Genomic DNA, 144,179 nt, shown 5'->3' with positions numbered 1-144,179 from the left:
AAAGTTTGCCTCATCGCTGAACAAAATCTTCTGCGTGAACTGAGGGTCCTGTTCCAATTTTTGTTTTGCCCATTCTGCAAATTCTGTGTGCCGGCCTGGGTTATCCTCGTTGAGATGCTGGAGTTTGTAAGGGTGCCATTTGTGAGTAGCAAATATCAGCCGAAGGGATGTTCGACTAATGCCACTCTCCAGTGACATGCGCCAAGTGCTACGCTGTGGGCTCTTGCTGAATGAAGCTAGGACAGCCACTGATGTTTCTTCATTAGTGACAGTTTTCTTGCGTCCACATTTTGGCAAATTGAAGGCTTCAGAGGGGCTTTTAATAAATTTAAGGGTCCTAGAGGAACCCTTTGAGGGAGGAGGTGTTACGTCCCTCTGCAGCCCCTAATCATCTCAATGTCTTCAGTTGGTGCTAATTGGCCACACCTAGTCAGGTGTGGATAAAAGCATACCTGAGGCAAGCTTCCCAGGGAGCTCACTAGTCTTTGCCTTGGTGGCACTAGCCATTTTAGCCAACCTGATAGTCCATTTTAAGGTAAAACCTCGTTTCACCTACACTCTGGTATTCGTCTCCTTTTTTTATGTTGCGGCTTTTGAGCCGGGTCGTAACACAAATCCAACACTGAACCAGTTTCACGAAACTTAGCAAGCAGTTTGCTAACTGTAGCATGGGAGATGGGTGGTCTCGTAGGGTGTCTTGCATTGAAATCTGCTGCAATGACTCAGTTACTGCGTTCACTAGATATAAACACAATTTCGATCTGCTCCTCATGTGTTAACCTCTTCGACATGTCAATGGCTGTGAACAAAGAGAAACTTGTAAATAACTCATGAAAGAATAAAGTTACGTTGAAACCAAACACACCATTGTTTTTCTTGTGACATTACCAATAAGTTTGATGTGTCACATGGCCCTCTTCCTATTGAAAAAACAAAAGTTGTATCCAAGATGGCCGACTTCTAAATGGCCACCATGGTCACCCCCCATCTTGAGGAGTTTGCCCCCTCACATATACAAATGTGCCACAAACAGGACTTTAATATCACCAACCAGTCCCATTTTATTACGGTGTATCCATATAAATGGACCACCCTGTATATTGACAATGGACGCAAGACCCACACTCCTGCAGTACACCCTATAGGTGTCCCCTTGCAAACCAATTGTAAGCCTTCTCCAATGCCATAAGTTCATGCAGATTGTATGGTCAAATTCCCATGATCCCTCCAGATGTTGTGCATGGCTGAACACATCCTCAGCCCTGAGTCTCAGCACTGGCTCACCCCAGGGCTGTGTGCTCAGTCCACTGCTCTACTCTCTCTACACACACGACTGCACTCCTCGCCACCACAGCAACATCTTTGTGAAATTTGCAGATGACACCACAGTGGTGGGGCTCATTTCCAAGGGAGACGAATCTACGTACAGAGACGAGGTGGAGCAGCTGACGTCATGGTGTAAGGCCAATAACCTCCTCCTCAACACTTCAAAAACCAAAGAACTCATAATAGACTTCAGAAGGAAAAAGGCAGAGATCCAACCACTATTCATAAATGGGGACTGTGTAGAAAGGGTGGCAAGCTTCCGCTTCCTGGGAGTCAATATAGAGGAGAACCTTTCCTGGAGTGTGAACACCTCCGAGCTGCTGAAAAAGGCCCAACAGAGACTGTACTTCCTGAGAATTCTCAGGAGGAATAACATCACACAGAGACTGCTGGTGTCCTTCTACAGAGCCACCATTGAGAGTGTTCTAACTTACTGCATATGCATCTGGTACACTAGCTGCACAGGGGCTCAGAGGAAAGCACTCCAAGGGATCATTAACACCGCCCAAAAGATCACTGGCTGCCCTCTCCCCACACTGGAAGTTCTACACAACGCCCACTGTTTTAAAAAGGCCCAAAACATCATAAAAGACACCTCACATCCTGGCCACTCCCTGTTCGAACTGTTGCCCTCAGGCAGACGGTACAGGGCAATCAGAGCAAGGACTAATAGACTCAAACACAGCTGTTATCCAACTGCAATAACACATCTGAATACTACAAAAAAATGTCCATCACGCCACTCTTGTGTTAATCTATGCACGGTCTGAAGCATGTGTGTGGGAATGTATGTGAATGTTTTACTGTTATATCTTATTAGTATTTTAAGTATTCTATCTATTTTATTTATTGAATTTTATTGTTTTATTTATATTTTGATATTGCTAGGGATGATGCAATGATCGGGGACCATTCTTAATTTCGTTGTTCTCATGACAATGACAATAAAGTTTCTAAAAAAAAAAAAACAAAACATCTGGTCCACTGTCCCATGGCCAGGATGGATTCCACATTGTACCGCCTGAACACAAAGTTCAAGAATTCATCTTTCCCCAACAACATGAAATAAACTTTCCTGGGGAAGCTGAGCAGGGTGATACTCCAATAATTGACACACATGCTCCAACTCTCTAGTTCCCCTTTTTTTAAAATGAGAACTAATTTCATGACCTACCACTCCATTGCTGCTGTCCAGGATCGAGGGGGTTTAAGGGGTGTGTCAACTAAGTCACCCTCACAAAATACTGGACACTAACCAAACTTAATTTAATGGTAGTGTAATAGTATTCATGGCCGTCGGGTCTATAGGTGAATTTTTTTTTTTTTAAATTGCATTATTTTTATTTTATATTTAATATAGGCTACCAGCATTTTATGAAACTCTTCATTCAGCTTTCCCCCCCCTAAGAATAAAAAGATGGACTTTACAGATTCAAAAACAAAAAATGAAGCAAAAATGAAATCTCACACGAGCATGGATATATATCAAATGATTATCTTTAATCCTTTTTCTGTATTTACATATTGCACACTGGGCTGCAGCTTTAACAATATAAATATATGGAATATTATTACTTTAATTATAAGTAATTATTATGTATGATGTCACATAAAACACATTCAGCATCCACTCAGAGGTTTAGTCCATTTTGTTTTCCCCTGCGTCTTCAAATAGAAGGTCAAACCTTGGCCCTTTGTCCAAAAAAAGTCCCCAAACACTGAAGAAGACATTTTGTCCCAGGTAAGTTTTGTCTCTCAGTTCCATGTCCAAATAGCTCTGTTATAAACCAGTAGAGTGTCTGAGGTTGTCCAGTACAGCAGGAATCGACCAAAGAACAGAGTAGAGGTAAAAAAGGCAAAAATGATTCGACGAATGCCGAGATGAGTCTACACAAAGTTGAACAAAACTCAAGTTTTTGCTCGAAAAAGTCCAAAAATCCTGTCATAGAAAATTTACACCTGTCTGTAGTGTGTATACAAGGTGAATGGTTGTTGGAGATAAACAGCTGAATCGAATAAAATAGAAAACAATCATTTTGATTTCCAATTGTGGATCAAGTCGGCTGAGCTCACTGGCTCCAGCAGATTTTCAGAGGTTTGTTTATAACTTTTCCTGCTGCTGGTCAACAGAGAGGATGAATCTTCTTGCTGCACCCTGTTATGCCAAAACTTCATGTCCAGAGCCTGTGGAAGAAAGACACGAAAAAACTTTTGCTAAGATGAAGACTGAAGAAGAGGATTCAGAATAAGCACAGATAAAAGGTACTTGTGATGGCTGCATGTACAGCCACACAGTGGTAATATCCACCATGTTAGTGTAGAGGCTTATATATTGCATTCACATTTGTCTTTAAATAGGACTTAATTTACAGGACAACAAATAACTGGTTTTGGTTTAGAATTAATTCACATGTCCACATAACAGTGCATTCTATAAGAAGTGCGCACATTTTAGTTTACACTGTTATGTATGATTTAATCTTTGTTTTCTGAGTTACCGTAGTTGCAGCTGCTCCAGTCCCTTGATTGAGGACCCAAGAGGTGGAAAAGGGGTGGAGCGGGCTTTGATGGAAGACTGCAAATTAGCTCATTCCATAACTCGGGGCCATGGGGGGGAATTGGAGTTCATTATGTTAGTTCCAGTTAGGTTTTGTGTGTTTTACCCCTCTGTGTTTTTGTGGGCTGATCAGCCACTATTTAAGTTTCCCCTTTGTCTCGTTAAGTGAGGTCAGTTTGTTTGAGTTATCAGTATGGTTTGTTAACTTTGAGTTCTGTTATTTTAACCTCTTTTATGGACCCAAGATTTTGATTCTTTTTGCATGATTTAACCAATTATGTTTTTGGATTAAATAAAAATCATTTTTTTGGCCTTTAACCTGTGCCTAAGTTTCCTTCGCTGCTCAGTCCATCACAGTACTGCAAATTGTTTTTCAGGGGCTCACGGTTGTTACATGTTCAAGTAACTGTACTATATTGACTTTATAAATTAAACAAAGGGGGAAAAAATATCCAGGCTTTTAGTTTTTAGTATGAGTCAGTTAGACAGGCTCAGTAGAACTTGTGGTTCTGTGTGGTCTATAGTACAAGTACAGGTCGTACAGGCTCCAAATAATATCTTGCTGGTTATACAGGTTCCACACGTTACAAAAGATTTTTTAATTCAAGTTTTACAGGTTCTGCTTGATTTTATTAGATGTAGATATTAAACTTAGCAGATTCTACTTACTCAAAACTATAACAATTTTATGAGAAAAGTCTGAAAACGTCACATTTAACAGGTTCTACAGGCCCTTTCTGACACTGGGCTTTACAGGTATTATTGTAGGGTGCACCTATAGGCTTTACAGACTGGTTCTACCATAAAGGAGATCAATAAGCCAAGGGAGTCATTGGCTTATTTTCTCATAGACTTCTAAACAATAATAGTACTTTTGCAACCAGAGTTGCATTTTTCACTAATTATCCATTAGTGAAAAATATGCCTGTCAATGAATATTTTAATTTTGTTAAGACAAATTAATATTTTATTCAAAAGGAACATTTGATTCTGAAAATTAATCAACACTACCAGTAGCTCACTTTTTCCTGAGTGGTACAAATTGTTAAGCTTTTCCATTTGTTAGAACCAACACTGTTGGTGTGTTAACAAATCACCATGAGCTATTTGGCATCAGCTGATATAAAAGTCTCACTGCCTAAGGCACTGCTGCCATTGAAAGGAGAGAGCCATAAAGATTGGGCCTAATGAAATATTTGAATAGTGTGATATTAAGTATGATTTTTTGAATGAATAACTTAATAAATTTGATTGCTCAGGTAGAGTAGAAAAGTGCTAAATGAGTACCTGTTCATTTACCTTAAGTATCAGCATTGGAGATAAATGGTTTCCGTCTGGTCCCGTCACCATAAAGCCTTGCAATGATATCTGTCTTACTTTAATGTTCTACAATCAATACAAAGATACACTGGATCTCAATACTGGTCACTAAATTCTTGTTTAGATGATTCCCTAAGGTCTTATGCCTGACTACTTACATGGTTACCATAGATGATGGTTTCAAAGGACTGCTTTAAAACGTATTATCCTTTTTGATTCTAATTGGCCTCCGTCAGTTCTAACGTTTTACATAAAAGGACATAATTAAAACATCTAGCCCTTGCTAAGTCATCAAATTAGCTACAGTGGGGCAAAAGAGTATTTAGTCAGCCACCGATTGTGCAAGTTCCCCCACTTAAAATGATGACAGAGGTCAGTAATTTGCACCAGAGGTACACTTCAACTGTGAGAGACAGAATGTGAAAAAAAAATCCATGAATTCACATGGTAGGATTTGTAAAGAATTTATTCGTAAATCAGGGTGGAAAATAAGTATTTGGTCACCTCAAACAAGGAAAATCTCTGGCTCTCACAGACCTGTAACGTCTTCTGTAAGAAGCTTTTCTGTCCCCCACTCGTTACCTGTATGAATGGCACCTGTTTGAACTCATCATCTGTATAAAAGACACCTGTCCACAGCCTCAAACAGTCAGACTCCAAACTCCGCCATGGCCAAGACCAAAGAGCTTTCGAAGGACACCAGGAAAAGTATTGTAGACCTGCACCAGACTGGGAAGAGTGAATCTACAATAGGCAAGCAGCTTGGTGTGAAAAAATCAACTGTGGGAGCAATCATCAGAAAATGGAAGACATACAAGACCACTGATAATCTCCCTCGATCTGGGGCTCCACGCAAGATCTCATCCCGTGGGGTCAAAATGATCATGAGAACGGTGAGCAAAGATCCCAGAACCACACGGGGGGACCTGGTGAATGACCTGCAGAGAGCTGGGACCACAGTAACAAAGGTCACCATCAGTAACACACTACAACGGCAGGGAATCAAATCCCGCAGTGCCAGACGTGTTCCGCTGCTGAAGCCAGTGCATGTCCAGGCCCGTCTGAAGTTTGCCAGAGAGCACATGGATGATACAGCAGAGGATTGGGAGAATGTCATATGGTCAGATGAAACCAAAGTAGAACTTTTTGGTATAAACTCAACTCGTCATGTTTGGAGGAAGAAGAATACTGAGTTGCATCCCAAGAACACCATACCTACTGTGAAGCATGGGGGTGGAAACATCATGCTATGGGGCTGTTTTTCTGCCAAGGGGACAGGACGACTGATCCGTGTTAAGGACAGAATGAATGGGGCCGTGTATCGTGAGATTTTGAGCCAAAACCTCCTTCCATCAGTGAGAACTTTGAAGATGAAACGAGGCTGGGTCTTCCAACATGACAATGATCCAAAACACACCGCCCGGGCAACAAAGGAGTGGCTCCGTAAGAAGCATTTGAAAGTCCTGGAGTGGCCTAGCCAGTCTCCAGACCTCAACCCCATAGAAAATCTGTGGCGGGAGTTGAAAGTCCGTGTTGCTCGGCGACAGCCCCAAAACATCACTGCTCTCGAGAAGATCTGCATGGAGGAATGGGCCAAAATACCAGCTACTGTGTGTGCAAACCTGGTAAAGACCTATAGTAAACGTTTGACCTCTGTTATTGCCAACAAAGGTTATGTTACAAAGTATTGAGTTGTATTTTTGTTATTGACCAAATACTTATTTTCCACCCTGATTTACGAATAAATTCTTTACAAATCCTACCATGTGGATTCATGGATTTTTTTTTCACATTCTGTCTCTCACAGTTGAAGTGTACCTCTGGTGCAAATTACTGACCTCTGTCATCATTTTAAGTGGGGGAACTTGCACAATCGGTGGCTGACTAAATACTTTTTTGCCCCACTGTAAATAGAACCTCACTAACTGATCGTCAGCAAGTGTAACCAGTATGCAGGTCTGTGCTATAAGTTCTACTGTCTATACAGTAATGATTTCCAACTTGTAGTCACAACGCCATTAACATGTGGTTGTTTAATTGAAATCTATTTTTAAACAACTTCTTGTTTTCCTTGATTGTCTCTGTTTTTAATACTTTACATTTTGTCTTATCCATATTTACCAGTTCTATAGCTCTCAGGGCTCTGAAATATTACCATCTGATCAAAGTTCTCTTATTTTAAGGCTTCTTAACGATTTTTTAGGTTCTCTTGATTCCTCATATTCTACAGACTTCTGCTAGTCTCAGGGTCATTTTGTGTTAAACTCTGTCTGAACTTATCTCTGTAGTTATTTGGGTGCTAGATATAAGCCTAACAATGGTCACATTGTGTTGGGGCTGTTTATGTTCTTCTTCTGTGGTCTTGTGGTCTGCACTGAAATGGATGCTCACTGGAAGCTTGCCCGGTGCTTTGCACCCTTAGTGATTTCACATAATGCTGTTAATACTGCGTTTTAGTCTGTCTTCTTGAGTGCATCAACAAACAACAAACATTTTCTCTTTCTTTAGCCTTGGGAACGATCAGCTTCCCTGGTAGGTTTCTGTCATCAGACTTTAACCTCACGGTTCATCAATAACATCTATTCATTACTGCTTCTACCAGCTTTAAACTTTGACCTGTATATATTTCCTCTAACTGCTATTCCCTGCCTTTGGGGTTCAGATTGAAATGTAAGAAAAGGAGTATTGACAATTTAAACATTTATCATGAGGCATAGCGGCAAGAAAAAAAAGTTTATGAACGCTTTATTTCCTGATCAAATGAGATCTGACCTTCATCTAAGTCAACTATAGATCAAAATGTCATTAATGACAATAGTCCAGTATGCAAAAAGAAAGTGAAGCCCTTTTTAATTAGAAAGTTACTTCAAGGCAGGTGTTCAAGCAAAGGAAAATAAGATTAGAAGTGGAAGGCTGATGCTTTGCCATAGCTAAAGTTATACTTTGATCATAAAAACTTAATCCTACAGAAATCACATCATGAGCACAATCGTGACAGAGGTAAAGAAAAAACCCAGAAGTAACACATTTTCCTGTTATTTAATTGCTTTTCTGTTAGTTGATTACTGTGGTGTAGTATGAATAGCCATAAAAGTTAAAAAATCTATGCAGTTGTCGGTCTTACCATTTGTCTGTTTATCTCTCTGAACAGCGAGGGCTCTTGGCCAGTTGAATCAGGAGACGAGCACATCTTTTATAGTCTGCAGAGAAGCAAAACAACACACTGTGTTTAACTGCTGCTTGAAAAAATCAATTTACTAAATTTCCAAAACCAAACACGACCTGCAGCTGCAGTGTCACGAGATGTTTAGCCTAGATGAGTGAGAAGACTGGTAACAAGAGGAACTGTTAGCTAGAAGCCATCTGATCTGACTAATCCTGGGGATAGCAGTAATTGATCATACATCACCAAAATGTAACTATTAATAAAGTGAAAAACTTGTTCTACTTGGACTTGTCATGAACAAAAGTGTTTAAATACTCTGTGAGAAAACTGCCCTTTTAAAAATGAATGGTTTTCCACACATGACTAATTTCCTAATTGATTTAACTTAAATGTGAGTTTGTATGTGCTTGCTCAAACATTTTATTTATAGACATAATTACAAAGCAGTGACATCAAAAGTTTGGGTAGTAAATAAACTACTGTCTTGAAAGCAATCTACTATATTATATATTATTATACATAGGTGTAACCTCTGATGTATTTAGTTGTATTTATTGTGTTTAGTTCAGTACAAAACTCTCCCCATACATCCTTTGATTGCCCTAGTAATGTATCTGCTTGTTAACCTTGAAAGTCTGCAACGAGAAGACATAAACCTTCCCTCTTGAACAAACCAGGTCAAAAACTCAATATTTTAGGCAACACAAAAAATTCTTCTATAACCTCTGTAACCAAGACGGTGCCCATAACTAAAGTATGGGCGCCTTCTTGGTTGCACTGTTTGTATATTTCTAATTTCCAAAGTCACCACCATGAATTCACAATGACATCAACTTCAGATGTGAATGAGATAAGAAACTTGAACTTAGATAAACATTTTTTCTTCTCTGTCGTCTGACAAACATCCAGCCGATAAACCGACGGATTTACTGTGTAAACAGCCTCTGAACAAGTTTGAACCTCCACAGCTCCTGTAGTGCTCACCTTTAACATGCCTGACACTGCCGCCACACAAATGCATACACACACAAACACATTCACATTTTTAGCTGTGTCTCTGTGAAAACCTTTGTTCAGATACTTTAATCCAAGGAGATTTCAGCTACTACAGCTCACTGGTTTAAACTTTATTGTAAAACAACAAAAAGTTCCAGGTAGGCATCAAATGAAAGTGGGAAAAGTGCACCTGTACAAATAAAGTATATGACTAATGATTCATCTAATGGTTCAGGGCAATAAGAAAAAGAGAATATTCTAATCAATGTGGGTATTAAATAAGAATTATTATGGATGTATGCTACATGTCTGAGTGTCCTCACAATTAATAAATCAGGCTCAATCACGAGCCTTAAATTTCACAGCGGTCCTCACAAACTTGCTTGGGCACACATATTTCTATCCACACATACACTCACTCTCTCCAAGAAAAACAAAAAGCTACATGCATGATTTAATATCATAAGAGCTGATGCTGTTCTGACATGATTACACTGATAACAGTGTAACACAGTGTGGTTGTGTGTTAAAACACGTCTTATCCTGTTTTTTCAATCTCAACAAACTCCTGCAGCAACACATCACTGTGACACACACACACTAACAAGAAGGAATCTAACCAGCAATCATTGGTATGACTCTCAAATCATTCGGTGCCTTTGTGTGGATGAATTCCTGTTTAAAGATGAGACGTTGTTTTTGCCTACATCACTACTCTACAGATCTTTTCTAGCGTTCAGACTATTTTAGACTTCATGTTTAAAGTTCTGTGGGCTGAGAATGCCTCATAAAAGCACGAGTCTTCATAAGAAGGAAAAACCAACATTTTTTGTGTGTGTGTGTGTGTGTGTGTGTATGTGTGTGTGTGTGTTAAAAACAGGCGCTAAATTTCAAGAAACTTGGCAGAGAAGCAAAGCATGACCAAAGGAAGAATCTATTTTATTTTGCTACTGAATCATTTTTCTTTAACGTGGGGAAAAAGGACGTTGACCTTGGTGGAGGATTTGCTCTTTCAATCCAATCCTACTTTTCTGCAACAGGAAATATGCTTTGAAGCAAAATATGACAGGATCCAGACATAACTTCTAAGATATTTCTTGAATTTATTTACATATTTGACATATTTTCCTTTTCCCCAAGTATTCAGTCCTGGACACTTGTACATTCCTCAGTCTACTTCGGAAACCTGTTTGCTTTTTCTTTCTGTAAAATTTTGCCAGAGAAATGAGAGGGTGAAATGAACAAATAGCTAGTGCAAGTAATTCCACTACTTCAGCTTTCATGTTTTTCAGGATAAGATAATTAAAAGACTCACAGGCTGGCTCTGTGCAGTCCCTGGTTTTGTGGTACAGTCGGTGGAACTGTTTTCGGCACTTTGGGCTGAAGTATAGAGGACCTGAGGAGAGAAAGAAAAGTGGTAAGTCAGGCATAAAAAGTCAACACAATGATGAGCTTTGTTTGTAGAAAGAGCTATGAGTCCTTTAAGAAAGGCAGTGTTGGTGGTCTTGCAACCAGAACTAGTTCTGGCTGCAAATGAAAAATTTAGCAGCCAAGCATCCAATAAACTTTGAGCTACTAAAATTTGGACTTTATTTGATAAAGTACTGTAGCCCACAAACACTTTTCTGTTCAATGCTGTTTCAAAAACAAAAAAAGTTGGGAATCAGAATGCAATATTTTGTAAATAAAGAGAATACAGCGATCTGCAAATCAGAGAAAGCCTATATTTAAATGAGAAATCTTTTAAATCTCTCATTTAAATAAACACACAAATATATATATATATATATATTAGGGGTGCAACGATACACAAAATTCACGGTTCGGTTCGATACTTTGGTGTCACGGTTCGATATTTTTTCGATACAAAAAAAATGTTCATGCCTTTTTAATTTGTCATTTATTAAAATTATAAATATATATTTTAACTCAAAAGTACAGTTTTTAAATTTAACCCTAACCCTTGTGCATGTTTTTTATTTTGACAGCGAATACGCACCTGCGGACCACTTATGTGCAGCCCTGGTTATTTAGCTCGTCATATTGCAGCCACAGAAATTATTTTGTCCATGAAACCATAAAGCTGCACTTTCTTTTTGCCTTATAGTCTGATTTGTCATAACTTCTCCGTTTTGTGGTAAGCTTTTCTTTGGCTGTCACTTCTTCACCCTGACCTGTCTTATTTGGCTCAGCAGAACTGAAATGCTTTTACACGCACTCACATAAGCTCAGCGATTCTCTGCGCGATCAACCTCTCACATGTTTAAGCTGCGGGAGATTTCACTTGTCATGTTTGCATAGTAAGCTAACGATTAATAAGACGATGTCAGAGGAATTGGTGCACAAATTATCATCACTCACAGATCAGTGCTGTCGCTCTCTATACACAGTTCGCACGATTGCAAAGTGAAAGCAAAAAAACAAGCGCAAATTCAAACGCGACTTCAATATGTCACATATTGACAGTGGCTCACCGATGCCAATGACATAATTACCCAGCTACATTTCTGAAAGAATGCAAAAGCATTGACATATATTTTTCCTACAATAGCCCGACGGGCAGGGAAGAGATAGATTTTGGTAGCTCCACTGAAAAAATCGCTAGCTCCGGGACGTCGGGCTAGCGATATTGCAAGCTAACAGCTGTCTAAATGACTCGGCTAAAGTTAGTAGCATGCTTGCTTTTTTTTGTCTGCTTCCACTTGTCTTTGCACTAGGATGATGTCGGCGTAAATGTGCAGTCATATTCGTTGTGTTCCCACTAGTGCTTTCAGGTTAATCTCATTGAAATGACCTTAACGCCACAACACGGCAAATCTCCGTTAACGAGCTACCGCCGATCGCTCCGTGCATGGGGCTAGACGGCCAACACCTTAACGAGCTAACTGCGCTAACACACTAGTTCACACCAATGTAATTGAGTATTGCATGGCACATTCAACATACTGTTTTACTTTAGTCCATGACTCGCTTACCTTCAGGGTCATACGTCACATGAAAACCAAAATAATTCCAAACGCCAGATCTGAATGAGAGTGGGGGAGGTCCATGTTAAAAGGAGAGCTTAACTTCTGTCTCGCTAGCTTGCCCTGTGCTCTTCCTTCTGACTATGCTGTCTGTGTTGAGCGCTCAGTGGATCTGCGCTCGACAGTGCAGCCTAGGCGGAGTAGTCGAACGCAGATTCACTGAGCGCTCAACACAGACAGCATCGTCAGAAGGAAAATTGATAAAATAAATTACAAATGTTGTATTGTTCGATACATATGCGTACCGAACCGAAAGCACTGTATCGAACGGTTCAATATCGATACGAATATCGTTGCACCCCTAATATATATATATATATATATATATATATATAGATGAATCATTAGTCATATACTTTATTTGTACAGGTGCACTTTTCCCACTTTCATTTGATGCCTACCTGGAACTTTTTGTTGTTTTACAATAAAGTTTAAACCAGTGAGCTGTAGTAGCTGAAATCTCCTTGGATTAAAGTATCTGAACAAAGGTTTTCACAGAGACACAGCTAAAAATGTGAATGTGTTTGTGTGTGTATGCATTTGTGTGGCAGCAGTGTCAGGCATGTTAAAGGTGAGCACTACAGGAGCTGTGGAGGTTCAAACTTGTTCAGAGGCTGTTTACACAGTAAATCCGTCGGTTTATCGGCTGGATGTTTGTCAGACGACAGAGAAGAAAAAATGTTTATCTAAGTTCAAGTTTCTTATCTCATTCACATCTGAAGTTGATGTCATTGTGAATTCATGGTGGTGACTTTGGAAATTAGAAATATACAAACAGTGCAACCAAGAAGGTGCCCATACTTTAGTTATGGGCACCGTCTTGGTTACAGAGGTTATAGAAGAATTTTTTGTGTTGCCTAAAATATTGAGTTTTTGACCTGGTTTGTTCAAGAGGGAAGGTTTATGTCTTCTCGTTGCAGACTTTCAAGGTTAACAAGCAGATACATTACTGTGCACCAATTCCTCTGACATCGTCTTATTAATCGTTAGCTTACTATGCAAACATGACAAGTGAAATCTCCCGCAGCTTAAACATGTGAGAGGTTGATCGCGCAGAGAATCGCTGAGCTTATGTGAGTGCGTGTAAAAGCATTTCAGTTCTGCTGAGCCAAATAAGACAGGTCAGGGTGAAGAAGTGACAGCCAAAGAAAAGCTTACCACAAAACGGAGAAGTTATGACAAATCAGACTATAAGGCAAAAAGAAAGTGCAGCTTTATGGTTTCATGGACAAAAGAATTTCTGTGGCTGCAATATGACGAGCTAAATAACCAGGGCTGCACATAAGTGGTCCGCAGGTGCGTATTCGCTGTCAAAATAAAAAACGCGCACAAGGGTTAGGGTTAAATTTAAAAACTGTACTTTTGAGTTAAAATATATATTTATAATTTTAATAAATGACAAATTAAAAAGGCATGAACATTTTTTTTGTATCGAAAAAATATCGAACCGTGACACCAAAGTATCGAACCGAACCGAACCGTGAATTTTGTGTATCGTTGCACCCCTAATATATATATATATATATATATATATATATATATATATATATATATATATATATATATATATATATATGTGTGTCATTTAAATTTAAAATTTGATGCAGCATCATTTTTAAAAGAGTTAGAATATGAGTAAAAAGTGTTTTAATACTAAACTAAAAAGGTTATTCGTAGCATTACTGGATATAAAAAGTGAATCCTACAGAGGCTGAGTGAGAGGCTGAATGTCAGCACTGAATTAAAAACAAATATTAGTGCACATGTCAGGAGTCACTGTGAAGGCATCATTAATGCTAAGTGATATAAGCAGGTTTAGGAGCAATGACGATGCGTCTAAACCTCCACATTGTGTCTTTTCCAGCGGAGGCCTCACCTCATTCATCAAGAGGATGCCAAATGACATTGTATAACTCTCCAAACACCTGTGGTCTTATGGTTTTCATACCTGTCAGGTGTATGATGAAATTTTGCTTGCTGTGTGGGTCTTTGGGATGAGCCTCTGAAAAACAAATAAAAATCTATGATAACAAAACAACACTGCAGTCACTATAATAGCAGCAGTATATAATGGTATAGACAAATACTGGAGTCTGTTTATGCCACAATTTGATTTAATATGTTTTTTCCAGACACATAACATATTTAGACCAAGTGGGAATGGGCCTAAATGTTCACAGTGCTGTACTTACTACAAGGGTGTAAAATGGTCAAGGAGGCCTTTTTTTTTTTATCCTCTAAGCGCATTTGGTTGTACAGAAATCAGACAACTATGAAGGAAATGGTTATGAATAACCAATAAATATACCATACCCACAGGCCCGGAGATCAGTCAGCGATCCCCTAGGAACCATCACTTTTGGGGAAAAAAAAATATTTTCTCTAACCGGCTGTTGAGTGGTTGCCGGGCAGTCACTTGGTGAAATTGGTTACAAAGACGTATAATGTATCACACAGTAAATGTCTTGCAATTGCTTTGATCACTGGCAGGTTACCGGTGTTGCTTGCAGTTTGCATGGAAGATTGTCTGCACACACTTGCCAACTACTTATACTGAAGAGGTCCTGAAGCTGTGAAAATGACAAAAGACAAAAACTGAACCTGCACGCCTTCAAAGTACTCTTCAGTTTCACTTGTGGACAGCCAACAATTTTCAGCAACCATTCTCCAACCAACAGGGGAATAGACAGACCTGTGGTTTCAAGGAGGTTGTATGACTGAGCCTTAGATAAGGTGTGAGTGGGCCTTCTTCAAAGTCCTCATCTCATATAAGGAAGTTCAAGGTAATACCTGAAATTTAGGGAGGTTGAACGTCTGGTGTCCTGGTGCAGCCACAACAACCTGGTGCTAAATGCCCAGAAGACAGTGGAGATTATTGTGGACTTCAGGAAGCACACAGCCCCACTCCCCCCATCATCCTGACTGACACCCCCATCACCTCTGTGGACCCATTCCGCTTCCTGGGTACCACTATCACCCAGGACCTGAAGTGGGAGCCCACCATCACCTCCGTCATTAAGAAAGCCCAGCAGAGGATGTACTTCCTGAGGCAGCTGAAGAAATTCAACCTGCCAACGATGATGCAATTCTACACTGCAATCATCAAGTCCATCCTCACCTCCTCCATCACCGTGTGGTACGCTGGAGCCACTATCAGGGACAAACAGAGACTGCAGCGTGTTGTGCGCTCTGCTGAGAAGGTGATTGGCTGCAGACTCCCATCTCTGCAGGACCTGTACACCTCCAGGACACTGGGGCGTGCAGCTCGGATCTCAGCTGACCCTTCTCACCCTGGACACAGTCTGTTTGACCTGCTCCCCTCAGGCAGGAGGCTCCGGTCCATTCACACCAGAACCTCTCGCCATAAGAACAGTTTCTTCCCCTCTGCTGTTGGACACATGAACAATAACCATATGACTGTTCCCACCCCTAACACATGACCCTACGCTGTGTTCACGGCATCATTCCATGTTTGGCACTGATCACCACCTGCACTCATGTATATATCTATCTACTTAGCACTTTTAATTTTTATTCTTATTTTTATTTTAATGTCTATTTTAGCGTAATTTATGACAGTATGTTTGCACTGAAGCACCGCAGCAATTTCCTAATGTTGTAAACCTGCTCAACATTTGGCAATAAAACCCTTTCTGATTCTGATTCTGAAATGTTGCTGCACACTTTGACTATACTTTTCTGTCTATTTTTGTTTTTTATGTTCAGTAACTTGTATCATCAGAAAAAATGAGAATGTAAGAACAATTGTTCTCATAAAAGCCATCAACACAAAAATCCCCCATAAAGATTTTGATAAACGTGTATGCACTGGTGAGCTTTTCTATAGACAGTATTCACATGACACTCAAAGTTCATTATGTTCATTATCTTTAAGTCGTGTTGTATCAGAGATTAACTTTAGAGGAATTCCAGTTGACCATAGTGTATACATCTACTAAAATCCAATTTTAAAATGCAATACATGGATATAGATTAAATACCTAAACAATATGACACGGCTACTGTTTCCTTCCCCTTTACCCACAGTAGCAATACTAGTTGAATCTTACCTGTACTACTTTCATTCAAAAATGGCATCTTCAACAAATAGTTGTGTCATTTTCATTATGCAGAATTTGAGCGTATATTTGAGAGTAAATGTCAAACCAAGCAAAATTATATATGAGTAGCTCTTTGCAGTGGATGCACAGGACGTTATCGCTGGATCCTGAGAGAAACTAAAAAATAAAACTATTCTCAGGCAATTTTTGCACTAATAGGGATCATCTTTCCTCTTTGACTTCAAAGCAGATTTATGAAGGATTATGAAAGTAACAATAATACTGATATTACTGATAAATAATACAGTTTATTGCCCATAGTTCTGTTAACATGAAAGTTTGGAGATGTGAGATTGTAAGTGAAATCACATCAATTAAAAGAAGGACTGAGGCATAGAGGACAATTTAGGTTAGACAGGTTTAAGGTCAGTTTTATATGTCAGCTGGTTTGTGTTTGATATACATTCAAATTTCAAATCCAGTCATCTATTGCTATTGAAGTAGTATTGAGGTTTAGGTGAAAGAAAGAGTTTGTAAATCTGTTTATCTTTCTTATTCCAATTATACAGTGGTTGTGGCAGAGGTGGGGTTCTATCTTGGGTTTTTGTTGAGAAAGCTGCCACTGAAAAAGAAGGTGCCTTAGGCTGCTTACTCCTCTGTGTCCATGCAGAAAGGTTGATGTATTACTAATGTCAGAGAGGAGTGGAAGTAGAAGGAGATAGAGTCCACCAGGCAGTGACAGTGGTATTCATGATGTTAAATCTGAAGCAGTTGTGGGTGTGAACAGAGTTATCATGACACCTTTACAGATGATCTGTTGAATATACCGAGCCTCCCAGGCACCAAAGTAGTAGGAACATTTTTAGATATTCTTTGTTTGGGGTTTTGGACCATAGTTATTTTAACTGAGGGCCTTTTGACTTTGTATTGTAAAATATATAGAGAGTGTTAAACTAAGGGAGAAGAAGGAACCTAATGATGGATTAACAAGAGTCATGCAAACAGAGTTTAAATATACAGTTTCATTGGACTTTGTTTAAGCCTGGATTCCGATGTATTAATGGGTTGAGTATCCCAATCCAAAGAGTTTATAGAAAGAGTTTGGTAATGGAATATCCGGAAGCATTGCCAGAGTTGCAAATCAGACTGTGACCTGACTGGATGGAGATGGAAGGACGGTTGGTTTCATATACCAAAATGTCATCGGCATATACAGTAGACTCAATTTTATGATAGTGTGAAATGGCAAATAATTATATGAAATGTGTAAATAATACTGGTAAGATACCACAATGTGGAGTCAAACTCAGGAACTTCTTGCTGTGAGACAACAGAGTTTAAAGAAATATAGATCAGCAACTAGCCACAGGGGGCCACAAGACGGTTCCTACCAAAGCCTCGATAAATGGGGAGAGATGCAGGAAAGGTCTTTGCCAGCTTAAACATATGGATCATCACGAATAAGATTTCCACCTTTTGAGTGAGTTAGAAGGAGAGAATCTCTTTGCTTCCATCACAAGATCAGACTGGATAACAGTGTAATAACAATAAATCAGTGACACTGAGCCTTTATTATTTTTGTTCAAAACACAGTGGAAGAAACTGGGAGGCTTCACATTCTCATCTGACTCAACCATAAAAAAATCACAGAAATATGAAACAGATGTAAAAACTCCTGAAGGCCAAACTTGTGACATGACCTTGCTGATACATCAGCAAGACTGTTGTTTTAAACACAAGGAACTTACAAGTTCAGCTGCAGAGTTACCCTCTTTTCTCAAAAGACACTGAAAAGGTCAAACGTGTCTCACTAGTTTTCTTTGCTGAATAAATGGAGGTCACACTGATGTGGAAACCCCACGGACAGGCCTGAAGTCATTTATTCTGTCATATTTCTGTTCTTTGGCAATTTATGAAGTTAAACGCTCTGGGATTTAAATGAAATAAAAATAGGAGCAAATATATTTATCGTTATTAGGAATTTAGATGAACATAACCCCCCATAAATTTGGTCTCCTACAACAGTTGGAGGTCCAGGATCTCTATGATAGATAGAAGGACTCAATCTTTGACATTAAAGGAATTATTTCTAACACTTTTATCCAAAACATTGTACAGAAAGCCATAAGATAGCATAGAGTCCTGAAATCATTTGCAGCAGCACCTGTTTCACTGTTATACAGATGGCTATTAAAATCTCATGGGTCTGCTAAAAACACCTTTAAAGCCTTAAGTGAGCTTGAGGAATTTCTGTTAGCAAAAAAATCCCAAATTCACAAGCTGGAACTAGAAGTTGAACAATCTTGTTCAACATTCATGAGATTTATTAGTACAAGCAAATCTCTTTGCTTCCATCACAAGATCAGACTGGATAACAGTGTAATAACAATAAATCAGTGACACTGAGCCTTTATTAAAAGAACTCAACTCACTGCAACTCAAGCGGTGCATACATCTAATCCAGCTTGTTCACAGTCTCACAGGGTGGAAAGGATTAAGAGTTTAAGCAAAAGTAACAACATAATGGCTAAAAAAGTAAAAGTCCTGTGTTGTCACGCTTGACAAATTTCAAGATAAATGGCAGCGGGTCACATTCTAATAAAACACAAGGCCCATTCCAGTACCTGGACGACATGGGGAGAAAAAGGATTAAATAGAGTAAACAATAGTTCAAATGTCTGTTGGAGAATAAAATCCCAGAGGCTAAAAGTTAAATGTGAACACAGCTCTGAGGCTGATTCAAACAAGAAGTTCTTTTTATTAATCTGCACTGTTTTACTGCTGGACCCCTTTGCCTGCTTTTTAGAGAGTATAACATTTTATGTTGTTTTCCAGCTGTGAATTATGAATCATTTTCAAATTAAACTCTCAAAAGCTGAATGGAACTGTGGAAAAGGATCAGTCATTGGATGGATCAGCTACAACATGGTCACCCCCCTCCTAAGCTGCCAGTCTGGCATGGGGGCGCTGGTAGTGTTGGGTCAGGCTTGTTTTAGTGCAACCCGCAGGTGATTGAATGAATCTGGGAAGTTTTTTATGCTTGTTGACATGTTTCTTGAGTTGCTTCCAGGCAGTTTTTGTGGTGTTTGATCTATGCATGCAATGTTGTTTCACCATGTTGATTTTCTAACGTTTTTTTTAACACTAACAAAGCATATTGGGAAGTCTGCTGACAGGGTAAGGTAGATACTTTAAGCCAAAATAATTTACATTTATGACTCTGACATCATCTGAAAGTAAAAAGTGGACACTGTTTGTAACCATCATTAAAGCCTTAAACTGTTCCTGTTGTGAGGTTAAAGTACTTTCTGCTGTTTTAAATCCCAATGTATTGTTCACACAATGCAGTCCTTTCTAAAATTGGACACATTTGCTCTGCTGAACTTTTTTCACACATAAGATGAGAGTGGACCCTCAGTAACAGTTATTCTACAAAATTTTTGTAGGGCTGGTTTGAGTCTACTAAATACAAGGCTTTGCAGTGAAGAAATATTGGCTTAAAATGATGGTAAAAGATAAAATGATCCTTTAAGAGGTGCCCTGGCTGACAGTTCCTCAGATGTGCAGAGGACCAAACAATGACAGCAGTCCGCTCTGTTAAAATTATCCTCACAAAAGTTCCTTTAAGGGTCTGGCCTCAGCTCGCAGCTCTAATGGAGCCAGCTGTAAATGCTCTGATGATTTAAGAGGGATTTGTCTTGCTGATCCAAACAACAAAAAGATCTCAAACGGCTGCAAGTCTGACTGATTGCGCCGTCACTCTTGAGGCATTTCTGCCTTTTCGGCACCAGCTGGAGACGAATGGACCTCACTCAGATTTCTCTGTGACATTGCTTTTGGTTTGTTCACACAAACAGAAATATTTGGATTTTCTGTCGTTCATCACACAAGACAATGCTTCGGTCTAGTTTTACTTTTTCTTTCATTTGTTTCACATAAACTGAATCTGTTTAGCTTGAGAACTCTTACAAAACAGACTAGTCTCAAAGTGTTCCATTAAAAATAAAAGAAGTCCTGCATGCAAAGACATTGTTAACATGACAAATGTACAATTTTGTTTCTCAGTCCCTTGTTGCTATTTATCCATCAGGATTGTTTTAGTGTCAGTTGCTTAGTTTTGGTGATATCCACTGTTGAGATGTTTGTCTTTTCCTGAAAATAATGTTATTAAATGGCATTCACTGGTGGTACTCAAAGCCCCAACTAAATAAATAATTAATAAATAATAGATCGAAATTAAATCAAATAACAAACTCAACATTTCTTTCTCAAATAATGACTAGACTACTTAAAAGAACCCCCCAAAAATCCAATTCTTGTTTAACAAAAGGTTCCCTGCTTTACTTCATATACAAATTGTATCCAGAAAAACAATAATGCTCCTCACGTTTGGCTTTTGACTGGCTCTAACCCAGCAATCAAACCTGTAGAAGAAATTTATAATCTGAAAAGATAATATACATTATATTTGGGTATGTTCCTTGTAGCTATTTTAAGAGTTGAGTAAATGGGAGGAAAAAACAAACTAATTGACCGGTTGTAAAGTCACAAAATTCCAGGAAAGTCAAATTGAAGCCCTAATAAACTATGTCTGTACAAATATTTAGACTGTATTTGAAATCCATTTTAAACTACCGATCATATTTTTCAGTGTTCTTTAATTAGTATTTTAAACTTTGCTCTGACACAGTTTACATACAACCATTTGTCATCTGGACCAAAGCGGTACAGAAGCACATTAGTCTCTGGAACTATCATCTTTCTATGTTGGATTTATAGTCCAGCGTTGGGGTCCAATATTCTAAGCTTCCACTATGCAGAGCCGAGGATTATCAGCATACAAATATCACAGATATATTTACGTGCAGTCCTCCAAAAAGCCAGCAGTGTGCAGCCAGACTGCAGTGATGACAGATCAATAAAGCTGCCTGAAGCTGCATATGCACTGGAAGAAATTCAGGGCAATGTGATCACCAGATAAGTGAATGACACGCCACGACTTCAAGCAATCATGGGTGAAATAACTGCTGGCGATGGGAAGTAGGTGGGATGAGATAAACTTTTCTCAACTTCCAGGGGAACGACTGTAGCGACCACCAATCAGAGTGAAGAACACTGTTGATTGACATATTCCGGGGCAGCAAATACATTAGAGGATCACCTTGGCAACAGAAACCTGGAACTTCTACAAGCGACTGTTTGTTAGCTTCAAAGCAATGTGTGACAAGTAAATTGCTTCAGTTATTGATGCAGCTGGAGAAGCCTCAAGACGGTGGTTGTCATAGACTATTTTATTATTTTTAGGCTCTTTCCTGTTTAATCTTGTCGACAAACAAATGCAGACCCATTATTGGTACTGTTGACTCCGCCCACTGGTGACACTACGCAGCTGCACCATGATGGTCTGTAGAGTTCTGAGTAGCTCTTAGCTTGTTTGCACCTTCATTTCAGAGAAGAGGGTGCTGCCTTTTTGTAATGAGGAACTCGTTAACACTCAAGAATCAACAATTATCTGTAACTACTGGGGTTGGGTTAGTTAGGTAATTCTAAAATTGCCCTTAGGTGTGAATGTGAGTGTGAATGGTTGTCAGTCTCTATGTCCTAGCCCCTCATCAGATTGGCAATCTGTCCAGCGTGCACCCCGCCTCTCGCCTGTCATGGTCCTGGGTGTCTGACCCAGCGTTTTGAATTGGTTGTGGCCTCACGATTCTTTCTGTTCATTTAAGAAATGACTTAAGTGTCACTGCTTTAGTGACCTCTAGTGCATCTGAGTTTATTTCTACTTTCTGGCTTTGGTTATTTGTTCTGTTTATCCCACGTCTCAGAGTCACTGTGTGTGTTAGTTCCTGTTTTATTTTGATAGTCTCCTGTTTCACGTGTATTATGTTCAGTTTCGCTTCTCCTGTCTTATCAGTCAGATTAGTGTCAGCTATGTTCCCACCTGTGGCCTGTTTCCCTCGTTATCCTCTTTGTGTACGTATTGTCTGCATTGCCCTCTGTTCTCTGACGTGTTCTTCCTCATGGTTGTGAGGAAGGAGCAGGTAGTATGAACACATTTTCTGTGGAGCTCGACTGGCTGTAGGGGGTCCCCGTAGGCACCATGTTTTTCCATCTGCTGCCTTGCCTTTACTTGGTCCTCCAGCAATTAGAGTGCATGGATTCAACCTGTCACCTCAAGCCAACTTTTTCACCTCAACGACGCTCAGAATTCCCTGCCTCTCTCCCAGGGTAGAGAGTGGCCAAGCCTGAACACTAGCAGCAGTTGTCAAAGAAACAGGCTGTGTGTCCTGTGCAGCCCCAGCCTGGACCTGGGGGCAGCAGTCTGAGCCAGAGGTCTCCGTGTCGTCTGATCATGTGCCACCCAAATCAGAGGTCTGCACTATGCCATCTGATCCTGCTCTGTCCGAGCTGGAGTCAGCACTGCCCACACCACCAGTGCCCGAAACTCCGGAGCCAGAGCCGCCAGGACTAACAATTCTCCACTTTGACTCCTGGCCTCCGTTCCCATTGTCTGTGGGTATCTGCTGCCCGAGCCAGATGCTCAGGCACACACATACACATGCCTTTTGGGGGGCGTTGTTCTGTTTCTCATGTGCCCTCAGGTTTTTTGGTTCGGACTCGGTCTCAGTCTCCACGCAACCCTCATGAGGACAGGTCAAAGAGAATGGATGAATGGCAGGTTGGAGATTCATAATTATTTTATTCCTTGCATTTCTGGTACTCACTAGCAGGGACAGCACCATTTAAATATTTAGTCATACTAAATACTACATACTACTTTAGTCAAACTGCTACCCCCGTGACCCGAACCCCGATCACTGGCAGAAAATTGATGGATGGATCTTAGTGATATATCTGTACTAGCAGATTATCGTAGGCTAAACTTGAAAGCTTTGAGTTCAGTTATTAACTTTGAAGTTACACTTTGCTACATTTGGACTGGCGTCAGGGTGCGGTTTCCTACAAATGTTGAGTCTCAGGATGTGCAGAAGAGCAATTTTGACAGTTATGAGTACTTATAGAGCACTTCACATAGAGGTGAGTGTAACTCTGAAACTAAGTGTCAAGTATAGGGGGTAGCTCCTTAAAAAGGGTCATGGGATAAATGTGAGTGCCCGATAAGCATTGTGGTTTACAAATGGATAAAGAACAGTCCTTTGACATACATTTTAATTCACTGGAGTATGAATGAAACCACCTCAGGAGTTTAATTTTGCAGTTTGGAATCAGCTTTTTTGTGCTTAAAAACAGCCCCATCTAGATCGTGAGAGTGTATCTTGGGCGACACAACAGGTTCACGCTCCTCCTAAATCAAAAAGGATTTAATGAAATTACAGCAGGAGGGGCCCAACAGGACGTGACGCCCTGCAGCCTTTTGCTTCTGCACTCATTCATATTTTTTGACTCTCTGAATGGATGAATAACGTTCAAAGAGAAACCGCACACCGCGGCGTGATTACGATGTTATCTCACTGTTTCCGCCATCAGTACTGACCCAGTCCGTGCTGCGACCCATGCTGTACTCCCCCGGGCGTCTCCGTCCTCGTCCTCGGGTACCGGCCGATCAGCTCCACCATGCTGCGGCTGTCCGTCTGCGTGCCGGAACCTCGGCGAAGGGCCGCCTCGGTGAGCAGCAGGAGGAGGAGGAGGGCGGACAGGAGCGTGAGCCGCGCGAGCAGCATCACCACGGACCTGAAGGTGCAGATGAGCAAAGTTCAGATTGTTTTGTAATAATGTTCCTCCAAGGAGCCAAAGCCGTTTCCTCCCACGTGCTGGATCTTCTGACAGAATCACATGATCTTCATCAGGACTCATGTGGACCCAACTGTGAATTTGACAGTTTTTAGGTCATAAGAGAGACTTTGAGTCAAACTTTTTTGTAATGAAAAATAAAGATCATGTGATATGATCAAAAATGAACTTCTAATGAAACAAAACCTATTTTAATAAAACCAAACTTACCTGAAATAAAACAAATTTATCTAAAAATAATAATAATACTGCTGTCTATTTAAAGATACGGCGTGATTGAGTTTACTGCTTTTAAAAAATCCATGTAATAACGTTTTTCCAGGGTTTAGTTAAAGATTCAAGTTTTAAAAGAGGCGCGTTTTACGTTTGCTTTTGATTCATTCAATGCGGTAAACTCTTTGAATGATTCTGAAGTAAAAATGAGTTTCCAGCAGTAGTTTCGCTCCTAAACGCGCAAACAAAATATGTCCCAGTAAAAACACATGCTCTCGCTGCACTTTAAAAGGAAGCATCACCCTCACACATCCTGCAGTTATTACAGAAAACTGTTCAACATGTCACATTTTACGCCTAGGAGAGGTTTTCTGTCTGCGAACAAATTTCTTCACCGTTCGGCTGCTCCCTCAGCTCACACACTTAAACTCACCTGTCTTCCCTGCGCAGCTCTCGGAGCGCTCTCTGATCCCGGGCTCTCCCTCCCGGGCTCCTCCCGCCGGATAATTACTAAACTTCTGCTTTCTGGTGTGTTTTCTTGTCTCTTTGTGCGTGTTTTATTATCCCGGGTTAGTTTCGAGCCGAACCGCGTGCCGAGCTCCAGAGGCCGGTGGCATCTTAGAAAAGCGCTGAACTTTGACTGAGCGCGTGGAGCTGAGGGAGCCCCTTCCTCCTCATCCTCATCTGGTCCTGTTCGCAGCAGCAGCAGCTGGCAGACAGCTGGACGGGGTCATTCCTCTGCTTTGCGGACCGAAGAGAAGAATTCTTGAGACTCGGACAGACTCTGGAAGCGTTTGGCACGAAGCACCTGCAGCCCGGGACACTTGCTGACCTCCGCTCCTCTGTCGACCAGTGGGATCGGCTCTGTGCCACGCGCTCTTTTCTCTGTGGAAATAATCCACCGTGTCTTCTACTCTCCACACGCGCAACTCCGACAGATTACGGAAATACGGCAGGAGGAGGGAGGTGCGTGCGTTTGGCAGCTAGCATGCGCACACACATACACCCGCGCACAGTCAGAAGATGACAGATGAGTTTCTGCCTGCAGACATCAGCGGTGCACCACTCCCTCTCAGTGGATGGAAAGAAAAATGCTTTGTGCGTCTCCTCCTCACCTCCTCTCCTGAGTTGATCAGTTTCTAGGCTTCCACGTTTGCTGTTTTGACGAACTGTTACAGTGGTACTGTGTGTTCATTTGTGTTACACAAATGGTTTTTAATGAGAAAAATATAAGCGATCCTGGTTTCAAGTGACCGAGTGAACCAGAACTACAGCTAACTACAGCTATTTAACCACCAGAGCAGACCCACCTTCAAAATAAGCAGAAGAGAAAATATCCCAGGGTTAGGGTTTAAGTCACTTTAAAATCTTGACCTGCAGCAAGTTTTTTTTTTTTTTTTTTTTTTTTTTTTAGAAAAACAAACATATATTTTTATATTCCACAGTCAGCATTTTGCTAGTTTAAATTTTAATTCAAAGTACATTTCATTCAGTCTTTTGCTATTTTTGACATTCATAAGTTAAAGTATCTCAAATTTTAAACTTAATAATTCAACATTTTGAACAACTGTTATTTTAACAGCTGTGGATCTGAATCGGAGGGTGAGATCATTTATCAGACTGTGTGAAAGTCTCCAATAAAGCAAAGGTCACAGGATACATGCTAATGGATTGGTGACATCACCCAAATTGCCAGTATCATTCATGCTAAGCCCACAAAAACAGACAATATTTCAAATGTTTCAAATGTTACTGAGGCTTTTTTTTAATTCTGTAAAACAAACAGAAATTGTGACTAGACATTGTGGCTTACCCTTTGTTTGAAGTACTCTTTTGTATGATACCATAGGTCTGATATCTGGAAGATTGTTCTTGAAATATTTTTATAGCTTGTGTTTTCACACTGTGTGTGAATCGGTCTGTCATCATGGCAAAATGTGGTCCGGCGGAGCCCTGAGGCAGTTGTGAGTACTGTGGCAGGTGTTTATATGTCTGTCTGTCAGTTGGTTTTCAGCATTATAGAATTACGTCTGTGCAAGATACAGTCACAGAATTTTAAAGGTGTGTATTTGAGATCAAAATGAAGGCCGGGTTTGATGTGAGGTGGAACTGATGGGTTGAAATATCAGCATGTTGATAGGGGGAAAAAAAGTATAGAGGACATATGAGGTTCAAAACAGATTGAAACCAGAGACCATCTTGTCAGGGGATCACACCAGCCGCTATACCAGCAAGTTTTCTGACCACACGCGTCTTTGAGCTTTACCTTCATTTTGATCTTGGCTGCATACCGTTAATATATTGCGTAACTGTGTCTTGCACTGTTGCAATGCCAATGTGTTGAAGAAATCTGCCTGCAGATATCCAGATAGACATCACATCAAGTACTCAAAACTGCTGACAAACATGTTCACATGGTAAAAACTGTGTTTTTATGGCTTCTACTTCCACTTCTGAATTATGACTTGACAATGCTTGGGTAAAACATTTGTTAGAGTTAGGCATAAAAAGCAGTTTCCCATGTTAAAGTCATGTGTTGTCTTGACCCATCCATTCACCCTGGCCTCCTCTCTGTGATGAGTTTAAAGCTGTAAAGCAACATCACCAGAACCCCCTTTTGCACCACTCATAAGTTCTTTGATTGCTAGTGGGCACTTGACATTTTATCTAACAAGGGGCTGTAAGAAGCAAATAAAGAGCACTGTTTGCATCACAGAGTACCGTGACTGGGTCCTCCTTTCCCCACATCCCCACGGTCTGCCAACACAGACTGTGACACTGTCCGTTTTTCACCTCAGACTATGCCAGCACCAATGCAAAAAAACATTTGTAAGGAGGTGTTGTTGGAATATCAAACCTTTTAAATATCAAACCGCACATAAATAGGCCAACAACATATCGTCTGTGGAGACTGGGCACACTAACAGAGGTCTTGAAGCATTTGCAAGTATTTTCTTTTTCTTTTTTTTAACACAAGAAAACTCACATGACATAAAAGTTCAAAATTGATTTGGATGTTATTGAGTGCAGTCAGTCACTGATTAGTTGTGTGCACGCATGGAACACAGATTACAATCAATCAACCAATCACTTACAGATACTCTTAATCTTAACATGTTGTGTGTATGAAGACCACCTGTCCACATATTCAGTTTCTTCTATTCCAACCTCTCCACTAACATTGGCAAGACCAAAGAGCAATCAAATGACATCAGGAACAAGACTGTAGACCTGCACAAAGCTGGAATGGTCTACAAAACCATCAACAAGATGTTTGGTGAAAAGTCAACAACTGTTGGTGCAATTAGTCTCAAATAGAAGTCACCATCAATCTGGTCTGGAGCTTCATGAAAGATCTTGCCTTACAGGGGTTAATCATGGTGGATCAGCCCAAGACTATATGAGAGGATCTAGTCAATGATGTAAAGCAGGTGGGACTACAGTCACAAGAAAAACGTTGGTAAAACTTGTCGAGTGTAAAGCGCATATATCACTTTACATTTTCCCCTGGTCAAAAGGCACATGTACCGGCCCATCTTAAGTTTGACACTGAACATCTGAATTAGTCATTGATGGTTTGGGAGAAAGTTCTGTGGTTTAGTTAAACTAAAATCAAGCTCTCTGGCACCCACAGTTTTCAGTATGACCCAAAGAACACCATCCTCACAGGGTGGTGCATTGTGCTTTAGGACAGCGGTCCCCAACCCCCCGGCCATGGACCGGTACTGGTCCATGAGTCTTTGGTACCGGGCCACAAGAGTTGAGGCTCGGGTGTGAAATTTATGGTTTTCAGGGTTTTTATTGTTTTTTATCGTTATTTTTTATCTTTTCTATTGTTAACTCAGTTTCCCTGGGTCTTTTCCCATGTGTTATGAATAAATCTTCTTTTTTTTGGGTACCCGTACGGGTTTTATTTTGTTGTATTTATCCGCGACACCTTAAAGGGTGGTCCGTGAAAATATTGTCAGACATAAACCGGTCCGTGGCGCAAAAAAGGTTGGGGACCGCTGCTTCAGGGTACAGAACAACTTCATCACATTGAGAGGCCAATGGGTCGGAACATGTACCATAAAAATTTGGACAGGGACCTCCTCCTTTCCTTCCCAGAACAGTGAAGATTTGTGGATGGGTCTGCTAGCATGACAATGACCCAAAACATACCACCATGAGAACAGAGGAGTGGCTAAAGAAAAAAGTACATTAAGGTCATTGAGTGGTCTAGCTAGTCTCCTGATCTCAGTCCTGTAAAAAGTTTGTGGAGGAAGCTGACGCTTTAAACTATCAAGCAGCAGCTGATGAACTTAAAGGATTTATCAAGTTTCTGTAAAGTGGAGTGGGCCAAATTCCTTCCTGAGCTGTGACAAAACCGGCTGACCAACTATGAGAAATGACTTCCCACTGTTCTTGCCAACAAGGTTTTCCGCACCAAGTACTAAGTCATGTTTTGCTTGGGGATACATATTTTACTCAATGACATGCAAATCAAGCCATAATTTAATGAAATGCATTTTGTCTGATTGAGTTTTGGTTGATATTTGTGTCTCTCTATTAAAATGAAACTATCATAAAAATGAGAAAAAGTTAATATCTTTATAAGTGAGCAAATGTACAAATTCAGCTGGGGAAATAATTATATCTTCACTGTATAAAGATTTTCATGAAATCACTGAGGAATTTTAGAGAACTTGAATTTGGTTTCAAGGGCTTATTTTTTATTTATTATTTTAGAGATATTTAGGATATTTAAAATATGGCACATCTTGAAAGATGTGATTTTGAAACTTTCTGGGACTTCTCAGGATGTTTTGTTGGTCTGTAAAGTCCCAAGTATGAGACCGAAAGAGTTTTTAGGCAGGAGGTTATCATGACCTGTTTTATTATTTAGTCTCCTCTAGCAGTTGTGATTAATCCATGTTCAAAACAATTTTATTTTAAAATATGTCTTTAAAACTAAAAAACTCTGAACTTTTTTCAAGTTGTTTTTATTACAAACTAACACATTAAAATGCAAGTAGTACTGTATTAGCAAATTTTTCAGAAGAAGAAGAAAACCCTGTTCACAGTCGTACAATTATATGAGGCATCACGGGTCTAAAATGTTCAGGTGAAGATGTCCAGGCTTCTGTCTTTGCCTGGCGTTCTGTCTTCATAGTATTGAGTGTCTTTCCCTTGTAGGTGATGGTCATTTTTTGACCTCTGTCCTGCTGAGCCAGATTCAGGCCCACCCAACAAACACTCCCCAGTAAGCTTCCATCCTAGGTCTGGCTACAGGATAAAGCCCTGGTTTCCCACCTCAGAAGTGATGAAGCTCCCCTGTTCTGAGTTGACTTCTATCCGTAAGTCTGGCTTTTCTCCTGAATACAGGTTATCTTGGGACCAATTTATCTTTCCTATAAACAACAAATTTCTCCCTCTAATGGCATCTAGTTCCAACAAGAAGTCTTATTGACATCCAGTTATCCTGCACATCTAAAAAGGATCCTAAGGGGTACCCAGTGCTTTGGTATCTAGATAGCATTTTCACAGCATGAAAACCAGGATGCATGGATGCATTAAATTTTACCTCAACTAGATAAGGCTGTACAGAAATAATAACTGAAATCTAATAACAATGGTTCAAATTTAAAAACACACATCTACTGGCAGCCTGTACTCAAAGTTCCACCCTTATTTGTTCATCTGCTCTATCAGATATCAAATCACTCAGCTGCTCTAAATGTGTGTGTTGGACTGTATATGTAAACATATTTCCACATTAGCTCATGCACTCTTGTTTAGGAATGGGGATTTACTAGGAATCAGGATTTATCAGGAATGTATGTGGGGGACATTGCAAGGTCATATGTATGTGTAAATGTGGCATGTGTGTGTTTGTGTATATATGAATGAGCGAGAGTAGTAATGTTTTTTTAAACCTGTATTTATACAGGGTTTAGTGGGAGGGCTGCAAAGGAATAATGTCCTGTATCTCCAAGTGAAAGCTGTTTATTCATGCAGGTCATTGCAGTACAGACAAAGTTTTCTCACGGTCATTAATTCTGCTTAGTACATATCCAGACCTGTACCACAGTACTGCAGCTTTTACTACATTCCCTGCTTTGGAACATTACCAAGAACCTCTGGAACCTCCCCAAGGAGCCCATTACATGTCTTTAAAAACACTTCAAACCTTTTAACCTCAACTGGCCCTGATATCGGAGGGACCTCTGGACTCCTGTAAGAACTTTGTTTTCAGTAAGCATGCCTCCAGAACCTCCTCAAGATACCCTCCATAATACCTTTTTAAGCTACAGAGAAACTTGAACAGACATCATAATGTCTGTTCAAGTTCGAGAGTCTGGGCGTATACTCAAAATTCATTGCATTGGGATGTTCTTTAAGAAATTTTTAGATCAAAGACGTACTTGATTTTGATACTGTCACGATTAGTGGAGCGGACTCAGGCGCAGACCACAAGTTTCTTCAAATAGAAAGTGAATTTATTTACAGTGTTCTCCACGGTGAAATATATATACACACACACACACACACACACAGACACACACACACACACACACACACACACAACGGTGTCTGGGAAAAAGGGGCCGGGGTTCCAGGGTCCGGGAGTGAAAGGGGCAGGAGTCCAGGGAGAGGAGATTTCCATACAGCCCTCGCAGCCACACACAGCTCCTCTTCTTTCCTCTATCACTCTTGCTCACGCTCAGTCACCGTGCACAGGGAAAACAGGTTCAGGGGAGAGGAGAATAAACAAAACAAAGCGCCTGACTGCTGTTAGGTGGCGAGGTGTGGGGACCATGACAGTACCCCCCCCTCAACGGGAGCCTCCTGGCGACCCACCAGGCTTGTCCGGATGCAGGCGGTGAAACTCCCGGAGCATGGGCACGTCCAGAACGGCCGCTCGCGGGACCCAGGAGCGTTCCTCCACGCCATAGCCCTCCCAGTCAACCAGGTACTGACAGCCACGCCCCTGGTGCCGTGAGTCCATTATGCGAGTGATGGAGTAAGCCGGCAACCAATCCACAAGCCGGGCGGGAGGAGGGGGCCTGGAAGGAGGGCACAGAGGACTGGACCGGACAGGTTTGATTTGTGAAACATGGAAAACATCATGGATTTTCATATTGCGAGGAAGTTTTAACTTCACAGAGACGGGATTGACCAAGGCGGAGATTTCAAAAGGGCCGATGAAGGTGGGTGTAAGTTTCTTGGATTCAGTCCTGACCGGAACAAAGTGGGTAGAGAGCCATACCTTCTGGCCGACAGAGTATTCGGGTGCTGGAGTCCGGTGCCAGTCTACAATGCGTTTGTTGTTCTCCGTCGTGCGTAGTAGGGCCACTTGAGTTGCCCGCCAAACTCTGCGGCACCTGCGCAGATGAGCCTGGACGGAGGGTACAGAGTGCTCACCTTCCACAGCAGGAAAAAGAGGAGGCTGATATCCCAAGGAAACTTCAAATGGAGACCGGCCGGTGGCAGAGGCAGTCAAGCTGTTATGGGCGTACTCGATCCACGGCAACTCCTCACTCCAGATGGTTTGATTGGTGGAGGCGACGCAGCGCAGGGCGGTCTCCAGTTCTTGGTTGGCCCGCTCGGACTGTCCATTGCTCTGAGGATGATAGCCCGAGGATAGACTGACCTTTGCGCCCAGGGATTTGCAGAACTCTTTCCAGACCCGAGAAGTGAATTGAGGCCCTCTGTCGGACACTATGTCTTCCGGGATCCCATGCAGGCGGAAGACGTGAGTGGCGAGTAGGCGTGCGGTCTCTAGAGCTGTGGGAAGCTTAGGCAGAGCAATGAAATGAGCCGCTTTAGAGAAACGATCGATTATGGTGAGAATGACAGTGTTACCTGCTGATGGAGGTAGCCCGGTGATGAAGTCCAGTGCTATGCGAGACCATGGCCTGGAAGGAGTGGATAACGGATGGAGCTGACCCGCCGGGGGTTGGTTCGATGGTTTGTTTCGGGCACAGACCGTACAAGCAGTGATGTATTCCTGAGTATCTTGGGTGAGTGAGGGCCACCAGAAATACTGCTGGAGAAACTTGACGGTGCGATGTATCCCTGGGTGGCATGAGAACCGGGCTGTGTGAGCCCATTGCAGAACCTGGGATCTGACAGAGCGCGGAACATAGAGTCAGTGGGCGGGCCCCCCTCCCGGATCCGGTTCGGCTACCTGAGCCGCCCGGATGGCCGCCTCGATCTCCCAGGTGATGGCCCCGATAGTACAGGTTGCCGGCAGGATGGAATCCGGATCCGCCTTTTCGTCAGCAGTGGAGAACTGACGGGAGAGAGTGTCCAGCTTGACGTTTCGGGAACCAGGTCTGTAGGTGATTGAGAAGTGGAAACGGGTGAAAAACAGGGCCCATCTGGCCTGTCGAGCGTTGAGACGTTTCGCCATTTGAAGGTAGGCCAGGTTTTTGTGATCGGTCCAGACCACGAAGGGTTGAGTGGTGCCCTCCAGCCAATGCCGCCATTCTTCCAGGGCGAGCTTAATCGCCAACAGCTCCCGATCGCCCACATCGTAGTTACGTTCTGCAGGGGTGAGACGACGGGAAAAATAGGCACAAGGGTGCATATTACCCTCCCTCTGTTGGGAAAGGACGGCCCCCACCCCTGAGTTGGATGCGTCGACCTCTACCACGAACTGAAGAGTGGTGTCAGGTTAGACCAGGATGGGTGCTGAGGCAAACCGTTTCTTGAGCTCCGGAAAGGCTGATTGGGCAGCGTCACTCCACTGAAAAGCAAGCTTGGGAGAGGTTAACTGGGTTAATGGTAAGGCAATCCTGCTGAAGTCCCGTATGAATCTCCTGTAGAAGTTAGCGAAGCCAAGAAAGCGTTGCAACTGGCGACGGTTATTTGGTTCGGGCCAGTTCACAACAGCCTTGACTTTCATAGGATCTCCACGCTCGATTATGTACCCTAGGAAGGCAACTGTGGGCACATGAAACTCACATTTCTCGCTTTTGACGAACAGCCTGTTCTCCAGAAGGCGTTGCAGTACCAGCCAGACCTGGGTCTCGTGTTCAGCCTGGGAAGAAGAGAAGATCAGAATGTCGTCTAGATAGACAAACACAAATCAGTTAATAAAGTCCCTTAGAACATCGTTGACCAGAGCCTGGAATACTGCAGGTCCGTTAGTGAGGCCGAACGGCATGACCAGATACTCGAAATGTCCAAGGTGGGTATTGAACACTGTCTTCCATTCATCGCCATCCCGAATCCGAACCAGGTGGTAAGCGTTTCTCAAGTCCAGCTTGCTGAATATGACGGCGCCCTGGAGAAGTTTGAAAGCGGAGGTGAGCAGAGGCAGTGGATATTTATTCTTGACCGTAATGTTATTGAGTCCCCGAAAGTCAATACAGGGTCGGAGGGTCTTATCCTTCTTTTCCACAAAGAAGAAACCCGCTGCGACGGGTGAGGAAGAGGCACGGATGATGCCGGCAGCGAGGGATTCAGTTATATATTTCTCCATAGCCTCCCGTTCCGGCAGCGAGAGGCTATAGAGGCGGCTGGTCGGCAAGGGAGCTCCCGGCAGCAGGTCTATGGCGCAGTCATAGGGCCGATGGGGTGGCAGCGACTGGGCTCGGTCCTTCCGAAACACCTCAGCAAGATCGTGGTAAACAGACGGCACATCTGCTAAGTCGGAAGACCGCGGTGGCTCTGGGCCGATGACCGATTTGTTAGGAGGTACGGCAGCCTTAAGGCAGGTCATATGACACTCCTCTCCCCAGCCCGTGATGCCTCCTTTCTGCCAATTAATCGTGGGGTTGTGTTACTGGAGCCAGGGATGACCGAGAACTTACGGCGTTTGAGTGGAGTGAAAAACAAAAAAGCTAATCTCCTCCGAATGATTGCCAGACAGTGTGAGAGTGAGCGGCTCAGTGATGTGTGTGATGTCGGGGAGGCGCTGCCCTGATAAAGCCGTGACGCGTAAGGCGTGGGGCAGTGACTCCACAGTCACACAGAGTTGTTTTGCTAGTTCAGAGTCAATGAAATTTTGTTCTGCTCCAGAATCAATAAGCACAGAAAGTGAATGACACTCGGACTGGACCAGAAGCTTAGCCGGCAGGGCTAAACGTGGAGGAGATTTATCCTGATTCAAACCGCCCACCAGTACTCCTACCATCACTGGCGGGCGCGGCCTTTTGCTCGCGATGGACAGGAGGCGATCATGTGTCCCTTGTTACCACAATACAGGCACGCACCGGCCGTGATGAGTCGCTGGCGTTCCGCAGCAGTTAGGTGGGAGCTGCCAATTTGCATGGGTTGTACCTTTCCGTCGGCACCCTCTGGTGTCCGGGAGGACCGCTAATCGGCCGAGGCCTCCGCCCCCCATGGCCCCGCGGCCTCCTGGGAACTGGAGTTCCGTGCTTGTCGACGAGCCCGTAGCCGCTCATCCACCTTAATGCATAAAGACATCAGTTCATCAAAAGCAGTGGGAAGGTCCCGCATAATCAATTCATCTTTCAGATCCTCACGGATGTTTTTTAACAGTGTGCTCCTGAGCGCATCCGGTCCCCAGCCGGTTTCTTCTGCCAAAATCCAAAAGTCGATTGAATAGTCTGCCATACTCCACTTACCTTGCTTGAAGTTAAGGAGGCGGAGCGCCGCATCCTCGGCTCCAGAGCCTCGGTTAAACACAGTCTTAAAGTTAGCCACAAACCTCTCAAAAGAAATCTCCGGGTCGGAGTTTAATACCACCTGGGCCCATTTCAAAGCACGATCTCGTAGCATCTGTACAAAGAAAGCAATCTTCACCCCGTCATTGTTATGGAAGCGCCGCTGTTCGCGGAAAATCAATGAGCACTGGGCCAGAAAACCAGAGCACTTTCCTGTCTCACCCTGTCACGGCTGTGCAGCAGTCGTGTGGTGAATTGAGAAAAGGATCCAAAATGCAGGCACAGGCTGGGGTGTGAGTGAATGCAGACTCATGAGCAGACACAATAACACCATGGACAGACAGAGGGAACACAGAGAAGTGGGAGCAGGCAGGCAAAGAACAGAAACCTAACAAATGGCAAAATCAGAACAGAATACACACTCGGAATGAACAAAAGCATAAGGAAACACAAAACACTGAGTCCTCAGACTCAGGACCATGACACACCCGTAAAAGGTTCAGGTGAAGGCAGAGGACTGTCAGAGGATGGAGTGGCTGCCGATGAGGGACCTGCCGTGGCCGCCGTGAGTGTTTCCTGCGGGGCAGGGTGAGCTGGCTGGGGATTCCCCGGCTGTACGCCCCCTGGTGTAGTCAAACGGGAAACAGCTTGGGTTAGTGTGGCAATCTCACCTCGCAGCTGGTGTAACATTTGTTCGTGGCGGGTCAGCGCCGCTTCTTGGGCAGCCAGTGCCTGTCCGACGGTATTCTGGTCTGCTGAGTCCATGTTGTGGCTGGATTGTTCTGTCACGATTAGTGGAGTGGACTCAGGCGCAGACCACAAGTTTCTTCAAATCAAAAGTTAATTTATTTACAGTGTTCTCCATAGCTGGACTGGCCATCGGGCATACCGGGCATTTGCCCGGTGGGCCGCTGGCGATTTTTTGTTTTTATGGGCCGATGGATTTTTTTTTTTTTTAGGAAGGGTATATATAATGAAAGGTGTTGGATTGGCCAATTGGTCATGATCGACTCTGGGCTGGACCAATTACAGCCGAGGAGGCCAAATGCACCCGCCCCCTTGTTTAGCAATCACGTGATTTTCGCGCATTGCATGCCGGGAACTCGTGGCAAAACAATCCAAGTACCGCATCAAATGCAAGCATTTGCAGCAACGCAAAACGTTCATTCTCCGGTTCCAACACCTTCTTGTTTTTTTCTTTGCCGCACAAAAAAGGAATGTACAAAACAAAAGGAGAACAATGCCGGTCCGTACAAAGACAGACTCGACGAAAAGACAAAGAAAAGATACGAGGAAAAATCAAAGGAGTGAAAGGGTCAGACCCTTACGAGCACACAGAGTGGACAAAAGACGTTAGCGTGCTGCCCAACTTTCACCACGCTCATATTTATAATTATACGGTTCTTGGAGTGAGTGCATACACTCATGAAGTTTAGTAACTTCAGGTCACTGCAACAAGCCCAGGTACAGTTTACCGACGGATGGGTACAGGACCTTGAAATGCACCGTGTACAAAGTAAAGACCATCGTACGAACAAAGGTAAGTTTACCAGTCTCACAAATCGTCGTCATAAATACACATTCGTTAACCGTTTATTAATAGGAACTTTAAGCTCAACGGTAATTAATTAGTAGTGGAAATAATTTCTGGTAGCATTACAGAAATGTAGCAGTGACAATAATATTGTATGTTGTAATCGCACTGGACAATTAGTGATACAAAACAACTGTTTTATCCTGTGAATAAAAGTATATGTTTTTGTCAATGTACCATAATAACAGAAGCGAAACGCAATATTGTGTCAGGAAAATTCACTATTTATGCACAATAAATAAAGGAGCATAGCGCCACAATTTCTGTTCAGCGCCAGACTTGCTTGTAACCTATATCACCAATTATGTTAAGAAAAATGACGCATTAACTACTACAAAACTCTGACCTTTGTGGGAATGCTTGGAGCAGACTAACATGTGAGCTGGAGTGTTCTGGGACGTTATATTTGGTATATTCAGACCATCCGTCGGCTCTTACTTCGGAAACATGGCTTAAAACATTTCTCTTCAACGACGTAATCCAATAAAAAAAAACAACGATCTCTTTACCCTTCGGCTTCCCGTGGCTGTCATACGACCGGCTATTGCAGTTAATAATACAACAGCTTCTTGCCATTTTCTGTGTATCTTTTTATCGCTGTGTAACCGAGTTCAATTGAAAGCCTGCGTGCGCTAGTACCTCTTGCCACAAGTTCCCAGAATCCTTTGCGGTTTTACCCCTGAATGACGTCACATTTTCAGTCTTTATCCTGGTGGGCCGGTCTCTAGTCAAAATGCCCGGGCCGATTTTTTGTCCCAGTCCAGCCTTGGTGTTCTCCACGGTGAAATATATATATGTACACACACACAGCGGTGTCTGGGGAAAAGGGGCTGGGGTTCCAGGGTCCGGGAGTGAAAGGGGCAGGAGTCCAGGGAGGGGAGATTTCCATACAGCCCTCGCAACCACACACAGCTCCTCTTCTTTCCTCTATCACTCTTGCTCACGCTCAGTCACCGTGCACAGGGAAAACAGGTCCAGGGGAAATCTATACACAGACAGAGAAACAGTTAGTCTCCTGGTTCAGACGTACTCACGAACAAACTTTGCAGAGTGCAGGACGACTGATGCTGATGGCTTAACAATCCAGCGACGAGTAGAGCAGACTTGCCATCTTAAGTAGGACTCCAATTCTCATAATCGGCGGCAGGTGTGCTGATCATCTCCAGGTGCGTGGGCCAGGAGCAGGAGCCCATACTGAGCTCTGCCCCGGCAGAAGAAAGAGAGAGTGGGAAAGGACGAGAGAGAAAGGGAGAGCAGAGGCGAGAGAGGAGAATAAACAAAACAAAGCGCCTGACTGCTGTCAGCTGGCGAGGTGCGGGGACCATGACAGATACACAAGGTTGCCTTGAGACTTCCTGAACCCCAATAAAAGACTGGATGAACATAAAACTTGAATAACACTTCAAATGTCTTAAATACCATGTTAGCCTCATAATTCAGAGATAAATTAGAACATTTAAACCTTGAATAACCACTGGGCCTGGAGCTCTAAAATGTATCGTGTATTTATCAAGGCATGAAAGTAAAAAATAAAATTTGCTCTTTGATGTAACAAAGACGATTTTATGTGTTACTGAAGTATGTTTATTTAGAAATATTTTACTTTGGTACACTTTAATTTTCATTGTCAAAAAAAGTCTAATTCTAAATCTAAATACTGGAAGGTAGACTTAAACGAATATATCCAGTCAAGTTCATCAAAGGTTAATAAGAATGAAGAATATCATTTCCCAGGTTTATTGGACCAGTTCAGCTTTAAGTAGAGAGATGTGATGGCTTCATCGTGCAGTTTCAGGCTTGTTTGAAAGACTAGAAAACTAACATTTTAAAAAATGTCTAAAAGTTTTGCAGCCAACTTCCACAAAATTATTTTTAGTGACATAAAAACTCAAACACAAATTCCTCTGCTTGCTCTTGATGAGCCATGAAGATGGTACACCCAGTGGCCACAAAGGAACATGTGATGAAACCTCTTTGCTCTTCAAAAATGATTGACATACTCATCTTAATGGGACTTCAAAATGCCACAGTCTATTGTAGTCTGGAAAGTGTTTGAAACCAAAGCCACCAACATTGATCATTATCCAAAAGATTTTTCTCTGGGCCAACTTCTTTAAAAAGTCCTCTCCCCTAGAGAGTCGCACGAGGCACATAAATCACATAAATCAAATAATACTTTTTTTTTTTTTTTAAATCACCAGAACTTCAGGAGCCTTCAAAGGAACACTGAGGATTTTATTTGTAGGACTCTTTCAGGAAAATTCAGAGCAGGTGATTTTAAAGTTTAAGGCACACTGTGACCAATACTAGTGAACTCTGGAGTTATACCACACAATGCAATACAGGCTCCATCGCAAACTCAGCATAAAGAAAGAAACAATAAAAACTGATGCGGCTTTAGATAAAATTTTGCAAATAAGAACATCAGTAACACACAGACTAATCGCCCTGGTAGCTGTTACACTTGGTATGATTTAGTCTAATCATCTAATGAAGCCAATCAGCCAAATAAGAAGGTAACCATCAAAGAAACATTATCTTCAACATAAGCACAATATTCAGGATATGATGCTGTTGATATGCACTATTTTCGACATGTTGCAGATTTAAACACATGAAAGTCCTAAAGATTACGAAAGATAGGCAGCTTCTTTGTCAAAGCTTGTCAGTTGTTGCCTCTTCGATGTGACTTTTTTTTTCAAAAATACTAAGAAGAAAGAAAGAATTTAGAAAGGCCCCAGAAAGAGAAAATCAAAGCCAACTTGTTAAGAGAATAAACAGATGAAAACATCTGTCATGTTCACAGTGCTGCAGTTTCTTTGTGATGAGTGAGATGACTGAAAGCGTTCCGTTACGCCAGATTCATTCTGTGTTATCATTACACACACACACACACACACACACACACACACACACACACACACACACACACACACACACACACACACACATATTTGCTGCCAGAAGAGCTCAGGCACACATACACAGGACATGTATCCAAATTCTTAACCACATGGGATTGAGCTGAAATCAAAGTATAACAAGTGTATAAAATGTGGTAATATTCTTCACTCTCATTCATTGTGTGGGATTAAACATTCATGATTCGCGGATACAAGCGGCAGAAATGAGCTTCCTCCAAAGGGTGGCTGGCCTCTCCCTTAGAGATAGGGTGAGAAGTTCGGCCACATCGAAAGGAGCCAGCTGAGGTGGTTCAGGCATCTGACAAGGATGCCCCCTGGGCGCCTCCTGGGTGAGGTGTTCCAGGCATGTCCCACCGGGAGGAGGCCCCAGGGCAGACCCAGGACACGCTGGAGAGATTATATCTCTCGGCTGGCCTGGGAACGCCTTGGTATTCCCCCGGATAAGCTGGAGGAGGTGGCTGGGAAAAGGGAGGTCTGGGCCTCTTTGCTTAGGCTGCTGCCCCCGCGACCCGGCCTCGGATAAAGCGGATGAAGATGGATGGATGGATGGATGGATTTGCATTTATTTGGTGCCCTTTCATCCTAGTGGTTTAAAAAGCACTTCATAAATTTTGAAACTTATTCAGTTATTCCACTAACATAAAAATGATGGCAGAGCCAACAAGTAAGGAGAACCTTTGGCCTCATTGTTTTACCTAAACACAGTTGAGCATGTGGACAGCAACTAGAAAACAAACTCCTTCCTAAACCAAACATCACATGGCCTTTGGAACTTGGTTTTTATGCTTCTGACCATTCAAAGCAAGATAATTTTGCCTTTTGGTTCTTAAAAGACATTAAAGCACAACTGGCACTGCACCAGCATCATGATGGTGGAAGAATGGGCAAAAAATAGTTAAAATTACCAGAAAGAGAAATAATGCCTGCTTAGACACAAGATTACTAGAAAGGAAATGCTCAAAGCAACAAGACGGAGGATGACTTCAAAGAAGTACCTACAAAAAGAGATGAAAGAAAATGTAAAATAAGCACAGAAACAAAAGTCATCAATTGTTTCTTTCTTTTCTTTTTTTTTATATTTTTTCTTTTACCACCAATGTGTTTCTTAATCTATAACATATGCCATGCATTTCCATCAAAAAAAGGCTAGTGCTAGCACTAGAATGGTATTGAAAAACTGTTGGGCCCAAACCAGAAACCTAGAACCATAAAATCTCTGACTATTGGAAAGGCAATCATAAAAATTAAAACATTTGGCACATGCAGCCCACAAAATCTGTCTGTATGATTTTCATTACAGATTGGCCAATGGATCCAGTACTACAACCTGTTTACAAGTGAGCTGGTTTTCAAAAGGAACCAAGGTTGAAATGATGCTGCACCAGCATTGAGTTGAGGGGAGGGAAGGGGAGCAAAAGAGAATCGAAATGACCAGAAAGAGAAAGAATTCTGCTTAGAGACAGAAATCAGCCACAATGAGACAAAAAATTACTAGAAAGGCAAGAAATGTTTGAAGCGACTCGAAAAAGACAAAATGTCTCAGAAGAGACTGAAGATGATTTCAGCAAAACAGACAGAAAAGAAAAATCCATAACCAGTGTGGTTCTGTTGCCCAATCTATTCCTGGTTCCATGCATTTCCTTTTTCTTTTCTTTTTTTGCCTGTCCCATTTGGCACCGTAGCAATCAGAATTATTATCTGAAGGCCAAGAAAAATCCCCAACGGATGCTCAATCATCCAGGTAAGTAAATTACTTTTTTTTTTCTTTTTTTTTTTTTTTTTTTGTGTCCCGTTTGGATCTTTAGCCATCAGAATTGTTGTCTTAAGGCCAAGAAAGATGCCAAGCGGATTTATTTTACCAAGTGGATCATCATGGCCTTGCCATATTGGTCCATTTGATTGACCTTTATTATAATTATGAATTTATTTTATTTTCAGTTGCTACAAACGGGACAGACATGACTGGGGGATAGGACAGGGAGAAAGAATGAAAGAAAGAGAGGGAGAGAAAGAAAACCAAAGTGGAGAAGAGACGGTGAGAAGGGGGGGAAGAAAGAAAAAAAAACAAAAAAACAAAAAAACAAAACACCTGGATCACCTGTATGGAGAAAAAAAACAGAAGAGAAAGCAAACAACAAAGAGCAACATAATAAAAAAAACCAGCACCATCACAATAAACTAGCTAGCAGTAGATATCAGTAGATACTAAATAATAAACGATATTGTGCAGCACGCAAGATAGACAGCGCACAATGTGCTTTGAGGCAGCAGCCAAGAAAGCTGTAGTCCGCATCTGTGAATACCCGTGTGAATACCCGTGTGTATACCTGTGTGGATCAGCATGCTTGCATTCCAAAGGTTTCTTCATGTAACGATCTGCTAGGGAGTGTGGGGAGCCACAGCCCAGGGTATGAAGCAGGTATGGAGGAGATCAAAACTCCAGACATCCAGAGGCCCCCAGAACACAAGAGACCAAGGAAGACCAACAGAGGGGCAGCCGCGCCACTGTCCCAGTAAGAGCTGAGGAGAGTCCCAGATGAGGGCTCACTCAGCAGCCGCGGAGCAGAAGCCAGGGGGAGTTGCGGTGATGCGCCCATGAGCTCCGCCGGCAGCCAGCTGTGCCTGAGTGACCAAGCCCCAGGCCGAGAGGCCGGGGGCACCCCACCTCCGAAGTGGCCCGAGCGAGCCCCAGGCTCCAGGCCCCGATAAGCGGCCGCCAAGGAGTGAGCCGGTGTGTACCTGGACGCCCACCCCCAGACACAAAGAACCACCAACGCACCGACACCTGAGGGAGTCCGCCACTGGCAGGGGAAGTGGTGGTAGGGGGAGATAGGCCTCCAAACCTTGGAGGGCCTGAGATGTCCCTAGAGAGGTGGCGTCTGATACCCAACCTGACATATAGACACAGACATACAGGCACACACAGACACAAACATCCATTCCCCCCCTCATGCTCTCATATGCACTTACTCCACACTCAACCAACGTGGAGACAGACATAAAGAGACGCTGTACACACGATCACACTCCCCAAGCGTACTCTACGAACCGGGTCTAGGTACCCTTGCCCCTGGAGGGGGGAACTGCAGCCAGACCCAGGTGGTGTTACCCTTTTCCCTGCGGTGGGGGGAGGCAGACCGCCCCGACTCCGCAGCAGCAGGGAGGCCCCACACTCCAGACTGCAGTCGGACGGCCAACTCCTCCTAGCCCCCCCGCTCCAGCAGGCCGTAGAGAATGGGAGTGAGAGAAGACTCCAAACCTCCCTCCACCCGCTCATTGTAATGTTGATGCATGTGTGTTCTAAGGTGCAATTAAAACCCAGGAGGGCATGGAGCTACCTGCCAGAGAGCAGCAGGTAAGCGCATAGTCCCTCCTGCTAGCCCTCAATGTCTACGTGTATTTAAAATTGAGAGGTGGGCAACGACGCCAGGGGTGAGGTGTACACCCTGATGGTACTTTGGACTCCGTGTATCGTGCCCACCCCCAAGATCCTATATGTATGTGTAATGAGAGTGTGAGTAATGTGAATGTCTACGTTGTGGGATAAAATTGAGGCAGAGGCAGCCAGAAGGGGACAGAGGGGGGGTAGCCTCCTCTGCACCCTGGTGACATACCCCTACTCCAAGGCCCTGCATGTGTGGGTGGTTGTGGTGGAGCGGGAAGAGGGAGGCAGCTGGAGATGGGGAGAGAAGGAAGGGAGGGGCAGGTGACCCCTCCCTGGGGCCAGCTCCCCCGCTGACCCCAGTAGGCACCCCCATACTCCGCGACCCGCCAGGGAAAGGGGGCCCAGGCCCATCCAGACCGGGGCCCAGCGCAGCAGCGCCCCCCAGCCCCACAGAGCCCGGGACAGTCCACCCAACCCCACCACAGAGAAAACTGCACCCACCCCACCATCCACTCATCTTCCAGACTACATGAGACAATAGACGCCCAGGCTGAGATCTTCCTCCACCTCTCCTGTATCTCCCCCTCCTGCAGAGAGTTCCTGAGGAGAGGAAAGCTCCTGCAAGGTGTGACAATCTCCCCCACCAGTTGAAGAGCCCCCCAGGTGGCTCGACGCACCGGCGGCACCCTGCGCCAGGGATGGGCCCCCATGCACCCACCCGCCCACAACCCCGGCAACACACAAACCAGGACCCAAGGCCCCGAGGCCCGGCCAGGGCCCCAGCCCAGAGACGGAGCGCCCCCAGAACCTCACGCACATCCCGGACCCACCCAGGGGCAGCCAGGCTACCAGGTCAGTAACCCACGTCCGTCAGCACAGACCCTCCCCTAGCCCCACTGCACGCAGCCGCGAGGAAACAGTCACCTGAGAGCCAAAAGAGCCCCCAACCGGACATGACCGCTACCCCGGGTTGAGCCCCCCAAGGAAGATGCCTCCGGGGAACCCCCCGACGCCCTAAGCCTGTCCCTACCCCCACACCAATCACAACAGTGAAGGCGGGACCAAACTATGACCCCCCACCCCCTCTAGGTGATGGAGCTGATCAAAGGAGCCCAGAGCAATTGATCTGATGTGGTGGCAGAGGCTGTATCAAGACTAATGTAATCTAATAGATAATTTCTATATTGGTTAGAATTAAGATTGTTTTTATTTTTCCAGTTCATGAGGACTGTTTTCTTGGCTATGCATAGGGGATTTAAGAGTAAGGAAATGTGCCGCACTTGGTGGTGTTTGTAGTTCAACTTGACTGAGGTTAAATTTCTTTTTTACTATGGATTTAATTTGTTGATATTCTAAAAATCTTTTCTTGTTGATCCCATATTGTGTAACTAGTCTGTCAAATGGAATAAATTCTGTTCCCTCTAATATATGTTCTAAGTATTTAATTCCTTTACAACTCCATTCTGGGAAATTAATCATATTATTGTTTTGTAATATGTCAGGGTTATTCCAGATAGGTGTACGTTTGCATGGGATTAATGAAGACTCCGTTATTTTTAGAAACTCCCACCACGCTGTCAGAGAGAAGCTGATGTTGATACTTTTAAAGCATTCATGTCTTTTGATGTTTGCGCTAATAAATGGTAGGTCTGAAATCTCTAGATCCTTGCATAGTGCCTGTTCAACATCTAGCCAGGGCTCAACTAAGAAGGTATGTTTTGACCATTCTGAGATGAACTGAAGCCTGTTGGCTAAGAAGTATTGGTGAAAATTAGGCAGATCTAATCCTCCTCCATCCTTGATTCTTTGTAGCGTTTTTAAGCTGATATGCGGGGATTTATCTTTCCAAAGGAATTTGGAAATATATGAATCCAGAGATCTGAACCAATCTTGTGATGGTTTGTTAGGGATCATCAAAAATAAGTAATTTATTTTTGGCAAGATCATCATTTTTATAGTGGAGACCCTTCCCATGAGTGATGTGGGTAAAGATTTCCATCTAGTCAGATCGCCTTCTACTTTCTTTAGAAGTGGGATGTGGTTTAATTTAGTTAAGTCTGAAAGCTTAGGAGAAACATTAATACCTAAATATTTAATATTTCCGAATTGCAGTGGGGCAGAGGAAGAATTATGGAAGGAACAGCTGTGTGAAGGACCAAAAAGCTCTCCAGAGAGTGATCCGTACAGCAGAACGCTGCTGCAGGATTGCTCTCCCCCCGCTTCAGGACACCTACACCAGGAGATGCCGGACTAGAGCAGCGCAGATACTGAAGGACCCGTCCCATCCTGGTAACAAACTGTTCCAACTTCTGCAATCTGGTAGAAGGTTCCGCATCTTCCGGGCAAGGACAGAGAGACTCAAGAGGAGCTTCTATCCCCAAGCCATCCGTGCTCTAAACACACACACCCGCCCTCTCACAGTCCTTAAGAGCGAGGAGGCTCTTAAGGACTGTTTTGAGTCGACTGTGTGGGAGGTGATCTGTGACGACCATGGAGAGGACATCGACAGCCTTACTACAGGCATTACTGACTATATTAATTTCTGTGTGGATAACACCGTACCTACCAGGACTGTACGGTGTTTCTCCAACAACAAACCTTGGATTACCCCAGAAATTAAAGCTGTCCTCAAGCAGAAGAGGAGGGCCTTCAAATCCAAAGACAAAGAGGAGTTGAAAAGGGTGCAGAGAGAGTTGAGGGGACTGATAAGGAATGGGAAGGACAGCTACAGGCAGAAGATGGAGAACCAGCTTCAGCAAAACAACGTTGGTGAAGTCTGGAGAGGCCTCAGAACCATCTCAGGCCACAAACAGCAGAACTCTCTGCCTGGGAGGGATGTGAGATGGGCAAATGAACTGAATCATTTCTTCAACAGATTTGATTCAACCATGAGACAGTCTGCAACATCGGCTGCAGACTCACCCACCCCCACTGCTGCTGTTCCACCTCTGACACCTCAGACACTTCACACCTCCTCTATTCACCCTGTTCACTCCTCCCCACCCCCAACAACAGCATCCAATACACACTCAACACAAGGCTCCAGCCTGTCTCTCTCAACCACCCAGGTTAGGAGGGAACTGAGGAGGATTAATGGCAAGAAGGCAGCGGGCCCAGATGGCATCAGCTCGAGGGTCGTCAGGTCCTGCGCGGACCAACTGTGTGGGGTGATGGAGCACCTCTTCAACCTGAGCCTGAGGTTGGGAAGAGTCCCACAGCTCTGGAAAACCTCCTGTGTTGTACCAGTGCCAAAGACTTCACGCCCCAAGGACCTCAACAGCTACAGGCCGGTGGCTCTGACATCCCACCTGATGAAGACCCTGGAGCGGTTGGTCCTGGCTCAGCTTCGGCGCCTAACAAGCTCATCACTGGACCCACTTCAGTTTGCCTACCAGCCTGGCATTGGAGCGGATGATGCCGTCATTCACCTCCTACATCGTTCCCTCGCTCACCTGGAGACCGCTGGAAGCACTGTGAGAATCATGTTCTTTGATTTCTCCAGTGCCTTCAACACTATTCTTCCCTCGGTTCTGAAGGACAAGCTGGAGAACTCTGGAGTGGACCATCACCTCACTCAGACGCCCTCTACAGGAAAGGGCAGAGCAGGCTGTACCTGCTGCGGAGACTCAGGTCGTTTGGGGTGGAGGGCCCACTCCTGAAGACCTTCTATGACTCTGTGGTGGCTTCTGCTATCTTTTATGGTGTGGTCTGCTGGGGCGGCAGCATCTCTGCTGGGGACAGGAAGAGACTGAACAGGGTGATCCGAAGGGCCAGCTCTGTTCTAGGATGCCCTCTGGACCCAGTGGAGGTGGTGAGTGACAGGAGAATGGCGGCTAAGCTGTCATCCCTGTTGGACAACATCTCCCACCCCATGCAGCAGACTGTGACAGCACTGAGCAGCTCCTTCAGTGGGAGACTGCGGCACCCACGGTGTGGGACGGAGAGATTTCGCAGGTCTTTCCTCCCCACTGCTGTCAGACTCCACAACAAAGACTTTAACTGAACAAACACACACATCCACACATGTGCAATAACACTAAGTGCAATAATCTTTTCTGGCATCGTTGTATTTTTACTCAGTTGTATATAGCATTCGTATTCTATTTTTATCTTATTGTATATTTTTATTCTATTTTATTCTACTGTATATAGTATATTATTTTATTCTATTCTGTACAGCTGTGTACTGTATTTATTCTTATTGTATTCTAATTTTTGCGTCATAACTTTTGCACTGTCCACTTCCTGCTGTGACAAAACAAATTTCCCACGTGTGGGACTAATAAAGGTTATCTTATCTTATCTTATCTTACATCATCTATAATTGACTGAGTCAGGACTCTTCCAGACACTCTAAACCAAGGCACAATGTACATTTCAATTCCTTTAATTTTAAATAAGTTTATATTGTCTATCCTGTAAAATAGTCAGATGTCTATTCATATTAATGTACAGAATTCACCTGCTTGCTGCTACTACTGCACGTTCACCCAATGTATATACTACATATATATATATATATATATGTATATATATATATATATGTATATATATATATATATATGTAAGCAGCTGGATAGCGTAGTGGTTAAACTACACGCCTTTGGAACAGAGGATCGCAAGTTCGATTCCTGCCTGGGGCGTCTGTATCCAGTAAGGGTCCTAAGGCTAGACCCCCTATGCTAAGCAAGCCTACCGCAGACATGAGCGAGACAGATAAATATGAAGGCATGCCGGCTCGGACGTCGCCCGGATCAACAAGGTCCGCGTCAGGTGTTGAGGAACCAGGGCACCCTGACGAAAAGTGGGCTACTGGAACAAGAAGGCATCGGTGGGCAAGGGACGAAAACAGGGCGTTGTTGGAATGCTACTACGCAAGTAACCCCGGCGGAAGGGGCTACATGAATAGGATGAGGGACCTATGGATTCTTCGATACCCAACATCCACAATGACGGCGAAACAACTAGTAGCTCAGTGTTCCAACATTCGAAAGAAGGGACTGCTCTCACAGCTAGAGATTGACGAGGTACAACACAAATGCTACGGCAAGGAGGAGTCAGGACGCCAGGTCAGGGGGGAGATATCATCACCCCCACCCGAGATTGGGTACATAGCCCCAAGTGCGATAGGAGAAGGATCGTTGAGTGCGAGAGGAACTGACCTGAAAAATAGGATCATGGCCAAGCTTGAAACCTGGATCCCCCGTAGCCGGTTACCAAGATTACGTGAAGTACCCTCAGAAGGTCTGCTAGATGATGTTAATGCAGCACTACGGGCAATACCTACAACCACGATTACCGACACTAACAAGCTGATCTACAATACGGCAGCAGTGATCAGTGAGATGCTTGGCTACAAGTTGAACAGCCACAAGGGGCAGTACCCTCCATGGAGAAGGAGGCTAGAGGGCAAGATCAAAGTAGCACGGAGGGAGGTTAGCCAACTAACGGAGTTGCAGAAAGGTAAGACAAATAAGGTGCCTAAGAAATACAGCAAGCTGTCCATACCTGAGGCCTTGGAAACTGCCAAGCAAAGACTCACAGCCTTGGCCAGCCGCTTGAGGAGGTACACCAGAGAGATAGAAGGCAGGAGAATAAACCAGCTGTTCTCCACAGAACCAGCAAAGGTGTACTCTCAGTGGCAAGGGAACAATAAGAGAACAGCACCACCAAGGCTGGAGACGGAGCAATACTGGAAGAGCATATGGGAGAAGGATGCAACCCATAACGGCAATGCTCAGTGGCTAGTGGATCTGAGGGCAGACCACAGCGACCTCCCTGAACAGGGTCCAGTAACCATCACAGTGGCAGATATCCAAGAAAGGGTCTCCAGTATGAAGAGTTGGACAGCACCAGGGCCCGACATGGTTCACGCCTACTGGCTGAAGAAGCTGACTGCACTCCACGAGCGTCTGGCAGCACAAATGAACCAGCTGCTAGTTAACGAGAGACACCCGGAATGGCTAACTGAAGGCCGGACGGTCCTGATCCCCAAGGACCCCAAGAAGGGACCGGTCCCCTCCAACTACCGACCAATAACCTGCCTCAGTACTACATGGAAGCTCCTGTCAGGCATCATATCGGCTAAGATGAACAGGCACATGGGTCAATACATGAGCGGGACACAGAAAGGAATTGGCAAGAATACCAGAGGTGCAAAACACCAGCTACTGGTAGACAGAACAATCAGCCGAGACTGCAAGACCAGACTGACCAACCTGTGCACTGCCTGGATTGATTACAAGAAGGCCTATGACTCAATGCCCCACAGCTGGATACTGGAATGCCTAGAATTGTACAAGATCAATGGGACCCTAAGAGCCTTCATCAGGAACTCAATGGGGATGTGGCGTACAACACTAGAGGCCAACTCCAAGCCCATAGCACAAGTTACATCAAGTGCGGGATCTACCAAGGAGATGCTCTGTCCCCACTGCTGTTCTGCATAGGCCTGAACCCCCTCAGTGAGATCATTAACAAGACTGGCTACGGATACCGACTACGGAACGGAGCAGTTGTCAGCCACCTCCTGTACATGGATGACATCAAGCTGTATGCCAAGAGTGAACGAGACATCGATTCACTGATCCACACTACCAGGCTATACAGCAATGACATTGGAATGTCGTTCGGACTGGAGAAGTGTAGTCGGATGGTAACAAAGAGAGGGAAGGTAGTCAGAACTGAGGGGATTGAACTACCAGAAGGCAACATTGCAGACATAGAGGACAGTTACAAGTACCTGGGGATCCCGCAGGCAAATGGGAACCATGAAGAGGCCGCTAGAAAGGCTGCAACCACCAAGTACCTGCAGAGGGTCAGGCAAGTCCTGAGGAGTCAGCTGAATGGTAAGAACAAGATCCGGGCCATCAACACATACGCCCTGCCCGTGATCAGGTACCCTGCTGGGGTAATAGGCTGGCCAAAGGAGGAGATAGAAGCCACTGACATAAAGACAAGAAAGCTCCTGACCATGCATGGAGGGTTTCACCCCAAGTCCAGCACCCTGAGGCTGTACGCTAAGCGGAAGGAAGGGGGCCGGGGACTGGTGAGTGTCAGCACCACAGTCCAGGATGAGACAAGGAACATCCAAGAATACATTGGGAAGATGGCCCCAACTGACCGAGTGCTCAGTGAATACCTCAGGCAGCAGAAACCCAAGAAAGAGGAGGGAGACGAGGAACCATCATGGAAGGACAGGCCCCTGCACGGTATGTACCACCGGCAGATAGAGGAGGTGGCTGATATCCAGAAATCCTACCAGTGGCTGGACAAAGCTGGACTGAAAGACAGCACAGAGGCACTAATCATGGCAGCACAAGAACAAGCTCTGAGTACAAGATCCATAGAGGCTGGGGTCTATCACACCAGGCAAGACCCCAGGTGCAGGCTGTGTAAAGATGCCCCAGAGACAATCCGGCACATAACAGCAGGGTGCAAGATGCTAGCAGGCAAGGCATACATGGAACGCCATAACCAAGTGGCCGGCATAGTGTACAGGAACATCTGTGCCGAGTATAACCTAGAAGTCCCGAGGTCAAAATGGGAGATGCCCCCAAGGGTGGTGGAGAATGACCGAGCTAAGATCCTGTGGGACTTCCAGATACAGACGGACAAAATGGTGGTGGCTAACCAACCGGACATAGTGGTGGTAGACAAACAGAAGAAGACGGCCGTAGTGATCGATGTAGCGGTTCCGAATGACAGCAATATCAGGAAGAAGGAACACGAGAAGCTGGAAAAATACCAAGGGCTCAGAGAAGAGCTCGAGAGGATGTGGAGGGTGAAGGTAACGGTGGTCCCCGTGGTAATCGGAGCACTAGGTGCGGTGACTCCCAAGCTAGGCGAGTGGCTCCAGCAGATCCCGGGAACAACATCGGAGATCTCTGTCCAGAAGAGCGCAGTCCTGGGAACAGCTAAGATACTGCGCAGGACCCTCAAGCTCCCAGGCCTCTGGTAGAGGACCCGAGCTTGAAGGATAAACCGCCCGCAGGGGCGTGCTGGGTGTTTTTTTTTTTTTTTATATATATATATATATATATATATATAATGTTTTTCCTCTACACCCCCCCCCCCCCCCCCCAATTTTTTTGCACATGTCGAGGAGCGTGTCAGGCTACATTTCACTGTGTGTTATACTTGTATAACTATGCATGTGACAAATAAAGAACCTTGAACCTTGAACCTTGAACCTTGAGCAGTTAATGGGGAGAACTGTAGAGAAGTCATGAAACGTTTCTCCAATAGAAAACGCTACGTCCAAATGAATAGAATCGACCTTTTGGGGCCAACAGATTTATTTTTCCAAGTGGATTAATATAACTTTGCCAAACTGGTCCACTTGAATGATATTTTATTTTATTTTATTTTAAGTTTTTATAAACGGAACAGGCATGACTGGTGGATTGGAAAGGGAAAGGGAAAGACGTAGACAAGAAAAGGCGAGGGAAAGAAAAAAAGAGAGGAAAAGCACAAGACTGACAACGCACAGTATGCTTTGAGGCAGCAGCCAAGGAAGATATAGTGTGTGTCTGTGAGCACCCATGTTCACACCTGTGTGAGCGAGCGCACTTGTATTCAAAAAGTTTCTCCATGTAACTAACCCCCTAGGACATGAAGCAGGCATGGAGGAGATCCAGGCCCCAGACATCTAGAGGCCCCCCAGAGCGTAAGACCACTGGAGGGTCAGCTGTACCACCATCCTGAAATGAGCTGAGGAGAGCCCTAGGCCAGTCTACTCGGCCAGAGTGGACCAAGCCACGGGCGCCAGGCCCCGCCAAGCAGCCCCGGATGCTGAGAACCACCAGTGCACCTACAGTTGAGGGCATTAGCCAGCAGCAGGGAGCATGGTGGGGGGAGATAGGCCCATGCTTGTCCAACATGGAACCAGGAACATTTTTGTGGCTAACAATAAAAAAGACTAATGTTAGTAATTCACATTCAGATTCACCAACAGATAAGACATGTTGATTGGACATAATAGACCAGCAATATATGACCAGAAAAACAAACAAACAAAAAATGACAGGTGTAGTCATTCCATAATTTAAACATTGAGCAACTTTTCCTGAAACAAAAAAGATCCATAGCTAAACAAATTAGTAGAGAGAGATAAAATGAGAAAGAAGGAAAAGAATAACAAAACCTTGAATATTTTTGGCCCAGCAATCAGACAATCAAAACATCATGGACTTCATAATGACACAGATTAAACAGAGTCAGGGGTCATGGTAAATTATTTGTTCACACAGTTTTAGAGACTGGAGACATCTGAACAAACCAATGTGAAACCATTACAGCTCTGTAAATCTGTCTGGAGTGTCTTAATGATTAACTCCATATCATTTCCTTCTGCTGTGTTCTCCCCCATATCTGAGGCCGCGGCACCAAACTAACCACCATGCAGCTGCTGAGTTTCTTTGCCCAACAGCCACACGTGTCCAGGTTTCAAGCCTCAACCAGCTTAACATTAATAAAAAGTCTCATAAATAAAATGCCTCCTGCTTTCCTGCAGAATTCTACAAAGAATTCTGGTCGATTCTAGCATCAGTTTTCCACAGAACGTTGTTGGAAATTAAAGAAAAGGGCAGACTTCCATCAAATATGAATTTTGCAAACATTAATCTCCTGCTAAAACCAGGCAAAGACCCTGTATATCCCTCAAGCTATCGTCCAATATCCCTTATAAATGTAGACCTTAAAATAATCTGCAAAGCTCTCTCAAAGAGACTGGAGAAAATAACCCCCCTCTTAATTCATCCTGACCAAACTGGTTTCATAAAAGGTAGGCACTCATCAACAAATACACGTAGATTACTTAATTTGATAGACTACTCATACAGTAAAAACCTAGAAACTACAATATTCTCTTTAGACGCAGAAAAAGCATTCGACAGAGTTAACTGGAAATTTCTATTTGCAACTTTACACAAATTTGGTTTTGGATCCTCTTTCATAAACTGGTTAAAAAATATTATATAATTCCCCAACAGCTTGTGTTAGAACAAATGACCAGACATCCTCCAGCTTCTGTCTCTTGAGGGGCACCAGGCAGGGATGCCCACTCTCCCCTTCACTGTTTGCAATTTTTATTGAACCACTAGCAGCAGCAATTAGACAGAATTCAGTAATTAAGGGCATAAAATGCAAGAACGTGGAACATAAAATCAGCCTTTATGCGGATGATGTGTTACTCTTTCTCCAAAATTCACAAACCAATATCTCTGGGGTGATTGAATTGATAAACTCTTTTGCAAGAATATCAGATTACTCAATTAACTGGTCAAAATCCACAGTCCTACCAATTAATTGCTCCCAGAGGTGGGACCAAGTCATTGTTTTGCAAGTCTCAAGTAAGTCTCAAGTCTTTATCCTCAAGTCTCAAGTCAAGTCTCAAGTAATGTCAGGCAAGTCAGAGTCGAGTCTCAAGTCACTGGTGTAAAAGTCCGAGTCAAGTCACAAGTCTGAAACTTTGAATTTCAAGTCCTTTCGAGTCTTTAAAAAAAAACAAACGAAAAAATAATGTTGCAGTTATATGCTAAATGTAAATATTAGACCATGTAATTTTAAAATCTGTGTTTTTCTCAACACATGACAAAATAGTGAACTTAGAAAATATACACAAATTGTGAAATTGCACCTCTTTAAAATGCAGCTCAATTAAACCTAGCTCCAAGAATAATTTTCACCGACAGTTCTGAGATAAGCTGCATGTTATTCTTGGATGCGGTTGTAGGACCGACTTTAAAATCGCATGACAAAAATATCATACACATTAAAAAAAACTGTATCACCAACGTAGCCTGGACAACATTTGCTAGTTAGATGAAGTCAGCTATCTCATCGTAGCATATTTATATGCATATTTATAATCATACGGTTCTTGGAGTGAGTGCATACACTCATGAAGTTTAGTAACTTCAGGTCACTGCAACAAGCCCAGGTACAGTTTACCGATGGATGGGTACAGGACCTTGAAATGCACCGTGTAGAACGAAAGACCATCGTACGTATCATAAGTTTACCAGTCTCACAAATCGTCGTCATAAATACACATTCGTTAACCGTTTATTAATAGGACCTTTGAGCTCAACGGTAATTAATTAGTAGTGGAAATAATTTCTGGTACCCATCACAGAAATGTAGCAGTGACAATAACACTGTATGCTGTAATCATACTGGGCAATTAGTGATACAAAAAACCTGTTTTATCCTGTGAATAAAAGTATATGTTTTTGTCAATGTACCATAATAACAGAAGCGAAACGCAATATTGTGTCAGGACAATTCACTATTTATGCACAATAAATAAAGGAGCATAGCGCGACAATTTTTGTTCAGCGCCAGACTTGCTTGTAACCTATATCACTAATTATGTTGTGAAAATGACGTATTAACTACTAAAAAACACTGACCTTCGTGTAAATGCTTGGAGCAGACTAACCTGTGAGCTGGAGTGTTCTGGGACGTTATATTTGATCTTTGAATGGCTGCAATCCAGGCCATCCGTCGCGTCTTTGTTACTTCGGAAACATGGCTTGAACAATTTCTCTTCAACGACGTAATCCGATAACAACCGATCTCTTTACCCGTCGGCTTCCCGTGGCTGTCATGTGACCGGCTATTGCAGTTAATAATACAACGGCTTCTTGACATTTTTGTGTTTCTTTTTATCGCTGTATAACTGATTTTAATTGAAAGCCTGCGTGCGCTAGTACCGCTTGCCACGAGTTCCCAGAATCCTTTGCGGTTCTACCCGTGAATGACGTCACATTTTCAATCTCTATATAATATGCATGTTAAATTTTATATTTGGGGTAAAATATCAAGTCTTTTCAAGTAAACCGGTTCAAGTCCAATTCAAGTGCCAAGTCATTGGTGTAAAAGTCCAAGTCAAGTCACAAGTCTTAGAACATTTTTTCAAGTCAAGTCTAAAGTCATAAAATTAATGACTCGAGTCTGACTCGAGTCCAATTCATGTGACTCAAGTCCACACCTCTGATTGCTCCCTCCATAATTCCTCTTCTACACCACTGAAATCGGGAAATATAAAATATTTAGGTATTAATGTTTCTCCCAAGCTTGCAGATCTAACTAAATTAAACCATATCCCATTTTTAAAGAAGGTAGAAGATGATCTGGCTAGATGGAAATGTCTACCCATATCACTCATGGGAAGGGTTGCCGCTATAAAAATGATGGTCTTACCAAAAATAAATTATTTATTCTCAATGATCCCAACTAAACCGCCACAAGATTGGTTCAGATCTCTAGATTCATGCATGTCCAAATTCGGAAAAATAAACCCCCACGCATAAGCTTAAAAACACTACAAAAGACCAAGGATAAAGGAGGACTAGAACTGCCTAACTTTCAGCACTACTTCTTAGCCAACAGGCTTCAGTTTATCTCAGGATGGCTAAAACATACCCTCTTAGATGAACCTTGGCTAGATGTAGAACAAGCACTTTGCAATAATCTAGAGATCTCAGACCTACCATTTATCAGCTCAAACATCCAACGACATGAATGCTGTAAAAGCATCAACATCAGCTCTTCTCTGACAGCATGGTGGGAGTTTCTAAAATTGACGGCGTCTTCATTAATCCCATGCAAACGTACACCTATCTGGAACAACCCTGACATATTACAAAACAATAATATGATAAACTTTTCAGATTGGAGTGGTAAAGGAATCAAATATTTAGAACATATATTAGAAGGAACAGAATTTATCTCATTTGACGGACTAGTTACACAATATGGGATCAACAAGAAAAGTGTCATGCGGCGGCTGTGTGAAGGCAAGAGAGGACCCAAATGCACGGCTCTAGACACACGGGGATGAACTCAAAGGCAGGTCTTTATTAACAGGAACATAAGAAGTCATACAAAAACTATACTGGGAGCAACTAAAACTGAGGCGCTGGGAAGACACGGTGAATGCACACAACCTAGAGGGACGACGCAACAATACGAAACAAATGAAACACAACGAGCCAGAAACCAAAACACAGGGAACAAAGTCCAAAACAACAGCACTGAGGCCCAGGAACAGTCCAAAAGCAAACAAACAAAAGAGCCCATGAAAGGCGCAGGGGTCCAAGCAACAGTCACGAAAAAGTTCTCTACGTCTACCAACAACTGCTCACACTGCCAAACCAATTCACTGGACAATTATATCCACGCTCTTTGGTTCTGTCCACCAGTTCAGAAGTTTTGGCGCGAGATATGTGAAGACTTATCAAAGTGTCTGAAATGTAACATTCCAACTTCCCCCTTAGTGTGTTTGTTGGGCAGCTTAGATAATGTCACTTCAGAAAAGAATATCGCCCATATGGTTTTCACTGCCCTATGCATAGCCAAGAAAACTGTCCTCATGAACTGGAAAAATAAAAATAATCTTAATTCTAACCAATATAGAAATTATCTATTAGATTACATTAGTCTTGATACAGCCTCTGCCACCACATCAGATCAATTGCTCTGGGCTCCTTTGATCAGCTCCATCACCTAGAGGGGGTGGGGGGTCATAGTTTGGTCCCGCATTCACTGTTGTGATTGGTGTGGGGGTAGTGACAGGCTTAGGGCGTCGGGGGGTTCCCCGGAGGCATCTTCCTTGGGGGGCTCAACCCGGGGTAGCGGTCATGTCCGGTTGGGGGCTCTTTTGGCTCTCAGGTGACTGTTTCCTCGCGGCTGCGTGCAGTGGGGCTAGGGGAGGGTCTGTGCTGACGGACGTGGGTTACTGACCTGATAGCCTGGCTGCCCCTGGGTGGGTCCGGGATGTGCGTGAGGTTCTGGGGGCGCTCCGTCTCTGGGCTGGGGCCCTGGCCGGGCCTCGGGGGCTTGGGTCCTGGTTGGTGTGTTGCCGGGGTTGTGGGCGGGTGGGTGCATGGGGGCCCAGCCCTGGAGCAGGGTGCCGCCAGTGCATCGAGCCACCTGGTGGGGGAGATTGTCACATCTTGCAGGAACTTTCCTCTCTTCAGGAACTCTCTGCAGGAGGGGGAGATACAGGAGAGGTGGAGGAAGATCTCAGCCTGGGTGTTTATTGTCTTATGTAGTCTGGAAGATGAGTGGATGGTGGGGTGGGTGCAGTTTTCTCTGTGGTGGGGTTGGGTGGACTGTCCCGGGCTCTGTGGGGCCGGCCGGGAGGTGCTGCTGCACTGGGCCCCGGTCTGGATGGGCCTGGGCCCCCTTTCCCTGGCGGGTTGCGGAGTATGGGGGTGCCTACTGGGGTCAGCGGGGGAGCTGGCCCCAGGGAGGGGTCACTTGCCCCTCCCTTCCTTCCCTCCCCATCTCCAGCTGCCTCCCCCTTCCCGCTCCACCACAATCACCCACACATGCAGGACCTTGGAGTAGGGGTATGTCACCAGGGTGCAGAGGAGGCTACCCCCCCCCCCCCCCCCCCCCCCTGTCTCTCATAGTGCTTTTTTCCAATTAGTTTTTAAAAGTCAGGTCAAGGCTCCAAAAGCCCAAAGGCGATATAAGGGTGGCGGCTCACAACAGTTTTTCTTTGCTACATGGATCATTTTACTTCAGCTTGGTGTCTTTCCCTTTGTTATATTTTTTTAAGAGTTCAAAATGTGTTAATTACATAAATAAAATGTGATTTTCTCTGTAGCACTTCATGGATTTCATAAGCAACACACCTTAGTTGTTTATACAAAGTATAAAGGTAAAAAAAACAATATATACAGTGTTATCTTAATTTTAGATGTCAAAAAGTATTTGCGGCTCCCAGTGTTTTCTTTTGCGTGGAAACCGAGTCCAAATGGCTCTTTGGGTCATAAAGGTTGCAGACCCCTGTTCTAGGGTAACAGTGCAAATTGATTACATTTCCCACATTTGTCTATTTCATCTTATCGTTGTTAATTTCATTGCTGTTGTTTAGCCCTGAGACAGACTGGCGACCTGTCAAGGGTGTACCCTGCCTCTCCTCCTATGACAGCTGGGATAGGCTCCAGCACCCCCCGCAACCCTGAAAAGGATTAGTGGAAGAGAATGGATGGATGGATGCTGTTGAGAATTATGCCTGTGAACTATTACTATTAAAAAAGTAAATAAAATATCTAACTTCCTTTTGTGGTGCACCAGCACACTGTTATATTTTGCACTCTGGTCCAGCCTTTGGCCAATTTCAAATTTTCGTCTATTTAATTTTTTGTCTGTACTGTAAGCCCACTCTTTGTATGGTATGTGTTTTATTTTACATGTCTTTCTGTCTTTCAGTTATGCCCACATATATCTGTTTGGTTTTGTTGATTCATTTGATATGCCACCTACCTGCTATGGACTGCAGCTGAAAATTAGCTCTGCTGAATCTGTTGTTTGCCAAAAGGGGAAGAATGGCATTGATGCAGTCTTATTATTTGAAAAAAATGTTGACAGGAACCAAAGGTGTACATGTCTGTTTTAGTTGATCAAATGCTTGCAGCTGCATAGGATACACAGGTGCACATCCAAGTGAGAGTAGTATTGTGCTATTGATGGCACAGTGTCAGCCGGCTGTGATCAGCTGATCACGGGGCCGGGGTTAAAAGAGAGACGCCACCCACCTGTTCGCCGCTCAGACATCAGTCTCTTCGTGTCAGGAGCTCCGAAACTCTGCCGACGTCAGTCTCCGCCTGATTCAGCAACCGTGAGTGACAATCCCTTTCAATCCTTTTTCTCTTCCCGGCTCCGCTCGCTCTCTGTCTGTAACGACAGTTCCGAAGCCACGCTTCGTGCACTGATCATTACTAGAATAACTGCATGTCTGCTCCAAACCCACCGCTAGCCTTCGCCGCGCTTGGGTCTAGCCAGCACGCCACACGGGCACGCCGAATTACTGTGTGTGATCCGCCCGACCGTGACAGGATGTCTGAGCCGCATATAGACCCAGCGGAATTCGAACGGCTGAAAGCCGAAGTATTATATCTTCGCGGTGTGGTGGATCGGATGAGCACAAAGATGGAGTCTCTCACCGAAACTGTCCTCCAGCTTTCCTCTTCCGTCACCTCGCTGCAACGTCAGCCAGCGCCGGTGAGCGCTGAGCCCCGGATCGGACTACCAGATAAGTGGAACGGAGTAGACGGCCGGCCTGATGGGTTGTTCGCCACCTTAGACATGATGTTTGAATGTCAACCCACTAAATACGCCACTGCCCGTGCAAAAGTGGCGATGCTAACCTCTCTCTTGTCTGGCCAGGCTCAGGAATGGGCCGCGGCTCTCTACAACAATAAATCTGCAGCGTGTAATGACTATGCTCTGTTTGTGGAGGAGTTAAAAAAGACTTTCGTTCCCCCCAGCAGTGAAGTGGAAGTGGAGTCACAGCTGCTTCATTTACGCCAGGGCAGCCGACCAGTCTGTTACTTCGCCTCCCAATTCCGCACCCTGGCTGCTAAGCTTCAATGGGGAGATGCTTCTCTGCGCTCCATCTTTCTAGAGGGACTGGCTGATTACATCAGAGACGAGATGGCCGGCCGTGAGGCCCCAAAGACCTTGGATGAGGCCGTGGACCTTGCCCTGAAGATCGACCAACGTGTGATGTCGCGGCCTCACCATGCCCCTCGGGCCTTAAAACCCTTCCAGCCTCAGCGGACCACGTCGTCGCGACCTCCTCCCCCCTCTGATGGAGCCACGGCTAGCCCAAGCAGCACATCCAGCGAGGAGCCCATGCAGCTGGGTGGACTCCCCAAAGAGGAGAAAGAGAGACGCTGGCGTGAGGGCCTCTGCGCCTACTGTGGATCAGCTCGACACCGTCGTCCCCAGTGCCCGCTACGGCCGGGAAACGACGACGCCAGGTAGACTGCGGGGGTGTCCCACCTGGCCCTTCCCACTCCTCCGATCCCTCTCGTTTTCTGTTACCGGTCACATTTCACCTGAAACACCAACAGCTCTCATCCGAAGCCCTCCTGGACACCGGAGCTGCCGAGAACTTCATCGACCAAAAACTAGCCTCTCGGCTTCGCATCCCATTGACTTCCGTCGACCGATTTCTCCCGGTGACCTCAGTAGACGGGCGACCACTCCAACCCTACCCGGTCCAGTTCCAGACCCAGCCAGTCCGCATGTCTGTCGGGGATCATCAGGAGGAGATCCGGTTTCTAGTAGTCTCGGCCTCTTCCTCTCCTCTCATCCTCGGATACCCCTGGTTCCGTCGACATGACCCCCACGTCTCCTGGTCTTCCTGCCAGATCCTGGACTGGGGTCCCCGGTGTTCACGCCGCTGCCTTCTCTTCCGGACTGGACAGGACTCAAAGTCAGAAGAGGCGTCACCCCCGGAGCCCATCGATCTGGATAGGATCCCTCCGGCTTACCATGACCTGTCCGAGGTCTTCAGTAAGAGGCGAGCCTCTGCTCTCCCTCCTCATCGCTCCTACGACATGGCCATCGAGCTCCTCCCGGGAGCAGTCCCTCCTCGTGGTCGCCTGTTCTCGCTGTCAACCGCAGAGAACAAAGCCATGGAGGAGTACGTCGCTGAGGCTCTCCAACAGGGCTTCATTCGCCCTTCTACCTCCCCTGCAGCTGCGGGGTTCTTCTTTGTAAAGAAGAAAGACGGCGGGCTTCGCCCCTGTATAGACTACCGAGGCTTGAATAAAATCACTGTTAAGAACCGCCATCCTCTTCCTCTGCTATCCACCGCGCTCGATTCCCTCTCCCAGGCCTGCATCTTCACCAAACTAGACCTACGCAGCGCTTACAATTTGGTGCGGATTAGAGAAGGGGACGAATGGAAGACGGCCTTCATCACCCCTAACGGGCACTGGGAGTATCTGGTGATGCCCTTCGGCCTCTGCAACAGCCCTGCTGTCTTCCAACACCTGATCAACGATGTCTTGCGGGACATGCTGGGCCGGTGGGTGTTTGCCTATCTGGATGACATCCTGATCTACTCCCGCACCGAAGTGGACCATATTCGCCATGTGCGGGCCGTGCTAAGCAGGCTGCTCGAGTACCAGCTGTTCTGCAAACTGGAAAAGTGTGCCTTCCATCAACGGTCCACTACCTTCCTGGGCTTCACCATCTCCTCCAATGGCCTGACCATGGACCCGCAAAAGCTCCAAGCCGTGACCCAGTGGCCTCAGCCCTCCAGCCTTAAGCAGCTACAGAGCTTCCTGGGCTTTGCCAATTTTTATCGGCGCTTTATCCGCAATTTCAGCACCATTGTCGTGCCACTGACATCCCTCACTAAACCAGCTAACCTGCCCAGGCCCTTCTGCCTCCCCCCTGGTGCGAAACAGGCATTCCGAGACCTTATCCGTCGGTTTGCTACAGCTCCCGTCCTGCTCCACCCTGATCCTGCCGGAGATTTTGTGGTGGAGGTGGATGCCTCCGATGTTGGCGCTGGCGCCGTCCTCTCTCAACATGGCCCAGATGGAAAACTTCACCCGTGCTGCTATTTTTCAAGGAAATTCTCTGACACGCAGCGACGGTATGGTGTCGGCGACCGGGAACTCCTGGCCATCAAGTGGGCCTTGGAAGAATGGCGGCATTGGCTCCTGGGAGCGAAAGAACCATTTCTGATCTGGACTGATCACCAGAACCTGATCCATATTCGTTCTGCCAAGCAGCTCAACCCAAGGCAGGCCCGTTGGGCCTTATTCTTCGAACCGTACAACTTCCACCTCGCCTACCGCCCTGGCTCCAAGAACACCAAGGCAGACGCCCTCTCCAGGCAGTTCGCCCAGGACGACTTCACGTCAGACCCTGGACCTATCCTACCGTCTCATTGTTTCGCTGCCCCCCTTCGGTGGCCCTTGGAGGACTCTATCCGGGATGCCCTGACCGCCGAACCGCCTCCGCCGGAGACCCCAGCTGGGAGGCTCTATGTGCCATCCCGGTGCCGTCAGGAGGCCTTGCTCTGGGCTCACTCCTCCCCGCTCTCTGGTCACCCAGGGCCCGACAGAACCCTCCAGCTCCTCCGTCGTGCCTTCTGGTGGCCCTCCATGACTCGGGACGTCCGTGACTTCGTTTCCGCCTGTGACACCTGTGCTCGGGCCAAGTCCTCCACCCAGCCGCCCGCTGGCGACCTTCACCCTCTCCCGGTGCCGAGACGTCCCTGGTCCCATGTCGGCCTTGACTTTGTTACCCATCTGTGGACGGTCTTGACACCATCCTCACCTTTGTGGACCGGTTTTCTAAGGCGGTGCACCTGGTCGCCCTGGCCGGCCTCCCCTCCGCCAAACGGACGGCCGAGCTCCTCCTGGACCATGTCGTCCGGCTTCACGGATTCCCCAAGGACATAGTCTCCGATCGGGGGCCACAGTTCACCGCCAGGTTCTGGAAGGCCTTCTGCCGCCTGATTGGAGCGTCTCCCAGCCTCTCGTCCGGCTATCACCCTCAGACCAATGGGCAGGTTGAACGGACCAATCAACAGTTGGGGCGCTTCTTACGGTGCTTCGTCTCCGCCCAACCGTCGCTATGGCCTCGTTACCTGGTGTGGGCTGAGTTGTCTCATAACCTTCACATCTCTTCCGCCACCGGTCTCTCGCCCTTTGAGGTCTGTCATGGATTTCAACCTCCTATCTTCAGCCATCAGGAAGCGGAGGTCGACATGCCGGCTGCTGAACGGATGGTCCGCCGCTGTCGCCAGGCCTGGATCAAGGCGTGGGCTGCCATTTCCCGGGCCAACGCTCTGTACACCCGGCAGCATCACCGCCGCCACCGCCCGGGTCACCCCTTCCGGCCGGGGGACCGCGTCTGGCTCTCCACAAAGCACCTACGGCTGCGCAGTGAGTCCAAGAAGCTCGCTCCCCGGTTCGTCGGCCCGTACGAAGTCACTGCCCGGCTCAACCCCATGGCTTACCATCTCCGGCTTCTGCCCGCCATGAAGGTCCATCCGGTTTTCCACGTCTCGCAGCTTAAGCGGCACGTCGCTTCCCCACTGGCGCCCCCCTCCCGGGCCCCGCCCCCGCCCAGGATCGTCGATGGGGGTCCTGTCTACACTGTCCGTCGGATCTTGGACTCCCGTCCCCGGGGCCGGGGGGTCCAGTATTTGGTGGACTGGGCTGGCTACGGCCCTGATGAGCGCTCCTGGGTGCCGTCCCGCTTCATCTTGGATCCTTCCCTCATCTTGGATTTCCGTCGCCGCCGTCCTGGCCCGTCGGGTGCCGGTCCTCGGGGGGGGGGTCCTGTCAGCCGGTGATCGGCTGTGATCAGCTGATCACGGGGCCGGGGTTAAAAGAGAGACGCCACCCACCTGTTCGCCGCTCAGACATCAGTCTCTTCGTGTCAGGAGCTCCGAAACTCTGCCGACGTCAGTCTCCGCCTGATTCAGCAACCGTGAGTGACAATCCCTTTCAATCCTTTTTCTCTTCCCGGCTCCGCTCGCTCTCTGTCTGTAACGACAGTTCCGAAGCCACGCTTCGTGCACTGATCATTACTAGAATAACTGCGTGTCTGCTCCAAACCCACCGCTAGCCTTCGCCGCGCTTGGGTCTAGCCAGCACGCCACACGGGCACGCCGAATTACTGTGTGTGATCCGCCCGACCGTGACACACAGAGAGTGAACCACTCAAGACCTAAAGTAAATAACGGTTTACTTTTTTATTAATTTTGTTACACAGTAGCTGTCAACAGGTTCTGGAGTACCACAGTGTGTCAAACCTGCCATACTTTGATTTTACTGTTAGTAAAAGATAGATTTGCCATTTAAAATGACCAAAGCTAAAAAAGGCATACCATTTTAGTTTCCCACAACAAAATCCCAGATTCAGACGCCAAATTAAAAAACCTATTACCTCCAGCCAGGTGACCCCTCTATGACCCTCCATCAAACCTACCCAAGTTGGATGAGGCTCTGCCCTGTGCTGCTCTGTCTTGCAGTTCTTGAGCAATTTCTAGCTGGTTTTGGTGGTGCTGACGAGCCCTCTCCAAGTCCTGAACCGAACAAAAATAATGCATTTTTATCAGACTGTGATTCATTATTTCGTAGTTATTTGTTTTTCAGTTAACTACACCTTTATAGTTATATACCAACCTGCATGCATCGGGCAGCGTGCCCCAGACCAGCATATGCCCTCATCTCAATTGCTCTGTCGACCAGCTCTTGGGCCAGGAGATGAAAAATAAATAAATAAATAAATAAATAAATAAATAAATAAATAAATAAATAAATAAATAAATAAAATGCCTCGTGTCTTTCTTCTTCAAGTAGGGAGGCAAGAAACGTAATAATAGTAATAACCGTTTCATTTTCTGTTTTTGTCTTTCCTCAAGGAAAGACAAAAAAAGCTGCAGCATCATTCTGATAATACAGATATTTATTTGTCTAGCTGCTGCATCTGACCTTGTCCATGCAAAAACACACAGCTTCTAGCACTGTGACGAACAAATTATCTGTTCTTTCTCATATCTGATTTACAACAATCTGACAGGGTGGGTGATCTATTGGTAACAGCTCAGATTCATAAGAAAAGCATAGGGCAGCCTGTCCTCACCATCTGGGGCATCAAATTTTGCCCTTTTGTCAAAGCCTCCATTATCTCAAATTTAAGTGCAGGGAACCCAAGTGACGCACTGGGTTGTAGTAATAATGAGACGGGTCTGTAACTCATAGGTCATAAAAAAACTAAGATTGTGAATGACTCCACACTGTCAATTTAAAAAACAGCAAATAAGGGTCGTATTTCATATGTTAAGTAATGCCCTACCCCAAGTCACCATCTTTTCCTTCCTTTCACCATCTGGTAAGGTTTAGGCTTAAGCCCCAAACTTTACCAGCAAGTGAAAGTAAAAAAGAAAGTGGGAACAAAAAAAGCAAAGCAAGCATAAAGGTCCTATAAGGACGGGAACTATGCTCTACTGACAAACCACACCTCCAACCCTCCAATCTTCATGTGACTTGTCATTTTTTAAAGGTGTGCCATTATCTCTCAGAAACCAATATTCCCACAGCCCACAGCCAGCGGCAATGATGGCAAGAATCAAACATCATCTGACAGAACTGGAGCATTCGATGCCCTAGGATGAAAATGTTTTGGTTTAAGCAGAGACCTAAAACTTCTTTCATAACTCCTTAAAACCACTCCTTGGCTCTTGAAACCTTATTTAAAACCTGAGATGTGTCCTACATCTTGGAACCTGTTGACACTTTTCCTTAAATAACCTCCCAAACTCCTTTAAGTAACTTTCAAACAAGGATCACAGATCCAAAAACATCGGGAACACCTCAAGAATCCCTCAGAAATCTTCAACTGACTTCGTTAATAAATCCTGAGACTTCTTCAAGAAATTTTAAAACATTCTAACAAACTCCATTACAGGCATCTGGAGCAAGACCACTAACAAATCACTTATAACACAAAAAAGCTACATTTGATACCACTTTGAGAGATATTTGGACATGTTCACCAAGCTCTAAACACACCTGAGAAGTATTTAAACTTCTTCAGGACTCTTAATCATCTTTTAATCCCCTTTAGATGTGATAAAAAAAAAATCACCTTAAACCAGGGGTGTCAAACTTATCTTACAATGCATCCCACTTTGATCTTAAGCGGGCGAGACCAGTGAAACCTCCTTTCTGTCAGTGTCTGTTTTTCTTCATGGTGAAAAAAAAGCTGCTGTGACAAAAATAGGAATCTGTCCACACAGCTCTCTGGATTTAATATGAAATACATGTGTAAAATTACGGAAAAAGCTATCATGGCCCAGACTGTCCAGTTTTTTTTATTTGTTTTTAGGTTTAGTCATAAAAAAACAGAAATGTCTATCATAGAAAGGGAAAAACAGACACTTTTCCTATACTCACAAAGTTACAGAGGTTTTATTAGAGACACAATTAAGTGTTTTGCTATTTGGCATAATGTGTGAAATTTCTTTGGTAACCCCCCCCCCCCAAAAAAACAAAAAAACAAAAAAAACAAAACAGGGCTGACAACACTTTACACAATGGTAGAACAAGTCACAGATTCAGAAATCAATTTGTCCTTTATTGCTTCCATTTCTACATTCACCTTTTTACATACATTTCCATTTCTTTCAGTTCTACCTTTTTGCTGCTTTTCTACACATTCAGTTCTCCATTTCATCCCGATCATCACTTTAACCTAAGACTTCTTTTCTCACAGTGCTTTCCTCATTTATTTCAGTTTCCCAAGTAAATTCATTCATTTTATGGTTAATATAGTAAATCTCAACCTCTTATGTCCACACAGAGAGAAGATAAGATTATGTTTCTAAATACAAAGTCTCCACCCTAAAAAGTTACTTCTGATAGTTTGCAGTCGTATTAGCTGCTACCCATGGAAGTTTGCATCCATTGCTGAAAAAAACAAGGATTTTTTCAATCCATAAGTCGAAATTTAAGGTCATCATCTCAAGATTGAAAGTTTCACTGACTAACTCAAACTTCTGAGAAAATGAACTTGGAATTAAGCCAAAATTTTGAGATTTTGTTTGTATTTTGTTTTTGTCAGTCATGGAAACAAGCTTCCATAGATGCCTACCATGAGATAAACAAATCTGATTTGAGGGTGAAAACTGAATGTGAGTGTTGTATGACTCATTAAGCTGGAGGCTGAAAATGCTAACAAAATAGAAACAAAGATTCAGCTGCAAAAGTCACACAAACAAGAAAACATGATAAGAGAGAAAAATGAATTTAGGGATATTTACAGAAAAGGACCATCTCTATTCCTTATTAGTTACAGTCTCAGTGAATGCAGCTGGTCATAATGTAGAAAACCAGACTTTTAAACGATTATACTGAAACAAACATCAAAACACAAGCCATTACAACATTTACACTAATGCTTAAATTTGGAGACGCATTAGCCCAGCCCAGTTACTTAGGTGATAATAATAAACCCCAGTAAATAGTTTGAATCGGCTGATTTAAGCGTCAGTATCGAACATTTATTTTGCTGAAAGCATTGTGATATTACTTTTCTATTGAAGAAAAAAAACAATGCTTAATTGATTTTGTTTTCCCCAATATTTTGACCTAATTGATTTACATGATTTTTAACTTCATGATTAACTGCAACCACAAAAACATTTCTTGAGTACAAAATACAAAATTCAGGAACATTTTCTTAATGTGATAAATTAATTTGTTTTTGGATCACTTTTTTTGTGTAAACTAATTTTTAATATTATACTGGCTCCCCTCCACAACGTCCATGATGTGGGTCTAGATGGATCTTCATCTAGTTGTTGATATTTTCTTAACAACATCAAGATTGTAGCTCCCATGTATTTCAGTTTGATTTGTGTGTGATATGAATATGATGTGAAAAGTCAGTCCTTTACACAATTCCTGGATCCACATGAGGAATCACCTCCGGCAGAGCATATCCAATTCAACACAGATGTGTATATTCTAGAAGTTGCTGAAATTGACTGTTTCAGAATATTTAAAGTGTGATCTCAAGAAAACAAAATTCTCATGTGTAGAACAAACACGGGTTACTTGGCGAATATAAAGTGCAGAAGACAGAAGAACGTGAATTTATCAATGTCAAAGAAACTTAGTGTCACTGACGTTGGAAAACATATAACTAGTGTGGTTTAAAAGGAAATAAAAAGCGAAGAAACTGTTGGAGTGAAACTCTTATGTCATCGCAACAAGCTTCTTTTCTTGAAACCATTAATATTGTACACATCCTTTTAAGGTGACTGATGTAGTTAATTAGGAAGTGTGCTTTAGTGCATTCAATTAAATGCTTCAGGTGAGTTTCAGCTGAGTCAGCTGAGACTTTGCCACACATTCATGACCACATCCAATTTTTCTGTGGTGTCTAACATCCATCTGCTCCCAGCTACATCAGCAAGCTTTCTTGTCCATCAAGCAGTCTCAACCAGTGTCAGACTGGATTCTCCATCAGCTCCCGATGACTCGTTGAAATCCTCTTCATCTTCCTCCTCATCTTCCCCTTCAAAGATTGCAGTCATGGGGGCTGCAACAAGGCGGCAGCGGGCGGCAAAGCGGCGGCTAGCCGAGCAGGGAGGAGTGAGGGAGCGAGGGCGCGTGGAGGAGGATGACAGGAAGAAGAAGGGAGAGGAGGAAGAAGATGAGAAGAAGAGGTTATTATGTGGCAGATCCTGTTGCCTCCATTCCAACATCATGGAGAAGCTCTGAGCACATGGAGATCTGGGAGGTTGCTGAACATTAAGAGTCAGGTGGGCAGTGATGTCATGTGTTTCTCCAGTTTGGAGGGAGCTTGTGGAGTTTACTTGGTCTGAGGATATGTGAGGTGGTGGTGCACCATGAAGGTCAGCTGCTGCAGTGGGAGAAACAACTTTCCGAAGTCGCTCAACTGCTGAGATTCGAGATGAAGAATCAGGTCGACTGCCCTTCCTCAGCAGGAGAGCCTTAAAGCTCTCACTTCTTGCTGACCTTTGACTCTTGAGTGCTGCAGGTCGCATTAGCTGGTCAGTGGGAGTCACCGGAGGGGAGGGGGAGGAGGAGGAGCTCGAGACACGATGTTTGTCTTCTTCTAGATCCCTTCTTCCAAGCATCTTCCTCTTGGACCTGACAGAAATGTGACAGAAAACAGTGAACAATAGTAACTGTATATTTAGAAGCTACATGCACTGAATTACATGGCCACAAGAGAGTTGCTCTATTTTAAAAGTTTCTAGTTAACATCAAGAGGCAACTTCTAGAAATCTGAAAAAATCTAATAGACAACAAAGACATAGGTTCCTAAGAATATGTTTAATATATACATAAACAATGACATGACAGGAATGGAAGGGAACTTGGATTGAAGCACTTTTGTTTCTCAAGTATAGGAGAAGCTAATTAGCTGGGGGATCAAAGAACAAGTAGACGAAGTAGATATCTTACATTTAGTGTCTGAGGAAGAACAGGTTGCGAGTTTACCAGTGATTATGTTTTTGACTACATTATCTTGGTATCTGTCGGGAGGTTTGAACCTACTTGTGGCTTTGAGAACCAGACAATGTCTGGAGATAGTTTTGTACCCTCTACTGTGTGTCGTACTGCTTGATGTTATCATACCTTTGTTTCCTTACCTCCCCAGCAGGAAAGATGTATTTTCCTGTCAGTGGCTTACATTCCCAAACTGACTTTCTCGGTCTGTAATTATTGTGTATACATGAATACCAATGATCCCTGACTCCTCCAGTCTACATGCCAAAGTATCCTTGGGCAAGATACTGAATGCCAAATAACTTTTGATGCATCCATCTGAGTGTGAATGGGTGTGCTTGAAGGCATAGAACAAAGTACTGAATGAATGTGTTTGTGAATGGGTCACTGAGGCTTGTGGATAAAAGTGATTTGAGTGCTCAGTTAGAATAGAGAAACACTATATACGTACTACTACTAAATCTCTGGATTCTTTGACAGCTACAACTTATTCCTATTTGGGGCAACAGGGAATAAGGAAGAACTAGTTTCTATGTATAATAGGAGAATAATAATGACACTACACACTTAGTGACTAATTAAAGGCTTTACCTGTAGACAAACCCCAACTACCAGGGCATTCATGCTGTCCCTTCCCATACAGCACTGCTCCATAGAGTAAGAGGTAGAATTCAAACCAACAAGTGAGGATGTGGTTTAAAGGATTTTACAGAACAAGTGCATAGTATACATTTTGTGTTCCCACCTGTGAATGATGGTGAATAGATCCTCTGTGGTTCGCGGACAACCAGAGATGAACATCTGATCTGCTGAAATGCTGCCAAACACATCAGCTGGGAAGGAAAGGACAGTGAAAAAAAACTGAACTTCAATTGTTCATTTAACAGTTCAGTTGAACTGAAATTGAAATGATGAAGAATACAATAATAATAATGGATTGCATTTATATAGCGCTTTTCGAGAACCTCAAAGCACTGTACAATTCCATTATCCATTCACTCTCACATTCACACACTGGTGGAGGCAAGCTACAGTTGTAGCCACAGCTGCCCTGGGGCAGACTGAATACAAGAGCAAGAATAATTATTTATTTATTATTTATTTTCCAATAATAATTATTAAAGATACCTGTATGCTCCGAAGATGACATTCACAGACATGATACTGCGGTATATAAGTTCCTATGTATGTAAGTTCCTATTGAGCTGTAGTCTGACTGAACCACATGCTGTACCTTATCTGCATATTTTTGTCTACTCTCACAGCTTGTTTGGGCAGGAAACTTGGCCCACTTTGCTTCACACCTGCACAAACAAAAGCTCTGCCTACATTTACTGAATGACTACTAAGGCAGATACTGGGGACAGCTAATACAGAAAATGCTTACTTAGTTTCACCAAGGACTCCATAAATTATATATTTGAGCATTTGGTGAACAATAAACAGGGATCTATAAATATTAGCTGCTATAATGCATAATAGGCTCACCACAATCTGAATTGGATAGGTTAAGAAGCAGGATCTGTGGTCTTGATAGAACTTACCATCCTGGGGACTGCTAGCCTCCTTTGATTTTTCTCCTCCTCTCAGAGCTCCGGGCTCGTCTTGTTTTTCACCTGGCTCTTGTATGAGAAGATCTGGTAGTGACAGTTCACCCCGCAGGCTGTCAGTGGACAGTACGCTGCTGAGAGAGTACCTGCTCTGACCAATCAAACTGAAGGAGCTTTCAGAGTCACTTGTGTCTTGGTCCCAAACTTTAGTAACTTTCATCTTCTGGCTTATTTGGATTGTCCTGTCTTTTCTTACATCTCTCTCATCTCCAGATGAGGATGAAGAGGATGATGAGGATGATGAGGATGATGAAGATGATGGGGAGGGTTCCATTTTTGCTGAGATCATTAGCAGCTGCCTGCCTGGCCTTTTCTTCTTCTTTTTCCTTCCTTTGTCTTTTTTCTTTGTGGTGGATGACATCATCATCATCCTTGCCATGTTAATCCTTCTCTCTTCCAAACTTTCCTTAATATCTTCCTCTTCATCTTCAGCTAGTGATGACCTCATCATTCTCCTCTGAAATGATGTATCATCTTGATAAAGTTTTGTTTTGATAGCACCACAACTGGGGTGTGTTACTTCAGTTTGGGTGCCCTCAGTCCATGTGGAAGTAGTTCCTTGGCCCTTTGAGTTCCCTAATGTGCTACGGGTAGCCATTCCCATGATCCTTGAGGAGGCGCAGGTTCTATACATTTCCATGGCTCCTAGGGAGTAGTTGGTCTTTAAGGTATCCAAGGTTTCATTCAAAGTGTTTCGAGCCATTGTGGTCCCGGTGCCTATGGTTTTCAAGGTGCTACTGCTAGCTGTGATGCACAGACTCTGTGAAGCACCTCCAGTCCCAGAGGTCCCCATGGAAGCCCCTCCTGTAATTTTAGATGGAAAGAGTGGTTTGGTTGTTTTGGGTGAGGTCAGTGAGAGATCTGGTCTCTTGTGCAAAATTGGTGTTTTTGTCCGTTGAGGGGAGCTGGCAGGTGAGTGCATGGTGATATTGGCAGATGTTGTGTTAATTGGGTATACAGGTGTCACTGAGTTATCACTGGTGGACACCAAGTGCTTTGGTGAAGGGGGACTATGGATCACATGTTTGTGTAAAGGTGTGCAGAAAGAATCATCAGGAAACTGTGACTGGCTGTTGAACCCTGGAGAAAATGCTGTACTTTGTCCATTGCTCCTCACCACATTGAGTTCTCGTGTGGCGTTGGGGGATGTTGTGAGACCCAGAATGCAAAGATCAGGCTTCTTTGGTGGAACTGGCTTCTCTGGAGAGCAGATCTTTCTTGGGCTACTTGGCTTCAAGTCCCTGTTACAGTGTTTAATATCAACATTCTTCAAATCTCCATCAGCAGCACAGAGTGACTGCATTTGTGATTTTTTCTTGTCATTTTGCTCGACTTCCTCTTTGCTCTCTAACAGCATTTTTCTGCATTCTCTTTGAATCTCTGCAAGTTCTTTGAGCTTAGCATCTGTTAGCACTGTTCCTATAATGTTTCGTTGGAAAGACGTAGGTTGACTTATTGTGCTGACATGGTTATTGTCAGTTTCATAAGACATTTTCACCCATGGACTCTCAGAACTGGAGATTTCATTGTTAGCTAGTGTAGCATACATGTCTGAATCTTTCTTTTTCTGTTCACTGGACTGTCTGCATTGAGGAGTGCCACCATTCCTCAGCTGAAGCCCAAGACTTCTCTTGCTAGCAGTGTTATGAATAATGCTTTGTGAGCTTTGAAGATTGTTGAAATCTGATTCATCTGCCAAAAGCTCTGTTTTTGTTTGTTTGAAGAAATCATCATCTGATTCATGTTTAGGTTGTTTCATTTCAGCATTGTCTGGGCTGTGAAGGCTAGCATTATCCAAGGATGCACTAGCTGTATTATTGTCATTGTTTGCAACATAACAGATATCGTTTTCTGATCCTTGTTCCGCTAGGTTAACACTGGTGTTGGAAACAAGGTTTCCTTTAGTCAAGTCAGCCAAGTAGTGTTGAGCTTCTTTGATTGGTAGATCCTGGTTACCATGGTTACCAACAGACAACAAAGCGCCATCATCAGTAGATGTACCATTGGCTGGCAGGACTTCCTGGTTCTTAATAGAGCGGAGTTTGACGTCCTGCAGAGCTTGAGCAGTTACCAGAGGGCAGGGGTGTGCTTTGCCATATTTGTGTGGAAACGCGTCTGGGCTTGGTCGGGAGAAGACAGAGGCAAAAGGTGTGGGGACAGTAGACAAAGGAGGGAGAGGGGGAGGTGGTGGTGGTGGAGGGAGGTCAGCAATTGGCATGTCTGGGAGTTCTGAACATGGGGGAGGAGGGGGAGAAGTTGGGGGAGGAGGGAAGTTGGTGGAAGATGACACTGTAAATACCAGATCATGATGGGAAGTCTGCCTGACAGCGTAGGCGTAGGGGGGAGGAGGAGGCCGGGAGAAGGGAGGTAGAGGAGAAGGCCTGGCAAGGGATAATGGTGGGAGAGGAGGCGGTGGAGGGGGCAGAGGAAGGGATGATGGTGAAGGAAGAGGAACAAGAGAAAGTTTAGTGAAAGAACAAGGAGCAGGTGAGCAGGACTGCAGTGGAGGAGGAGGGGGAGGAGGAAGAGTTTCATGAATGGGAGAGCAGGAAAGTGAAAGCAAAGAAGACTCGAGAAGAGGAGGCCGAGGTGGTGGGGCAGGAAGATTAATATGTTTGGCAGAGGAGTCTGAGGAGGTGCAGGAGGAGAGGGAAGAGGTTGAAGAAAATGAGGATGAAAGGGATGAGAAAAGTGAAGACTTCCTCTCTGGCACTGGTGGCTTTGGTCTGCCTTCACCTCGAGACCTTGTCCTAGGCAGGGAGGATGCGACAGGGGAGAGGGGGAAGGAGGTAAAGCAGGAAGAGGAGAAAGGTGAGGTTGGGGGGAGGGAGAAAGCTCCAGGACTTGTTGTGAGAGGGGAGGATGGGATGAGGGGTGAAGACACTGGCGTGCCAGGAGTTGGAGTGTTAGACTGACTAGAGTACCCACTGGAGGGCGAAGCAAGTCGCTGAAGCCCAGGCACAGAAGAGGAAGCTGGAGGTTGGTGATTGAGAGTAAAAGTCAGACCTTCCTCCTCTGAACCTGGAGACCCAGGGCTGAGGTGAGTTGGTTCGAGGTTGGAAGGAGGAGAGTCAGAAGAGGTTGATGCCTGGCAGTCTGGGTTTAGAGGCTCAAAGGTTGAAACTGTACCACAGTTAAGCCCACTTTGGCGTCTTTTGGTGCTACTTCGGGGCACCCAGGGATCCTGAAAGTTCTGGGGAGATGACGCAGGTGTGTGCTGCATGGTGCGTTCCAGGCGGGGACCGCGCTCCACCTTGGGACTAGAAGAAGAACGCGAAGATTTGCTACGACCTGGCCGTCGCCTCAATGAATCAGAACGCAATGGTGGAGGAGGTGGACGCTTGGACTTGCGAAGGGAGATGCTGCGGGTGACAGAACGAGAGTAGCAGGAGGATGTGCTTGACTTCCTTTTCTCACGGTTTAGCGAGGGAGAGGACATCTTCACTGAACGCAAGGAGCTGCTATCAGTGCAAGAAGGGGAGGACCGACCAGAAGAGAGAAGTGGATCGAAGTTCCAACCTTCATCAGAAACACATCTCATTTCCTGGGAAATTCCACTGTGGACACTGGAGGTTGGAGAGAGGGTTTTGTAGCTCCATCTCTCTCCAGTCAAGGAACAACCATCTGAGAAACACTGGGTGTCCTGCTTTGTGGTTGTCAGGTCATCCTCTGCTGGGTAATGAAACTGAGTCTCTGAATCAGTGATAGGGGAAGAAGGAAGAGAGCCGGGGGAAGAAAGGGCCTCATTATTGGGCTTATCACTGGGGGAAGCCCACTCTGATTGTAGGGCACAACTAGAGGTTGCAGGGACAGATGATATAATAGGTGAGGAGGGAACGGAATTAAAGGAGGAGGAAGGAGACTGTGGCATTACTCTGGCAGTGGGGTCAAAGGGCAGCAGAGGGTGAAGATCACTGGGGAATCCCTGTAGATCCTGTGACTGGAAAAGAAAACAGGAATAAAAAAGAGAAAAATTATTTAAAATGTGCTCCAGGCATTTCTAATTTAGCATAACTTGGTTTCCTCAAAAAGCCAGTATAGTAAATTTAGTGTGAAAATCCAAAGTATCTGATGCTCTTCTATTGCTTTGATATTTCTCTTCTACCCAGCCGACAGTGAGCAACAGTAACTTAAAAATTTAGAAAGGTCAACAAATGAAAGGCTCTGAGCCCATGACATACTCTCAGCATCTGTAGGACATTCTGTTCATTGGGGACATGTTTGAAGTCTAATAATAATGGATTGGATTTATATAGCGCTTTTCAAGGCACCCAAAGCGCTTTTCAATGCCACTATTCATTCACTCTCACACACTGGTGGAAGCAGCTACAGTTGTAGCCACAGCTGCCCTGGGGCAGACTGACAGAAGCAAGGCTGCCATATCGTGCCATCGGCCCCTCTGGCCAACAACAGTAGGCGGTAGGGTAAAGTGTCTTGCCCAAGGACACAACGACCAGGACAGAGAGCCCGGGGATCGAACCGGCGACCTTCCGGTTACAGATACGCTTCCCAACCCCCTGAGCCACGGTCGCCCCACAAGTTCTGAACTGTCTTCCCTCTGGCCTATGTTGGCTGACATTAGCATGCCAGTCATCTGGAAACTCCTTCAATTTATGCTTTGACTTTATTAGTGTAATAATAACTTCTGATTAATTTACCTGGTAGCAAGATGAGGAGGTGCTGAGAGTCCTGCAGGATACACTGTTACAGCTGGCCTCGGAGTTCAGGGAGGAGTTGGTTGCTGGACGGGGGAGGGTGTGGCTCTCCAAGGATGGTGAGCAGCAGGAGCCGGAATGGCAACCAATATGTGGGGAAGAGGTAAGGGAGGCCATGAGGCTGGACATTCCCTCTCCTTTAGGGGCTCGGATTCTCCTTGTTGACAGCTGCTCCTCTTTTCTTAGATCTCCCTTTTCCTCCACCTCCATGTTCCTCTGCTGATGAGGAGAGGTACATTCAGATGCAGGTCGACCCACAGTGGAGAACTGACCAGGAAGAACGTCAGAGATAGATGGTGACTTCGGGAGGGCATTATCTGGTATCCCAGTAACTGTCTTGCGTCGGCTCAATTTCCGGGGTCGTCGGTTTAGTGAGTCAGCATTGGAAAGTGTTCTTCGAAAACTGGCTTGGCGATCAAAACTCTCACCTTAAGTGTGAACACATACAAAAAGGTAACAGTCAAGACATGAGAAACCAAGTCGCTACTCCGAATCCAAGTTTAGCCTATGAGTCCTGCTGTAGTTTACTTAAACCTCACATCATATCCTAACTCTGATGTTTCCCGTTAGTTACTTAGAGTCCTGATAAAATCATATGTCCCTTTAAGGTCTTCAAGATAAGCTTCTGTTGAAAGAAAAAATCTCAGTTCCAAGTAAGATCTAAAGCTATAGTGGATAGTTATACAGTTATTTAACAAAAGTTAATCAAGTTTCTGTGAGAGCAGAATCCAGATGAAAATGGAGGCAATGTACCTCCGATTTCAACTCCTGGTCCAGAGTTAATTCTGAAAAGGCTAAAGGTAATTTACCAAGTCCCAAGATTTGGGTGAGTTAAATTGAAGTAAAGCCTCAAGCCTAAGAAGAACTTCAAGTTGGATTTGGGTCTCATTAGATTACTCTAACTTATATTTCAAATCTGAGTCCTATCCAGACTCCAGATTTTAAGATTTAAGGCATGAATCAAGATGACAAAAGCTTTCTGGTCTGCTCTAAATTAGAAGAACTCCCTATGAAGACCAAACTGATTTGAGCCTGAGAAAAATTTAAAGGTAAATCTCGAGTTTATGTCTCAGTCTATTTTTGAAACCAGATGCAAGTAGAAATTCAGTGTAGACAATATGGCAGAAATAAATTTAAAGTTTTAGATGAGTTTCAATAGTAAGTTCAGAGTCCTTACAAACAGAATCTGGATCTGAGTCCAGCTGTACCTGTTACATTAATAGGAACAATATCTGCTGCGACTGCTTCGGCCTGCTGCCTCATCCTCTCCTCCGGCGTTGGAAGTCGAGGGTGCGGTTCCACATCCATTTCGACTTTTGGCTCATATGTTTGCTCATCATCATCCCAACAGGAGGTGAGATGGACGGGATTCAGGACCAGTGGTGTCAGGGGTCGCCTGTTGTTCAAGATGAACATCTCATCTTCCTCTGAGGATGTTGTGGACTGACAAAGAAAAGAGGCAGAAATTAACAGTTTGGTCTACAAATTGAGTTTTGATACAGTTAAATCTAGTCCAGCAGCGTTGGGGTCTAATCTAGCCTGGAAGGGTCAAATTAAGACTTTGTCGACTGTTAGGGTAAAAAGCCTGTTTGGGTGTAACTGAGATGCTGCCCTACTTTAATTTTATCTAATCTAATGTACTACAGACATGTTTATTCCATGTTTACCTTTCTTCTCCAAACTGAAAACTTGAAACAAACTGAAAAGCAAGACTTAGAGAAAAAGTCCAAGACTCTGGACCTCTGAGGAGGGTTGAGAACATGAGGGAAGGATCAAGGGATGAGAAAAACAATTAAAGGAAAGGTTAATCATTGAGTATAACAAATAGATGGCAGAAGATGTGTCAGTGCTTCAGTTTGACCAGCAGATGGAAATAAAACACAAAGATTCTGCACTGATTGCACAAACAGAAAAAGATCCAGAACACACCAAACCAAATGTCTGTAGTTTTAAATCAGGAAACTGGATTGAAAAATAAACAATGAACATATATAAAACTCCAGGCTCCTTTAAATATATGGGGAAACAAAGGGATTCTTGTCCTTTAAGAAGCCGTTGTCTTGTATTTTACAGTGTGGCAATAAAAATAGCTTGAAAAATTACCAATAACAATTATTCTTTTATTCTTTCAGATGTAATGGTGAGCATGCTGGGCTGATATAATTGAGTTCCCGGGCCATGAGTAAGAGACACCGAACTGGTAGCGCTGGTGTCATTGTCTTCAGCTCCATTAATATATATCACTACATCTGTATAAACATCTTCACATGTTTCTCACCATCTTCCTGCTTTTGTCCCTCCACCCTCGTCGTGCGGTTCCGTCTGATTGGTTGATGCTGGAGAAGGGAGGAAGGGTGGGGCTGGGGGGGTGGGGCTGAGAACCACTTGGGATGCTGCAGCCATGCTGAGTCAGCCCATTACATGCTACAAACACACCATGATGATAGAAAATAGTGAGTTGAGTACATGAGAATGATTGTGGACTGTGTGAGCTTTGCTGCAGTGATCAGCTGAGATCAGCAGGAGAGCTCAGCCTTCGTCATTTATGCTTTCTCACAGTGACATGTGGCACTGCAGCTGCTGCGAAGCTGCAGAGCGTGCTGCATGCAGACCCCTGCAGCACTCTGCAGTCTGCTCACAGGCTGCTGTCACCTCTAAGCTTAATTACTTCTCTGATAAGCATCAAAGAACCAGGATTTATGGCCTCAAGCGAAGGAAACTGATCATTTATAAAGCTTAAGTACTTCATTGAAAATTTATGGAATCAAACACAGTGTAAAAGGCCTTTATTGCTCAGCAGCTATAAAAACAGACAGGAGGCTGTTTATCAGGACTGATGGCTGATTGAGAATATACTGCAGATTTCAGAGACATAAACATTTAAAGAGCAAATGATGAGGATCTCTTTGAACAGGCAGCTGCTTTTGCAGTCTTTCCTGGCAGACTTGTTGGTGTAAACACCCAAACAATGTTAGCCTTAGCGACATGACAGTGTTATAAACAGTTAGTGATCTGCCACTGCAGTGAGGAAGACTGTGAGTTTTCCACCTTCAGCCCATAAAGAACAATATCAAGAGTGGAGAAGAGTACGTATTCTTTCAGCAGCAATTCTGTGAGTGTGTCAGGTCATAAGGTCACTGTCTGCTGGCATCTGTCAGCCAATGCTAATCCTACAGGACACACACACACTTAGGACTCGAGGTTTGTGTGTAACAGACTTCTGAGGCTCTGGGGGTTCACACACTTCTTGAACTTGACCCAAAATAATTTTCAATTTTCTTTTTTAATTATTTTACACAATATATAATATGACATAAGGAAGACAACAAATAGGGAAAAACACATTTATTATTTATTCATTAATTTACTGTAAAAATTTAACTTAAATATTTTCAATTTGTTTAAATACTTATAATCTACTTATTGATCAAAAATCTTTTCCACCTGGGTCTACATCCAAGAATGGATACAGATACAATCCATTAACTCACGCTGTGAATGTTTTCTGAAGCAGACGTCATTTAGCCTGACCAGATGCTCCATGTCATTCATATGTCCGACTTCCTGCCCTCCTCATCTGCTCTGTGCGGCTTGAAAGGACTTATAATTAACTTGGATTGCAGAGCCACTTCAGAGATGCTTCTACAATGTGGAGCAGTGGTTTTAGTGTTTTCAGTCATTTCTACCGCAGCCGCATTGCAGTTTCTCCTCATGGGACTCAGGTATTATTGATCGAGTTTATACACAGACTTCTTTAAGTGAACTTCTCAGTTCACAAAACAGTCTGATTGCTGTTCTGGACTCAGGTTCAAAGCTGCACCCTGTCTGTTCACTTCTTCTTCCTAATTTAATCCAGGCTCTCTAAATATTTGAGTTAATGAAGGTTCTCTCCCCCTCTCTGTAACCAGAGCTGGTAATTCTTGATGTCAGTAAACATTTTTTTTCATTGGTTTATGGTCTCAATAGCTACTTTTAAGTCTTATTGAAGATAACATGGCGTTCCTTTTGGAAAGTATGGTTCCATTAGAGTGAGACAGGACCAGAAATCAGGGAAGGATTTAAAGTGTGGCTACTTATTTTCATCTAGAGACTTTCTCAAGTCTCTTAGCATTACTCTAAATGTGTTTCCCCACAGATCCAGTTAATCTCACATTTTTGTAAGGTTAACTGATGAAACACTAAAGTACCACTCTCACCTCGCAGGTCATCAGCACTGCCTGATCGCCTTTTGCCAGGGATGAAGCGCAGACCCTGCTGAGGCTTCTGGGTAGTGTAGTGAACAGACCACTTACTGTCCCCGTCCCCTGCAGCACAAACAAAGACAGAGAGAGAGAGAGGGAGAATGAGTCAACTTTCTGGATTTTAATCTTGTTTCAGCAAATCTTTTCACACTCAGAGGAGCAGTGATGATGAGAGCTGCTGCACTCAGCACTATTCAAGGTGACCTCCACATCACAGGGCTTTTATTGTGAAAGAGCTGCAGATTGACTGTCTGTGGTATTCAGTGGACAGATGTATGGACAGATGTGGAGCTTGAGTCTCAGCCTTCTGCATTCTGCAATGTATGTCAGGACCAAAAACACCTCTTATAATACAAAGTAGGAATTTCTTACAATAACTTATGAATGATTTTGTTTTTCTGCACTGACAGCGTTTTTTGTTTTGTTTTAGTCATTCATCTCATCCTAATAATATTCAAAAAACAAGAGAGAAAAGATAATTTGTTCCCATTAATCAATCACATCTCTCTTTAACCGCATGATCCAAGTCATCACTGATGAGTGATGGCCGATTGTTTATGTTCTGTTGTCATATTTTTTGTTGTCATTCAAAAGACAAGTAAATAAACACCATTACATTTTAATCAAGAAAAGGTTATTTTATTTTTTCTTCTGAACACAGCTTTAGAGGTTTAAACCAAACAATGGAAACAAACATTACGGGGACTGAAATGGCGATGCAGGAAGCTCCTGAGATCCTTGAAGGAATGCCAAAGTCCTTGAGAAATATGAAAGATTATTTAAGATGTAAATATGGTCCTTGAGATTTTGTGTGTTTTGGTGGGTTCTTTAGAACAAGCATGCAGAGGCTGAAATATGAAAATACACGCAGTGGTCCGATAAATACTTTAGACAGTTCCAGAAGTGTCAGAAGGTATTTTGGGTTTTCCAGAAGCATCAGTGGTGCTTGAAGTTCTAAAACATTAGAGATTCGATATAAGGCTTGCGGGGTTTTCACTGGCTCTGAAAAAGAAGATGCAATTCTTCTAGGAAGGCTTAAACAGTCTTTACGGGGTCCAAGTAATCCTCAAGGAGGTCTGACAAGTTGTGACAGTTTTTAAGAAGGGACCACAGGTGTTTGAGAAGATTTAGGGAGTCCTGTGGCAGGTTCTTGAGGAGGTTTTTTATGTTAGAAGGAGGCCCTTGATGAAGCCATAAGAGAATTACAGGAACCACCAAGGAGAATGATAAAGAGACCATCCTGATTCTTGAGGTGCTTCTGCTGGTCCTTGATATGAACCTGAAGAAGCTTGGTAGTTCTTAATTGGGTCCCAGAAGTTCTTGGTAGGTAGTGGTCCTTGACCAGGCAGTAGACGTCTGTGGCAGATTCAGTGGGTCATTGCAAATGTTCCAGTGATTCAAGCAGCTCTTGTATGTTGAGGACATAATAAATGTCCACACTGATCATCAAAAAGATACTATGGTTGCTTAATTATTTTTTCCAATTGTCGTTGAGAAATAACACAGGTCTGTAAAGAGATTTAAATTGTTCTTGAGGGCATTCTAGAGGTCACTACGAGGTTATAAAGCTCTGAATAACTTTTCCGAGAGTCCATGTGGAGATTCCAGGGGTCCACAAGTCCTGACAAAAGCCTTTAAATAAGCTTATATTGTTCTTGAAGAGTTTCTGGGGGTTACTGGTTAAAGGGTTAAAACCTTGAGAAGACATCCTAAGGGTCCTTGTGGGGATTCCAGGACCCCTTGAGAACACAAATGCCAAAAAAGTCTTTAAATGATCCCTAAATTGGGTTCTTGAAGTCAGTAAGATTATTACAAGGCATTTAAAGACAGTCCTGGAGACCTTGAATAGGGTCTCTAATGTTTTAGACTATAGTTACAGGTAATATAAACTCACATTTCAAATGCTCATTAAACTGCTGATCTAAACTACGTTTGACATGATTTTTACATGCACCTGAGAGCCAATCAGGGGGTGGTATCTATGAGGTCATCTTTAGAGAGCTATAACTCACTCTACCTGTACAGCTCAAAGGTAAATCAATCCCTCGCCAATACAGCGGCACTCACCTCTGGTCTTACTGAGATATCTGAGGACAGATTTGATTGCCGTTCCGATCAGAACCATAACGACGCCACACACTCGTTTAGACACACACACCGACACACACACTCCTGAGGCTGCAGCAAACAGAAAGAGAGCGGGCGAGCAGCAGCAGTAATGCAGCTCGACTCGCTGCAATGCTACTCTCCTCCCACTCCTCTCTCTCTTATTCTCTTTTTATGTCACTCGCTCCCCCCTCTTTCTTCTTTTCTTTTCTCCACACACACACACACCGTTGGCAGGAAGCCAGTACACGTGTGTGTCCTTCATGTGTGTCGCCAGGTGATGAAGGTTACCCGCAAATACCGCATTATCACAACGACACATGAAACATGATGCTTTGTAGATGAAGAGAGATGAAGAAACAGAATTCAAAGTGTGTCCGCGCCTCTGATGTATCCCTGTTCATCTTTTATTCTCTGTGTTCTCATGTTTCTATCTTTGTGAGGTCCAAAGAGAGTGAGGACATGCTGTCAAAGTGTGGACATCAGCCTTGACATCAGCATCTGAGGGATAAAATGAGGAAAAATGCCAAAAAAAAAAACAAAAAACAAAAACACCAAAAAACCTTCAGGGTATAACAGGTGCTAATGCACAAAGAGATAACCGCATCCAGTATTTGAATAGATGCAGGTGGTGCATATTTCATGTTTTTACAGTCAGATCTGTATATATTTTTAACAATAACCTTTCAAAAGAATGATATAAATACAGCAGAATACAATTTTCTTATTCATCCATCCATCCATCCATCAATCCATCCATCCATCCATCCATCAATCCATCCATCCGTCTTGTGGTGCTTTTCTGAATGTGGGGCAACAGTCTATGTAGAAAAGCCCAGATCTCCTTCTAACCAGCCTGCCATCCAGGTCTTCTGGAGTGACGGCACGGTATTCTGAGCTAGCTTTACAAGAGACACTAAATCTCTCTGGGATGACCAAGCTCCTCATCCTATTTCTAGCAGAAAGCCCAGACAGCCTGAGAAGGAAATAATTTCCTTGCTTATATCTGTGATCCCATTCCTTTGGTCACTGACCACAGTTCATAGCCATAGGTGGGGATGGGAAGGTAGATGTAGTAACTCTAGAGCTTCGCTTTCATACTCAGCTCTCTCGTCACCGCAATAGACTGTAAAAACATCTGCATCACTGCTGCATCAATCCATCTGTAGTCTATTACTCCTTCCTGGCCTCGATTATGAACCAGACCCCAAAATAACTCCACCATTTAGTGCAGAAGCCATTCCCAGCCTTGAATCGCCCCACCACACTTTTCTGACTGAGAACCATGACATCATGGAGACTTGTTTTTTAAAATTTGTAACATATTGTTAAAAATGCCTACTTGTCTTAGTAGATGTGTTTAGTGGACATAGCAGGGGTAACTTGTACACTCCTGAAGGTTTTATTAATCCTTAATAAATATCCACAGGTTTTGGGCTACATACCATATATTGCCATGAAGATGGTGTCTTTTTCAGGTAAAGCATTGCTTATTTCAACAAGAACATCATTCTTTAACTGTCATTCCTTATGGCCTAGACACTGGCTAATGTCAGTTTCATAGTTTTCGTGACAAAATGTTGGCATTTTGTCAAATTTTGTGGAATTGTTTTTTTCTTTTTTCTTTTTTTTTAGGGAAAATCTTGCTTTTCAGCAAGACTATATTCTGCACATATTCCAACAGCAGAACTCCACAGTAAAAACGTGTGCAACCCTAAGTATTTGTGGTAACACTGGCCATGGCTGATAGAGTTGACAGTCACCTTCATCATCACCAACTGGGACAGTTCCAGTCTGTAACTGTGCCGACTATGTGGGCCAGTGGAGCAGCTAATTACCGTCTTCATGGCTGACAGCCTGTCTGTCTGTCTTCACCTTCTCACTGTTTTAATTAGTTTCATTAATTAGACAGTAAGTAGGACACACTATCATTATGTCATAGTCTTATATATAGTCGGAATCTGTTAAACTCTGAACTCTGTCAGCTGTCCAGTCAGGAAAGAGGAAGGATGAGGAAGGAGTCACGTACCACTGACTGATTGATGCTCAGTTTTCTTTGTTTTAACATTATAAACGCTGAGACGTCACCACAAAGGCAACATGAGGGCGGGATACTGAAGGTAGATGTTAGGAAGCTAACAGGTAGCAGCTGTTGCAGCTAAAAAGCCTGTTCATTATCTGTTATTCGTGGAATTAGCTTTTAGGCCAATGCGTGGAGCGGCAGCTAATCCTTGCACACACACACACACACACGTACACATGAAGAAGATTATGCACACAGGGGAGATAATTAACCAAGAATATGGAGAGCTGGTGTGATTTTCTTCTGCATATTATCAGAGAATAATAGCTGACTGGTGCTGTGATGCATTATTGATCAGACAGTCACACAGTGTGTGTGAAAGTGTGTTTACTCTGCCACAGGAGACGTGCAGGCACTGAGTTGCTGCTCTAATGTTCTCATTTAAAAATGGAGAAACTGTGAGGCAAAGACTGAACCAAACTGGGACGAGCTAATCTGGAAGATTTTATTGTATCACACTTTAATTTTACTGATACCACTAATTATGAATATCTGCCGTGAGAAATCTCTTCCCAAGTCATCCAGGAGCAAACTGAATTTAGTTTAAGTGGATCCTAGTCTGCCCTGATGAGAAGAAACACATTAAAATTTGTGCGAGATTTAGAACCAAAGAGAGCCAGATAAAGCCATCTTTCTATATTGAAATGGATAAACAAGAATAGCTGAAGACATTCAGGACCTCAAAGAGTTATGTCAGACAAACTTAGATAATTTGGGACCAGACTAGTGGCTAAAAAACATTCATAATATCAAAGAACCAAATAAACCAAAACAAAGTAACTACTCCAATTTCACGTCTTGACGCATGCTCAATCATCCAGGAAAGTAAATCTCCAAAAAGTTGATTCTGTTCATCTGGACGTAGCGTTTTGTGGGAGAAACGTTTCGTCCCTCATCCAAGTGACTTCTTCAGTCTCAGCTGACTGCAGGTTTCCCCAAACTTATAAACAGAACATTTGCATAATGACTGAAACCAGCCCACTAAAAGAACAATGGGCTGGGAGGTCAATTCCTTAATCATAATTATGCAAATTCTCATGACCATTGATCAACAACCACTGACCAAAACCCACTGATCAAAGACCACTGAATGGTCCAGAGATGATCAAAGACCATCTCTGAATTGAGGAGGGGGCCTAAGTGTCCATCTTTCACCATCTTACAATGCTGTGATTGCAGCCATTCCCCAATTCTCTGTGAATGGTACTCATGGCCATTGATCAGTGGTTGTTGATCAATGGTCATGAGAATTTGCATAATTATGATTAAGGAATTGACCTCCCAGCCCATTGTTCCTTCAGTGGGCTGGTTTCAGTCATTATGCAAATGTACTGTTTATAAGATTGGGGAAACCTGCAGTCAGCTGAGACTGAAGAAGTCACTTGTATGAGTGACGAAACATTTCTCCCACAAAACGCTACGTCCAGATGACCAGAATCAACTTTTTGGATACTCCAATTTAAGACTATATCAAACCAAAACACGACAGGTGAGAACATCCAGGGCTTTATAACGCCAAACTAGGTGAGTTACTATTATTTGTTACAAAACTTAGCTAGGACCATTTAGAATATCAAACCGAGCTTTTCAGGGCCAAATAAAGCCAGACCATAATAAATGGGATAATTCAGGACCTCAAGCTGGAATCTTGGAGACCGAAGTGAGCTAAGCAAGGCTAGCTAGCAGCATTCAGGGCTTAACACAATTTATAGGACATTTTACATGCATAGAAATGCAGTCCTTCCAGGTGAGATCAAACAAAAGTACATTTCAACTAGATTTAGGCTCAAATAAAATTTGAATTTTGTGCCAGATTGAAGATCATAGAGAGCCAGACAAGCATAACTCACAGAACGGAAATGGTCAAATAAGAGTAGTTGAGAATATTCAGGAGGTCAAACATCAGGAACATCACGAAAACTGAGATTATTTGGGACCAAACTAGAAAGAGCTAGAGTGGTAGTAACCATTCAAGTCCCACGATTTAGCACTATTCTGGGCTGAATAAAAGCAAAACCTTTGATTATGCAACCTCGAATAGATCATCCAGGATAACAAATGGTACCATTTATAATATCAAAAAAGTAAGTGTTCCAATTTGCCACAGTGTCACAGTGTATTTGGGACTTTTAAAAGTCAATTCAGGCTGACTGGGATCTGTGGGAACAAAACTGAACTAAGCTATAGGATACCCTGGACCAAACTGGGATAACCCAGACCTGGTTGGTTAATTAACGGTCTCAAAGAAGGAGGTAATTCGGAGTGTGTTATGCTGCCTGATATGATTGAGTACCACATAAACCCTAATACATGTGTCTATTTGACTATCATCTGAAATCTTTGAGGACCAAAATGGTCCAGTTGCACAACTCAAAACCAAAAGCACCATTTCAGGATTCCCAGCTTGGATAGTATCTTTCTAGCAGTGTAATACCAAGTACTAGTAGCAGTATTCTGATTACCCAAATTTCTTGGTAGTACCTTTGTGTAGAAGGGGTGTAGTTTGGGTTGCTTCCTTCCCAGACATTCTCCCTTTGCGACGTCTAAAGCACAAGAAGCTTGTCTTGCACTTCCTGCTGGGCCTGTAGCGATATTGTGGTGGCGGCTCTGGCTCCTTGAATGGGGGTGTAGTTCTAAGATGAAAGGGGACAGGCATGGTGTAACCGGGACGGGGCTCTGGGGTTGGGGGGCAGGAACTAGTTCTGCGTCGCTGGGTGAGAACTGGGCAGTTAGGGCGCTGCAGCTGAAGCGGCAGAGACTGTGGATGGGGTTTACCGCAGGCCTCTGGAGTAAGGAACAGTTTCCCACGAACCTCTGGGGTGAAAGAAGGGTTGATATGGGAGCGTGGTGGGAGTTGCTGCGGGCGGAACCAGGGACTGTTTCCTTGATACTGCAGGTGAGCTGGGAGGGGCTTTTTTTCACTTGAGGCTGATGCAAGCTGTCCCACGCCACCTGCATTTAACCCATAGATGGCATCATGGTGCTGGTAGATTTTAGCTCTGAGCAGGCGCCGGCGCAGGCTGCCCTCTGTTTTTGGTTGCAAGGAAATCATCTTGCGTGGAAGAAGCTCATCTCGCTCTTCATCAGGACCAGAATTCCAACAATGCGACGTCACACCAGGCCCCGCCCCCTCCCCACCCAGGCATTCCACATATGAAATCATTGTTTCTCGAGCTGTGATTAGGAGTTTGATGGGCTGACAGATTACAGGTGACTCACCACGACTAAACTACAATAGTATTATCATCTTTTCGCAGTAAGTCTTCTCTTGGAGTCAGTTTTCAACCCCTTGTTATTCAAACTCATAAAGAGATTTGTATCATCCAGGTCCTTCACAATAAATGTCCAAAGAGGATCAATAATTCCAGAAAAGGTCCTAATTCCTCCAAATTTAGTTAGCCCTGCCTTATAAAAGAGTTTGATTCTGCAAAATAAGCATTAAAAATAATTTTTGCCTTTTTTAGTTGAAGAGAAAAATGAATGTCATTGGACGCACATATTTTCCAGTTATTCACAAAACGAGCCTTGAGCATTTCACAATAAAAGTCTTAAAATGCTATATCTTCACAAATAGCACATTTGGGTTCAGAACAACTATGCAAATTTGTATTATTACAAAAGGTTGATAAAAAATAATAATTAAAAAAAAATGCCCTAAAACAAAGTCCAAAATGTGCTCAGTCGTTTATAAGTTACAAGTTTATAAGTAAGATCTCCGGATCCTCATGTCCACATGTGCAAATGTCCATTTCTTACAACAAACAATCCCAACATTTCACAGTAAAAAAAAAAAAGAAAACCTTCGTGTGACCCTGGAATGAACGCAGTTAAAACCTTTAGGAGCTCTGTCCAACTTCTTCTTATTCCTTCACAATAAAAACCTCAGACCTCCAAACCACAAACCAAAAAGTCTCCCACGGCCGATGTGAATCCAGAAATGATTACAGTCCAACAGTAAATGTGATTTTTCTTCAGAGGTGTTGACATAGTGCTGCTTTCTTTCCTCTCCTCTCTCTAACTCTAATCTACTAACAGGGATTATCCAGGTCTGCAGATGGCCGGTGTGGGACAGGTATTTATCACCACACTCACAACACATGTTGCTCAGTAATGCGTTACTGTGTTAAACTGGGTATCTCTAAATTTAGATCTTAAACAGAAGGTTAACATCCTTCACAGCTTAGTTAAACTTCACCTGCACACCACACGATGTGGGTTAATACACACCTGTCAACTGCAACAAATGCACCAAATCCTACTTCTATAGCTACAGTTAGCAGTTATAGAAACTCGCTGAGCCAGATAACGTTTATTACAGCCACAAAATGACGGCATTGACAGCAGCAAATCCTCTTTGGATTCATTGACCAATTAATGTACTTCAGAACCAACACTCGTTATCTTGATTCAGCATGCAAATACGCAGAATGGACATAATGATGTGGAGCTTGAACTATAGAGACTGCCATTAGTGTCATGTGCACCAAATCTCTACTAGATTTTATTTTGTCATCTTGCTTTTTCATTGTGTGTTATTGCACCTCGGCTTGGTTTTGCTGTTGCATGTAGCTGACCCTCCAACACGACCCTCAGCTACATGCAACATGATCTGTATTCCATTACCTCCATACTGAAAGTAAATAAATGCCTCAGTCAGGTATCCACTACCAGAACTGGATCCTGCTAAATAAAATGTTAAGAAGAAAGGGGACAGTCAGCAGTTGCAGCACATTAAGGGGAACCACAAACCAGTGTGGTTTATAGTGTTCTCATAAACCACACTGCCTCATTTGTGCACACAAACCTTCAACCAGGAAGTCCTGAAGAAGGACCTGTGTTAAAACCACTTGAACAATATCTTAGATTACCCAAGAAAAGAAACAAACCAAACTTTATATTACCATAAAGGGAAAATTCAAACGCTGATAGTCAGTGCTTGACTGGAATTTTAGATTCACACATAGCATAAATGCACTACTGGCTGCTGTTCATCTGTTTATTAACACAAAAATCTATTCAGCAAGTCACATGGCAGCAATTCATTGTCTTTAGGCATGTTTAAGACGACCTGCTGAATTTTAAGCCGAGCACCACATTGGTGATGAAAGGTGATCTAAGCGCCTTTGAACATGCCATGGTTTTTAGAATTTACAGAGAATGGTCTGAAAAGTTGAAAATATCCTGTGAGCAGCGGTTCACAGAAGATTGGAGAGACAGCTTTGAGCTGATAGGAAGGCAACAGCAACTCAAAACCACTTATCACAACTACATATGCAGAAGAGCATCGCTGAATGCAAAGCGCATCAAACATTTAAGCAGATTGGTTACAGCAGCAGAAGACCACACCGAGTGCCACTGATGTCAGCTAAGAATAGAAAACTGAGGCTATGGTTCATGTGGATTCACCGAACTTGAACAAGAGAAGACTGGAAGATGTCCCCTGGTCTGAAAGGCCTTGATTTGTGCTGGTACATTCAGAGGTTGGATCCATCCCAGGTTCCAGCTGGTGGAGGTGGAGAAGTGTCCAAAGTGACAAAACAAAACATAAACATAATGAAGAAATATTCACAAAGAAAAGCAGAATAATGAATGTCTCTGTTTTCAGTCAGTTTGGGAGGCTGATGGTATTTTGTTGGTAAAACTGTGAGGTGTTCCTTTGAGGTGTATGAGTCACAGGGAGGTGAGGACCACAGACAGAAAGAAAGTTAAAAATGTTTATTGTTTAATTATGAAATCAGTTCTAAAACAAAAACAAGAGTTTTTAACCAATTTTTAAAGGTATCCGTGCTTCATATAAAAGCAATGATAATATTCATTCGTTTTCTGCCTGGAGGTCTCCCTGATCAAACGCTTGATTGACTCAGGGATTCACCTGGCCAACAAAAAAAAGAGAAGAAGAGAAAGTGAGAAGGGTCCCATCAATCTTCAGTTCCTCTCCCCTAGCTTTTTTCCTACGTCATCCATCGTCTGTGTCCTGGCAGCTCAGTTGTGTTTTTGAAGTGAATGTCAGGTACTTGACAGGGGAATTTCTCCCGAGGGTGAAAGTGTTTACTCTGACGGATGATGGGACAAAAATAACTGATGCGATCTTGTCCTGGCGCATTCAGTTGTTATATTTTGTGCTTCTAACTCTTACTATTTTTTAACCACTTCACACAGGTATGATTAATATATTGAGCTTGCAAAACATGAAAATACGATCTAATACGAATACTAAATACTGCAAGACTTGCTTCAAGATGCATCATGAGTACAAATACAAACGAAATTGAGCTCTAATATGCAAATGTAGCTTATAATGATACAGAATGAGGCCACAGATGAAAGCAAACAATCTTAAAAAGAGGGACAATAAGATCATGGGTGAAACATTTAAACATTAACTGCTAATTTGTTTTGTAGCTAAAACTGAAACATCATGAGTCGATAAACATTCTAGCAAATTTTATGTGTGCTCTTTTTGTTTTTGTTTGCTTGAGGAAGTGCAGCTTGCAGGATTTCATTAAGGAAAGCTCCACAGCCACGTCTGAAGCTGCAGGAGAAGGACAGCTGTGTTATGGAGGCTCAATGCGATGCTTCAGCCTGCCCCGACAGGCCGACAGTCATTAAAGACTTACACACACACACACGTGCCAGACTCAAGACTGCACACGTCTCTGACCCAAAACTTGGATGAACCAGCATCATCAGTACTTGCAGTATCAGAAGTACTTGTAGTAGTTGAAATACTAGCGGTGCTATTAGGAGCAGTAACCATAGTAACAGTTGCACAAAGGACTCCTGCAGCTGTAATCATGAAAACAGTGCATCTAGTCAACTCTTCACTCCCTCCATTAATCTCTCTCTCTCTCTCTCTCTCTCTCTCTCTCTCTGTGCTCAAAATAAAGCATGCTCAACCTTCTTCAGTGCTCCAACACACACACACACACACACACACACACACACACACACACACACACACACACACACACACAAACACACACATTCTCTCTTTCTCACTCACACTGCAAAAAGGTTATGAAGATAACGGTGTGTGTGTGTGTTAATGTTGACAGATACAGAAAAAAATGACCCACATTTCATAACTTCATGCCCTCTCTCTCTCTCTCTCTCTCTCTCTCTTTCTCTCTCTCTCTTACCTTTTAAGCAGAGCATGTTGTCCTCACTCGCCCAGCGTCCCTCAATATGACACCCAGTATATTTGTGTGTATGTGTGTGTCTGCGTTTGTGAATCTGAGATGACAAAGACTAAAGGAAAACACAAGTTCAAACTCAGATACCTTCCTCTCTCCCTCTGTCTACCCTCCCTCGTTCTACCACAATAAAAGCCTTCTCTCCTCCTCTCTCCCTCCTCTCAAACCAATCCTCACTCAACCTGAAATTACTCTCCCATTACTCCTCCCTCTCACTCACTCAACAGGTGACCTTCAACCTCCCCATTAAGATGAGTATTTCTGCTTTGATAAAGCTTTGATCCACTCACTTCAAAATAAAAGCCCGGTCTGGCGTCATCTGCCTTGTTTTAATTTATTGTTTAACGTGTTATATATATATATATATTTGCAATGTATTGCTGCTTATATTTTAAAACAGATAATTATTCTTTCAACCCCACCTCTCAATTTTAAATCTCTCCCGTGTTTTAAATGCATTGTAGAACAACATGCAGCAACACTACACATGAGTGAGGTTTGGGGTCTTCACACACCCCCGTTCTCTGCTGGCCATCGGGGCGGGGGGGCTGGGAGAAGGTGTTGGCCATCCGATTGGGACCTGGGATGCGGGGCCTCCCTGCTGCTGCGGAGCCTGGGGCGGTCTGCTTGCCTCCACCCCGGGGGAAAGGGTAACATCTCCTGGGTCTAGATGCCGTTTCCCCCTCTGGGGGCGTGGATACCTGGACCCGGGGTATAGAGTATGTTTGGGGAGTGTGATTGTGTGTATGTCCATTTATGTCTATCCTTACGTTGGGTGCGTGCTGAGTATTTGTATATGTGTGCATGAGGGTGGGAATGTATGATTGTGTCAATGTGTGCCTGTTTGTCTGTGTCTATATGTCAGGTCGGGTCTTAGACTCCACCTCTCTGGGAACTCCAAGGCCCTCCAAAGTGTGGAGGCCTATCTCCCCTCACCACACTCCCTGCCGGTGACTGATGACCTCAAGGGTCGGTGCGTTGGTGGTTCTTGGTGTCCGGAGCTGGGCGCTCAGGTATGTACCAGCTCACTCCTGGTGGCTACTTAGCGGGGCCTGGCACCTGTTGCTCGGTCAGGCCTCTTCCGGGGCAAAGGGGTCCCTCGGGCCTCTGGGCCTGCGGCTCGGTTCACTCTGGCACAGCTGGCTGCCAGCAGAGCCGGCAGGCACGCCACTGCAGCCCCCTCTGGCTTCTGCTCCGTGGCTACTGGGTGACCCCTCGTCTGGGGCTCTACTCAGCTCTTCCCAGGAGGGTGGCACGGATGCCCCTCCGGTGGTCCACCTTGGGCTCTTGCACTCTGGGGCCTCTGGATGTCTGGAGCCTGGATCTCCTCCATGCCTGCTTCATGTCCTTGGAGACGGGGCTATGGCTCTCTACACCCTCTAGCAGACCGTTACACGGAGAAACCTTTTGAATACAAGTGCGCTGATGCACACAGGTGTTCACTGTTCATAGACATAAACTACACCTTTCTTAGCTGCTACTTTCAAGCACATTGTGCGCTGTCGGTCCTGCGTGCTGCACAACAACATTCAATAATTAGTATTTACTGCTGTTTACACTTAGCTAGATTGATGCTCATCTAGGACAAACATCTTGAGAAAGTTGAGGGTAAACAGTAACGTTTCCCCACCCCCACCCCTAAAAAAAGAGAAGAGAAAAAACAAGCAAAACAAAACAAGCAAAGAAAAATAAAATACAACTGAAAGGGAGTAAAGAAGAATAAAGAATAAGAATACCTTTATGAGCGATGACGAAGCAGTGGATGACAGAGATGTAGTGCTCTGCTTCCTCAGCAGGTGGTGGGTTTCTGGAGACAGGATCAGCCTTATTAATCACAGACTAAGGAGCACACGCTTCAGCCTGATTATAAATAATATTCAATAAACTTTATGTATCAGTTTCTTCTATTATCTTTATTCATTTATATCTAGTTCACTTGAAAGTGTAGGCTAGTTTGTCTCACCAGAGCCGGAAGATTTTATGTTTTTTTCCTCTATAAACGAAGGAATGTCCGACAATTATAAAACACCCCAGAGATCTCGCGACAATTGAATGCTAGACGAGAGCCTGGTTAAGGGAATTTTGTGATTGGTCAGTGGCGGACGGCTGAAGTGAGTTGATTGGCTGTGCTGGAGGTAAACACGGAAAAGGGCGGTAGCAGAGAATCTGCTGAGCAGGCCGGCGGTTAGCCTAAAAGATGGAGATTTAATCCGGTTCAAATGTTTCTCCTGAGTGGTTTTATTGTTATTTCAGGTTCAGGAACTTTGTTACAAACTAACACAGCCGGCGGTGGAGTCAGGTGGGTGGAAAAACTGGTTAAAATATGTAGTTTTTAGTGCAGGCAAGCCTGTTAGCTGCGCTCTTCTATCCCATTGATGTGAACAGCGTGCAGGAGCAGGGTTACCGTTATCCCAGTCCCAGGATAAACCGGGATGAACCAGGATAAGGTGACTTACTCTGGAGACAAATCTCACTCCTAAATGTGCTTAAGTGTTGAAATTGTATCACTGTTAATGGGGAAAAAGATTAAATATTAAAAGAATCCGTTTAAAGGTTGAATGTATTTGATGAAGATAAGTTTACAGGCTGTGGAGGGATGGAAGTAAAGAGACGTCCAAAGTACCTGGTTGTGATTTCCTGAAGTGTTAGATTATTTTAATGGAATCTGTTTATTAATTTTTTTATATATATTTAGAGCTGCTATTTTTAAACCGGACTATAGTAAAAAACCCACACATTTCTGCTGCTTGTGTGACAGCAGAGCACACAGCATATATTTTTACATGTAACGTGCACAATTTGGTTTCGGTAAAGGTCTAACATTGGCTGTTTTTGAAGTTTTGTATTCCTGGTTGAAGCAGACATAAAATATACTTTTTGAGCAAATATTTCGAAATTGGATAAATCGAGCCCGACAGATATTTTGCTATTTCCCAATCTATTTATAACAAGCAATAAAGAAATGAAAACAAAAATATAGAAGAGACAAGAGAAACACCGTTCAACCATGTTATGACTGTTGGTGTTGCATAGTTTGTCCACCAGAACGCACTCTACATTTAGCTTTAAGAATTTTTTATCTTGATCTTAGTGGCAGTTTTCTGAGCCCACCTGGTCCTGACCTGCTCTGTACTATCTTTGCAGGGATGTCGGTTATCATACAGACTCGTGGTGAAGTAGGCGGGGGTGTCGCGGCTCACCTCCAGTGCCCCCACTGTGGCCATTTCTCCAAGAGCCACGCCCATCAGCTCTCCCACATTGCGGCATCCCACCCCTCCTGCCTTGACGGTGTGGTGATGGGACGCCTCGGGAACATCCTGATGTACCAGAGCGGCGCCCGGCTCTTCCACTGCTCCTACTGCTTCTACACCAGCAGAGACTTCACCAAGCTCTACAAGCACATCATCACCAAACACTGCATGGATGAAAGGGACAAGGGAGGCGACAACGGGAGCGAGAAGGGTGACGAGGAGGACGAAGAAATGAAAGATGCCACCAAAAGAAAGCAAACTATTAAGACTGAGGAAGAGGAAGAAGAAGAAGAAGGGAAAGGTGACGCCAAAAGAAAGAAGAGCAATGAGGAGGAAGGAGAAGGAGGGAAAGATGAATCTAAAATAAAGAGCATCAAGACTGAGGAAGAGGAGGAAGGATGCAGGGACGTCCTGAAAAGAAAGAGGAGCAGTGAGGGTGAAGAAGAGGAGGAAGGAGAGGGGGTGGAGTCGGTTAAATGCGAGTATGATGACAAAAGCGTGCTACTGTTTGATGGCGCCAGGTACCGCTGCCTAATCTGTGGTTGGAAGAACAAGCTGAAAGCTGTGGGTGTCAGCCACGTGGTGCGCAAGCACAACATTCCCAAAGCGTACGCCAACCAGGCCATCAGACGTGACCTTGCCACAGCCAACCAGATGCAGAGTGGCGGGGGGGTGGAAGAGGAGGAGGCAGCGGTGGCCGGGCTGAGCGGTGAGCTGCTGAAGGAGGAGATGGAGGCCACGGCCAAAGTGGTGCGCTTCATCTCCAACCGCTTTGTGTGCCTGATGTGCGGCTGGAAGACCAAACTCAAAGGTACCCGCCCACGCACGCAGCTCAAATCAAACTGATGCAGATAAAAGATAATGAACTCGAGGTCCCAGGTACGAATCCCTGCACCTGCTATTCTTTGTAATGACCAGCAGGGGGCAGAAAGCAGTTATTACATGTATGTGTAATGTAACACTTCTGTACTACTTAGCGTTCTGTGTTTTGTAGCCGTTTAACAGACTGTTACCTGGAGGACTGCACCAAACTGGGACAATAAAACTTTGTGGTGATACACTGCCCCCTGGTGGTAACATTTTAAAATAGATTTAGAAGAGACTACCGTAACTACAAAAATGACCTTTTAATGTGACATTTATGTCTTAAAGCTTGTATGCATGGCACAGATACCACATCGGGCTGTTGCTTTAAATTTGTAAATGTGAGTTAAAATCCCAGAAATGAAGGAAAGCAGACATAAAACGCCAGAAAATGTAAACACAGTCTTTACATTTTAATTACTCTTTAAGCTGACTTCTGTAGTATTCTTTTGGACTTTAAAAAAGATTAGATATGACTTTTTTGACTTATTTTATGCGAATTATTATATTTTATAACAACAGCAACAACAAAAGAATTTTAATCAGCTTATACTTGGTAATTGTATCTTTTTGGTTGTTTTTTTTGGGGGGGGTTTTTTTAAGCAAGCAAAACTAAAAAAATAAAAAATCTTTATCTAATTGTTTTTCAAACCAAACAAGCAAACAGATAACTAAAAATAATCCAACATCAAAAACTATAGATTTGTTTTTATTGTCATCTGTGTCGCCGCAGGTTTCGCCATCAGTCACGTGGTGCGTTGCCACGACGTCAAGCGGCCGTACAGCTGCAAGGACTGCAAGCGCAGCTTCTTCTTGCCGAGCCGGCTGCAGCGGCACATCAGCTCCGCCCACCGGCCCGGCCGCTACGCCTGCCCCTTCTGCTGCTTCAGGTCGCACTTCCTGGGAGGCTTCGGGAGACACTGCAGCCGCTGCAACGCCCGCGAGGAGGAGGGGGATGGCGGTGATGGAGGGGCAGTGGAGGAGGAGGACAACGAGGAGGAGGAGGAGGGAGAGGACAGGAAGGAGACAAGAGGGGAAAAGAAACGCAGAAGTCTGGGGATGGTGGCGGCGGCGGAGGAAGACGACGATCAGGACGAAGATGACGAAGACTAAAAAGGAGGAGGAGCTACAGAAGCACGCGATACTCCGCTGAACATTTTTAACCTGCAGAGAACAAATATCTGTTTCACCGAGTCCGAATAAGCTTCTTTTTTTTTTTACGATTCGTCTGCTTTAATGAAGCTTCGTGTCTTAAATTTGGAGATTCGGGTGTTTGAAGCTCGACTGTAAAAAGAGCTTCAAATCACAGCTTGAAAATGAATTTGATGGCGTTTGTGGAGACTGCTCACATCATCAGCATCTGGATCCAACTCTTTAACAGACTGAGTTTGTTTAATTACGCTCAGCTGAATGTAACCGCTGGTTTAAACTTTATTATTCACGGTTTCATTCACAGTTTAATGCAGCGGTCTTAAAGATTTTAATTTAAATGCATGTTTGAGGTCACTGTGATCTCACAGCAGTTTGTGTCTCTGAACTAGAGATGGACCGATCCGATATTACGTATCGGTATCGGTCCGATACTGACCTAAATTACTGGATCGGATATCGGAGAAAAATAAAAAATGTAATCCGATCCATTAAATATCACGAAAGCACCTCACAAAACTTGCAACACGCCGTAACTCACCTCAGAACGTATGCATCACGTGATAGAGCGGCTGTGGCATGCAGGACCTGTCGGTGGTCTGGATAGCATGTGGAGCTTCGCTAGCAACCCGGCATTTCATCTCCGACAAAGTTATCCCCGAGAGAAGTAAAGCAAGTGTGTAAGTCCATCTCTGAATGTTTGTAAAGCATTCCCACGTTAAGCTTAACGAGCGACTGCCTCTCGCTCTCTGGCTGGTACTTCAATCGTGAAACTGCTTAATTTTGTTGTTGCTGGGAGTTGGAACCCTATTAGTTAGGTTGCTTAATATTTACGCTAAGTACTCTTTAAAATACCAGAATAGGGAGGATGGTGTAGGTCTAAGTTTATTAGATTGATCAGTATTGCTGAACTATGAATTATTTTTTTTGTATACAGGTATAACAGAATAGCTTTAGTATAGTTGTTGTTTTAAACTTGAGTATGAACTTGCAGACTTGCAAAATGCAGCAAGATATTTTAAAAAACAGTTTTGTTGATTAAAAAACACTATATCGGATTCATATCGGTATCGGCAGATATCCAAATTTATGATATCGGTATCGGACATAAAAAAGTGGTATCGTGCCATCTCTACTCTGAACACGATTTCTCATCTGACTTGTGTCCATTTAGCTGCCAAACTACACTGGGAAGACGGCAAACGTGTTTAAACTCATCACTGCCAAAACTTTTGGACACAACTGAACTCAAAACTAATATTTTCAGCTTTTAAAAGGTCAGAATTGAAAGGTTTAGTAATGATGTGACACATTCACATCGGAAACCCAAATTAGAGTCTTACGCGTCACTGGTCTTGACACTGCAATTGATTTTTTTTAATACTCATGTATGGATCACCATTAAAAACTATTTGTTTAGGTCTAGGAACCGCTCGTGGCCTGCTGCTTTGTGTTTTCTTGGTTTCCATGGGGATGTGTAAACGGGAAATAAGCTTACCGTTAACATAGACAAGGTTCAAAGTCATGCTGTTGTCTGTAGTGACTGCATTAACTTACTGAGCACTTAGTGCTGCTTCAGTTTTACATTAATAGTATTAAGCTGACAAACGAAGTGGACGGTTATTGTGAAGTAGCCAAAGGAAATGCAACATTAGTCAGCAGCATTTACCACTATAGTACAAGAATGATTTTATCATCCATCCTAAAATGTCTAGAGAAGAGAGGAGCTACCTGACAGACGTCAGTGTATGTGCAAAAACACTTTTTTTTTTCTACTTTTGGATCTGGATGGCATCACAGAGAGCAAATCACGTGAGGCACACAGAAACCCCGCCTACCTGCTGATCAAACCTGTTTGTAAGGTGCAGCCAATTGGAAAAACTGGCGGCTAAGACAGCCTGTGGTACATGTGAAGCTCCTCTGGAAAAGTGTAAGAGCTTCCAGGAACTGGCCAATCAGAATAAAATCAACTTTAAGGGAGCAGAAACAATTTGTTTTATAAAAGCTGTGAAAAGGGCAGGTATCTGAAATAAACTCAATCTTTAAAAGGCTGGTGAAGTCTCACTAAAGCTCTGGAGTTAATCTTTTTACAGTGTGTGAGAAAATCACCTTCAAGCGAGCGTGTAAAAGTAAAGCGACTCAGTATAAGAGATTTATTTAATCCAAACATACAAAAACAAACCCGCTGACTGTCCCGCCTCCACCGGACAGAAAGGAAGGAGACCTGCTTTAAGATACCAACTCAAGTCTAAGAAAGCAGCGTGAAGCATACAACACTTTAACCCCCAGATAAAAGAAACCCAAGTCCTCTTCTCTTATCACACTCTGCCTGCCCTTGCGTGTACACATTATTTTGAAATAATTTTTTTTTTTTGGGGGAAAAAGCACAATAAACCCAGATTTTCTTTTTCACTGCACCAACTTAAAGCCGTATGACTACAACTCATCTTAAAGGTAACATATCAATCTATAGCTGCAAGTATTTATTATTGTATTAATTTACTTTCTTTATTGTGTCTCTCTCGGGTTTTAATACTGGCTGAAGGTGTGATTTGCTGGCACATGACAAAGGATAAGCACCAGATTTAAGGAGCAGAAACCATAAAAATATGCAATAAAACCTTTGGCTGTGGAGATCTTTCCTTTTTAATAACACACATAACAGCTGCACTGCTCAGTTTATCCACTAGGGGGAGGGCTAATGTTGAATCGCCTCTCTCAAATTAAAAAAATGTCTCATATGAAAGCCTTAAATAATTCCTAAAAGTTTAGGCTTCAGACATGTGAGACATTTGAGTGGTTGCTCATCGCTAATCCAACGATATACCTGCTGTTTACTAACACAGGAAAAATTCAGAATATTTGATTTCAGGTTTTCAGATTTTCCTTGTCTACCTTTGTAGGTGTTGAATGGATTTGTTGGATGAAAAAAATCCTTTCGATGAGGCCACATTGGGCTGGTTGGTGTTTTCTACACCAAATGACTGCATGCTAGGATTAAATGACCACACACATACTGAAATTTGCTTGCAGCGTCTCTCAGATTACACTTTAAGACGGCAGCATAACATCTTTTCACCTGCAGATACTGTGAAGTCTCCATATTTTTTGGAAAAGAATCTCTTTCATTAAATTTTGGCTAGGAAGCCATAAAAAAACAAAATCTATCAGTAGTTAGGCTTAAGTTCCTGCCGTGGAAACCCCCCCAAAAAAAAAAAAACCACGGCTTTTCTCATTTAAAGAAGGAGAAGCATTATCCCTCTGAGAACTAAAATCTTATGGACAAAAGTAACAGACCCACATTTTTTCCATTTCACAAAAAACCTCCAGATTTAAGTCTTGTAGTCGACACAAATCGGCATTTTCCTCATTCTAAACTGGAACCTGAAGCCACTGGCGTCAGTTTGTTCCCTGCTGTGTTTGTTTGGGAGCCACAGATCACCACGGTGCTCCTTTAAAAGGCCAACGCCAGTGGCGTCCAGCCCGTCTCATCCTCACTTATCAAACAGTGTCCTGACAAAAGCTTAAACACCCAACAGAAAAAGACCATTTCTATAAAACTGCACTTTCACATTTTGATTTTGTTTCACTGGCAGCTGGAAGTTGGTGCGACTCGGTCCCTGTATGGCTCTGCTTGGTGGGTTCACTGGTACAACCAGTCCCATAATCCCCTGCTGCGAGTCAAAGGCCATACGGAAGCTTTTAATGTTCATCGACCCAATTAACTGACATCAGCATGTTATGATGTTGGGAGGTCAGAGGTCAGATGTGTCGAGGACACCATGCTCCCTCCAAGGCAGCCATGTTGATTCCCCTAAGGTCGTCGAAGTCGTCGCCGTCTCCGTCGCAGTACTCGCCGTCGTCGTCGTGGTCGTCGAAGCGAGGCGTGTAGCTAGCCAACGCCTTCTGCTGCTTGGATCAGATGTCGTCCGGAACAAAACAGAAGAGACAACAGAGAGCGTGAGCAGCAAGTGCTGAAGGTTGGACAGTCTGAAGCTGATCAATGAGATCATTAAAGGAGGCGACGCCTACTTTAACCCTCCAATACAGAAGCAAGACACGGTGTTGGTGGCTGATCTGCACGTCTGTACCAGTTTTTTACCTGTTTGCAGAGAATTTTTGGGTCATTTTTCAGCCATTATGCGTTTAATTTTGGTGGTCTCTGCAGGTACTTTATGGTGCGCTTGGACACCATACTGGTATCACACCATACCAAGATATTTAGAAAGCCTAACAGTGTCACTTACACTGACACAGATGTTACGCTGAAGTCATGTTTCACTAAAAAGCCGCTAGAGGGCATCCCCTCAGCAGTGAACAGTATGCTGAGCTCAGTGAGTTGTGCAAGATAGCGACTGTAAGTAGTAAACAGTGTAATTAGTAAACTCTTTAAATTAATTTTAGGCTTGAGTTCTTTGAAAAAAGGCGAGCCAGCCAACCCCGGTGAAGCTGTGTGACGGAAACACTTCAAACTGGCCCTGAAGTCAGCTCCTGATGTCCGCTGTCTGCAGCAGGGCTGCTCTCAGCAGCTAAAATCAAACAAACTAAAATCTGGACAGTCAGACTCTCTCAGTGTAGCTAATGATTTTCCATCACCAGCAGCTCAGCCTGCAGCTTTTACATTTTTAAACTCAGACTGCAGAGAGTGAGAGATGCAAGATGCAACAAACCTCCAGAGTACAGGGGACTTTATCAGATCTCCGAAGATCAAAATTGTTCTGGGACCTGAAACTGAAGCGATCACAACAGCCAAGTATTGAGGCTTCATTAATGTTTCCAAGATTCAAAGTTATTTAGGAATCTTGTTTCCCCCTCCAGGTAAGGAAACTAGTAATTCTGGTAACTTGATTTATTTATTTGTTCATTTTATTGGATTATCGGTTCTTTATGAATACACCTGACCCACACCTGAAGCCAGCACTGTGGAAATCATGTACATCACTGTATACGTACAGAGCTTCCTACTGATTCTTTTAATATACACAGCTCTGCTCAGGTACGTTACTTCTTATCTCTGTACATGCATGTGTAGAAACCATAATCAAGTCATCCTTCTCCTTGTGTTTGATTCCTGACAGTTTACATTTGCTGCACCTTTTACCTGAAATAATCTCCAATTAAGCACAAACAAATTGTCACAGTGGAAGATTTAAGAATATCTTAAAGCATTAAACAAACAATTTCTTGACCTTAAAGTTGCTCTTGTCCTTGATATCATCTTGGTGTTCTCCTCATCCTCTTATATTTATGTTTACTGCCCTCAGCTCATTAGAGTAAAGCTGTGCTGCATAAACCTGGAAGTTTGACTTTTCATTTTGTCTTCCTGCAGTACCTTCTCAGCCACTTCCCTTTGCAGTAATCCTGTCTTTGTAGTTCATTTGTCTCCAGTTAACCAGCCATGTGCATCAATGCCAGATGTTGAAAACCAACAAATAATTACGTTTCAGTTTTGACTTCAGTCTAAAATCCCCTGAAAGTGTCTTTTGATTTTCAGAGCGTTGCAGAACCTCTTACCGTTCGGACCACAGGCTCTCTGAAGGGGGGGCAGACCATGTGAAAACGAGGTATGGCCACGTGGAAAACTTCCTCTTTACTGGCTATGAAAGAAACAAATATGAGAACAGCATCAAAACATCTGGGAGGCGTTTCTGTTACAGGTGGAGGTAGTTACCAAGTCTGTGGAAGGTGTAGTGACCCTCCATGTACTCTGACGAGGTGGAGAAGGTCGTGCAGCTGGCGTACTCGTGTACTTTTCCAGGCGTCATGACCGGGAACTCCCCTGCACAGATACACACACAAACACACACATTCAGCAGCTGGTCTCAGCCAATCACAGTGGAGCAGCCCAGGTGTGATGCGGGCAGCGTACCGACCACGCCGGGACCCTGGACTTCCTCCACGTTGCCATCAGAGGTGGTGATTTTCCAGTAGCGGCTGTCGAGCTGACAGGCAGCTTCAGGCGAGGCGCTGCTGGACATTTCTATTCTGAAAACACATGCCAGGTCATTAAAACGCTGAAAAGAGGCGGTGAGAGACATGGCGAGCAGAGAGGAAGTTACCTGATGCGGTAGGTGAAGAAGAAGTGTGGAGGATGGACGGACGAAAGCTCTGGCAGGAAGGAGGTAGAAACGGAGACGGTGATGTCGCCGGTGGTTGCCACGCAGCTTTTGTCGTGCACATACCTGCAGAGCAAAATCAGCTTTGAGCTTCACAGAGGCTCAAACACACAAAACACTCATTAACGTGTGCGCGACTCGTTGTTACCTGAAGATCTGGTCTCTGATGATTGGATACTCTCCCGTGACGACGTTGTGCACGTAGGTCGTGAACCACTCCAAGAAACATGAGCCTGAACACACAAACACGCACAGTTTCCCACGTTTTCATGCTCAGGGTTTCTGCAGCTTTCACACAAAGTTAAAGAATCACAGAGAACAAACTGACACAAACTTATAATCTGTCTGGGTGATTTATCCAACTGGAGGAGAGAAATAAATCAAGCAGCTGCTGAAACGGTCTCGTGTTTAGGACTTTCGGTTCGGTCTAAAGTAGCTTATACCTCAACTTTATACAAATGAATGAAGAGTGGACGACTTGAGTCAAATGTTCCTGCAAACCTGAATCTATCAAATCACATTTCACAGCTGGATACGTGGACAGTACCTGGGTTTAGCTAAACCACGGCAAAGACGAGTAAGCCCAGTGATAGACCCGCCTCTCACATGATGACAGCTGTGATGTGTTCCAGCACACTGGATGCTGAACTGAATGTAGGGAATTCAAATGTTGTCTTAACTCTGTGAGATTACTCAGATTCACTGCTAGACCTGTTGTTTCTTTCTTTATGGGCTCCACCCTGAGCGTAGGTGACATCACCAAGAAAGCAGTGAGAAACACTCAAATTCACCTGCATCTTTATCTGCTCTTTTTTCCACCTTGAAACTTTCAATGTCTATAATTGCCGTCTGACAGTTTGTTCAGCTCATAGATCTCTTGAACTATCAGCCCGAGAACCTTAAACCACCAAGAAACCTGCAGTGAGTCTGTCAAGTTGGTCGACCTTTTGCCTTCATTTCCTTCTCATTGCATCCATCTTCAGACAGTGAGTGAGGGAGGAGGTCCGTCTGCCTGACTTTTGCGACCGCACAGTATCATCTGTGGAGAATTTACATTACAACTATGCCACGCCCCAGGCAGCGGACTTCAAAGAAGCATAACAGGAATGACTTCTTGGCCGCCGGATCTCCAGCTGTCCGTGTCCGCAACGGAGTATAATTAAGACCTCAGGCATAGTGTTTCCTTTAATGATGTGAATTTCAGGGCAATTTTGGTTTTCCGTTTGCTGTGTGGCTCCAAGACCCGAAGCAGAGTTTTTGTTAACGAATTTAACTAAAGAAAAATGGGTTATTTAAAAAAACAAAACTGCATCGAACAAACGTCCGCCTACTTTAAGAAGTTTGGACTGCAGTAAAAACAAGAGCAGGGTTAGGGTTCAGGGTTTGTTATTTGCTCTGTTTAAATCCGTTTTAACCCACCTGACATATTGATTGATTATTTTTTATTTATGTGGATATAGAAGATGTATTAATTTGTTAAAAAAAAATACTGAGTCAGAGGTCAAACATGACATTTTAAATCTTTACACGACCTTCTATATATTAACATTACACGCTGAGTTGACCATGAAGACTGGATGTAAGAAATATTTGAACATGGCCTTTCTCTGCACTTCTACAAAGCAGAATTCAAAATTTTTCACGTAATTGTGATTACAGGTAGAAAGTTTATTTTAACACCTGAGAGAATTGGACCTTTTTGTTTGACGGACTTTTGGACCTGGAAATGTTTAATGACATCAGACTGAACGAGAAGACAAGTTGCAGAAAATCTTGTGACATCCAGCTTTAGAGTTCGACAGCAGGGCAGCAAAAACAAACAGATCAAACAGAGAGACGAGCTGTCGCTGTTAAAACTGAGAGGAGAGTGCACGGTGAGACACTTAACAATGTTCATCTGAACTCCTGTGAAGAACTATGTGATAATACAATTGCACTCAAATACATTACACCCCAGTCAAATACAGTTAACTGACTGAACGTACAGAAATGTTCTACTGGAAAGCTTACAGGATACTTCAACATAGAGGTTTAAAAAGACAAAAAGTAAATGAAATGATTTTTTCTTCCTAAAACCGATTCAGCATTAATCCTAAAAGCCTTTTAACAGTTCCTCTTCAAACTTAAATATCACTTAAATACTCATTGCACAGGTTTTTCACAAACTGTAAATAACAACTTGTCTTAAATTCTCTAAATATTTAGTATTTGTTTTCTCTTTATCGTTATTATTACTGCTATTTTCTGTTATTTTCTTCTTAATTTAACTGCATACTTCTATATGCTCATGTAAAGCTGACGAACACGAGCCAAAGTATTTCGTTATGGGTAAATGTGGCTACACTGTTTATCTGTACATGACAATAAAACTTGAAACAGCAGTGCTCAGAATGATCATAAAGGCTTCCTGTTTCTGTTCTGTTTGTGGTTTAAAATAATATGAGATTAAACTGGAGGCTGTTTTACGGGTTTATACCTAAATTATGTTTCAGTTTGGTCTCGTGCGGCTTAATTGAAAACCCCTCTTAACCCAACGTCATAAACTTCCACATAACCTGACGTGCACCAAGAAATGGGACAACACGTTGCGTTGACGCAGCCCACAATGACTAAAGGTGTAGAAGGTTACAGCGTAGGGTTAAAAAGAGCATTTGTGTACATCATAATTTGATGTACACAAATGTAGATTTCCTGCTGAAGCAAAATTAAGGCATCAGTCTGAATTTTGATTTGAAGACACAGTTGGTTCTAAGGCTACGTTCACACTGCAGGCGAAAGCGCATCAAATCCGATTTTTTTGACCCTATGCGACCCATATCCGATCATGCTATGAAAGTGTGAACGGCGCAAATCCGATATTTTCAAATCCGATCTGGGTCACTTTCGTATGTGGTACTGAATCCGATACATATCCGATGTTTTAGAAAGCGATTGCTGTTTGAACGGTCAAGTCGCATTAAATCCGCCTTTTACGTCACCGACACAAGACTGAAGCCAATTATCAGCGCCCGAGAAGACATCGCGAACGCTTCCTAGCCATCCAGTGTAGATGTCAGTGAAACTGTTGGGAAGACAACGTAAACATTTTATTTGTACTGTATAATCTGCAGATTCTGACAGAAATCTGCAGCTATCCTTTGAAGCACCGCTCCTCTAAAACAGCAATAAGGATCATTATTAGGTTATTTACATTATTATGTAAATAACAAAATAACTTAAAGCAAAAATTGGGAAACGTAAAGTCCGAAGTCTTTATATTAACGGCCATCTGTCAAACAATACTGTTTGTTCTTGGTCTAAACAGAGTGCGTTGTGTGTGACATCTTCTTTTGCGCATGCGGGCCGCTTTGAGCGTTCACACTAGAGCGCGTTTGCTGTCGCATTTTATTTGTAGTGTGAACGAGGAGACAAAAAAATCGGATTTGATCAAAAAATCGGAATTGAGCATTAAGACCTGCAGTGTGAACGTAGCCTAAGCGATGTTTAATTAAGATTTTAATAATTTAAGTATGTGGTGTAGTTTTAATATTGAGCCACTAGATGGCATTGATGTCAGCTTTGATTACCATGTCAAACTTGCAATTCACTAATTCTTGTAAATCTTCCGTTTCACGAACTTTGGAGAACGACACCCTGATCACAGCAATTCTACTGAAGCTGAAAGAATCTGGACTCTTACCTCTAAGTGTTTTTTGATTTTAGGAAAAGTAAGAGCGCTTAGACCAGAAATTATACACATGGTCTGCCTAAAAAGTCACCAGTGACAGGAAAATGAAAACAGGAGTCATCTGCAAGTCGAAGAACTTCCTGACCTAAAACCACAATTCATACTTTAAAATGTTAAATAACATTTTCTGAATATAACATTTCTAACACAGTTGCAGATAAAGACTGGCACTGACCTGTGATGAACATGTCGATGGCTGAAGGATCCTGAGCCGTCTGATCCTGAAACACAGAAAGAAGAAACAGTTCCAAATATGTCCACTGAATGCTACAGAGCATTTACTTTGAAAGAATAAGCAGACAGTAAATGTGCTGACCGGGCAGGGGTAGAAGCTCTCAAACATCTGGCGCCCCTCAGCAGGCTCCAGCGCCATATACTGACTGAGGCCTGTGTGGAAGCAGAAGGTGAGCGGCAGGCAGCGCCTCATCCCCTTCCTCTGCTGGAAGCCGCCGGCCGCCGTCTCCACATCCAGCAGCACCTCCGAGCGGTAGTGGTTGGACAGAGACATGCTGCCCATCAGCCTGAGGACAGAGAGACAGGTGGAGAGGAAGGTGAGACAGGAAGAAGGGGGCGTGGCTACAGTCTGTGTTCTCAGGCTGACACTGACCCTGGGATGACCAGCTTCTGACCATTGTGGATGCGGTAGGAACAGCGGTAGTCGTCTGGGAGCTTGCAGCCGATCTGTGCCTCGATGTCATTCAGCTCCACCTCGGTGGTGCCCTCTGAAGACAGAAACAGGAAACATCACCTTTAAAGGCGATGCTAATGGGGCTGACAGATATAAACAAAAAAGGTTTTCTTGTAGTTTATCTTCAGGAGAGCTCAGACTTTACATGCAATTACTGATTATCAAGTTTTATAGAAAGAAGGTGACGAGATGTGTGAATGACTGAGAAACATGAGCAGAGAGCAACCCAACAACTTTCAAACATCAAGAAACACTTTACAGCAGAACTTTGTTTTACTGAAGCAGAAACAAAAGAACTTGATTCTTTTAGCTCAAGAACAAAGAAAATTTGGCAGAAACATGCAGATTTCTCCTCGTTACACTAAAAATGGCGGAGCAGTGAAGGCAAGCCTGAAGCCATCTGCTTCATCTGTCATAAAATAACGAGTAGGGCTGCCACGATTAGTCGACTAATCACGATTACGTCGACTATTAAAATCGTCGACAACTAATTTAATAGTCGACGTGTTGTTTGAGGCTTTGTAAGATCCCAAAAGACGCAGGAATAAGTAGCAGGATTTAAGAGTGTAATAACGGACTGAAACAGAAGATGGCAGCACTGCATGTACAAGGATGCCAGCTGCCGTTAAAAAAAGAAGAAGCTGTGTCCCAGAATCCATAGCGCCCTGCTCCGTTTCCAACAATAGCGGCAGCTAGTTAGTTTTAATATTACTCTTATTATTCTTTCTGGGTCACAAAATAAACGTTTAACATATTTTCAGGCGAGACTGTAGCTGTGTAAACCTCAAATATCTGCTCAGTTTATCAAGACACCACATATTTTGAAAAGCGCTCCGACGTTTTCAGAGACGTCTGTTACCCACCAGCTCGATAGCTAGCCGGGGGCAAGGCTCACTAGAGCCCGTGAGAACACCGGACTCCCGGCAAATCGTTTTCAAACCCACCGCCGTCTTTCGCTACTCAGGTTAAACATATATAAGTCACTTAGATAACTTAAAAATAATATTGTTTGGCTTTTTTTTAGTGTTTTATTTGTTCCTGAGTAAATCGTTTGGCTGAGATTAAAGTTATAGTTTTTACACAGCTGAATAAACGTCAAGCAGACAGCTAATTATCAGAAGTGTGAGATGCTCGAGAATTTACTCTGGTGTCCTGTTATATTTTAGATAGCAAGGAGTTTATTAAACTTCACCGAAACAATCTGCAAATTTCATTAAAATTTAATAAACTATCATCTTGTCTTTATTTTTAGTTAGCACATACCTTAAACACTTAAAGCTGTAAGCTAATGATAGTTATATAAGAGCAGATGCATGCTGGTGCAATAAGCTGTAAGTTGTACGTCCAATGGATGTATGATCTGATTAGTCGACTAATCGCAAAAATAATCGGTGACTAGTCGACTATCAAAATAATCGTTTGTGGCAGCCCTAATAACAAGTGAAGCGAGCCATGAAATTGTTTATTACTCAACTGTCTGTTGACTTTACTTAAGCCTCTGAAAACAGGGGGGCGTGTTTAAAATAGCTGTAATTCATAAACAGCTAATTCTGTACTTTAGTTAAACCCTTTGAAACAAACCTGAAAGTCTGGATTTTAATCACATATTGATTGTTTCGTGTAAAATCCACTGTGGTGACGTGCAGTGAACTTCAGGCTTTGTTGATGCAGTGAGCACAAAGAAAGCCAAACTCGGAAAGAATCTTTTTGTTAATGAAGAACGACATTTTTATTTAATTTTCAAACCTCTGTTTTTAAAAGTCTAGAATTCTGGTGTTGCCTTTCAAACAAAAAGCCTGGCTATTTCCAGTTTGAACCATGTGATATCTGTGCGAACTGTGGTGCATCCAGCTGTTGAACTGTTGTGTGACACCTTTGAGTGATGCGATCATTCGTGGACACCTCTGCTGCAGGAAGCTCTTGAGCTGCTCCCACGCCCTCTTCAGCACTGCGTAATACTGGATGTACCGGCCCAGATCAGTGTAGTACTGCTTGAAGAGGCAGAACCAGGACACACCGCTCTGCAGTCGGTCGTCACTAAGTGAGCATACATACAGAGAGAGAGAGAAACAGAGAGAGGTGAAAAGTCAGAGTGCGGCGAGGCTGCGGCGAGGTGTAAAACGTGTCGGGGTGAACTCACTCTGTCAGCAGCCAGTGTTTGCAGCACTGAGACTTCCAAAGAGGATTGTGCTTAGAGAGCTCGTTCAGGCGCCTGCTGACAAAGCTGCAGCTGAGGAGGAGGGAGAGGGGGAGGAGTCAAACACAGAGAGAGGAGTTTTATCTCAAACACATCTCGTGGTTTACACGAGAGCAAACAGATATAATGACACATCCTGAAAACTACTCAACTTTATTTAAAATTTATGTTTATTTAAAACAATAATTTTATTTAAACCTGAACAACATATTTAACTTTTTTATCAACTAGAAAAGTTTTACGACATATTTATGTACCTTTGCTGCAGGAAACCAGTGTACCTTAACTGTAATAACCCTTCTGCTATAATAATCAGAACATATTTGTGTGATTTCACTGAAAGAATCGGATGCCTGTGTACTTTTATTACATGGATTTAATGCGCTTTTTAGTACTTTGATAATAAGTTTCAGTAGATTAACATGAAAAGGGTTGAAGCTAACAGACATGCGCAGTAGGGGACGTAAACAAATAGTTAGCAGCAGTTAGCATGCGGCTAACTGTAAACGCGATCATATCTCGTATATGGGGCGTTTTAAAGTCTCTGTGTTGGCTCTGCGCTACGTGACAGCTGCCATTAAAGTTACATTTTCATGAATACTTGCAGTAAAACACTGACAGCACCTTTTGTCACAACTCTTTACTCAGAATTACAAGAACAAAAATTAAAATAAAGGGGCTCGCCTAACGAGCTGCTGTCGTTGTTATTAGCGGTTAGCCTCTAGCCTGCGTTTCCTCCTGCAGCTTGTGTAAGAAATCAATGGCGTGTTTTCTTCTTCCTCTCCTGGCTACACCGTGGAGGTGTGGGATACGTACTGCATCAAGTCCCTGAAGTCCAAGTAGGATAAAATGTGCAGCAGCGGGTCTGTGGGCAGTTGATCCATCCGTAACTCCATGAAAGCGGCTGCCATTGTTAGCAGTAGTGACGCTGTTTCTTCTTCTACAGCGTTTAACGGCTGTTGGTGAACTTTACCTGGTGAACTTCTGTACTTTACCGCCACCAGCTGGTAGTCACTGTGTTTAACGATGTTTAATATTTATATATTTTTTGACTTCTTTGGTGTAAAATTTTGTGGCTTCTCTGTGCACTCTTACCTGTAACCTAAATGTCCGTAACAAGACACGGTCTTGTCTGGTCTTACTGTGGAAATGTTCCACCCAGTGTTGCCAACTCGTCAGTAAGGAAAATCACTATTGGCTGTCCGAAAAATCGCTAGAAGTCGCCAAATGACGTCATCGCCTAATTTGCATAATTGGTCATGCTACTGTAAGTTGTTGGAGAGAGAAATAACATCGTGGAAGAGACATAAAGTGAGTAAAAAACGTCCTAAATGCAGTTAGAATTTATTTAGAACTACAAATTAAATTTATTTTAGCAATTATTGTTTTTTAATGTCACAATTCCAACCCTGCTCCTTTATCCGGGCCTGGACCGGCAAAAGTGACCCGAAACTGGCACTCTGGTGGAGTTACTTTCTGTGTGAGAGTGTGTGTTTATAAGTAGTTTTAAACCTTGTGATCCACAAAACAGCATAACAGTAAAAGAACTGACTGCGTTACAGTCAGTGCGGGAGCAGCGGCTTCGCCCATGCGCGATTCATTTGCCGTTTGGACGCATAGGTGTGAACGTCTTCTGCCCTGATAGCAGCTGGGGGAGGACTATCCTCCACCTGTGAGCGCTTTGGCACGGGCGGTGCCCAAGGCAGCACCGCTGCTTGTTGAGCGTAAGAGCGATACGCGTTTTCACGTCAAAAAGTCGTCATAAATAAGTCTCCAATAATACTGGAAAAAGTCGCCAGATTTGTTGCTAGTCGCTTTTTAGAAAAAAAAAAGTCGCTAAGGGGGTCTGAAGTCGCTAAGCTGGCAACACTGGTTCCACCCTCTTACCCGTCCTTCCTTCAGAGGAGGAGTCTCTCATTCAAGGGAAGAGCTCACATGTTCCAGTCTTTACCAGTGAGGAGTGCAGAGTCATCGTCTTCTCCTGTGTTTAAATAAACTGTAAGCTTTTATTTTATTTTTTATTTCACACTTTAATTATTTAATGCATGTAGCAATAAGACATAGGCACAATGGTACTTTAACAATGCTAAAGTCTGTAATGTTTGTAAGTTGTTCGACTGGAACTTTTGTCTGTGAAGGTTCTCAGTCATCCAGGTCATCGTAGTCAAAGGAGCTTGCAAAGAAAAGCGTCTGGACTTCTTTAAGTTGCTTGAAGACGTTTCACCTCTCATCTGAGAAGCTTCTTCAGTTCTAAGGTCAAATGGTGGAGAGTCCCAGATATAAACCTAGTGGGAGTATCCCCCCACAGAGAGACAAAAGGACCCCCTGATGATGCTCTAATTGCCTGAGCCAAGGTGTGAAACTGGGTGTGGGTCCCAATCAGCCAGAGTTTCGGGTGAGTTCATTGTGAAACCTGGCCCCACCTTATCGTGCAAATTCCTGAGGTCAGATGGCCCAGGATGTGGGTGGGCGTTAAGGCGTCTGGGGAGGGAACTCAAAACTGGATTATAGATGGCAGAGAGTTGGTGGCATAAACCTCCGCCTCTGTTCAAAGATGGTTGCTCACAGTGGACATAGATGGCTTCTTTCACTCCTCTTTCAAACCATCTGTCCTCTCTGTCCAAAATGTGAACATTGGCATCCTCGAAAGAGTGTCCTTTATCCTTAAGATGCAGATGGACAGCTGAGTCTTGTCCTGTGGAGGTGGCTCTTCTGTGTTGTGCCATGCGCTTGTGAAGTGGCTGTTTGGTCTCTCCAATGTAGAGGTCTGGGCATTCCTCGCTGCACTCGGGTTTGAAAGAGGAGTGAAAGAAGCCATCTATGTCCACTGTGAGCGACCATCTTTGAACAGAGGCGGTGGTTTACAACACCAACTCTCTGCCATCTATAATCCAGTTTTGAGTTCCCTCCCCAGACGCCTTAACGCCCACCCACATCCTGGGCCATCTGACCTCAGGAATTTGCACGATAAGGTGGGGCCAGGTTTCACAATGAACTCACCCGAAACTTTGGCTGATTGGGACCCACACCCAGTTTCACACCTTGGCTCAGGCGATTAGAGGATCATCAGGGGGTCTTTTTGTCTCTCTGTGGGGGGAAACTCCCACTAGGTTTATATCTGGGACTCTCCACCATTTGACCTTAGAACTGAAGAAGCTTCTCGGATGAGAGGTGAAACGTCTTCAAGCAACTTAAAGAAGTCCAGACGCTTTTCTTTGCAAGCTCCTTTGACTGGAACTTTTGGATCACTTCTCTTACTGAGACAAGTTTAAAATCAATGTGAGTACATTAAGTTTAAATCTAGGTTATTTCATATTACACTATGCTGATTGTTTACGTGTCAGCGGCTGAGAAAAATAGTTATAAATACTACATATAACAAAGTATTTTCACACTGTGATGCTTTGTGGAAGTTAAACACACCTGGCAAAGGGCCATTTTGGCTTTAGGGCTCTTCAGCACACAGCCTCTCTGTGCTGGTGTCATTAGTTTCGTTTCCTCTATAAGGCTGGAATCAAATGGAAACTAAAAACTTAATTCAGCTTAATGAAATGAAAACAAGATGCATGATGAAAGGTGTGATACAGAGAGGATCCGACCTGACACCACACGCATCAGGAAGGATGAAGTCTGCAAATAAAACATGGTCTTTATTTACCTAGTACACATTAGTAACTGCAGCCAACTGCTGGCTGTGCCTGGCTTTAACGATCAGTCTCTCTCACGGCAGCAACTCTGGTATCCTGATATATCCTTTCACATCTTGTTAATGTATTTTTTTCCTTTTAAATGTATTTAAAACATTGTGTTCTACTGACTAAATTGAATTAAATTGTCATGATGTATGTAGATTTGGTTGAACCAAAATAAACGTATTACGTGGAAAACCTGCCATCAATCAAATTGAGTTCATCCAATGACTAATTTTTATGAGTGTAGGAGGCAAAAAGCTGACAGCATGGCTCATACGGGTGAGTGAGGGTTCCTGCAACATGATTTGGTTTGATTTGCATGTCACTGAGTGAATGAAGCACAGCAGTAGGATTGTGACACACGACCCACAGATGGACACTTCTGCGTGTGTCAGTTCAACAGTGTTTTATTTACAATCAGGACTGTCCCTGCAGTTTCTGGCTCCTGCCCCTCCGTCACTCCTGTTGTCACTCTGCCGCTTCTTCTCACTGCAAGACATAAGAAAAGTCTCTCCTCATCAAGTCATTTCCACACACCTGTTCCTTCCCACCTCTGCGCCGCCCTGTGAGCTCGCTGCATCACCCCTCCTCTGCAGCAGGCCAAAGACCAAGCCCCCGCCACAGCGATGTTTCATATATTTGGTCACCAGGTTTCACACATCTCAGGAAGGATTTAGTCCCACTCCTTTTTACAGAAACTCTCCAAATCCTTCAGGTTTCTTCCCTGCTGACTGGCATCTTGAAGCTTCAGCTCTTCACAGATTTTCTATTCTGAGGTCCTGGACCTTAATTTACTTCTTCTTTAGCCACATCTGTGTTTCTTTGGGGTTATCCCCTGGGTCATTGTCATGTTGGAAGGCTTTATGGTGCACGGTCTTAATTGGCTCCTTGGTGCAAGGAAGTTGTCCTGTGCTCTAGAAAGAAAAAGACTCAAAAATAAGACTGTGCTTGCAATAAATTTAATAATACAATTGAAGATGTGACAGAAGAGTGCTAAGGTCTGCAGCTCTACAAACATGCTGTGCTACAACATGTTTGAAGGCAACTGGGACAGGGCCAGACATCAGAAAGGCATTAATTAGCCCAGTGATACATGGCTCAAGAGTAGACCTATTAAAAACATCCTTGAGGAGACAGGGTAGGAAGCTGTCACCTTAACAGATCAGCACACATGCTGAACTATTTCAATTAAAAAGGAGAGAGACACCTGCTCAAAGTTCACAAAGAAAACTGGGCAAACAGGATGAACAATGTGATCTAAGACAGGATCTGAGGGGAAAGACCTGATAGGACAATTCGTTTTTTTGATTTTTTTTAAATGTGGAAAACTTTTTCATATGTTTGCTGGGTTTTTCTCTGTATGTATTATTGTAGGGTCTACCTTACAATATAAAGAACCTTGAGGCATCTGTTGTTGGGATTTGTGTGATATAAATAAAACTGAATGAATAAGAATACAGTGCGATAGAAGTAGAATCCCAAAGCAGCTTAAATAGCTCTACAATCTGAAAATCTCCTGTGGTGTTCTGTTCTAGAGCAAAGCTGTAGCAGACCGTAGAGGAGTGTGCTGATGGATTCGCCAAACCAAGCAGCTTGCTCAGCAGGTAGGAGCCAGTAGGCTATTTGACAAGATGTAAGTAAGACAAATAAACATGAAACAAAAAAGTCTTCTTAGAATAATAGAGCACTCTGTACTTCGTGTACAGACATTGTTTATGGTTTATTCACCAAAATACATAAACATACATACATGAGAGTTAAAGTTGGCACAGTTAAATAAGGCAACTTTTTTAAAAATAACTACATATTAGTTGAAGCAGCCATAGGGCGCCGAGAAGCACTGTGTAGGGACCGTACCTTGCTCAGGGGTACCTAGGGTACTTATTGAGTGGATTCAAACACCCAACCTTCCGATCATGGGGCCGCCACTCTACCTACTGAGCTATCCCTGCCCGTGTTTGTTAGCAGTTAAATTCTTTTTCTATAAAACGAGTAACTGTGTATTAAATTTCAGTGAAATCAAATTTATGTTTATTTACCTTTTATTTAATAGGGACAGTTCACTTTAACATAAGTACTTAGGTGCATCATGAATAAATACCCCGTTTTCTGCTGTGCAGGCTGATTTTTTTTATCTGCAGTTACTGGCAAGTTGACTGGAATTTATTGACAGTAATAATTCATAGATAAGAGCCAGAAGTACATGAACAGCAAAAGAAAGACCTACCTGTGTAACACATTAAATATTACATTAAATATATTTTAAATGTAAAATAATGTGAAGTTTTTGGGTCTCATCCATATGAAAATTAAATGCAAGGACTCCAGCACAAATCATTATGTGCGTGTGGTGTCATATCATTATTTTCATGCCTTTTTCTAAAGTTACTTGTTAATTTTCTGCTTTCTATAGTTGTGTAAAGCACTTTGAGTGCTTGGGTAAAGTAGAAAAACACTGTATAAGAAGTGTCTATTTACCATTTGCCAAAAAGAAGTGGGATACACTTATAATATAAATCCTTTATTTAGCTATGGACTGTGTGACAAAGTGGGTGAGAAGACCATTTGTCTATATTCTTAGTTAACATTCTTGTTTTGATTTAACCATATTTCACATGTAATCTGCAATAGGCAAACATCTACTATCCCGGGTTTGTTTATGTTTTGCACTTTTACAGATTATATAATATAACATCTTGGTTTAAATCAATTCCTACAAGTTTGTTAAGTTAACATGTTATTTATTTCAACTGTTAATTTGTATTGTTTCGAACTTACCTTACCTACCTGTCTTGCAGAAGCAAAAGGAGGAAATGTAGTTTTACTTCCTGCTTTATACCTTCTGGGTTCATCTGAGGTCACAGGAAGAGACAAAGTGCAGAAGGGGAAGAATTCTTATAATTTAATAAAGTTGATTTTAGAGGGTTTATAAAGAAATAGATTTATTGTTGTGATATGTATTGATTACACCACAGAGTTTGTTGCCAGTAAAGAGGAGTAGTAGAGGTTTGACTATAATCATGTTCATCTTACCTACCTACTGAATGGAATAGTCCAGAGGAGAAATTGTTTGGTTAAGTGGACTATTTAAGCAGACGAACTCAGGTGTTTCGGGGGGAAAAAGGTTCAGGTCAGTATAGCTGTGTGCAGTTTGACCTTAATTTCTGTTGATTTAAGTTCAGTTATGTTTATTTGAACTGAGTTAATGATAGAGTTGAGTTTCTTATTTGTTTCTTTGTAAATATTGTTGGGCCACAAAATGGTGAATAAATCACTTGCTACACTGGACAGCATCAGTCTCCTGCAATTCTTTGACCGCTTAAGTCGAGTCCTACCACAGACTGACTATATTACTTAAAAACTGGTACTATCAAGGTTAGACTGGCCTGCTGCAAGGTTCACTTTGATAAACTCCTGTAACACTGAACAAGTTTATCTGTTAAAATAATGATACATATAAGCAGACTTCACTACACTGGAGGTTTGCAGAGGCTACTCATAGAGAGTTATGCTGGGCTCACACTGTGCGATTTTTGGCCCATTTTGAGCCGATTTTTGAGTCGTGCGACCGTTTTGGCGATCGGCCGGATTTTGGCCTTCATCGTGCGTCGTGCATCGTGTAGTATACGTGGGGTAACGAGAAGCGATTAACACCTCACGACCAGCTCCCGATCATCAATCGCTTGGTCTTGAGGTCACCGCAGTTTCTCACACTGCGCACGCGCAAACACAAATGTCAGCGAAAAAGACGGCGCAGCACGGCAGTGCAGCGTGTGATCTGGACACAAGCGATGGAGGCACAACTTGTAGAACTATGGCAACCTCATCCGAGCCTTTTAGATGTGGCCTCACAAAATTATCACAACCACAACAACCGTGAAAATAGTTGGATCTACACTGCTGCTCAATCACAGCTGCCTGATCAATGTTTTTCATTAGCAATTTAGCAAAGTTGATGGTGGTGGTGTGCGTGTCTATGTGAGTGAAAGACAGAGAGGGAGAGCGAGCGACAGAATTTCTGTTATAACCTTAATTTTATGGACGCACAGTGTGAGCACTCAGGTCGCATCAGAGCATCGGGTTGTATAGTGTGAGACCTGCATCGTGACCTATGAACTTCTAACCCCTGCGAGTCAACCGTGCAGTTTGAGCAGGAGCTGAATCGCGCGACTGAAAAAATCGCACAGTGTCTGCCCAGCATTAACTGTTAAATCTATGTTGGCTGAGCTGACTGACTGAGTTACTAAACTTGTTATTTCAAAAACAAATCAACTATTTAAACAAACAAAACAAAAACAAATTCTTCATTTCAGTTTATTATATTTCTTTCCACAGAGGAGGAGCTTGCCAGAATGCGAACACAGTTTGTGGAGAGGGTGACAGCAGAAAATCTCACACAGCTACTTGAAGCCCTTGTAATAGACAATGTCTTGAATGAGTTGGAGAAAGAAAGGATACAGGAAATAAACCAAAGTAGAGCAGACAAGGCACGCGACTTCATTGACATCGTGAAGAAAAAGGGAGAAAAAGCCTGCAGGATAATGATCAGTCACCTTCGAACCATTGATCCTACAGTTTCCCGACAGCTAGGTTTGTCCTCTGGGCCATCTGCTCATTTAGGTGAGATCAAATATTTTGTTATTAATATATTATTGCGTTATTTGTTAGAGCACTAACCTTTGTCTGTTGTGTGTGTGTGTGTGTCCATCCATTTATGTTTAACCATTTCCAGTTTAGAAATTTCCCCTGGAGAAGTGATCTGACTCTAATCCATTCTTGAGTTGCCCTCTTTGGCTTTTAGGTCCCGGTTCACTGATAATTTCCCGATGAATGAAAATGATGTTTCCTTATGAGGGATTGTCCTGAAATGCCTTTTATGGTGCTAAAACCTACTCCAGCTGGGGACTTCATTGTAATTCCCTTGGATTTTACTGTTCATATACTATTTTTATATTTCACTGGGAGGAATGGCCTGTCCAATCTGAACTTGAATTGTGTTCTCTTATTGGACTGTTGTGGTTATCAGACTTTATCTATGAGGAACAGAACAGTGTTCACCATCTGGAAGACACCCAGGTCCAGGACAGTTGTAGGCAAGCCCAGAGGCTAAAAGAATAAAACTGTGGATACAAGTAATGGAAACTGGCATCCTCCCTCATGGGCTTTGCTTTAAAAAAGCCCTTTTTGCTTTTAAATAGCATAGCATAGCATCTTTATTTATAACGCACTTTACATCCAACTATGTTGACCAAAGTGCTACAAATATAAAACAGAGAGGAAACAGTTTAAATTACATATAAAATATCTTAAAATTAAAAATAATATAATTAATAAGAAACGTATTAAGAGACATCAACAAGTCCTGCTGTGCTAAAAGCCAAGGTAAATAAATATGTTTTAAGACGTGATTTAAAAACAGATAAGGAAGGTGCCTGTCTAACATGTAAAGGCAACTCATTCCACAATTTTGGTGCTGCCACAGCAAACGCCCGATCCCCTCTGAGCTTACGATTAGTCCTGGGCACGCTCAGGAGGAGCTGGTCTGCCGACCTGAGGGACCGGGAAGGTATGTATGGATGAAGAAGCTCAGAGAGGTATACAGGGGCAGCATTGGACAAACATTTAAAAACAAATAAAAGCAGCTTAAAATGGATCCTAAAATGCACGGGCAGCCAATGAAGTGAATGTGCTATAGAATTAAAATTTATATTGACATTAAGTGGAAATCATGTCTCTATCTTAAATTTATGTTGTAGGTACATTACAACTGCAAACCTTTCCGAAACCCCACACTATAACTTAAGCCATAACTTCATATGCATCTCCCTAAAAATGTACCTACAACTTGTGCTGATGCAGCCTGCAACTACTGTGATTGGTCCATTTATTACTGTTGTTAACCTCTATGTATTTTTGGAGAAGTGGAAACTTTTGCATTTGCACAGTCTATATACACGCTGGAAATAGTACTGGCCACTTGCAAAGTTTACATTGTAGAATCTACAGACGTGTAGATCATGTATATGCATGCACCATCATCAGGGTTCGGCTGGGAAAGCCTTGATGTCTCCACAAAAGAGCTTAAGGTGATGGTGGGATGAGCATTTCCACTTAGACTGCCCCCATGGTTTGGACCTAGATAGGTGGCACAAAATAGATGGATGGACAACAAAAAAAGCTCATCCGAAATTGAATAAAACAACCACAACAATCCAAAAATCATTCATATTTGTGTGTTTCTATTAGCAGCACTTGACAAGTGTCATCTTAAATTTAAATCTACTCTGAAGAACAAGTTCCAGCGTGTGTTTGAATACACAAAATGTTGTTTCTCTATTCTTTTAGGATTCTCCAGCATGTGTCAGAATAAAATTAAATCTAACCTGAAGAAGAAGTTCCAGTGTGTGTTTGAGGGAATTGCTAAAACCGGAAATCCAACCCTTCTGAATCAGATCTACACAGAGCTCTTCATCACAAAAGGAGGGACTGCAGAGGTCAATCAAGAACATGAGGTCAGACAAATTGAAACAGCATCAAGAAAACCATACAGACCAGAAACAATAAGATTAGAAGACATCTTTAAAGTCCCACCTGGAAAAGAACAACCAGTCAGAAAAGTACTAACTATGGGAGGGGCTGGCTTTGGGAAAACTTTGTTGACACAGAAGTTCACTCTGGATTGGGCTGAAGACAAAACCAACCAGGACATCCAGTTCATATTTCCATTCCCTTTCAGAGAGCTGAATGTGCTGAAGGAGAAAAAGTTCAGCTTGGTGGAACTTATTCATCGCTTCTTTATTGAAACCAAAGAAGCAGGAATCTGCAGCTTTGAAGACTTCCAGGTTGTGTTCATCTTTGATGGTCTGGATGAGTGTCGACTTCCTCTAGACTTCCACAATACAGAAATCCTCACTGACCCCAGGGAGTCCACTTCTGTGGTTCTGCTACTAACAAACCTCATCAAGGGCAACCTGCTTCCCTCTGCTCACCTCTGGATAACCACACGACCTGCAGCAGCCAATCAGATCCCTTCGGACTGTGTTGACATGGTGACCGAAATCAGAGGGTTCACTGACCCACAGAAGGAGGAATACTTCAAGAAGAGATTCGCTAATGAGAAGCGGTCCAGGAGCATCATCTCTCACATTAAGACATCACAAAGCCTCCACATTATGTGCCACATCCCAGTCTTCTGCTGGATCACTGCTACAGTTCTGGAGAATATGTTGAGAACCACAGAGGTGAGAAAGCTACCCAAGACCCTGACTGAGATGTACATCCACTTCTTGGTGGTTCAGGTCAAAGTGAAAAAGGTCAAGTATGATGGAGGAGCTGAGACAGATCCACACTGGAGTCCAGAGAGCAGGGAGATGATTGAGTCTCTGGGAAAACTGGCTTTTGACCAGCTGCAGAAAGGAAACCTGATCTTCTATGAATCAGACCTGACAGAGTGTGGCATCGATATCAGAGCAGCCTCAGTGTACTCAGGAGTGTTCACACAGATCTTTAGAGAGGAGAGAGGACTGTACCAGGACAAGGTGTTCTGCTTTGTTCATCTCAGTGTTCAGGAGTTTTTGGCTGCTCTTCATGTCCATCTGACCTTCATCAACTCTGGAGTCAATCTGCTGGAAGAACAACAACCTGGGGCAGACTTCTACAATACTGCTGTGAACAAGGCCTTACAGAGTCCAAATGGACACCTGGACTTGTTTCTTCGCTTCCTCCTGGGTCTATCACTGCAGACCAATCAGAGTCGCCTGAAAGGCCTGCTGACACAGACAAGAAGTCCACAGACCAATGAGGAAAGAGTTCAGTACATCAAGAAGAAGCTCAATGAGAATCTGTCTGTAGAGAAAAGCATAAACCTGTTCCACTGTCTGAATGAACTGAATGATCGTTCTCTAGTGAAGGAGATCCAACAGGCCCTGAGTCCAGGAAGTCTCTCTACAGATAAACTGTCTCCTGCTCACTGGTCAGCTCTGGTCTTCATCTTACTTTCATCAGAAGAAGATCTGGATGAGTTTGACCTGAAGAAATACGCTGCTTCAGAGGAGGCTCTTCTGAGACTGATGCCAGTGGTCAAAGCTTCCAATAAAGCTCTGTAAGTTATATATATTTTTAAATGCATTGCCATCTTTATACAGTAAATGAATAAAAATGTACAAAATTTACATTACTATCTTTTCAGACTGAGTGGCTGTAACCTCTCAGAGAGAAGCTGTGGCGCTCTATCCTCAGTTAGCCTGGAGTCCTCTAATTTAATTGAGCTGGACCTGAATAACAACGATCTGAAGGATTCAGGAGTGATGCTAATATCTTCTGGATTGAAGAGTCTGCAGTGTAATCTCCACATTCTCAGGTAAGAATTCAGCAGATTGTTTCAAACAAGAGCTATTTTCTGAAATTATCTGTCTATAAATATTTCTGCTTATCTAAACCTTCTGTCATTCTTAAACAGCAAGACAGGGAAGCTTTACCACCAAGAATTTCTAGTTATCCCGTTCTGGCAGTTTAAAAATTCTGTGAGACGTTGTTACATAAAACTGCATAGTGAAAACAAGGGTTAGGGGTAACTGATATACATTGAGGGGAATTAATTATGTGTTGAATTTGTACATTTGTTCACTTACAAAAAAACTAATAGTTTTTAATTTTATTGTCATTTGATTAAATGAATGCCTACAGAATATCAACCAAAAATCCAGAAAAAAAACAAAACACATTACATAAGAGTTATAAATTGCATGAGATAAGTATTCAATCCAAAAGCAAAACATGACTTAGTATTTGGAGAAACCCTTGTTGGCAAAGCAGTGGAAAGATGTTTCTTGTAGTTTAGTCACTCGGTTTGCACACATCTCAGGAGGGGTTTTGTTCCAGTCCTCTTTAGAAAAACTCTCTAAATCTTAGAAGTTTCTTGGCTGCTACTTGGCAACTCAAAGTTTCAGTTCCCTCCACAGACACCAGACATTACCACAATCAATTTTAAATGAAACAATCATATGCAGTTTAAGAGGAGACTTTCAGCTTTAATTCAGTGGGTTGAACAAAAAGATTGCATAAAAAAGGTGAGGGACTAAATGATTTTTTAACACAATCTTCTCATTTCAGGGGCTCAAAAGTAATTGGACAAATGAAATAATTGAAAATAAAATGTTCATTTCTAATGCTTGGTTGAAACCCATTTGCTGGCAGGAAAATGCCAAAGTCTTGAACTCATGGTGCCCTACTTGGCCATTCAAGAATATTACATTTCTTTGCTTTAATAAACTCCTGGTTTGCTTTGGCTGTATGTTTTGGGTAATTGTCCATCTGTATTATGAAACACCACCCTATCGACTGCATTTTTGACTGCATTTAGCAGGATGTGAGCAGGCAAGTACGACTCTGAACACCTCAGAATTCATTCTACTGCTTCTGTCCTGTGTCACATCATCAATAAACACTAGTGTCCCAGTTCCACCGGCAGCCATGCGCACCCAAGCCATCACACTGCCTCTGCCATGTTTTATGATGTTGTATGATTGGATCATGAGGTGTTCCACACCTCCTCTATACTTTCTTCGTGCCATCATTCTGGTAGAGGTTTATCTTAGTTTCCTCTGTCCAAAGAATGATTTTACAGCACCGTACTGGATTTCTTTTGTGTTTTTTAGCAAAGTCCAATCTAGCCTTTCTATTTTTAAGGGTTATGAGTGGCTTCCACCCTACAGTGAACCCTCTGTATTTACTCTCATGCAGTCTTCTCTTTATGGTAGATATTGATACGCCGACTTCCTGGAGAGTCTTATTCACTTGATTGGCTGTTGTGAAAGGGGTTTCTATTCACCATGGAAATGATCATGCGATCATCCACCACTGCTGTTTTCTGTGCATGTCCAGGTCTTTTTGCAATACTGAGTTCACCAGTGCTTGCTTTCTTTCTTTCTTTCTTTCCTTCGTTCGTTCGTTCGTTCGTTCGTTCGTTCGTTCGTTGAACCAAACTGTAGATTTCACTAGTCCTGGTATTGTAGCAAAATCTTGGATATGTTTTTTCTGTTTTCACTGTTTAAAGGTGGCTTGTTTCACCTTCATGGAGAGCTCCTTTGGCTGCGTGTTGTCTGTTTACATTAAAATATTCCAGATGAAAGTACCACACCTCAAAACAACTCCAGGCCTTTTATCTCCTTAACTGATAATGACATATTGAAGAAATTGCCCACATCTGCCCATGATATAGCTTTTGAGTCAATTCTCCAATTACTTTTGCTCCATTTAAAAACATGTTGGGACATGTTAAGGATGCTGAAACTCATAAACCCTTCATCCAGTTTGAATGAGGATACCCTGAAATGAAAGCTGAGAGTCTACACATTATGTCCATGTCCATTATATATCTGTAATAGTTTACTTGTGTCATTGTCCAAATATGTATATATGTATATATATATATATGTATATATGTGTATGTATATATATATATATGTACACACACCATAGTCTGGACCTACTTCCTGGGGGTATGACAACAGCATGCAATATAAGATTATTTTTGCCACAATATTGTGAGATTGTGGAGAACTTTTAACAGGAAGGTGCTGCATCTTGGGTAAAGATGATATATCTATATCTGTACATTATTAAATGTGTACACAACACACAACAATGTGAACCACAGTGAAGACTTGGACAATAACATGAGGCAATCACTGTCATGTTGTTTTGTGTGTCTGTAGGCTGTCAGGCTGTCTAATCACAGAGCATGGTTGCACTTCTCTGGCCTCAGCTTTGCGCTCCAACTCCCAACTGAGAGAGCTGGACTTGAGCTATAACCATCCAGGAGAGGCAGGAGAGAAGCAGCTGAAGCAGCTGAGAATGGATATCAGGTATGGAGATGCCTGTTGAAATCACATACAGTGTCTAAAGGAGGAAGAAATACTGTCATGTTGTCAGGCTTTCTAAATCTGCTGTAGGTGTGGATGCGATTGCCTGTGTGAATCCCCGATTGACAAAAGTTTAACTCTACACTGTGTGTTTACCGTACCACCATTTTTCCATGCTGGATCTTTAAAAAAAAGATGAAATATGAAAAAAAAAAGATTTACAGATTGCAGACCTCTTTGTAAGTTTGTGTGTGTGATTAATATCTCACATGTTGACAAAGTGCTAGCAGCTGAATTTGCATGATGACTAATAAGGGCCTTATTATTTTTAGAACAGGGTCCAAAGTCGTTACTGTTATCATCCTCTCTTTTCTTCAGCCGTTTCACTTTGAACCTCACTGTTCATGCTATGAAATTTCTCCCACAGAAAACCTGATACCAAGAATGAAAGAGTTGAAAGTTTTTAATCAGAGGTCCCAAGTCATCTCTGAGTTCAGTGAGCGAGTTTAGAATTAGGTCGCCGTGTAATATGTATGTTTTAAAAGAGCTTTTTCTGGTATTTCAAATAAACTGACACAAGTGGACAAACATCTCTCTTTTCTAGAACACACTTTTACGTGTGCAAGCAATAATTGCTGCCATGTCAAATAAATATTGGTGCAAACAGCATGACGCAAACATTAGTACACCTGTTTGCACAGTTGATCTAAGTAGTTTTTTCACCCATATTTTGCAGCTTTAGAAAGGAACTTCCAGAAGTTTATATGCAAGGCGGTTAGTGCAAAAATATCACTTCCCACATGTTACATGCAATCTTGCAAATCCTGACAGTACTTTGCTGAGTTTGGACTGAAGCAACACATTAGTTAATCTGGCCCTTAGGTGGTTATTTTTTTATGCACTCTGGCCATGATGAAAGCATTTATTTCTATTCCTCATTTACTATTACTATTAGAGAATAATAAACTATGTGTATGAGCCTTGTGTGCATGCTGAAAGAGACTGTGCTGGTCTGACCCTCTCCTCCTTTCAGGGTGGAGCCTGCTGGAGAACAATGGTTGACACCAGGGCTGAGGAAGTGTAAGTGTGTTTTTAATGTGATTCATGAAAACAAAGCAGCACACATTCAACCATCTTCAAACTGTCACATCACTCATTCACACCTCTGATGTCAGGAGTCGTCATCAAAGTGTCAATCAATGAACAGATGATGGATCAATAACTGCAGCTGGATTGTGTTTGTTCTCTCCATCAGATTCCTGTCCACTCACAATCGACAAAAACACAGTAAATAAAAACCTCAAACTGACTGACAACAACAGGAAGGTGACACATGTGAAGAAGATTCAGTCATATCCTGATCATCCAGACAGATTTGATGACTGTCCTCAGCTGCTCTGCACAAATCCTCTGACTGGTCGCTGTTACTGGGAGGTCGAGTGGAGAGGAGACATTGAAATATCAGTGAGTTACAGAGGAATCAGAAGGAAAGGACACATAACAGACTGTGGGTTTGGATCAAATGATCAATCTTGGAGTCTGAGGTGCTCTGACAATGGTTACTCTGTGTGGCACAGTAAGCAAAAAACATGCAGCATCTCCTCCTCCTCTGTTTCTAACAGAGTAGCAGTGTATGTGGACTGTCTTGCTGGCACTGTGTCCTTCTACAGAATCTCAGACAATCTTATCCATCTCCACACCCTCAAAATTACAATTACTGAACCTCTTTATCCTGGATTTAGGCTACGGTCCAATACTGTATCCTCTGTTTCTCCCCCTGTTAGGCAAACTTTTGTTAGACTGTTAAAGATATAAGAATGCTTCTTCCAGTTATTTTTCTCCCTGCAACAGCATTGCTATGTAAAGCAGTGGTGCAGCACCAAATTCAAGAAAATAGATGAATTAAAGTGTTAAAAGCTTAAAACTTGTCCTGATGTTTGTAAGAAATTAGTTATTTAGGAAATTGCCATTAATCGATTACAATACCAAATGGAGTAAAATAAATACTTTTTTTCTGTAAATAAAGCCAAACACAATATTGGTTAGTTAATAGTGTAAAAACCATATCTATAATTGTGTTTATTTATTTGAAGAAAAACACTGCATTTAAGACAAAAACACTGCATTTAAGACAAAGCTTGGGCTTGTGGTGGGTCCATTCAAAATAAAGGCCTGGCTGATTTGAATCATGTGACATCTCAAGTTGTGCTACTTTCAGGTCATTAACTCTTTGATTAGTCAATAATTATCTCACTAACTCTCATCTGCCACTTCCTGTAGACAAACTTCCTGTTCTAGGCTCCACCTCACCTGCTCAAGTGTGCCCAATCGTGATGCTACCTTATTGTCTCATCCCACAGCAAATTAAATGAATGATAAAACATAAGAATTTAATGATAGACAAATATATTTTAAACATTAATCAATAGAACTGAAAGAATAAAAAATTAAAAGAATACAAATGTTAGGTAAAACAAATTAAAGTGCTACTAGTATTTAAACAAAAAACGATGTGCAAATAGGAAATTAAAAATGGCTTCTGTCCTTAAGTTCAAATAAATCTTTAGATTAAATCCAAAACATTTTATTTTTCAGTTCAAAATAACACATTTCCAAAGTTTACAGATGATTTAGTTCATGAATTCAGGTTTACAGTGGACATGCTCTGGAGTGAGGCTTGCTGTTATCTTTGACATAATGTTATGTAAATATTGTATACAATACCGGCCATTAGAGCCATTTGAGAGGTGCATAAGCCTCTTTTCAGGACAAAGTCATCTATATGCCTTTGCTTACTAGTAAAATTCTAGTAAAACAGAATGTGACTGCCCACCCTATATGCTCACTGCTCCTCCTCGCTTGTTTTCATCAGCAGCTTTTGTAGGTCATCAGGGAAGTGGCTGCTCAGTGGCACCCAGTCTTGTTTGCTCCTGGAGTTGTTCCTCCATATTAGCAGGGCTGTCTGGATTGCATCTAAATTTGCTTGCTTCAGTGTCATAAAGCTGTTGGATTTTGTTTGAAATAGTCTTTCAGCACGGCAATTGGAAAGTTGGATCACCTAACGCTCACTGGCACATTTTCTATCCCCCTATCTTCTACCAATGATAGTGCAGTCCAAAGCAATTCATTTTGTCAGAATTTATGACGTTTGTCCGATCGGTGATCGGTGCCTATGCAATCCCCAAAATGCGCTGGCATGATGTCAGGGCAGCATGGGTGCAAGAAACTTCTTTTGCTGATGCCCATGATGCCGCTGTTCTGAGAAACCGACCTACTTTGGCACATCGTTTCTACCCCTATTATAATTTGACGCGACTTCTGACTAATCAACCCCTAACCCCCTGTAAATTAGGGGTTTGTGTTACGCACAGCATATGCACAGAAACAACGGGTAGGATGGTTTGTGAGGTAGGATATATTCCCAGAACACCACCCTTGGTAACAGCCCATGTCACCCATATCAAAAACCACCACTTCGTGTCCCACAGGCTGTCTTGCAGGATGATTGGGAAAAACGGTGACCGACTATGGATTTTAAAGGTTGTATAAAGCACACTGTATATGCAATACAGTGTGCTTTATACAATACAATACATTTAATTTAACTGGACAATGGAATTAAGCTGTGTGTGAACTCTCATTTGTTTGTTGCCAGCTTGAGCCAAACTGGGACCAAGACAGAATTAGAAAAGAGTGTTATTAATCAGAAATGTATTACATATTTATGTAGCTGATAATATATATATATAGTTTTTAGTACTTGGATAAGTTTTAGTGGATTCATTTGAAAAGTTGAGATTAAATGGCATGCCACCAGAATCCAAACAACCAGTTGGCGGCTGTTAGCATGCGGCTAACTGTAAACGCGATCCTTATCTTGTTTATGCAGCGTTTTAAAATCACAATGTTGGCTCTCCACTACATGACAGCTGCCAATGAAGTTACATTTTGGTGAATACTTGCAGTACAACACTGATAGCACCTTTGCTACATCTCTTTAGTAAGAATAAAAAACAACAACAACAACAAAAAAAAACCATGAGATGATGTGTCGTCCTATGTTTAAGGAGAGATCAATCACGTGTTTGCCCTCTTTCTTTCTTTCTTTGGTGCACTGGGGAGGTGTGGGATACGTACTGCATAAAGTTCCTGAAGTCAAAGTAGGATGAAACGTGGAGCAGTTGGGGAGCTGATCCATCCTTAACGCTCTGGAAGCGACTGCCATCGTTAGTAGTAATGATGTTTATCTACGGCTGGTGAACAGTACATTTGTACTTTACTGTTACCAGCTGGTATTCACTGTCTCACAAAGTTTAATATTTACAGCCTTCAAAAATAAGAATCTTCCGTTGATAAAATTAGTTTCAAGCAGGGGCGATTCTAGGATCAGAGCTTTGGGGGTGCTGAGCACCCAGAGAGCTGCCCAGCCAAGCAAGATAAACTTTACATGTCACGATGAGACTTCTTCCCTGTCTCTTTCAGTCCCTGCATCCTTAAATGTCTCCAGTTGTCCCGAGTTCACTATGACTGTCTCCTTGGTGCATTTAAACACCTGTTCCTCCCTGTCCTTGTCATCTGTTGTCTTCCTCTCTGTTATCAGTCATCAAAATTTTACCATCTCTGTGCAAGTCTGCAAATTTCTTTATTAAATCATAGGATTCTTAAATTCATCAAGTCTCTCTGCCTGGATCCTCGTCACAAAACATGACATCACTGTTTTGTACATTTTAACACAATTGAATCCCCACATTCATGAAAGAAAACCAGAACACTTTTTTGAAAAGTCTGGAACAAAACCATCAAATCTGATAAAGGTTATTTAAATTCTGCAAAAGAAGAATGTATTGGAATAAAAAAAAAAAAATATATATATATATATATCCTAACCGTAATTACTGGGGGTGGGGGGGACAATGAATGACACCAATAGTGAGTAAAAATTCAAATTCAAATTTTATTTGTCACACACACACAACCATACACAGTATGACATGGGGGTGAAATGCAAAAAGTAAACAGTATAATACAGATACATAAAAAACACTCCCAAAACAGAATAAATTATTACAAAATATTAATAAAAAGCTATTAAGATGGAGGCAAGTTTGCCTGTGGTACAATGTATACAGTGTATGAAAAAATCTTTACTGCAGATACTAATTTTACTAATTTAATAATAATTTTGTGTTTAAAGGTTTATGACTTTCATGCTTTCATAATGGTACTTAGTATTTATTTATTTATTGTCATTGTCAAGAACAATGAAATTGCGTTTGGGGCTTCCATACAACCAAAAAAAAGAAGAAAATAATAAATACCCCTTAAAACCCAAGTGTACATATTTAACCCAGTGTGACTCCAATGCAATAAGACAATCCTTAGCAATAATGTTCGTAGAAATTCAGACAAAGACCTGAGAACATGACAAAATACAACAATGCAACCCATTCAATATTATTGTACTGTGAGATATGATATCAGATATGATAGTTATCTATTTAAGAAAGAGGGGGGGAAGAGAATAAAGATATGATGCACCAATGCAGACCAGTTCATTGCTATTAAGAAGTTGGATATGGTTATTGTCCGTGAGAGGGGGGCAGAGAGTTCAGGAGCCTCACAGCCTGTGGATACAGGCTGTTGGCCAGTCTGGATGTTCTGGCCTGTATAGACCTGTACCTTCTCCCTGAGGGCAGCAGATGGAAAAGGTGGCGCGCAGGGTGATGTTGGTCCCGCAGGATACTGTGCACCCTCCTCAGACAGCGAGTGGGGAAGATATTACTGATCTCTGGCAGACTTGTTCCAATAATTCTGCCAGCTTCTTTCACCACCCGCTGGAGTGCTTGCTGATCGGCCTTGGTGCAGCTGGGGAACCACACTAGAAATCCATACGTCAGAACGCTGCTGATGGCACAGTTGTAGAAGTTCAACATCAGAGATCTGGGAATGTGTGCGCTCCGCAGTCTCCTCAGGTAGTAGAGGCGCTGTTGGGCCTTCCGTACAACTGAGGTGATATGGTTGCCCCAGGACAGGTCCTCGGTCACAGTTACCCCCAAGAATTTAAAACTGCTCACCCTCTCCACCACCTCACTGCCAATGAAGAGAGGCAGATGGTTGTTATGACCCCTCTTCCGGAAATCTACAATGATCTCCTTGGTCTTTTTGGTGTTTAAGACCAAGTTATTGTCGTGGCACCATGACTCTAGTTGTTGCACCTCTGTCCTATAGTTTGTCTCATCATTGTTGGATATAAGTCCGAGCACTGTAGTGTCATCTGCAAACTTAACAATGAGATTGGACGCGCAGGAGGAAATACAGTCATGGGTGAAGAGAGTGTATAGCAGAGGGCTCAGAACACACCCGGCTACTTAGGAGAGCTTGACATTTTTATCAGGTGGTACACACTGTAAAAAGTTTGAGAAACACTGATAAGTGTCTGTGTGCTTTTGAAAAACATTTAAAGCTGCAGTACAGAATCTTTGAAACAAGCTTAAAACATTTTTAGAATATAAACAGAGCATCTGCTTCTCTTTACAGCTCCTCACTCCACCAGGGCTGTTTGGCTCTTTCTGATAGTGTGCAAATGTGATGTACGTACAGCGGCAGTCATACAGACAACTGGACGGTCCAAAAGTTGGCCGACCTATTACTGGCTGAGGTTTCAGTAGAGTTGTGGCTGAACCACATAAAAATATATCATTAATTTTAATCTCCGCAATCAATGATAATGTTTTGTTGGAATGTTGTTAAAGAGGGTCAAAAATGTTTCAACCCAGTTTGTTTTGCAGATTCTGTGTAGCAGCTTTAATATAGGGAGAACACAACTTCCAGATTGTGTGAAATCAGTTTTTTCTCTTTGTCAGTTTAACAGTTTCTGTTTTGCCTGTCACTGTTCCCTGTCTGTTTTCTTACCTGGATCTTCCTGACATTGTACTTTCTCCTCCTGTAGCAGTCCCTCGGACCAAGGAAGAAATAGAGAGAGCCTCGACGGGTGCAGTAATTTTTACTTTGAGATTCATTCAGAATCTAACAGTGCTGAGGTGCGCCAATGCACCGTGAAAACTAAACAGAAACACAAAATACATTTTCTTAGACGCTTATTACAAATATGAACTCAAATAAAGCAGAAAATACAACAAAATATCAATTAAGCAAACAAATACAACTTAAAACATGTACCTCGCTCCGCATTCCAAGGGCTGCAAATTGTTAATTTCGCTAGAGTCCGGTATCACGCTGCTTTGCGCTTCATTGAGAGCTGCCTACTGGGACATGTGCGTCACAAAACCGGTCTGAGCTGGAAGTGCAGCTTGCCGCTAACTAAGCAACAGAGCCCTCTACTGCAGTGGTCCCCAACCTTTATTGCGCCACGGACCGGTTTATGCCCGACAATATTTTCACGGACCGGCCTTTAAGGTGTCGCGGATAAATACAACAAAATAAAACGAGTACCGGTACCGAAAAAAAGAAGATTTATTCATAACACACATGAAAAGACCAAGGAAAACCGAGTTAACGATAAAAACGATAACAAAATAACGCTGAAAACCGATAAAAACCTTGAAAACCATACATTTCACACCTGAGCCTCAACTCTCGCGGCCCGGTACCAAACGACTCACGGACCAGTACCGGTCCGAGGCCCGGGGGTTGGGGACCGCTGCTCTACTGGACACTACGCGTAGCTGTTCAGGCTTAGATCAATAAACAAAACGGGACCTTTACACCTCCCCTCTTTGGACTGACAATCATACACAAGTAGATTCAATTAGATGAAAAATTACATTAATATGAAAAAAATTCTATTAAGATCACTAACAAAAAGTCCTCTCTCAGTGTACTTTAAACCAAAAGGCAAATAACCAAACCACATGAACATCTAATAAAAGATATAAACATTGAAACACTGATCCAACATTATTCTTGATTGATGGATCATTTGATTTTACACTTTTACCTGAATGTGGCTCCTTTTCTTAAAAAAAACCCAAAAACTTCCTTATATCCATTATGAACCTGGCTGTCTCTGTGTACACACACACACACACACACACACACACACACACACACACACACACACACACACACAACAGGAGTTATAAGGTTAATGGGCATTCAGTCAGTCAGCTAGTTAGTATCCATTTCCAACAGGACAGTGGTAACAACAGTAGGCTACGGACAATTTAAAGTTTTAGATTTTAAATAGGCTGTATATATTTCAATGGGAGCAATAGGACGGTCAAATGTCGCTGATTTTACTACAGAGTAGGACGGATTGTTATGGAACGCCAGGACTGCCATAATGAATTAATTAAATACACCATTAAATAATTAATTAAATGTGTCAATAATTAATTAAAATTGGAATTAATTAATTAAATAAATAGTTATGACACATGTAATTAATTAATTATTGACACATTTAATTAATTTTTTATGTATTTTTAAAATACCCCGTTTTTCTGTCACCAGCTACACTTTTAACAGTGTTTTAGCCGCGAATGTCGCGCCGTATGTCTGGTCAGGTTGTCAACATAGAACATGCTTGCAAAAGTGCTCAGATGTTTTCAGAGATTTCACTAGCTCTGCTAACAGTTAGCATGAAGAGCGCACCGAGGGGGTACGTTAACCGGTTTGTTTACATATTCCACTCTCCGTGTTCCACATGTTGCATTCGCAGATTCTCATTTTCACCGAACGATCGTCTCTTTCCGCCTGGTCTTGTGTCTCTGTGCTTCTGTAACATAAAGAACGAGCTGACATTTTTCTCACGAAACCAGCGATCAGCTCAGCAGACCCTCAGTTTACCTGCATGCATCCTCCTCCTCATCTGTCAGCTGTTTAACACCTGCTGCTAATTCAAGAAACACGCCTACGTTACCTGGTGATAGTCACAGTTTAACCGGGCAGCCGGTGCTCAATATAACGCAATGTCAGCGCATTTTTCTGCACAAGATAAGTAAATATAGTGTTTTCCCCGAGCGCAGAGCTGCTGGAGCTTGTTTCCTTACAGAGCACTTTATAGGCGAGCCAGCTTTATCAGCGGCTGATGTCCAATCACCAGCACACAGCTTTCAAACTTCAGCTGAGTTTTAGCTCTCAGTGGTTAAACGCTGGACTTCATTCACTCAGGTTCTGTCTGTCGGGTCACGTTTACTTCGCTGTTTTATTTACAACTGAGCAAATCGGTTTGGCTGAGGTTAAAGTTACGTTTCATAACTGCATAGTTTCACAGACGTTTAATGGTTCACTGGCACATGTGTTAGACTGAACTATCATCTAAATATCATCTGTTTTTTAATAGTTATTCAACTGTATTCTAAGCACCAGCTGTCTGTTAGAATGTGATTTTTTTTCTCTCTCTGTTGGCAGAGGTATAAAAATGCGCAGGAAAATCTGACGTGCATGGCAAACTTCACCGACGATATTTAGGGAGGAATAAACACACATCAAACATAAATGAACCATTTGTCTGTCTCCATAATTGAGAGCATTTTCTCTTCTTATGTCAACACTCTCTCTCTCTCTCTCTCTCTCTTTTTTTTTTTTTTTTGCTTTTTCGGTCATGTTATGTTTACCTGTCAAAGGCTTGTTACAAACTATGAAACACATTGTGCAGACTTCTGGATGTTAGAAGAAAACGAATACTGCTCATGAATGAGACTAAAGGCAGGAAGGTGTCCTTTAAAACTAAACATGTTAATAGGACCTCCCTGTTTATATCATAGTTTATGATATAGCATGTGTATTTCAGTAATAGCCTGCTGAGGCCACTATACGTGCTGGCCTCATATCAAATGTGAAGGCAGACTGAGTCTATGTTTGACGTTTTTTATATCTAATCTTCCTTTTCAAACATTTAAACAGCAGCGAGTCTGCAGCTGAGGGAATACAAATTCAAATTGTCGGAACAGGTTTGCTGGTTTCTTGGATTCATTTGGTGATTTATTAAATGTATAACTGTTATTCTAATCTGCTGCTGAGTCTCTTACACTTTTCTTTATGCTGTATATTTTCACGTCTCTGGAATAGTTGGCAGTTAGATAGTCAGCTGGGAAACTTTGTGTTAACTCATGGAGCTGAGGATATCGTGGATATGCTGACCTCGCTGCGTGGTGTACAGAGCGAGGTCAGCATGATTAATATTCACAATAAAAATATTAGCCGAACATCATGAAGTCTGTATGTGTTTCATAGTGTCGAACAACCTTTGTACAGTTAAAGCCAGCAGTTACTACATGACGGAAACACCAACGTTATCTCTTTTATGCGTTTATACACAGGTCACGCTGATTACTGAACAAAAACCCAAAGATCAGATGTTAAACAGATTTATTTGCTCTCTCTCCTCCTTAAACATGTTTTTAATGTTAGTTATAATTCAGAATTGGCGACTGAAACACGTAGGACACATAAGAACATCAGGAAATAAAACACCGATAAATATAACCTCAGTAAAAGAAGTCAGCGGGGGTTACTACAGCTGTGTACCGGGGCCTGCGCTTTGTCGGTGGGATTGCTTGCGAGGCGAGCGGGTCTATCCCACGCTTTGCCGTGAGACTGGGCAGACATCTCCGAAATCATCGAAACACTTTTGCAAAGAGGCTGTATCTTGACAAACCGACCAGACACATGAAGATTAAACCACTACATTCTCGGCTAAAAAAATATTAAAACGGTATTTGGTAACACACAAACAGGGTTTTTCAAAGCTCAGTTCTGTTAGCTTCCACATGCCGGTTGTTGTGTGCTAGAAACAATGGCCACCAGGCCAAAGCAATGGTTTTGACTCGATCAGTGTTAACCCCGCCCCCTGAGTTTGATGGGTGAGGCTGACAGATAAAATAATTTCATGATGAGAGCCAGGCGCCAAGACTGCCAAAATGAAATAAATAAATATATCATTAAATAATTAATTAAATGTGTCAATAATTAATTAAATGTGTCAATAATTAATTAAAATGTGAAATACATAAATAATTAATTAAATATGTCAATAATTAATTAATTAAATGTGTCAATAATTAATTAAAACGTGAAATACATAAATAATTAATTAAATGTGTCAATAATTAATTAATTACATATATCATAACTATTTATTTAATTAATTAATTCCAATTTTAATTAATTATTGACACATTTAATTAATTATTTAATGGTGTATTTAATTAATTCATTATGGCAGTCCTGGCGTTCCATAGATTGTAGGGTAGCAAATATTGTCGGAAAAGTTTTCAACACTGCAGGTTACCTGGTGTAATGTTTTTCAGTTAAAAAGAAACATGGCCTGACGCCTACCTAACTATATAAAAAGTAACTGAAGGTTAAATGCAGTTAATATGTCTTGTTTTAAGCCAGGCACTTACACCTCCGCTCCGCTGCGTCTCAGCCACCATCGCTCTGGCAGCAAGGGTGCTGGAGAGCTGGAACAAACCATTCTTCTTTTTTTTTTTGGGGGGGGGTAAATATAAGTAAATATACTTTTGTTGTTAAAATGTTACGTCTCAACCAAGTGCTTCAGCACCCCCAAAAATGGGCTAAAATCGCCCCTGGTTTCAAGTGCTAACAAAGGGTTGACGTATGTTATATGTATTTTTTCACCTTTCTGAAATTTTGAGTGGCTTCTTTCTGCCTCATATCTCGAAATGATGCATTATGTTCACCTGTTGGATAGACTGTAACATCCTTCATATAGTAATTCATCTCTTTCTGTCTGTAATTTAAATTTTGTGAGGCTTTCATGTTGTCCTCTTGTGATTTTTGGACTAATTTGAGGTTCATTATGTTTATGAATTTTGTAATGCAAACCTTTGTGGCTCCTCAGTGCAGTTGTACCTGCCATTTTAATGTCCTTATGTATCAAAAAGCCAGTACAAAATACGATCCTATCTCTGTGATCCACTGCATAAAATCGCTGTCCCCTTCCTGATTTGCTCTTTTCTTTTCTTTGCATGTTCTTCACATCATCTCATCAAGCAAATTTAAATATCAGACAAAGATAGCGCAAACACAGCATGGAGTTTCTAACTGAAGGTGTTTGTTATCAAGTGGCCTAGTCAATCAAGCTCTGACTGGAATCTTGAAAACCCTCCAATGTGACTGAATCTGATCTGCAAAGATGAGTGGTCCAAAATTCCTACACAGCGCTGTAAAAGACTCTTTGCCAGTTATCACAAGTGCTTGAATGCAGTTGTTGCTGTTAAGGGTGGCCCAATCAGTTATTAGATTAAAACAAACAATGTTTTTCACACAGTGCCGTGTAGGCTTGGATTTTTCCGCCTCCCGTTAATATTAAGCGCCTTCATGTATAACCTGTATTTTGTGTTTAGTTGTGTTATCACTGTCTGATTTTTCTCTCCCCCTGTTAGGCAAACTTTAATTGGATTAGAAAAAAAAAATCTAAGAATGCTTCTTATTTCCATAAAAATGGCATGTAAAAGCCTTTGCTTCTGGTTCTGGCCCTTCATAATAAAAGCCTACTGGCTGCTTTGACGGTTTTATTTTATCCAAATCTAGAGTCAACTGTGGTATCTATCAGCATCTATGCGCTGTGCTCCACTCCAACGTGTTTGCTTATATTAAAGTGAGGGACGTGAGAGGGCAGAATATCGTTGGTGAACCGGGGTGGTTTCCTCCCCCCTCCCGCCTGTTCAGCCTCCTGAGCAGCTCACGCGCCTTTTCAGTCTTTCAGATGTGGAGCGCAGAGTCTTCTTTCTCTTCTTCAATGTATGAATCAACAGTAAGCTTAATTTTTCTCTTTCGTTAATTACGTCTTGATCTAATTAATGTTTGGAGTTGTTCAGCTTGTGTTTCATTGGAAAGTTTCTGTGACTTTTATTCTAAAGGGCCATGTGGTCAGAAAGAGTATAAGAAAAATACGTCATACTTAAAGTTAGTTTTATATTATTATATGTTTAATATATTATGTTGTTTGAGTGCAGTGCTTTGAGATCCTGCTTTATTACTTGGAGTTAAGTTGCCTTTAACCGTCTTATAAAGTCAAACACACCTGGCTTTGGCAACAGTTTGCCTCCAGGGGTTTTGGCACAATCACGATTTTATCAGAGATACAATTAAAAAAAAAAAAAAAGCAACAATTTAAAAGAGGTGAGCTTTTCGATGAGGTTACCGCTTAACATTTGCTGGTAAAAGTAAAAAAAAAAAAAAAAAAAAAAGACACACAAGAAATGATGAACGATGATGATGAAAGAGACGGTGCGCCCTGAAGTGGGGCACATTAGAGTGGGCCGTGACCGTTGCCGGTTACTGAGGTGGTTTCTGTTTGCGGGTGAGTGTGGGTTTCACTCCATTAAAGCAAACAAACGAACAGAGATCAGGCAAAGACAGAACACACAAACTTGTGGAGATGCGCACTCTTTGGATGATACTAAAAACCGTTCATTTTCATACAAATCCTTCCTACAAAATAGTTCAACTTTAGACAGCAACAGCCCAGCAAAATGTGATTGAAACCCTGACCACCTGTAGTATTTGCCAAAAAAACGAGCCAGAAGAATATTCCTGTTGCAAAAGCTGCAGTTAGTTTATGGTAAAGTGGCTTTTTCTTTTTATCAAAGGGTAAAAATTATTTTTGATATTAAAAATGTTAAATAAAGCACATTTTTTAGATATTAACAAATGTGCTTTTAAGAGCGATCTGTCCGGGAGGGACTTTAAGTGGTATGGTACAATAACGCATAGCCACAAATATACTTGTAAAACAGGTAGTTTCTTAATTTTATATAAAACCCTTTCGTTAATCATGTTCAGTCTATTTAGTAACAGAAGTAAAGACAGACATAAAAACACTTCGGAAGTGACTTTTTGGCACAAGCTGAACTGTAGACGGACAGACGGCTGCCCGTGGGAGTTATTTGTTAAAGAAAGCATTTTTAAAATTAAAAAAAAAAATCACAGACACATTCTGACGAATCGCAACAGCCCACTTCACTTTTACAGATTCTTGTTTGAACCTAAACAAACGTGTCACAGATCAGAGGCAAAGCTTTTGTGAAATTGAATTCCTCGCCCAAATCCGGAACTGCGAGTGGTTTCCGCGTAAGACAGAGGACGCCTCATGACATCTCTTGCAAAAATAAAAATTAAAAAAGATAAAAAAAAGAAGGAATTGAATGTTTGTTTGTTTTTTATTTTATTTATTTCTTTTTGTGAGAAGCCTTAAACCAATAGGGTTAGTTCTTGAACAAAATCGCACTGCAGAGGGGCTAGAGGGGCTTGAGCACCCGCCCCTTTCCTGATGGGTGCCCAAAGTGCCCTTTTATTGAGGCAACTTTAAAAAAAAATATTATTATTATTATTTTTATGTGTGTGGGCGTGCGGAGTCCTGTCTGTTCGCCCTTGACGGCAGAACGCGCTGGTTACGAGCCGGGAACGAGCTCACAAAGAGCACGCGCATTTTTAGCGGTCCGGTGTTCCAGATCTACTGGCGTTTAGATCAACTGGCGTTGGTCGAACAGATGTGTGGCAGTCTTGCGTTTCAGTAGCTCCTACCGACAAACCAGCAAAAAAACGCCAAATGTGTCATCTGTGACACTTGTGAGGTTGTCTCAAACACACTCCGTCAGTCTTGATGCTGTTGAACAACAAAATGTTTAAAAATGTGGCGAGTTTACCTGGTGATATCCTCATGCGCGACGCGATCGCGAAAACAGCAAACAAGTAACACCACGCCGATGTTGTTCACAGGACAGCAAGAGTAAACGATCGGGAGACTCTTGTCGTCGTTATCGTTCCCCTCGCACGGTTTATTTCTTCGAATTCAGCGTTTTTGCTTCACAACTACAACGTGTTGTTTACTTTGTGCACTAACATGGAGTCGAGTCAACCAGCGCCACCTCTGGCCAAGTGCCACAGCCTACAGCCAGATCAACCTGTGACACATCTGCACCACGTTTGAATTCGTGTCATGCACATTTGTACCTTTCAATTGTGTCTGTTTGTGCGTCATGCAAATAAACCTTTGAAATGAATGAAATGATATCATGTATTTATTATCAGCCTACATTTGTACAAAATGCCAAATGACATACACATAAGAATCACCATCCTGATATCAATACTTTTGCCCATACGAAAAATGTCGTGAACACACTAATATTTCACCAGTGTTGTAACATCACATGTCGTTAGCATAGTCTGCCTGTGTCTGCCCTCTGCAAACAAACATGTTAGAGTTGGTTGTGATATACAGTCTGTATAAGTGTGGTCAATCTAATAAACATTTATAAGGAGATGGCAGTTACTGTGAATGTACAGCAGTTACACAGTGATTAGTAATAAACAGTCAGACAATGACCCTGACAATCTCATTCAATCTTGCAGATTGCACCTTCTGTGGAAAGTGGTACCACACGGTGTGTGTGGACTTCCCCTGTGCAGAAGGCGACTACAAATGTTGTGGGTGCTAAATAAACAGAAAAAATTGATCCCTGTTGTCTTTGCTTACCGATCGTTTTTAGTGTTGACAATCCACATTGCTGGCATTGCATCTTTCAACATGTTTGTGGGTAGATTTGGATGTACCAGGGGTAAGTGCAGCCACTCAGCCTCTACTCAATGTGATCATAGCAGCAGGTGCAGATGTGTCACAAGTTAATCTAGTAGTAGGCTATGGTCATGTGTTAGTGGTGGGAACAGTCATATCCACTCACTCTCACTGGCTGTTTATTACTAATCACTGTGTAACTGCTGTGAATTCAAAGTAACTGCCGTCTCCTTACAAATCTTCATTAGATTAACCACACTTATACAGACTGTATATAACTCCAGCCATGTTGATGAATTGCCTATATTGGCTGGAAATATTCATTTTCAGGGAAAAGACACAGACAGACGATGCTTACAGGATGTGATGTGACAACACTAATGAAATATTGATGTGTCATATTTGTCCAAGGCGTATTTCATTGTTATGGAAAAAGAGAATATCAAAATCATGATGACCAATTGGAGTGGTGATTTCTATGACTTTGTACAAATGTAGGCTGATAATAAATACATGATATCATTTCATTCATTTCAAAGGTTTATTTGCATGACGCACAAACAGACACAATTGAAAGGTACAAATGTGCATGACACGAATTCAAACGTGGTGCAGATGTGTGTCACCAGTTGATCTGGAACACCGGTCACAGCTGCTGGCTACCTGTGTAAGGCTGTCATGGGTCTGTAGCTCTGTCACCGTTTTAGGGAACAAATTTAGTTTTAAAGTAAGTTTCCGGCTTTTCCTGCCTTTCTGGAGGGATTATATTTCACTAAAAAACGGTCTAATGTGCATGTCCACATAATTATGCATTATTATAATTATAATATATTTTTAAAAAAGCAGATTAGATTAGATTTCTATTTTAAATAAGACAAAATTTGGATTTTACAGCAGTAAAATGATTGTATCTCTACAGTTTAAAAATGTAATAAGCTTTGCCCCTGCACAGAGTGGATAGTGAAACAAATGGAATCATCATAATGACATTATTTCATATTTATTACTTCCCCCTCCTCATTGCTTTATTATTGTAGCTCTAGTAATAAATAATAATGTAAGGATTCTGGATCAGCACCGAGATGCCCATAGTATATACAGTATTCTGAAGAAGGTCTAAAATGTCACTGTGTGTGCGTGCGTGTGTGTGTTTTATTTAGCTGGATTTAAAAAAATATTACTCATGACATAACATTGTCCAGACATGGCTGGTAAGGACATGAGGAGGAAACAGTAGGAGCTGTATGAGGCTACTAAAGGCAGTTCTATAACATTTTTCTGTCATCATTTTATTATAGATTAAGTGCAAGAGTTGTTAGGTGTGGATAATTAGATTATAGTTTATTGCAATAGCAAGTTGTGCCTTGTTCTCACATAGACAGCAAGTGGAGAGTGATATATGAAATGATGGGATGGAAGGAAGAAGAGAAGCAAAGAGTGATTCACAGGCAGAGCCTAAATTATTTCTCACAGTTTTTCGTTGCCTTATGGTTCCAAGCGCTGTCACCAATCTTTGCATTTTGTTATTATCTCATGACACTTGTTTAATCAGCTACCATCTCTCCTGTGGACTTTTTAATGTCTACAGTCTCAGATCAACACAGCCCTGCCCTTCCCATATTAGATTCTTGATGAATGTGTGTTGTTGTTATTCAGCCTGGTTCAATGTGCCCCTTTTTAACTTTGAGCACCCGCCCCTTTAAACCTCTCTGCACGGCCCTGGTCAGGTGTGAAAAGGCCTGCAGAGAAATCGTTTCAGAGAGCCAAATGGGCCGGAGTGGTGTTCAGCTGTGTGTTTGAGGTAAAATGGGATTTTAAAAATGTATTATCATTTCCATGTGACTCAGCACAGGTGCACGATTTCAACTATGAGCGCACTTGTTGCCAAATGCAGTGATCCGATCGGTCAGATCTGTTTATGCGGATCCGACAAACCGTGAAAATGGAGTTTGTTTCGAAAAATAAAGGTAAAAAGAAATCGTCCAGTGAAATTACGCGGTCGGTGTGAAGGTCTGCAATAAGAATGGTCAGAAAAAATATTTTTAACGCGGGAAATATTCGGAATGATTTACGCGTCCTCGTTTTATTTCTTTTCTACCACTTCAACTAGATCAGAAGAATAAGCTGCAGACCCACATGTGTGAGGCTGTGAGCTCTAATTTGAAACAAACTGCGCCCTTTGTTCTTTTGTTGAAAATTCTATTTTCACATTGTATACAGTATATCTTTTTCTTCTAATCGATAAAGAGCAACTGAATATCTCGGCAAAGGCATGAGAGCAGAAAACAAATATTAAACACAAACCTCCTTTTGCCACAAAGTCTTGTCGACCCTGGAGCTGGTTGCTGTCACTTTGGGACTATTTTTCATCCATGCAAACGCCAGGATTTCTATTTTGGATGAACCAGTGTAATTTGGGTTTGGAACTGAATGTTTTTTGTTTTAAAAATATATATTTATATTTGCAATACTTGATTTAATTTAGTTGTGAAGAAGAGAGCACAAACAGGGTGGAGACGAATGTCTCTGGGGGATTTGTGAAAGAAGAATCAGAGAAAGAATGAAATGGAAAGGTTTGCAGAAGTGAGACCTGCTGTGATGTGGAGACAGATTGGACACAGTGCTCAGATTCTTTTCATTGTCCTCCTGTCGTTTTGTTGGTATCACTGTTTCCAACTCAGGTTGAGTGAATTGGAGACAAAGTCAGAGAGACAAGGCTGAGATGGTTTGGACATGTGCAAAGGAGGGATAGTTGATGTACTGTACAAACGATGTTGAAGAGTAGGAGGTCAGAGGAGGTTCATAGATGTAGTGAAAGAGGACACTGACAGGACCGGTGACCGAGCTAGGAATAGAGTGAGATGGAGGCTGATGATCCAATGTCAAGACCCCTAAAGAGAGCAGCCAAAAGATGATGAAGAAGACATTTTTGTTGCTTTTGCTGTGACTCGTGAAGACTAACGTGGCCTCTGCAACTATTTTAAGATGGAGATGCAAAGTGTATTAAATAAAGACTTTGTTGCTAAAACGATTTCGGTTATAAAGGTGAGCAAGAAAGACAGAAACAGACAACTGGTTGAACATGATGATTCATATCAGCACAGGAAGAATGCTGCACTGCGCTTGACATTTATTAACTTGTTTGAACAGAAACCACTTGCTGAGTCACACATGAGCAGATGCCACAGAGGCACACAGCTTAAAAGGAAAACACAAGACTTTTCTTCATGCCTCTGCTGATCAACCTCTGAACCATGATGTGCTCAAAAATAAATTGAACAATTAAAAAAGGGGAGTCCCAATGGAAACGTTCAGTAACAATTTGGACAACCTTTGTTTTTCTTTTACTCATTAAAAGAATGCCGACTAGTTGGCACAGCATGTTCACAGTGATTGGTCTGTTTCAGTGATGGTCCTAGAACCTTTATTACAAATAATTATCATGTTGAAGCAACAACTACACGGCTTTGTGCCTTAAGGCTGCATGTAAGTGTCCTGGACATGTCAGCAGTCCATCACAGGGTAACTAGAACTCTGTAATTTTACTGCTTTCATCTCAACACAAAGCGTCTGTTACTGTACGAGTTTCGTTATTAGGACCTACAGCAGATGACTTCCCCTCCCTGAGTCTGACTGTTACTTTGTGTTAAAACGTGCCTTTTCCTTCCCACTGTCACCAAGTCCTTGCTCGTAACAGTTCTCAAAGATGTTCTGTTGGGTTGAGGTCAGGACTCTATACAGGTCAAGGTCTTCCACAAACTTGCTCATCCATGGCTTTGTGGACCTTGCTTTGTGCACTGGTGTGAAGACATGCTGGAACAGGAATGGGCCATCCCCAAACTGCTACCACAAGGTTGTGAGGATGAAATTGTCCTAAATGTCTTGGTATGCTGAAACATACCTGCTCTGTGAATTCGCATGGTCTACCAGTTCATGGCTGAGTTAGTGTCACGTTCACTATGCTATAATCCCACTATGAGCTGACTGTGGAAAATACTGAGTGTGCTTGTTATGCAGTGCACAATCCAGTCACTCTATGAAGACACTTTTCCCATGCTTATAGACATCACAGCTGTCTTTATTTTAGCAAAGCTGAATCCGTGTCAGGTTAGCAGTAGTCTAGTTAAAGAAGATGATGTGAGTTTATGGCAAAAGCATAAATAAATGTGTCCAGCAGGGATGCTGAATGTGAGGTGCTGTGTTTGCTTCAGAGTTGTTACACCTGTGAGTAGGGATGGGTACCGGTATCGGTTCTGACATAAACGGTATAACCAGACCGAAAAGCAGCGCACATTTCGGTGCTTTCTTTCGGTGCTTTTTTTCCCCCTGAGATGTCATACACTTTGAATACTAGCCAATCATTTTAACTACACCTGGCGACGTATAGCATTTTGTTAAAAGTCGAGAAATGCACCGTATTTGATAGCTTGCTGTGAGACCTCACACCGTGCACATCTACTGCGGGTGTGATGCCTGTAATCGGACGCGGAGTTAGCAACATCCCCCAAGAACCGAAGGAGTAGAGTCCTGGCCCCTAGCCCTGCCAGTGTAGCAGAAATGATGACGGATGATGATGCAGCAGCAGCCGTTCTTCTCTGAGTGAGTGGCTTAATGTTGTTCGTGTGTAATTTACATTGAGTAGGCCAACCACGTTATTAAATTAATGGATGCAAGGTGAACTAGCAAACACCGTAGTAGTTAAGCGGCTGACTTCTTGTTTGATGGCAGATACTCCCTTCACCCTGGCCAAAAAGGCTAAAATGACCAAAGAAAAAGTAGAAAACAGCTAAACATGAGAGTTTTTTTGGACCAATATTGTGTTCTCCATTCTTTAAGCACCGGTTCGAGCACCGTTTAAGCACCGGCACCGTTTCAAAAGTACCGGTTTGGTACTGGTATCGGATAAAACCTAAACGATACCCATTCCTACCTGTGAGTATGAGCAACATAAAGTGGTTAAAACGGACAATAAATTCAAATTTCTTCTCCTGCCTGATTTTTTTGCAGAAAAACATGACATGCTACTTGTATTAGTTCAGATTTATTAGCAAAATACCAAGAAAAATGTACTTAAATCTAATATATATATTTTTTGGTTTGGTAAGTTTAGATCTAATCATTTAATAAGTGGCAATTCAGTACAAGCAATATATATTGTTTATATTATGAATAAATGGATAAATAAAATGCATAGATGTAACAAAATGTTGAAAATCTCTGGTGTTTTCTCTCTTTGTGTTGTCGTTGTTGTTGTTTCCCAAGGGCAAAGCTGGAGAAGGCTTTAAAGCAGCAGCTCATGGATTCACCAAACCAAGCGTCTCGCTCTGCAGGTACGAATTCAGCAGCATGTTTGGAGAGACGTCATTAAGGCAAACAAACATGAATCACAAAGAGGATTTTTCCAGCGAACACAACAGAGCT

At 42.8% G+C, this 144,179-nt stretch overlaps 5 protein-coding genes and 1 long non-coding RNA gene across 9 annotated transcripts; 2 read left to right on the top strand and 4 right to left on the bottom strand.

Moving 5' to 3' along the window:
- Positions 1-2,801: 2,801 nt before the first annotated feature.
- On the bottom strand, positions 2,802-25,380 carry LOC146680762 (ALK and LTK ligand 2-like). The gene is made up of 6 exons (XM_085449950.1): positions 24,851-25,380; positions 23,948-24,144; positions 14,340-14,393; positions 10,681-10,761; positions 8,328-8,403; positions 2,802-3,510 (listed from the first exon to the last, which is right to left on the bottom strand). Exons 2-5 carry the CDS (start codon positions 24,132-24,134, stop codon positions 8,339-8,341), a joined length of 387 nt encoding a protein of 128 aa, XP_085306076.1. The 5' UTR covers positions 24,135-24,144; positions 24,851-25,380; the 3' UTR covers positions 2,802-3,510; positions 8,328-8,338.
- A 40,907-nt stretch (positions 25,381-66,287) lies between these two features.
- On the bottom strand, positions 66,288-81,605 carry nhsl1a (NHS-like 1a). 2 transcript variants are annotated; one of them, XM_085449895.1, is made up of 9 exons: positions 81,390-81,605; positions 79,278-79,385; positions 77,360-77,505; positions 76,749-76,823; positions 76,290-76,524; positions 75,025-75,509; positions 70,301-74,306; positions 69,502-69,589; positions 66,288-68,393 (listed from the first exon to the last, which is right to left on the bottom strand). In XM_085449895.1, exons 1-9 carry the CDS (start codon positions 81,445-81,447, stop codon positions 67,706-67,708), a joined length of 5,889 nt encoding a protein of 1,962 aa, XP_085306021.1. In that variant the 5' UTR covers positions 81,448-81,605; the 3' UTR covers positions 66,288-67,705. The 2 variants fall into 2 exon arrangements, with proteins under 2 accessions (XP_085306021.1, XP_085306020.1); XM_085449894.1 differs by lacking the exon at positions 76,749-76,823 and having other exon boundaries at positions 81,390-81,604.
- A 6,835-nt stretch (positions 81,606-88,440) lies between these two features.
- Positions 88,441-92,729, bottom strand: LOC146680760 (uncharacterized). Its single transcript, XR_014918291.1, has 3 exons — positions 92,668-92,729; positions 92,441-92,511; positions 88,441-92,083 (listed from the first exon to the last, which is right to left on the bottom strand). It is a non-coding gene; the product is annotated as an uncharacterized LOC146680760 (long non-coding RNA).
- A 96-nt stretch (positions 92,730-92,825) lies between these two features.
- On the top strand, positions 92,826-96,725 carry LOC146680759 (uncharacterized). 2 transcript variants are annotated; one of them, XM_085449937.1, is made up of 3 exons: positions 92,826-93,003; positions 93,849-94,766; positions 95,553-96,725. In XM_085449937.1, the coding sequence occupies exons 2-3, from the start codon at positions 93,851-93,853 to the stop codon at positions 95,930-95,932; spliced, it is 1,296 nt and encodes a 431-aa protein (XP_085306063.1). In that variant the 5' UTR covers positions 92,826-93,003; positions 93,849-93,850; the 3' UTR covers positions 95,933-96,725. The 2 variants fall into 2 exon arrangements, with proteins under 2 accessions (XP_085306063.1, XP_085306064.1); XM_085449938.1 differs by lacking the exon at positions 92,826-93,003 and adding an exon at positions 93,010-93,151.
- A 1,382-nt stretch (positions 96,726-98,107) lies between these two features.
- fbxo3 (F-box protein 3) lies at positions 98,108-109,868 on the bottom strand. 2 transcript variants are annotated; one of them, XM_085449947.1, is made up of 13 exons: positions 109,792-109,868; positions 109,513-109,710; positions 108,640-108,729; positions 108,373-108,536; positions 106,419-106,533; positions 106,128-106,332; positions 105,987-106,032; positions 102,233-102,317; positions 102,028-102,150; positions 101,838-101,953; positions 101,640-101,747; positions 101,483-101,565; positions 98,108-99,880 (listed from the first exon to the last, which is right to left on the bottom strand). In XM_085449947.1, exons 2-13 carry the CDS (start codon positions 109,605-109,607, stop codon positions 99,731-99,733), a joined length of 1,380 nt encoding a protein of 459 aa, XP_085306073.1. In that variant the 5' UTR covers positions 109,608-109,710; positions 109,792-109,868; the 3' UTR covers positions 98,108-99,730. The 2 variants fall into 2 exon arrangements, with proteins under 2 accessions (XP_085306073.1, XP_085306074.1); XM_085449948.1 differs by having other exon boundaries at positions 98,108-99,877.
- Positions 109,869-113,923: 4,055 nt separating this feature from the next.
- LOC146680757 (protein NLRC3-like) lies at positions 113,924-125,578 on the top strand. The gene is made up of 7 exons (XM_085449954.1): positions 113,924-113,992; positions 116,724-117,008; positions 118,734-120,489; positions 120,577-120,747; positions 123,104-123,253; positions 124,284-124,330; positions 124,506-125,578. Exons 1-7 carry the CDS (start codon positions 113,959-113,961, stop codon positions 125,063-125,065), a joined length of 3,003 nt encoding a protein of 1,000 aa, XP_085306080.1. The 5' UTR covers positions 113,924-113,958; the 3' UTR covers positions 125,066-125,578.
- Positions 125,579-144,179: the final 18,601 nt, after the last annotated feature.

This window comes from Copadichromis virginalis, linkage group LG23, assembly GCF_057382275.1.
Source record: "Copadichromis virginalis isolate Kocher_CV1m ecotype Utaka linkage group LG23, C_Virginalis_male_GT1.1, whole genome shotgun sequence".
Taxonomy (NCBI): Eukaryota; Metazoa; Chordata; class Actinopteri; order Cichliformes; family Cichlidae; genus Copadichromis; species Copadichromis virginalis.
This window is presented reverse-complemented; position numbering and strand designations above follow the sequence as displayed.

Excerpts from the sequence above, each read along its gene's own strand:
- LOC146680762 (XM_085449950.1), bottom strand. The coding sequence starts at position 24,134 with ATGCTGCTCGCGCGGCTCACGCTCCTGTCCGCCCTCCTCCTCCTCCTG. Across the intron at positions 10,762-14,339 it reads TTTCATCATACACCTGACAG|GTCCTCTATACTTCAGCCCA; the intron begins GTATGAAAACCA and ends TTCTCTCCTCAG. Across the intron at positions 8,404-10,680 it reads GGACTGCACAGAGCCAGCCT|ACTATAAAAGATGTGCTCGT; the intron begins GTGAGTCTTTTA and ends GCTTCTCTGCAG.
- nhsl1a (XM_085449895.1), bottom strand. The coding sequence starts at position 81,447 with ATGGTTCTGATCGGAACGGCAATCAAATCTGTCCTCAGATATCTCAGT. Across the intron at positions 77,506-79,277 it reads CAGTGCTGATGACCTGCGAG|CATGTAATGGGCTGACTCAG; the intron begins GTGAGAGTGGTA and ends GTGTGTTTGTAG. Across the intron at positions 75,510-76,289 it reads TGTTCCTATTAATGTAACAG|GTGAGAGTTTTGATCGCCAA; the intron begins GTACAGCTGGAC and ends TTCACACTTAAG.
- LOC146680759 (XM_085449937.1), top strand. The coding sequence starts at position 93,851 with ATGTCGGTTATCATACAGACTCGTGGTGAAGTAGGCGGGGGTGTCGCG. Across the intron at positions 94,767-95,552 it reads CTGGAAGACCAAACTCAAAG|GTTTCGCCATCAGTCACGTG; the intron begins GTACCCGCCCAC and ends GTGTCGCCGCAG.
- fbxo3 (XM_085449947.1), bottom strand. The coding sequence starts at position 109,607 with ATGGCAGCCGCTTTCATGGAGTTACGGATGGATCAACTGCCCACAGAC. Across the intron at positions 101,566-101,639 it reads CTACACCTTCCACAGACTTG|CCAGTAAAGAGGAAGTTTTC; the intron begins GTAACTACCTCC and ends TTTCTTTCATAG. Across the intron at positions 99,881-101,482 it reads GAGAGCCTGTGGTCCGAACG|CAGCAGAAGGCGTTGGCTAG; the intron begins GTAAGAGGTTCT and ends ATCTGATCCAAG.
- LOC146680757 (XM_085449954.1), top strand. The coding sequence starts at position 113,959 with ATGGATTCGCCAAACCAAGCAGCTTGCTCAGCAG. Across the intron at positions 120,748-123,103 it reads TGTAATCTCCACATTCTCAG|GCTGTCAGGCTGTCTAATCA; the intron begins GTAAGAATTCAG and ends GTGTGTCTGTAG. Across the intron at positions 124,331-124,505 it reads GACACCAGGGCTGAGGAAGT|ATTCCTGTCCACTCACAATC; the intron begins GTAAGTGTGTTT and ends TCTCTCCATCAG.